The sequence below is a fragment of the Falco cherrug genome, chromosome 3 (genome assembly GCF_023634085.1).
Source record: "Falco cherrug isolate bFalChe1 chromosome 3, bFalChe1.pri, whole genome shotgun sequence".
NCBI lineage: Eukaryota > Metazoa > Chordata > Aves > Falconiformes > Falconidae > Falco > Falco cherrug.
The window spans coordinates 97696813-97840991 of record NC_073699.1 but is presented as its reverse complement, the minus strand read 5'-3'; the positions used below and the strand labels follow the sequence as shown (position 1 = coordinate 97840991).

Sequence of the window (144179 nt, the reverse complement as noted above, 5' to 3'; positions counted from 1 at the left end):
GTAAAGCTGGCTGTGTTGGATTCGCCATAACTATCAGAGCCTCATCACCTTCACTGAGCCCGGAGTATGTTTGTTAGGGTCGAGTTTTTAGGTAGTCTTGGCCTGCCAGTGTTACAAAACGGTGACTATGGATGCAGAACCACAGCAGTAACACTGTAGAATAGCAACGTTCCCTGTATTTCTGCTTCGCCTTATCACTTGTATCAATGATTAATGTTCCAGCATAGTCACCTCTCTGCCCAGTCACTTTTTCTGTGCTATCTAGTCTTTTGGGCACCGATATTTAGTTGCCCAGTACTGTTACTAGCCAGGGGCTTGCTTTTTAAATCCCTTGGACGGATTTGCAGAATGACTGCTCCCCCATCCAGCTGAAAGTGGGAGCACTGCAGGTCTTTGGCAGCTCCGCAAATCAAGACTGCAGCTCCTAGAAGTCTGTAAACACAGTTGATTCTTACACTCCGCTTCCTGCCACGGTGCAGTTTGTGACTGCTGGCAGCCACAACACAACATGAGCTCCATTTCTGCTTTCCGCTGTCCCACTGGGGCTTTTGCTAACATAAATACGTTACCCCGTGTAAGAAAGTGAGCAACACCACGGCTAATGCAGCGATCATCTTCTCCTATGACAGAGGCGGTATTTGCTGTGCTCTGTTGCCTTCCCAGTGCAAACATTTCTGCTGAGGAACTCACCGCTGCGGTGCTGGCATGTCACCGCCTTTGAACGGGGACGGTGCCAGCCTCCCAGCCAGCCGCAAGCGTGCGGAGCCAAGGAACCGTGTATCAGGGCCTGTGCATGTGTCAAGGACAGGTTTCCCAGCCTGAAATGTCAAAGCAACTGTTTCTCCCTCAGGAGGTGCATTTGTCTCTATGGTGAAGAACATGTATTATCACAAGTGTTGTCTTTGAGCTCAGAGCTGGATAAAGACCAAACAGACACTGAATCCAGCAAAATTTCAGCATCCCCCTCTTCAGAAACATTCACATCCTCTGACAATTTTTTTCTTCCAAGAACCAGCCTGCTTCCAAAAGGAGTGAGCTGAACATTGACCAACACAGTCCTTGCTCCCAGACTTTACATGACAACTGCTTGGAAAGCAACATTTAAAGTTTGTTCTGCTGAGAACTACTCTCAAACCTAGGGCCCTTGTTAGCCATCTCCAAATGTTTTCTGATCATGACCCCACTGCAAATTGGGACTCCGCTTGTAGTGAGCCCTTGACTCCAAATATTGGCACAGATAAATGGTCTCTAACTGGGCTTTCTACTTTGCTCCTAATGTTACAGACCCCACACGGAGACACAACCCCTCGTTTCAGACATACGGCTGCAGAGTACTTCAGCTTGCTTCAGCCAGCTGCTGGGGCTTTGCAGAGGACTTCGCAGTGCTGCTGCTGCTGCCTGCTCCCAAAGGCATGAAGGGGGGCAACTGATTTCGGCATGTCAGCAAGCCAGTTCGCAGCCCTGCTCTTGACCACACACCAGCTTCCTTCTGGGTCTCAGCTGTTGACTCTGAGTTAGTTAGTGCTGCCAGCCAAAGGAGCCAGGACCTGCAGGGTACTGAACACTTAAAACACCTTGTGATGCTGCAGACACGCATGCTCGTAGAATAAAACAGGCAGCTAAACGTAAGGAGATGGATGGATACTTTATCACTTGACTGAAATGGGCAGGAGGAAAATCCCCAGTTGTCTTTCACAAGTAATTTCATGTTCTTTCTCCTGTGTTGCTGTGATCATGTTTTTCTCTTTCAAAGTAACAGGAGGAAGGGTGGTATGGGGGTTTTATTTCTTTCTTCTTCTTTTTTTTTTTTTTTTTAAATTAAGACATCTGGGCAGTGACCCAATCAAAGCTTCATCTCCCTAATAGAAGTCTGTCTGACCGTAACTTGCATATTCCATTTTTCATTCACAGGCAAAGACTATCTATTGTCCAAGTATTTTTACTCTGCCATAATCAAAATACAAATTCTAGCTTAACTTAAAATAGACATGTCAGAAACACTTGACATGACCTGCATGCCTGTCAACAAGTGATAATCAAATTTCCTTGCCATACTAAAGTTGGGCAGGAAACATTTCTTTTTTTAAAAAAAAAAAAAACCAACAGCCTATCTGCTTTCCATATCATATTGAATTTCTGAGACACAATGGGAGTTTTTTCTTTTATGCAAAGGAGTTACAAAGGAGTATGAGCAGTTAAAGGGATGTCTGCTGAAGCTGGGATGAGGGCAGGAGGCACACTTCTCTTTGAAACAGCCTACATGCAGCGTTAGTGAAACTTAAAAGAGCAGAGGGGAGGATTATTTCTCTGCTTTTTCTGTTTATTTATTATGTAAATGCAGTTTCCCTTGTATAAATATTTAGCTTCTCCCTTTCTCTCTGAAAATCAAACAGCAGCAGGGGTAAAAAAGCAGGGAATGCAATTGCAAAATTGGCATTACAGTGGATTTGTGCAAGTTTGGGAGCAGAAACAAACTGTAGTGCATTTGTTATGAAGGTAAACCCAAACTGACACTGTCCCTTACAAAATTGTTGGAAAAGAAATAAGATGGTGCCAAAAGGAAAGTTCAGACAGAGAAGTTTCTTTTAAAAGGATACATTAGCAATGTTCTGCAGAAGAAGGAGAGAAGATAAAGGTGTAAGGAAAAAGAAGTTATTCCAGCAACTTTCTGCATAGGCTTCCTCTGGAAGTGTTTGCCAAAAACAAAGAGCACATCCCAGCAATATAAACAAATAGGCCTGTGCAGTACACAGTTAAAATTATCAATGTCTCACTAACTTGTGATCCAGACTAAGCAGGGCATTAAAAAATCCAAAAGAGCACAGCATCTTCTATTCCTGAAGAGACCGAAAGGGTACATTGACATAACAGTTTCCAACAGCTGTCATAACAGCCTGCACAGGGTCGTGCCGGAGCTGATGGACAACAGCCTCTTGCACACTGAGCGCTGGAGCCATGCTTCGTGGGGCTGTGTGTTGCCAGGTTCAGCTCTGCTTACCGTGTACAGTATATCACAGCTTAATCCCTCTGGGATTGTCTACATCCTCCTCTGAGGGGTTCTCCCACATGCCCTTTTCTGGTTTTGCCAAGGCAGAGGAACGCCTGTCCCTGCCTCCTTCATTTGATTTTGCCTGTTTCAGCTTCTGACCCAGAATGGCCCTGCTCACCCAGCGGTGTGATGAGATGCGTAGAAGACGACTTTTCCTTTCCGTGCTAATTGCATTGGTTTGGGGTGTAAAAGTTCCAAGCCTCTGATACATACAGCACTGAGAACAAAAGCATCTGGTTGTCGTGACATTGTTGCTCTAAGACATGAATTTACTGGGTTAAAAACCGAGACACTTATTTATTTGAACAAACTCCCACTAAATTCAATGCAACTCTACTGAGAGGAAACTACAGTGAGGTCTGCAGAACAGAAAAGCTCACAATTATCAAATAATTATCCCAGAAACCCCCCTGCTGTGGGAGAGACTGTGGCCCCTGTTCCCATCAGACAGGAGAAGGACCACAGACCACTTTGGCACCCCTCTTTGCCTAGCCTTCACCCCAGCTCTGGGTGGACTGCCGTTCCTCTCTGAAAAGACCCTCTATGGAAGAGGACCATTCCAATCCACCCTGGAATACTTCAGCGGGGTAAAATGGAGGGCAAGCTGCCCACAAACACACATGGGAAAGTATGGAAAGTAGATACCAGCCCTCCTCAGCTGATGGATGTTCCAAAATAAATACTGCAGGAAGAGACCTTGCTCCTATCCAGCAGCACAGCTTCAAGGGGGACATTCTGCACCACGAGCTTCCCTGACCAGGTGTCGCCATGGGACGTTTGCAGATACAGCATCAGGATGTCTTGACTCTTTCCTGTGGATTCATGGTGCAGGTGAAAGAGTGAATTCTGAAGATCAGTTCACTTGTCCTCTTGATGTATGCAGTTTGAGGGACCTGGAGTCTGGGTCTCTGTAAGTCCAAGAAAATGGCAAACACCATGTAATTTCTGGGTGGAGAAAGTGAGTATGGCACCTCAGGGAAGCTGAGTAGCATCAAAAAATCCCAACTTTTTTTGTAGAGATGCCACCTAGATTCTGACTCTTAGACAAAAACAGATTTGCAATGCAAAAGCCAGAATTTAGAAAAGCCTGAGTGCAGAAGGCTAGGAAAGGTGTCAAATGTCTGGTCCAAACTATGGTCTGAAAATACATGAAAGGAACATGGATAAAGATGATGCCAGATGTGTTAACCAGTTTTCCGATTATTTGTCTTCGCAGATGGCAATTTGTGTCACTGTAATGGTTAAATTGCTTCTGGACTTTTTCCTTTCTGTTTCTCCAGTTACAGCTGTCCCTTGCTGTCCTGATGCTGGACAACGTACTAACGCCCCCTGACATGCCAGATGTGGACATATGCCATACTTTACTGGAGGGGATAAAACCTCCAAAAAGCAGCAGGAATGGAAAATCTCTTTTCCTCTTGCCTCTCTTTCCCAAACTGACTCTGTGATTGCATTTACAAGGCAGAATTAACACTTGGGACAAGAGAGTCAAAGGATGCGGAACTCATATTCTAAGCAAATAGTGCAAAGTAGCTGCAAGACTTTTGGCACCTGACTGTGATGAAGCTTTTAAGAGAATTTCCTGCTGAAGGGACCTGAATTACTGGAGATTACACACACATCATGGTCCATTTGCACACTTCCAGATAAAGTCCCTTTCAGGCAATTGTAAAACGCATGTGTTTCAACCATTTCCCTAGCACTAGTATAGACAAAAATAAGAAGAAAAAGGCTGCAGAGGACGACTCACAGAGGCTGGGGATTACTGGAAGGAACATGAAACCATGAAAGGTGTGTATGCCCATATTTCCTCTAATGCTCACAGCAACTGCGGAGTAAGCAACTGGCCACTCCTAGTATGACTAATGGTGTAACCACTTAAGGACTTATTTCCACAGGAGTTCATGAAAGTTAGATCAAAATTAACCACAAAGTTTAAAATAGAAATGCACACTATCTGCTTCCACTTGCAGCGACTATTTCAGCATATGTATGAGTTTAAGCACGCACACAATTCTGTTGAATGAGAGGTGATGCTTAAAACTGTGTGCTCACATTAATTGCTTTGCTGAAGTGGGGTCTCCATCTGTCCATACAGAGCTGCACCTCCAAAGTCTTTGCAACTTTACTTTGCAACCATTAGTTTTGGCTCCATGGGAAGCTACTTAAAATATCTGAATTAATTAAGTCAGATCTGTACAGCAGAAAAAGGGATCAACAAAATATGGTCACTATGGCAACAAATATTTCCTGGATGTAGTTTTGCTTCTAATCAGCAATGGCCTCCCCATGTTCCTAACCACAGCAAAAGGTGTCAGGCTTTTCTTCTCTCTTTCTTTGTTTGTATTGAAACTTCCTACAGAGTAAGACAGTAAATGTAATGTCCAAGTATTTTACACAAGTGTCACTTTTCAGTAGTATTTTACACTAGTATAAAAATTATTAAGAATGTGAAACAAGGATCCATCATTTCCCCTTCTTCTTACCTCCCTCCTGCCACCCCAGCACAGCAAAAGCCTCTGCCACACTGGGAGATTCCATGGGCTCTGACTCCGAATTCAGATATTAGTGACCCCTTCACCACTAACATCAGCTGAAAGCAAGACTAGAAAAATGAGGGCACAAACCAACCTGTTGTTCTCAACAGACAGTGTTGGCTGACCCCCGTGTCCACACTAAGCAAAAATAGAAAATAAAAGGTGCTGACACTTTGCCAGACCCTCTGCAAAATACACTCCTGGCCATGTCAATCACAAAAATGTGACCCTACGTGCAGTACATGGTGGAAATATCCAAGTCATGTCTGTGCGTAGTCTCTGAACTTGCCAAACGTGGCCACAACCTCCTCGGAGTTTTGCAAATGCCATGGTTTCTGGACTGAGTCTTTGGTGGGTAGTAGATAATCTCAGAGGCTTTTGTGAGCCTGTCTGCACTTCAGCAGAGCTCAAAGATACCAAGGGGTTTTCTGAGCTGTCTTCCTTTTTTCTGGTGTTTTTGGTTTTTTTTTTTTCCTTTTTTTTCTTGAGTAAGTAAACCAACATTTTTAAAATGGTTTCAGACACCAGTCTTGCCCATTGCCAAATGAGAGGGCATATCTAGGACAGGTGTGTTTCCTCTCTGGTTTTACTTCCCTGTATTTTTTTAAACAGTGGCCTCAAAGGTATGCGGTCACAGTGTCTGTGTCCAGGTATTGCCTTCCCCTCCCTTAATGACTGGCAAATCCGTTGGCATTGTCAACCAAATGCAGCAAAGGAGGTCAGTTCTCAGAGACAGTGAAGTTTGTACAAATTCCAGGAAAATAATTCTCTCGCAGAGAAAAGAGATCCTTTCCATGCTCTGACTGTCAGAAAAGTTAGATCAGTCTTGTTTGCTGTCCGAGAATCCATGTCAGTGCTGGGGCAAGAGGGAAAAGAAGCACACATGCTTATGTTATGATTGCCCCAGTCATGGGAGTAGCTTCGGTGGGATCTGACACCTTTTATAGACACTGATATCGATCAGGGCTATGTATGAAATCAGCCTTCACAACTCCCAGTGTGCCTGACCCTTGCCAGTCTTACATGAACAATTAAACAGTAAATATTCATCTTTAAGTATCTCTTCACAGTTACCTGTGCCTGTTCAGATATGTGCTTTTAGACTGAGATCACACTCCAATGCACATTTATTTATTTATTTGCGATCATTATCATGGTATATTTTGGAGACTTGAAGATATATCTGTTTATGCAAAAGAGGCATTACGTGTGTAAAGCTCCAGCCACACCACCCACGCAACCAAAATTGCAGCAGAGCGGCACAGAGATGCCAGAAACACATGGTTAACCTCTGGTTTGCAAACTTTGGGCTTTGTGGTTTTTTTTGTTCTTGCATCGACCCAAAAAATTCATGCTGGCAAAGGAGCTGTAGTTGAAATAAGGCATTTAGAAAATCAGTAACAAAATGCTGGAGCTGACATGACTACTTTCCCTCTAATCTTTAGCTTTCAAGCCCCTCCTGACACAAGTCACTTTCTGGGGACAGTAGAGAGAGGAAAGGAAACTAATGCCCTCTCACCCACATCGGCACCCACTGCAGCAGTACCAGCGTGCTAGCCCAGGCTGCTCTGGGAGCTTACAGCTGGATTTTTGGCATCATATTCTCTTACTTAATACAGTTTTAAAAAAGCAAGTATTTCTAGTAGAACACAATACTGCCAGACCTGTCCTATATTAAAGAATAACCTCACTTCTCCCCACGAGCAAGTAGGTCGTGAAAATCTGAAGTCCTTTACGGCTGCATTGAGAGTGCACCCCCGCCCCCAACATGGCTGTTTGTTAATGGGGTGACAACTGCAATGTAGGGTTATCTGACATTTGTTTTCTAATGCACATGCTGTTTAAAAAAGAGTAACTAAAATGTAAATAAATGCAAAGGAATCCTGGGAACAGAGGTTCTATGAAGAAACCACTTAATGAAAAACACCCATATTGCTCCGTATTGTGTCACTGACCAAATATATATGTTAATTCTTCTAAGCCTCATTTGCCTAACAGCATGGAAACTGCCAGCATTTTAAGAACTGCTATCAGATAACTTGAAATGACATTAGACAGACCATACAAACAGCAGGCAGGCTCTAGCGACTGTGCTCATGAATCTGATCCTAAAAGGCGCAGCGTGTTTTCACTACATGTAGACTTTGAGATGGCTGGACACCACCTGAGTCCCTACAGGTCTGTGGTAAGAGACATTACGGAGTGTATTGCAAAAATGGGGCTCTGAGAAATTTCACATGTATAAGGACTGATCTGACATTTTAATTTATACCCTTGCCAGTACAGGGGGTTGTTTTTCCCTATTTCTATTTTCTCATACTTTGTTGTCGATTCTTAATCAGCCAGATGAGAAAATTGTTGCATAATACCTGGATTTCCCTTTTAGGACTGTTTTCCTGACACTTCCAGGGTCACAACAGTACAGAGAAACCCCAGGCCAGGACTCTCTGTGCTACACGCTAACACAAAACAATCACAGAGACAGGCAGTATGGGTCTGAACCACAGAGATACTCTGAAATCTTGAAAATACTTATGCGTGTACTGAACTTAGAATAAGGAATTTCATTATTTTCAAGGGGCTTTCGCACATGTTTAAGAAGATGCCCACGAGACAGGATGGCAGCACAGACAAAACTACTAAAACTACACATGGGGGACTTTTGTGGAACCGGGAAGAGAACAGAACAACCCCCCAGAACAAACTCTGTACTCCTGCTGCACAACCCTGTATACTTTCACAAAGAGTTCCTCCCCTTAAATAAGATTATGAAAATATTTTCCCATCCCCCTGCACAGAACAGCAACTTTAAACAACTCCTCCTACTCGCTAGTATTTCACATGAACTTCTAATCTGGTTGCATTTAGCTTCTCTAGTTTTTTCAAGCTAACTGTCCTGCACCCTCGTTTTAATAAAACCCGATTAACACACTTGAGAGTCAAACATGAACAAAAAATCTCCCATTCCCTCCGAAGTATGGCATTCATGAAGATATCATGAATAAGTAAACATTCTCTGGGGTTCTGTTTCTTTTGTCTAGCTTATTGGTGTTGAGAAACCTTCTCCTTCATTTATTTATGTTGGTATTTTATTTCCTTATTGAGTTTCAAAGATGAACAGAGAAAAATAAATACCAAGGAAAGAGCTCATAGGCTGAAATGACCAAGGTTTTTCCCAGGGAGGTTAAAAAAACCTGTGCTTTAATATGAAGGTTCTGGTGCCTCTTTATTTCTTTTAATACACCTGCTTTCTATATGGAGTGCATGTCAGTCTGTGTATGACAGTAGCTAGCAAGCCACTGTAGCAAAATCCTATTAATCAATGTGCAGGAATCCAATTTCTTCTTATAATTCTGATTTAAGGATATTGCATTCCAGGCCCTTAAATTACTATTGTGCCTTGAAGTGACGCAATCCTACCTAGTGCAGGCTTATTCAAATGGCAGAATACGTACAGAGCAGACAGCAAGTTGGGTTTGCACAGACCTCACCGAGGTCACTGACACACTCCTGCAGCACATCCAACATTCCTTACCTTTTTCCAGATCCGCTAGGGAGACATCGCACTGCAACACACTTGCAGTCCCAGTGGGAAGGCAACGTGGCAGATCAGGGCAGCAAGCAGACTCATTCTTGCTTACCTGACCTTGCAGAACCCCTTAACAGATCTTGGTAAAATGATCAGATCTCAGCAAAATTATTGCTCAGACTCTCAAATTTAAAAAGTGATTAGTTGGTAAACCTCACTGAAAATTAACAGACCTTGACAAATGCTAATTGGGTAGGCAGGATGCTTATCTTAGGACTGAAGAGATAGTCTGTATTTTGTGTCTGAGAAAATCTAAGCACTATATACCTGAGCCTCATACGCAATTAATACAAAATTTTAATTGTTTCATGCTGACAGGGTCCATTTTTCAAAGCCATGGGAATTCTTCAGTAGAATTAAATCCGATTTGACCCTTGTACATGGCTAACCAATATCTTTACTGCAGCACTAACTGTTAACACACTCACAGCTGTAGTTTCTTAGCAAAGGTCCTTTCCAGAAATGAAAACGGAGGTATTAGAGCGCGACATACTTTTTGTGTCCTACTTCATAACCTCACCCCTTAGATGAACTGTGAAACTTAAGACTAAGGGACAAACATCACTAAACCAGCCAAACAGTACTATTTTTATTCTCATGACAAAGTCAAAGGGGTTTTTTTTACTGCTTTTCAGAGGCAAAAGTCATGTCTCTTCCAACTGAAGACAATAAAGCCTGTAAGGATGCTTAAAAACCTCACATTACCTTACCGGCTTGCAGCAATGAGTATATAGATGCTACATTGACGAAACATCAAGCAGTAACATGCTCAAATTTCCACTTGTACTGCAAAACAAAACAAAGGAAACCCCAACCTGGTGCATAATTTTGAAGCTGTAGCCCTTGGGGCTAGGGTCTTACAGGTTAAAAAGAATTTTTGGCAGAATTTGACTTTTAAATTTGTAGGACAAATATAGAAAGCAACGGTGATCCAGTGCAGGCAGAGCTCCTCCTTTCTGAGTCACTCGGTGCAGATGTTGCAGGAAGATGGGAGAAGTGCTGTATACCTGCAGGTGTCACCAAGCGAAGGTACTACAGAGATGCTGACCTTTCAAAGGGGTGCGAAGAAAGCCTCCATAATCTTTCTCAGCTGAAGATTTATTCCACTTCAGTGTTAGGGCCAAATTTTAACCTGGCTCGTTCTACCTACCAAAAAAAAGCAAAAAATCCCAGCCAGAAAAAAAATCTCTGAAACAGAAAAGATAATCTGCTCTGACAGTCCTTGAAGAGGAATGCTGTGTCACAGTGGAGAGCTAGCTGTACCACAGCAGCAGGTGGTGAGACTCAGTGCAGGCTAGAAGATCTCACCAAGATCCTTCTGGAACGAAGGCACTGAACTACCCTCACACTACACTACTTTTTTTAACAAACCACGTTTAATCCAAAAAGTGGAACCACCTAAAAACTATTGTTGTTTTGGAGCTATTTTTAGTTGAAGAAACCAAACTGCAAAGTAAACTGGATATTAAGAAGCTCAGACTAAAAATACTTGACAGCAACATACGATATCTTTGGATCAGAAGACATGGTTGAACTAGTAAACAAGCTACATACTCCTACAACGCACTCACCAGCACGTTATGGGTGAGACTGGCAATACACGGTCCATCCACCTCCAGAGAGAGGACAGCATGTAAATGGGATGACCTCTGGCTAAAGTCCATCTACCCTCGTAAATGCTCTCCTCCAGCACTTGCAAAGGGAGTCTCAAGGTGTAGGTCTAGTCTGAGTCCCCAAGTCATGACACAAAGGACTCCTCCATGGCCCTAGCAAAAGACACAGGATGAGGGAGACAGAGCACAGATTTCATCCATCCTCTCTTCCTCTGCATGCCTTCATGCCCCAGAGACCTTCAAGGGAATGGACAGCTCTGCGGAGCAGTTCTCCCTTCTCTTTCTCTGCTCACGCTGGGATTAGCAGACATGTCCCTGGGTGGGGACTGAGGAACAATGAAAAGTTGGCAAGGGAACAATTTTGGATGCTGTTTTAGTTGCCTCAGCGGTTAGATGAAGGCCAAATTGCTTGCAAACTCAGTTTCCCCAGTACAAGCAATGCAAGGAGAACTAAATCCTTTTTAAAAAGTGTTGGGTTGAACTTGGCAAATGAGGATGTGGTATCTCCTGGCCATAAATCAGAGCCTTTCAGATCTCTGACAGAAAAGTGCAAGTCACTCCTCTGGAGGGCTGAGAGTGCATGAGGCCACAGAGAAGACAGTTCCTGAGTCCAGAGCTAGGATATTCATGTGGCAGGTAATTAGTTGCTGACTAAGGACTTTCCCCAGTAGCATTCCTCCACTGTGGCTTAAGAACTGGAGAGGCTGAAGTGTGTTGGAATTAATTCTTCTCTGCATTTCTATCAACCTATCCAAATTTTTTTTCTTTTCTACTCACCTACTTCTACTAACAGATGTGCACTGTTCTATGAGCCTAACATCTAGCATACAGCTTGTCAACTATCAGTTTAATCCCTCGTAATAATAACTGACTAGGGTTTAGGGGCTCTGTCTTTCACCAGTATCCCTGTATTTCTGGTTTTTTTTCCTGTTTATATTGACTGATGGCCTGATGTAATTTGGTTTAGTTTCTTTGCTTTTAGCAGTGAAGAAGAGAATCTTTTCTCAACAATATTCTTTGTAGGAGCACTTCTTGTTTTGCATACAAAACACAAGCAAGCAATGAGTTGTGTGGTTGTATCAGTCCTGGCTACGCGTACATGGCTCAGCAGGCAGCTCTGAGCACTGGTTTTCCCATCACATATCACGATGGGCACGGGTGCACAACATTTTAAAGAGGCACAAGAGTGTGCCTAGAATAGAGTCACACAGCTATTATGCCGCACAAATCAACATCAATGGGATTTTGCAGATTTGTTAGGTATCTGTCTCTTAGTTGCCTGTGACCAGGACAGGTAAATATGAGAGTCTGGTGTTTCACACTCCAATTTCCTAAGCTTCAGCTAGTGCAAATCCATGTTTATTCCTTCCTCTGCACAACTGCTTTGCTTGTTGTCGACATTAAGAATCATTGTTCTCCCGACTCTCGGTGTGTCACATGGTGGGTGTGGGAGCTTTGTGATTTTGCAGGTTCAGCCTCTGGTGTCAGCACTCCCTCCATTACAGCATCATAGGACAACTTCAGTTCATGCTAGACACTAGCCTCATTCTACCTTCTGACCTGTTCCAGCACTATTCAGTATAGCACTCATGATCTGGTATTCATAAACCTTTTCCCTTGGTTGTTTTTATTTTCTACCATTCCTTTCCATGTGTTGCCCTACTGACATCATGTGCTCAAAATAACCTTTATGAATGCATTTAACCTTCTGGGTACGCTTATCCTTCACCCCTGCTTCACCTGACATGCCTATTACTTTCCTATATATAGGCAATATGTCTTGCATCCACAGTTTCACAAGCTTTGAATTTTGTTTGCTGAATCGCTGGAATTTTGTGTCACTTCCTTCACTGCCCTTTAAAGGGAAGAATATTCCCATCAGAAACTACCCTCGATGGTCTACATTTGGTGATTCAATTGGGAATAAGTAGGTTGCAATAGGTGAAGATCATGTGGATTAGTGCTCAGATACCATAGTAAAAGGGACTTTGGAAAACAATGAGATTAATAGGTTTCAGGGGGAAAAAATCACATTATGAATTCTTATAATGGGGACGCTATCAGAAGAGAGGTGGTAGAAGCTTCATCAGTTAGCAACTTTTTGGCAGAAATCGACAACTCGAGAGCTAATCATAGATAAAGACTGTACATCAGCAAGAAGTGTGAGAAGACAACGAGGTTTCTAAGTTTCTTACACTGTGATCTGTTTAAGCACGAGTGTGCTACCTACTACTGTACTTTATGCTTCCCCAAAGTCAAACTATAGCCCCTGTAACATACCCTAGCAGAGCAGAGGTTTGACGTCCTGCTCCTCTCTGTAACGGGATGTGGTTGGTGGAAGTGCACAGATTAGCAAACAAAGCCGTGCCTAGCCAAATGTTATTAGCTGGATGTTTTCACGGAGCTATGGCATTATGGAACTTCAGCAGAAACGTAAGTCTCACTGACCAAACTGATGGTCTTAGTAGGTTAACAGCAAAATCATTACTTTTATTTTCATCCCTATCTAAAAATCATGGAGTTTTAGGCCCTAGGCATTCTAATAAAAGTGTTAGCAAATAAAATGTGTGTGTGTATGTATATGTAAATATATAGAGAAATTCCAACCGCGTTTAGTTGATGGTGTACTGAATGTTCTGAAGACCACTATTATTTACTGAAATAGAGCCCTAGCAAGACTGACTAGTGTGCAACATAATCAGGGGTCTTATGTTGTTTTCAGAAACCTAATGAATGAACACATAGCATTCACTGGTTTCCGACATGACAGGCATATGGTGCTCATAAATAAATAAAGAGCATGATATTACAGTTATGCTGATACCAGTGAGTGGTAACATTTGGTAAGCTGGCAAGTTGTCTCTTCTATCTTACCTTGACAGCAAAAATATAAAATCTCTGAGTAACAATTTATCGTAACTGATAGCTTTTGGAGCTTCCTCTCACTAAGTCGTGTTACTAGGTTCCAAAGGAAACATTAGACCACTTTTTAATGTATAGCTTCAGATACATTTTTTAAAACCATTAAAATTACATAGAAGGTAACTGTGAGCCACAACAGCATTCAGCAACAGTATCTACATACCTGGGAGAGACTCACAGTGATACAAAAGAGCACAACTGAAATCCTGAAAATGCCCAAATAGCTGCCTACAGGACCGATACTTCTCTCAGGTTTTACAGTGGTTCATGGTACTTATCAAAATATGGGTGACCCAGGTTCAATTTCCAAATCTCTTTAGGGATTTAGGAACCTCAGTTTCACATCTTTCCCAGGAGAACACCCTACCTACACACCCCTCTTTCCACATGTCCTCACCGCTTGCCCGAACTGTCACACTTCCACCAGTGGCATCTGCAAAATTTGCAGGATATAGGAGTAAATTTCTTTCTTCCACAGTTGCATTCCAAAGCCACAACCAAATCCCTAGCAGTAAGTCATCCTGCTGTCCCATTCCCAAACACAAAATACATATTACCTCAAGCAATTGGGATAACAACATCGGGATAAGTTGCCTACTGAGTTCTCTGCAGCACAATAAATGCTGTACATCAAGTCCATGCCTTTAAATCTTTAAACTCATTAGTCTGACTGCAAACTTAGGCAGGTAAACACCATCCAACCAACAACTAACTCTAGTCTCATTCTCATCTCAGAGTTCATCCAGCTTCCTCAGTTTCCTGTGGTACCTACAGGCCCCACAGATGAACCACGCTTTTCAAGCCTCACTGCACTGAACCCTAGCCCTAGCACAACACCACAAGCTCTAATCAGGCCAGAAAATGTCCAAAATGGGTGGCAACTGAAAGAACTACCTTCCTGGGGTGTTTGTGGTCACCTCCTTTGGGGTAAGACTAGCCTAAAATTTGGAGTTAACGTAAAGTTTAGGAGAGAAATATATTCCTGAACACTAAAGTGTTTAAGTGGTCTTTAATTTGTCTCCATATGACAGAGGTAACCTCTCTTTGGATAAACCTAGAGTTAAAGTGAAGATTAAGACTGAGAAACAGCTGGAAGATATTTTTCTTTCTGTGGGTTGCTGAAGTAATATATAGGCTGGTGCTGGTTAACACCAAATCAGCCTCAGTTTGGTCATAAGATAGTGAAGATCATCCATCCAAGAATTGGAAGCCTGTGTTTGGTTTTGTTTGTGTGTGTTTTTCATAGGATATGCCACACAAAAATAAAGGCTTGTGTTGACAGTGGACTGAATAGAATAGAGGTAGTTCTTCTATGGCAAGGTATCACCCCTTTGGGATTTAAGTTACAATTCTCGAGGAATCCCAAGACTGGAAAATCATACCCTAGATTCTGTCAGGACCACCAAAGTAGGAAGAGGTCTGATGTTGGCAGGGATGAAAGGTAAAACCGAGTTTTGAGGGGTTACTCCTCGATAGTAGAGGTTATCTTCTTGTGATAGTGTTAGTGCTAGTGATACAGCTGGTTTAGAGGAAAGAATGGGCTGGGGAACTGTATTTATTCCTGAATTTTATTGGGATTGCCATCTTAACTTGAGGATGTGAATACAGTAGCAGAATGGCTGTAGCATAGCTTATAGGATGTATTTTGATCTGTTAATGGCCAGGGTCACTTCTGGTTTTAGAAACGAGGATGTGTTATCCTGCCCCAGTAGGATGAAAACTGTACTGTACATGCTTTGGATCACAGCAGTAACAATTCTTGTGCTGAGGCTGCCGTTAGTGTTTGATTTAAGGACAGAGCTAAGGTCTGAGAGAGAACTGGGTGGAGAATTGTGTGACCATCTTAATCCTTGAGGGAATATCAAACAAGGAGGACCGTAGTCGTGAGATTGTGCAGGATACTTACAGGACAGCAGAGTCACCTCTTTCAACTTTAAACTACTGTTAGGTTGAAGATTGGGATAAGAGTGTGAGAGAAATGAGATTACAGAATTGTGGTTCCAGGACCGCTGGGGTTTGCAATGGCTGTGGCACCAATGACAGTTGTGGACCAGTTTAGGAAAAAAAAGCAAGGACTGTTGATATTCTACATGAATCCCATAGGCACCACAGAAATAGGCCGAGGTTTGGCACACAGAAAAATCTAATGGGCAACAATTTGGGCTGAAGATACACTTTCAGTTTTCATAGGGTCTGTGGGCCTTGTAGCATGAAGGCAGCACTGTACCACAATTTAGGTCTATTGCTGTAGGGGCTTCCTTGCTTAGTTTAAGGCTACAGTCGGTTGGAATCAGGTTTGTGCCTTAAGAGAAAAGGACCAGAAAAGGCTTGTTCATTACAGGAATCTGTAAAGGCTGCAAAAATAAGCAATTAGGGACATACGAGGTAAATAAGTGTGAGGGTTTTTTATTAAGAAATGCATCCTAGAACTCAAGTTAACGACGGTATTGTGGTTGCGTTTGGATTTATGAGAATGACTCAGACTAGAGCAAGGGCTGCCTGGTGAGCCCTATCTAAATGCAAGAAGTTTGTCCTTTGTTGAGACATAGATGTGGAAAGTTACAGTTTGGTTTTGGATCCTGGAAGACCTGTTGTTTCTGTTGAACCAAAAGGCTAGGGTTTGGGTTTGGGTCTGTCAAAGTCATCCATCGTCCACTTGGGTTGAAAGAGGCAAACTCCTAAATACACCTACAATTAGTTCTGGGATAGCCAAGGGGTTTTTTTCTGGCCTTAATACAGGAGTTTGGGTAATGACTGCAAAACTAGCAAAATTCACCATTCTTGTAGATGCCACAGACACGCAGAAGTGGCTGGGAACAGCCAGGGAAAGGAAATGGGATGGGATGGGCTATGTCTGGTTTTAGGTGAAGTTCATCTTTCAGGTCCACAAAGGGCTGAGAAGTTAAAGGTACACCTAAGCGGTTTGTGTGTTGCAGTACTCTACTGAACGCTGAACATCTTTAGCTGGGCTAGCACTGAAGTTCAGGTCACTGGGCCAGAGTTTAAGGTTACGATTTGCCCTGGATCAGAAGCAGCTGGTGTGTCAGGTTTAACACAATGTTCCAGACCAACACGAGCAATACTGGGAGAAATTTTGGGGCAGAGTTAGCTGACCTAACTGGATTAAGGTTAAGGGCTTGTCATAGCTTCAGCCAAAAAGCAACGTTTACGTCTGGGTCCTGCTAGGGTTGCTAGGCTTCAACCTGAGTTTGTCCTGACATATTAAACCAAATGATTTAATCTGGAGAGCCTGAAGGATCAAGTAGGGTCGATCAAGTCTGAAAGATCAAGGTGACAGCATGGCCTAGTATCATAGAGGGCATGAGAACTGGGACAATGACTGCTGAAAAAATCAAATGGGGCCAAGGTTAGACACGGGGCAAGGAGGGCCTAGGTTTAGGGCTAAGTGTTGTCATTATGGTTAAGGTTTGGTACTGGAGGGACTGAAGAGCTTCATGAAAGTCCCTCCTGTAACTGATGCGTTGCTCTTTTTTCTAAGGGAGAAAGGGACTTTGCAGGAAAAAGTCTCGCAGATGGGGGAAGTAGGAGAAAGAGGAACAAGAGACACCAGTACTTACCAAGACTTTAGGACCACAAGGGAATGGTTTAGAAGTCTATACACATGTGCACATCTGTTTTCCCCAATCTTTTAACCTTCCTCCCATCCTTCCTGTCTCCCTGTGAGTCTCCCTTCCCCCCAACTCCCACAGCCCTCTGCCTCTCCGTGTCAGACAGACGTTCCTTTCTTTTTGTTCCTCTGCCTCCTTCCCAGTCCTAGCACAGGGCAGAGGCAGCAAGAGAAAAACAAGGGAAGCAGCTTTACCACGTTTTTTCATCCTGTGTCCAAACCAGTAAAAAAAAAAAATCACGACCACTACCACCACCACAATACTAATGGCAGCGTAGCCAGGGGGAGAGAGGTCGGTGAGGGTGGCAGGGGTTTCACCACGAGCCTTCAGGGAGGGGTGGCAACATGTGAGGACCACCAGCCCCCAGCGAGCCGGCTGTGCCCTGCGGCCGGCTGGGCAGCCGTGCCCCCCGCAGCCCCTGCACCCGGGGGCACACCTGACTCGGAGGGCAGCGAGACCCCCGCGGGGCACTTGTGAAGCAGCGGCCCCTTTGCCGGCCGGCTCCCCGCCGCACGGGGGGGGCATCCAGCTGTTGGCAACAGCTGTGTGTCAGCCCCGGCTGGGCCGCGGCCGGGCGCGGGGTCCGCCCCGCCGCCGTCCCCGCCCCTGCCAGGAGGAGGAGGAGGAGGAGGAGGAGGAGGAGGAACCGAGAGTGCCCGACCCGGTGGCTTTTAGGGGGGGGGGAGGCCACTCAGTTGTTAGCGCCCAGGCCCTGCGCTCCTCTCGCAGCTGCTGCTGTTGCCAGCGCCACGGCCACCAGGCTGGCCGCTGCCCGGCCGCCCCTCCCGCCGGTACCGACCTCCGCGCCGCCGGGGGCTGCGGGGCGCCGCGCTTGACGAGGAGGAAGCCGGGTTTGCCGAGGCAAAAGGGAATTGCATTGTAACTGGGTGGCGGGGGGGAAACGGGGGTGGGGGGCAGAGAGAAGGAAAAAATAATAATAGTACTACTAAGGAAGGAGGAAGGAGCGGGGCTGACCCTGGGAGCGGGTCTCGCCGCCCAGGACCCGCACGCCCCGGCGGCCACGCGTGGGTGCAGAGCGCGGCGCGGCGCGCAGGGCCGGGCGGAAGATGCACACGACGCAGAAGGACACCACGTATACCAAGATCTTCGTCGGGGGGCTGCCCTACCACACCACCGACTCCAGCCTGCGCAAGTACTTCGAGGTCTTCGGGGACATCGAGGAGGCGGTGGTCATCACCGACCGGCAGACGGGCAAGTCCCGGGGATACGGCTTTGTAAGTGGCGGGGGCGGCCGGGCCGGGGCAGGTGGGCGACGGCGTCGCGGGGAAACTTCTGCGGGGGCCGCTGGAAGGAGCCAGGCAGCCCGAGCTGGGGGGCGGCTGTGGGGGCGGTTTTTTTTTTTATTAATAATCCTCCTTTTTTAATTATTCCTCCTTTTTTTATTATTTCTCCTTTTTTCATTACTCCTCCTTTTTTTTTATTCCTCCTTTTTTTTTATTCCTCCTTTTTTTTTATTCCTCCTTTTTTTTTATTCCTCCTTTTTTTCATTCCTCCTTTTTTATTCATTCCTCCTTTTTTATTCATTCCTCCTTTTTTATTCATTCCTCCTTTTTTATTCATTCCTCCTTTTTTCTCCTCCTTCCCCTCCCTCCTTTTTTTTTTTTTTCCTTTCCCTTTCGCTCTCCCCGCTGGGCAGTTGGCAGAGGCGAGGGGGTACTGAAAAAGGAGAGGGGGGGGATGGCCTCAGTCCGCGCAGCGCTGCCAGCGCGCCTGTTGCGCCCCGATAGGGCCGCGCCGGCGGTTATCAGCGGCGGCGGAGCCCGGCCCGCGCCCCCCGCCCTGCCCCGGCCCCCGGTGCCGGCTCCTCGGCGGGGCGGGCCGGGCCACACGCCGCTGGGTGGCTGCCGGGGGCGAGAGGCTTCGCTCCCTGCCCACGGGAAGGGATCTAACGCGCAGCATCGCCCCGTTAAGGTCACCATGGCTGACAGAGCTGCCGCGGAAAGGGCTTGTAAAGACCCCAACCCCATCATCGATGGCAGGAAAGCCAACGTGAACCTGGCCTACCTGGGCGCCAAGCCGCGGATAATGCAGCCAGGTGAGGATGCGGCCCTGGATGGCTTTTTCTCTCTGTACCTCAGGTTTCTGCAAAGAGTACAACTTTTCGAAATGGCAGCGCTGCCCTGTGCATTCCTGAAGTATGCTCACTGCCCGCCTGTGCTTGGGTGTGATTTTTAAATGCAGCGTGTAGCAACTGCCCGGCTATTCTGTACATGTGCCTCACTTAAAACCCAAAAGCGATCAGAGATAAGATTTCTGCAGCTCCCCAGGAAGACTTGCACAGCTCCAACACTTCACTGGTTATTCCCACTGCCGGGAATGTGGTGGCGCTGACCATTTACAGTAGCGTTGCAGGGAAAGATTGGCCTAGGAATGAATCGCTTCCAATGTGTGCAGTCTTATTAATACAAACGATATCCCAATGCAAACTCCTCAAGCAGATGGGAGCTATTACGCAGACTTTAAAATGAAATGGCTCTTCCTAAGACCACATCTGAGCCAAACTGATCTCCCAGCCGCATCCCCAACTGCCGCTTTGCAGCAAGAGCGACAGAAGCGCAGTGTGTACACGGTTGTGCTCTGAAGGAGGCTGCTCTGAATTCCCGTGGGCTTCGCCTCAGGAACACCTGTCTGAGTAATTAAATGCCCATCAAGAAAAGGAGGGGTTTATGCTTGGGCGCTTGACGAACAGAAACAAAGTGAGGATTTGGCCCCCACGCTAAGTCCTCATGAGTAGAGGTGGCTCATATTAAACTCTGTAGAAAGTATGCAAATGCACTGATGAGTAGAAAGTACCATGTAATCCTTCAGATGCTAAAGTTAGGGACGAGAGTGGAACATGACATGAAGTGTGAGAACTTTGTGCTCATTGTTTAGAAAATGTTCTTCTAAACATCTCTAGGAAAGTATGCACGTTACTGGTTTAAGTTCTGTATGCACTTGTGTGTGTGGATTGATACATTTTGCTTTCTGATTTTTGGTTCTACAGCCTTTCAGGCATCATCACTGGAGGTTGTTAGTGAAGGCTGTTACTCTTTGTGTGCGTGTGTATATATAGCATAAATAAGTGGCCAAAAGAACACCCATACAGAGAATGTGATGTGTTTTTGTTGGTAGGTTTTGCCTTTGGTGTCCAGCAGCTTCATCCAGCTCTCATACAGAGGCCTTTTGGGTAAGTCTGTTCAGTGGGACCTCAAACAGGGGAGGAAAGATCTTTTTTTTTTTAAAAAAAAAAAAAAGGAAAGAAAAAGTATGATCCTTGAAGGCCTCTTGCAGTAGCATCCTTAAAACTGACCAGCAATGCTGAACTCCTCAGACTTATAAATGCATACCCGTAAACGTGCTCACCTTGACGGTCATGTTCTAAATGCTGCAGCTGAGTCAAGTTGTGTGGGACGTGTCCCTTCCACCTAAGCAGTCCAGTCCCATATGACCCTATGATAAAACAAGGAGGTATGACTTGATGCAAGATTGCTGTGCCCCATTTCTCTTTTTTTTTTTCAGCTTGACTCAATGTTATTTATCTCTTTCTAATCTGACAGGGATCGTTTACAGTTAAGATAACTGATCAGAAGGATATGATGATAAGAGGTGGAATAGTTCTGTTTGGAATTAAACTCTGTAACCAGTAGACTCAAACACAAACAAGCTAAAATGGTGATTAACGATGCATGTATGTTTTTTTTTCATATAGTCAATAGACCTCCGTGTGCTTTTTTCATTTATTTATTTATTACAGTAATGAAGTGGTGTTGATAGCTAAACTGTGTGCTTTTATTTAATTGAAAGAGCTGTAGTGAAAGTTTTTTGGGGGGGGTCTTTTTAATTTTGTTTTTGTTGTTGAGGAGTGACTTTGCCATGGGGAGCAAAGGGCCTTTTTTTTTTTTCCTTGCTTTCAAGCTGTAGCCTGTGACTTTTTTAACCATATTTTGTAGTGAGTGCTAAATTGTGTGATTTCTTGATTTTTAAGTAAATCAACGTATTGCTTGCATGTTCATAATTTGGGAGGGGGTGCGGATTTTGTTCTTGGGAGGGGTGTGGAGCTCCTTATTAACAATGTGCGTCCATTTGGGCTTTCTAATTTGAGATTTTTTTTCTTTAATCTATAGCACATTTCTCCTTTACTTGAGTATACCTAACTCTTGCTTCTTATTGGCGTATAATTAGGAGGTGAAGTCTGCTTTAAACTTTCCATACAGTGTCACTTCACTAATGCACACTGACTGAGACACTCATTGCAAAATAATGCATTTTGCTAATTAATGAGTAAGCTAACAATGAAGTAGGAAAAATGCGTCACAAATTTATTTTGTTTATTTGGCTAGAATAGCTTTAGAATATTGTACACATCTGTTGTTCAGCAACGATAGCTTCTCAGTAGTTTGATATGTCCAAACGGTAGGAAACAGTTCCTGTCCTCAAAACTGTAGGAAGGTTTTCCTAGAAACTTCACGTGCTTTTAAAAGAGAGTGTTGATTCTTCTGAGACACATGGGGAGGTTGTGGAAAACTTTGTGTCGTCTTCTTTTTTTCTTTTTTTACCTTCTTATGATTTTCCTCTACTGTATTTTGTTCAACTACCCTGAAGTGTGAGGAGATGACAGTGTCTATGCAGTGAAAAGTTGAGGATGCCTGTGCTAAGGTGGGCAGGAAGCGGAGCCTGTTGTCTCCAGACCTGTTAAAGCACTTACTGCAAAGAGGAACCAGTGGATTGCACAAGGATCAGCCGTGGAAAGACTGAGTTATTTGCTGAGCCCAACAGAAAAGGAGAACCTGTGGCAATCACTTGCTTAAAGGACTGTACAAATGTAGGGCTCTTTCTTGCTTTCCTTACCCAGAGCCAACAATAGATCATGTATATACTGTTTAGGTCAGGGAAATTCTTCAGCAGGCTGAATAGGGTTTTATTTCTAATGCAATGTACATAAATCTGAAGAAAAGGAATGGTGGTTGCAGGGTCATGTATATATGAAATTGGTCATTTTAAATCCTTGGCTTTTGTCTTTCTTTTACTATGTGCAAACCAAGGAGATAACTAATCCTACATCCTCCTCAAAATTTCCGGTGACCTGGACCTTTTCTAAAGAATGTAGTTCAGATTAAGAAGAACAGCATTCACTAGGATGAACGAGCATCTTCACTCACTATATTCCTTGACAGTAATAGGGGTTGTTTCAGTGCTTACATGAATCTACTTTTATGGAAGAGTTCACTCTTGGAGAGCGTTACATGGATTGTACTGAAATACATGATCACCTTGAAGCCTTTCTTCCTCCTGTGCAGTTGGGCTTTTGAAAAGTACACTTTACTAATATGCTGTGTAAAGTGGGTCATAGCGGTGATTCACTACCAATACTCAGCTAATCCATACACAAAAGCTCCAAATATTTAATGTTGGGGTTGATGGTGGGGTTTTTTTTTCCTACTGGAGTGCTAATTAGTGAGGTGCTGCCATATTCTGTTATGGGCAGTAGTGTTTTGATAGGGTTCCCCATGTATCAAACAAGAAACTGAAAATAATTGGATTATGTTACATTACTTTTACTGAGAAGATGCAGAAGTACAATATTCTGAATTAAGTACAACATTATTGTGGTGGAGGGAGCCAGAAACTAGATTAGCTTCAATGCATGAAGCATTTAAAATGCTGGGCATTTTTCTTTATTCAGTGCTGCAGAGATCAATTCATCCACCAAATAACATTTCTCCCTGCTCTTTACATTCAGCATCTATCTTACTGTTGGTGTGTTTGTAGAAAGCTTTTGATCACAGGACTGGTTATCTATACAGCTCTATTGTCAGGATTGTTTATTAAAAAAATATCTTTGAATTCAGTAGGAATTTTTGGAGAGGGAAGATGACTTTGCCTCCTAAAATAGCTTTTCTCATTTTGCTTATATAAGTTTTACTTTAATATAGGTGGGAAAATATGGGGTTATACAGAGGTATTGGTGTAGGACATGACTTGTTCTGTTGGAAAGATTTTTTTTGCCTATTTATTTTCTGTCTAGAACTTGCACCTTGATCAAGGTGGGAACAGTCCCATTCTTCTTTTTAGTAAGACCAGAGTTAAATCCAAAGCTAGTAAGTTCATTATCAAATGGTTAGCTGATAATAACCAAGCAGGTAGTATCTTCCAAGGGTTAGGGAATTCTGATGTTTTTCAGAGAGAAGGAAAAGCCCTCTCTTGAGTTTATGATCAAAAGACCTGTATAATACTAGACTATGGATAATCTGGAAAGAGGAAAAGAAGCCAGAACAGTCAGAAATTAACCTGCAGAATGCTAAATGTCCTTTTAACAGCATCAGATACCAATTTAAAAGGAAGCATGTTAAGGGTCTTGTACATCTTGATGTTTACATAACCTGTTTCTGCTATAAGGAAATCTACTCTTTAATTATGCTTACAAACCCAGATTATGCCATGCAAGGGCCAAAGCAAAACATTTAGTTCAAAGTTGGCTATCTACTTTCTCAATAATTTAATGTTGAGGGTCAATGATGTGCTACTAGTGCTGTATTTCTATATGCCACAGCTCTCTGCATTAGTCTAGAAAGTCCTTTCTTTCCTTTGAAACAATTAGCTTTCACTTTATTATTGCTTATAGGATTATTTTTGAGGTCTTACTTAAACAATTCTGTTCGTAGAATTCTTCTGTAACAACGATGAAGGTCTTAAGGCACATGGCAGGGGTGTTATGTCATTCGGTTTTGAATATCCCCAAGCTGCAGTTGCTGCTAAAGTTAAACGTCGCTTCCCTTTTATTGCAAAAGCATAAAACAGTAAACATGCATTCCAAAATACAAACTACTGCCAGGAAAGAAAGCTTAAACTATGTATAATTCTCACACTCTTACTCTCGGAAGTAAAGCAGCAGCTTTTATTTAAAGTTAAGGATACTCAGGATATCCAGCGTAACTGGGAATTGCTTTCTCAGCTTTTGACCTGGCAGAACATTAAAAGCAGTTGGGTTCTGAATGGCTGAGATCTACATGTGCTGGCCTCTGCAGTAGGTAGACGTTTACTTTGGCCATATAAAGCCATTTTACTCGACTCAAAACAGTTGTAGCATGACAGATGATCAAAAATAGCCCTACTGCAGCTTATGCTGTCAATCATCATGTGTGAAATGGCATGGTGGTGAGGAGCCTGCACAGGGTTTATGTTTATTGTAGGATAAGATGTGGCAAACAGATAATGTTTCGTAACTTCACCACCTGTTAGTTTCTTGGCTTAAATAAAACAAGTCACACGTTTTAAGTGGGAGCACATGTATCTTTCTGTCTTGTTCAAGGATATGGCCGAGTGTCCTAATGTCTTCTAAAAAATCTTAGTAACGTCAGTTCAAGTCAACACAAGCAGCTAGACAAGCTTGCTTAGCGTCTCTTCTGTTAGAATTACTTTCTTTCATAAACGCTGTATGTAAAGATTCCTCTGATGTGGTGTTAAATAGACTCTTAATGATGCAGAAGAGGCTGTCGGTGACTTCAAATTTGGATTTATACCTCTTTCCTTAATACTTTAAAAACGTGGTGTTATATTTATTAGGATTGTATTTGATTGGTGACCAATACAAAATGCTTGTTTATGCTCATCCACTCTGTATGGAGAGCTCAGGTAATGATGTATATTTAAATGCACAGAGCCAGCTTAAGTATGCTTCAAATGCAGTTCTGGCTAATCACTTCATAAATTAGGTGAGTGTTAAAAACCCAACTTATGGTTTTGTTTTATGTTTTCTTTCCCTTCCCAATCCCTATTTGTCACTCTTCTTTTTTTTTTCCTCCCCCTCTCCATTTCTCCCTTCACATAATAGGAAATTAATTTCATTGACATGTTGGGTTTTTATGATTGTGGTGTTCATGTCTTAAACACGGCAACTGAACATTTCTCTCTGCTAATATTCCTATTCAATCAACTGAGCTCTTTTTTTCTTAAAAAGAAAACTAGGCTGTTCTAAAGCCTGACAATCGCTTATTTTAAACTGTTTTGCTATTAATCTAGTTGACTATGTCCCTTCTGATTGAAATGTTTCTTTGTTGACCACTTAAGTAAATCTTGAAGTTAAATGAAAAATGAAACAAACAAAAAAAAGCCCCTTTCCATTAAACCTTGAATTTGGAGAAAAGAGGACAGTTTTTACCGTTGCAATTTGCATCTGTGGCTTACAGTGTGCTAAAAGGTTGGTGCAGTCTTCAGAGTTGTCTGTAAAGGTAAAGTTCAGTGTGAAATAGTAGTAAATCTGCACAAGCAGTTTTTCATGGATTTATAAAGATTCACTGACTGGAAAGGAGTTGCATATATGAAGGAATTTTCTGTGGAAATCCAGATGCCAGACAGGGTTATGAATGTAAAATGAGAATTATATTGAGTAGATTAATTTTAAAAAATCATAGTATATGATAAAATACAGCTATGAGATTAACTTGTATGTATACTTGTGTTCTAAGACAACGATATGACCAATTTTCAAAACTGAAGGGCTGAGTAAGGAAGCAAGTTTTGTGACTTGGAGAAGATGGGAAAGTGTGTACTGATCTGTTCAGAATGGTTATTTCTTAAGCTGTAAATTTGATTTTTTGCTTTTGTTAAGCACCAGATCTATTTAGACTTAATCCTATGCCCACCTCCCAAAAAACTCTATGCTGTATGTCTTGCATAGAAATAAACAAGCTGGCACAAAGCAGGACATCAGTGGCCTGATAATCAAACAGGTTTGACCCTTGTGTCCTTACAAACTTTTATAAAAGTGTGATGCACATGTACTTAGGAGTCACTGTTATGGATTTTAATAGCATCTATGTAGCTTCCCCTCAATGGCCTCTTGTGACGGAGTGAGCTGCACTATCGTTCGTTTGGAAAGTGTGATTCTTGCTGTGTTTACCACACTTGTGAACTTTATTTAAACTCCTTTGTCGCCTGTGTTGGTTTTTTTTTTTCTTATTTTTAATAAGGGTGACTGAGGTTGCAGAGAAATTAATGTGTGCTGAGTCTGCATAGCAACTTAAGTAGGGTTGCCACAATACACTCTTCCCCGCAGCCCCGCTCCCTGAGAAGACTTTACATAAAGTCAGGGTTCAAGCATTTTGTTGCCTTACTGGCTATTGTCAAACTCATTATAGTGATGCTGTCAAACTGCTCAGTTACTAATAATAAAAGCATTACAGGAAATAATTTTACTAAGAGTCGAGTAGTTAAGTGAGAAGCAAGGTAATAAAAATGACTTACAGGTGATTTGAAAACCAAATACCACGGTTTTCCAGATGGAATAATTAAGCTTACTCCTTTAGAGTTGTCTTAAAACTGACACCAGTAATCCTGGTCCTGCTAAAGATTTTAATAGCATTAAACATAATATCCTCAAGCAACATTAAACACTTCTATTTAACTCAGCTGTAATGCTGTGTGCTTTGGAGCGATGCATCTCCTCGGGCCAGTGAACTGATAATTGGTCCATTGAGTCTAGTTATTGTGGCAACCCTATGCACATAACAACAACTAAATTGAGTTTGTTTTAGTTCGGAGTATGGATATGACGCTTAGGCGCTGACTCGCGTACCAACTCTAACTCCCTCTCCCATCTTTCAACAGGATACCTGCTCACTATGTCTATCCACAGGCTTTTGTGCAGCCCGGAGTGGTAATTCCCCACGTTCAGCCTGCAGCCGCCGCTGCTTCCACTACGCCCTACATCGATTACACCGGAGCCGCGTACGCGCAGTACTCCGCCGCTGCGGCCGCCTATGAGCAGTACCCGTACGCGGCCTCGCCGGCTGCCGCTGCCGGGTACGTGGCGGCGGGGGGCTACGGCTACGCGGTGCAGCAGCCCATCACCGCCGCAGCGCCTGGGACGGCTGCTGCGGCCGCTGCGGCTTTTGGCCAGTACCAGCCCCAACAGCTGCAGACAGACCGTATGCAATAGCAGATGGACTCCTGAAGGAAGCTCGCTCTTTCTCTTCCTCTTTTCAGCCTTCCAGTATAAGTAGTTAATCAGAGACAAGTGATATTAACTAAGGAGCTTTAAGGAAAGCGATGCTATTGCGAAACTAAAGATTTTTATTCCATTGTCTTCATACAGTATGCATCCAAATCATGTTGTTAGAGGGGAGGGGTAGTGCGGCATGTCTACTTTCAAGTATTGAGCCAGAAGAAAATGGGGGAAAAAAATACTGTGCTGTCATGAAAGAGTGGCAGGAGTAGCAATGGGACTTCATGTTCTCAAAGAAACAAACAAGAACCAAAAAAAGCAAAGGTGTACTTTTTACAGCATCAGGGAAGCAAAACTGCCTTTTATAAGTAAGAAAATGATATTTGAAAAGTTTGAACCAGGGAAAAAAAACTGAGTCAGCAATATGTAATCTTTATCCATTTTAAGAGGATACAAGCTTAAAGCACTGATTGTCCTTTCTAGCTTTCAGAAGTTGTCTTCATGAGATAGTACCTTCTCACTGTCTCACTAATGGGCATCGAACAACCCAAGGAAGATGGCCGGCTAGTAAGATGGCGGACAGGCACCAAAGTTATTTTCTTCTCTGTCCTCTGGATGAGTGGAACTATGGAGCAAGTGATGTGGAAGTAAGGGGTGCAACAGCTGTAGAGACAATCAATAACACAGACAGTTCTGGACAGAACACATCACTTGTGCTCATGTGATGAGCTTGTCACATCCTAATCCCTCGCCCCATCCCGTTTCACTTTTGGGAAACTTTAACTGCTGGTGTCAGCTATTCTGATTCTAAAATAGGATCAGCCCTTTACTACGACAGCCTTCTCTTTCTATTTATTGCATCTATTCGTAACTTGTGAATAAAGGCAGGAAGAAGCTTAATGAATTAAAACCTTTAAGAACTGTTTTAAGGGAATTTTCTTTTCTGAAACCATTTGTACAATTTTAATATCTATTTCAGGATTATATTTAAAATATTTATTAGCAAACATACAGTACACAAGGCGACTTTTGTTACCAAGACTGCAGTTCTTGAAGGGTTAATGGTATGTGATTTATACTGTGCCTTAATTGTTATGCTATTTAAAAAGAAATATTTATTTTGAAAGTTTTACTATGCTGCGCTCTAAAGAAAGCGACTTTAGATGTGACACTGTAAAATTATGTATTCATCTCATGGCATAAATTATTTAGTAGGCTTAGATGTAGCATATTAAATATTAACCTAATTAACTAAGGATGTTGACTTGGATTTATTTAAATTCAGTATGTGCACTGTATGAGGGTACTCTTAAATTAACATTTTTTTAGGTTTTTACATAAAACATTGCTAGTTCATTCTTTTCCCTCTACTACTTTTTCATGTAGACCTCTCAAATACATTAGTGCCGTTTTCTCACTCATCTGTATGTAGACTGACTATTTTTCCCTTTGCTAGAAAATGCTGCTTTACATTGTCCTGTGAAACTACAATACTTGCAATTTTTACTCTTGACAGAAATGGAATTTAATATTTTACACTGTATTGGATTTTTTTATACTTGAACAATTTCATACAAGGGAAGACAGGATAGCATTTTTATGGACTTTATCCAATGTCACTGGATCTATTTTAAGTATTCTGAATACTAGCCAGTGTTATAATGTAGACATGACTCTCCTGTGCATATTATTTATTCGGTATGTATATTGCTTTACAACGTTTCAGATCTCTTAATCTATTCACTTGTATTAAAACAATTAAAAAAATGTTGTAGCATCCCGTCTAGTGATGTTCTTGCTCAAATAGCCTCAAATCTTGTTTAGTTAAAACTAGGGGGGCAGCCTTTTATATAATTTTCCTTGGTCTGTGGGGTGAATAGCAGCATATGCACTGGCTTTACATACATACGTACATGAACTATATTACACAGAAGAAATTCTACAGAGAAGATGGAAAAGATCCCTCCTGAGAGTTATCATAAAATCATTCAGCGGAAGGGACTTTGGGAGGTCCCAGGTTACTTATGGTTTTGTCCAGTCAGTTCTTAAAATCCTTCATGTGAAGACTGTACAACCCCCCTGGGTAATCTATTCCACGGCCTAATTATCCCCATAGTGGTGGCGGTTTTTTCCCCTTCTATTTAGCCAAAGCCTCCCCTGTTCAATTATAGCCTTCATCTTTCATTCTTTGGCAGAGACCCCAGCCCTGTCTTCTCAGTATCCTCCTCTCAGGCGCTGGGAAGTTGCTGTTCCCTTCCATAGGCTGAGCAAACCCTGACGCCTCAGCCTCTCCTCACAAGGCTCATGCTTCAGCCTCCAGCCATCCTGCTGGATGACTCCAGTGGAGCCACTCAAGTTCATCAACAGCTTTCATGTACTGGAAGACTCAAGACTGGACCCGCTGTGCCAGCTATGGTCTAATGAGCGCTAAGTAAAAGGGAATCAACAATTCCCTTGAGCTGCCATCTGTGCTCCCGTTGATGTACTTCTGCTGCCAGAGTTCACCACTGACATCTGCTCAGCCTGCCCCAAGCCTCCCGTGTCCTTTTCAGTAGAGCTGCTACCAAGCCACTCATGCCCTGGGGTATGCAGGGGGTTAGTGCATCAAAGAGAAAGGACTCTCTGTTTGTCCTCACTGAGTTTCATGAGGTACCTGTCGGCCTAGTCCTCCAGCAAGTGTAAATCCCTCCAAGGGGCAGGCCTGATCTCAAGTATATCAACCGCACCCTCCATCGGTCCACAGACCTGATAGTACTGCGGCCTGTTCTTTCCTCCAGGTCACTGATAAAGGCATCAGACAGGACAGACCTCTGAGGAGCTCCACTGTAACCCACCTCCAGACAGAGCATGAACCCTTTTGACCAATGACCTGGTCAGTTTTTTACCTATCTAGATTGGACCATCTGAAATTGGATACAAGGATTTCATGGGAGACTACATAGAAAGCTGTGCTAAACTCATGGTAGATACTCTTTGCTTTCCCCTTAGTGACAGATGAACTCAACACAGGAGGCACTTAGGTTGGTCTGGCGTGATTTACCCTTGTAAATCCATGCTACTCCAAATCATCTTCTCCTTCACGTGCACAGAAATTACTTCCAAAATTGCTCGCTCCATGATTGTTCTGTACTTCCCTAGATCGTCCTTCTCCTTTCTGAAGATGGGTGCATCATCTGCCTTTCTGCGGTCACGGAAGACCTCTCCAGTCTCCATGATCTTTCAGAGATAATAGTGAGCAGCCTCACTCTTAGCACCCCTGAGTGCAGCCCACCTGGCCACATGGACTTAGGTGGATTGAGATTCCTCAGGATGTCCGTGAATCAATACCCTTCCACACCTGGCAGTTTCTTTTGTCCTTGAACCCTTCCTGGAAGTACAAAGCATTGTTATTAAAAACCTAAAGGCCAGGGCACCTTTTTGCATATAGTACTTTAACTGGGAAGCATTGAAGTAGCTGCTCAGATCCAGCTGACGATGGATTTGTAATCTTCAGGAATATTCAGCATTTCAGTATCAGTCCAAGCCACTAATGACCAAAAGCCGTTGCTACCTGATGCCTAGAAGAAGCCTGTGTGAAATGCATGACAGTCTTGGCCAGTTCTTTGAGGAATGGGGTGGGGTGGTGGGGGTGGGGGTGTTCATATACTCTTCATATTAAAAATCTTTACTGCAGCTGTCACTCTTACAGTGACTTCAGTAGAAGCACAGGCTTGACTGCAGAATTTGAGCTATCCTTTCATTCACAAAAGTGGTGGTTTTCATCTGCAGAAGACAGCAGAAGCAAAACTGAAGTGATAGAAAAGACTTTTTCTGGTCTTGGGGTCAGACTTTTTCACCACGGAGGATTATGAGACAGTTGTCCAGAACTGGTACACCCATGAACATCCTGGGCTGATGCTGTCATGTTCTGTTTTTAACAAGCGCTTATAGTCTGGCTGCTGAGAAGAGTTGCTGAGCTGCCTTTTGCAAGCTGGCCTTAAGATCTGTGACTTTGCAGAGTGCAACATAGTGTTCTTTCTTCTAAGCAGCATGTAAACACGCAGCAGGGAGCTGAGTAGGAAACACTGAATAAATGCCATTTTCTACTCTCTTCTCCCATTTCCCCACCCTGGTTTTCCGCAGAGAGTGTCTGCCTACAAGACATAGTATCAAGTAGGAATTCAAATCAAAAATCCCTCTGAGTGGAAGACAGAGGACACTGATGGCTCTTAAGTATTATTTGATACAGGGTGAAGAAAGCATCTTTGCTCTACTTACATACACCCCTGTACTTACGTACACCCCTACACACAGACCTTTTCCTGCCTCCATCTGAAGGTGACAGGCACCCCAGGGTCAGGCGTGAAGGGGAATGCTTGCTGCCCTGGAGGGGGAGTGTGTTGTAGTAACATACAGGAACACAATAAAAGTTTATGATTCAGTTTACAAAAGGTCAATTGCATGCTAGCTCTATAACTTGACAGATTGAATAACCTCAGCAAAAAATGTAAATGTGCAAGTTCCACTAGCAAACCTAGCTGTGGGCATACAACACGAACACTAACTCTTGGTTCTGCTAAATGAGCAGCTGAACGGACATTTGTACATAAAATACACCTCAGCAACATCTCACATACTTGAAACGCCAATAGTTCATATTATCAGGACCAAATTAAAATAACTAAGAAATAGCAGTACTTAATTCTGAAATATGTGAATACTCAGCAAAAGTGTTAGCATTTTACTTGAGAGACAGCATATATGTAAGCAGCAAGAAATTGCACACAATACGATTTCTTTTACACTGAAAAGTGACCAGTGCTGAGTTCCTTGCAGAGGGAAGGGGAGGAGGGAGGCGCTGAAACTAGGAACCATTGCTGAGGAATGTGTAGATTAAAAAAGGTGTAACACATTCAAAGGTTACATTGATGACCTGGCTGCTAGAGTTGTCATTTTTCCGTAATAGTTGTATTTTCCTATTAACTAGTGAACATACCTTGGCATTACTGGAGTGCATTTTATCTAATTTTTATTGGATTTTTCAAACATATTAACTCTATCCCAGCCAAAATCTGCACAAGATGAAAGGACTGTATTAGGATTAAAATAATGAAGCAACCATCAAAAGCACCTCTTCGTCTTGTTCATCAGATGCTGAGCCATTTCAACTAGATGTGCTCAAAACTTTGTGAGGAAAAGCATTCTATTCTGAACCTATGTTTCAGTTCTAACGAACCTGCACACAAGATCTTAGTTGTCTTCAGTTCAATTTCAATTTATTTTCCAGGGTTTTGGTAGAAATAAACATGTAAGCAAGTATTCAGATTGCAAAGTATGTAACTTTTGTGTTTTTCTGTGTGCTTGCACTTCAAACTATTAGGTTATACTTCCTCAAACTAGCAATAAAACAGGCTCTGGGCAAAGTCTAACTGTAAAAATTTCAGGCCCTTGGGAAATTTTTTATGAAAAATTTATGAGCAAGTAAAAACTGAGGATTATGATGGAATTTGGCCTTGTACTTACCACCAAAATACACACTACTGTGGTTGGGATACAGTAAGAAGAATGGGAGGAATGGGATAATGCAAGAAAAGGAAAACCAGTTAGCCTTACACTGATTTTACTATTACCACATAATATAGCCTATTGGCTAGCAAGACTGTCTTACAAGACACTTGCTAGAAGTTTATATCCAGCTGTTCTTTGTCTATCCCTGAAAACAACAGGGAAATGCTCTTTTAAGCTAGTTTACTACTTTCATGCCACCATATTATTGGGCATAAGGATCCCAAGGAACATAATCATCAGATTGTTATACACTCCATTTAGCAAAACCAAAAAAATAACCTGACAGTAGCAGCAACTAAAGATTTTTAAGGACTTTGAAAATAGCATGGTTATGTGTGAGTTTACAAAATGCTTACTATGACCAATGAATGGGTTTGGGGTTTGTTTGCGGATTCTTTTTTTACCTCCAAAGCCCAGTCTAAAATGATGGGAAAAAATAAGTTCGACATAGTGTCAAAGAATAAGGATAAAACTACAACTATGATTGTGTTCAAATATGCGGATGTGCACATAGAACACAGAACAATTACCAGCTTTTCTCAACATAAAGAAAATTAGGTCTCAAATGTTTCCCAGTTCCATGTGTTGAGATGAGCCATGAATTTGGGCTAGCTTACACTATGATTATTTTTGACCTAAACAGTCTGGCAGTAGGGAGGAACCCACCAAAGTCTGTTTCACCACCAAGCATCTGAAAGTCAAAAAATGCTATTCAAATTAATTGGTGAGAGGTCTCTGAGATAGATATAATCTTTAGCTCAGTACCTTTGTGTTAACCTTTGGACCACACTTCACTGTGCCTGCTGCTGCTTCTCCCCTCTCCAGATGTGGCTATTGTGGGTGATGTGCTCCCCATCTCTACACAGAGCAAGGACTTTTGCAGGTGCCCACTCACTTCCTACTTAAGACTTAAACTGAGCAAAATGTTTCAGTTGTTTGGTTTTTTTTAAGAAGAATTAAGAATTAAGAAAAACCCCACAGTCTTTCATCTCAAACTTTACGAAATCTGGAAAAATCTTTACAAAAAAGTTCTTCCTATCCATAGCTCACCTTCTTCTGAATTTGCCAGTTCCATTTAAACCAGAGCAAAAGATGTCAAAATACCAAAAGTGACAGAGGCAGATCATAAGCAAAGCTCAGTGAATCATAGAATCATAGACTGGTTTGGGTTGGAAAGGACCTTAAAGATCATCCAGTTCCAATGGCCTGCCATGGGCAGGGACACCTTCCACGAGACCCGGTTGCTCAAATCCATCATCTGTCATTCAGCTGTTAAAGGAGTTTTGTCACTGCACTTCCAAAGGACATGAACCAATCTTTACCATACACTTGAAAAACAGAATGTTTTTAGCCAGAACTGGAGATAAGGGATTTTGCCATCCTGTGAAAATTTTCTACTTTTTTTTGTGTGTGTGTGTCTGGATTTGTAGTGATGAAAAAAATAAGCTAAAAAAATAAGCTGAAGTTTAAAACAAAATTCCATCCCAGAAAAAATTCAGGTAATTTTTTTAACATTTTGTGGTTTGATCATTTTCAAAAAACTATTTTAAAAAATATCATAAATTGTTTAAAAACAAAATAACCCTGCACTTAGAAAGTACCAGAGTAGAACGGATTTTTTTCCTGATGAGAACCATGACAATTGAATGGTTTTCAACAGAAACACATCAGTATGTTCTCCAGCTGCTTCAAAGGGAGAACTGATTACTTGCTCAAGGCTGTGGATTTCACACTGTTGCCAAAAACTGGGATTCCCTGGCTATTTGTTCAAACCACTGGAATTCGTCTCCTAATTTGTTCACTAGTAATATTTGTGAATGAAGATAGAAATAATGAAAGACAAATCTTGTTTTCACTGAGGATAGACAATTTGAGAATTTTTAATGCAGACAAGCAGACATAGGGAAGAGGAACAACCCAAGCACAACCAAATTGAAGCAGAAGCTCTTTTTCAAGGTATATCCAAACCTTTTTTAAGTGATGGTCAGTCTCAATTATAGTGTTATTTCTTCATCACACTAGCAATGAAGGACCTTAAAAGTGGACTGGTCTTTTTGTCCAGTATGCTCTCTTCCTAGCTTTGGAAGCTGGTAAGTAGCGCGTCAGTGCAATAAGGAACACCCACAATTTCTTTTTCAATATATGGTTATGGAGTAGTATGTACTCTTTGGCATGAATGTATTTTATGAGCACTATTTAAGGAAAATCTGGTCTTCATAAACCAAGTCTTAAGTATCACAGTATGCACGTTTATGCATTATTCTTTCCTGATTTTCATTAATGTTGGCTTTTTTCCGTTATAGAACTACTCTATCCAGTAAATTCCTTTATCATTTTCTGTAAAGTGCATCCTTCCACTAACCTGAGTGCCATCATAATTTATACTGTTTTTCATGTAAGAGAGAGTACAAAGATCTCCAGGCTTTATCCTTCTGTAAATGTCACCAGTTCCACATGCACTACTGTATTTTGAAACTGCTTTTCCTCTGACCTTATCAAGAACAGTGATTTTCCTGTCTAACAACACCTGGGACCTTGCCAAAAGAAATCAGAATCTAACCTAAAGCTCCAAAAGCAGCGGCTGAGTGTGAAAAGAGAAATGTGCCCACCAGCCTACAGAGGACTGGCATCAGGAGGGAGCTGCGGAAGCTCAGCTGAGTGAGCACCTGAGCAGGGCACAGCGTGGCTGGAAGGCTTGCTTGGCTGGAAGCATGGGTTTAGCTTAGTAAGGTCTAGGCACAGGCAAACAACGCAGCGCTCTAGTGTCTTTCTGGGGAAGAAAGTCCTGGTGCCTACTGGAACTTCAAAGAAAGAAGCTGGCTTCAAAGGTCTCGTATCTTGTCTTCAATGTAATGCAAACTGTCTGGAGTGCCTTGGTCTGGTCCCGACAATGGCAGTGGTACTTGCCAGCAGTTGTCTAATAACACAGGTTGGCAGAGAGATACAAACAGCGTATGAAGGAGCCTCAAGGAATCTGGCTTTCCTAAACTCAGAGAATGGCGGTATGAAGGAGAAGCAGGTAATGCCTCTAGTCTGTCTCCTATTGCATTTAAGATATAGCTTGTTTGAAACGCGGCTGCACTGTATTAATGGTATTTTGTTTCAGCAGGGCAGCTCGGTTGCTAACTGCCACAGCCGTCACTGCTGCGGGAACAGAACAGCAAAGCCCTGGGCACAAACAACAGGAGCTTGATACCCAGGGACTGGAGCCAGGGCCAAGGTTGAACATTGAAGATCTACATGAATCTACCCTGAGAGAACTGCTGGCGGCCGGAGAGGGTTGCTTTACAGGGGTCAGAAGTACAGTCAGCTCAGGGGTGGTGAAAGTGCTGTTACTTGCAAACATAGAAAGATTTTCATGGATTCTTGACATTTACTGTGGTGTTTAATGTGCTTACGAGAATGGCACGATTGTCTGGAATTCAAAAACGAAGAGTAGGTCTTCCAGGTCTTAACTGGCTGAGAACGAGGGGAGTTCTTGCCCATTTGGTAACTCCTGGGGACAAAGTCATAAATACGCCAACATGGAAACAAATTGTTTTTCAGTAGGATGTTATTAAATCTAGGCGAGGTTACCTGCAAAGTCTCAGGTTCCATCAGTCATACAGCTAAAAGATTTAATATACTAAGTGACTTTGAATTCCTAATTCAGCAATGCTCTCAAGAAAAGAACTATTTTACGGCACTGTTCACAGATCCTGGTATTTAGAGGATTATCTGTGTTTGCAAGACCATTTGGTTACCTCAGACAATAATTCACGAAGGCCTTGTTGAGCAGAGCAAGGTGCAAGTTAATCCTCCAAACAGCACTTCACACTGCTGGGCACTGATTTGCTCTGAAATCTGTAGTACGGGAACGCACACCAACGCCTGTGCATGTTTAGTGAAAAGGTAACTCTGCTGTTCAGTGTGATGCGCTAGAAAGAAGAAAAGGGTGGCTACATGTAGTGGCTTTGCATGGCAAGGCTTTGGTCACAGTGGGGCTACAGGGGTGGCTTCTGTGAGGAGCTGCCAGAAGCTTCCCCCGTGTGCAATGGAGCCAGTGCCAGCCGGCTCCAAGACGGACCCACCGCTGGCCAAGGCTGAGCCCATCAGTGATGGTGGTAGCACCTCTGGGACAGCATGTTAAGAAGGAAAAAAAAATCCAAAAATCTGTGCCAGTGGGAGAGAGGAGTGAGACTGTGAGAGCAACAGCCCTGCAGCCCCCCAGGCCAGGGCAGGAGGAGGCAGGGGGGCTCCAGGCGCTGGAGCAGAGGTTCCCCGGCAGCCCGCGGTGAAGCCCCTGGCTGGGCAGGCTGTGCCCCCAGCCCATGGAGGTCCACAGTGGAGCAGATCCCCACGTGCAGCCCATGGGAACCCCATGCTGGAGCAGAGGGATGCCCAAGGGAGACTGCAACCCTGTGAGAAGCCTGCACTGAAGCAGGTTTGCTGGCAGGACTTGTGACCCCATGGGGACCCATGCTGGAGCAGGCTATTCCTGAAGGACTACACTCGTGGGAGGGACCCACACTGGAGCAGTGCGTACAGAATTGTAGCCCGTGGGAAGGACTCATATTGGAGAAGTTCATGGAAGACTGTCTCCCGTGGGAGGGACACCACACTGGAGCAGGGGAAGAGTGTGAGGAGGAAGAAGCAGCAGGAACAACGTGTGATGAACGGACCATAACCCCCATTGCCCATACCCCTGTGCTGCTCAGGGGAAGAAGGTGGAGAAATTGTGAATCAAGTTAAGCCTGGGAAGAAGGGAGGGATAGGGGGAAGGTGTTTTTCTGATTTGAGTGGTAATAAAATAAACTGATTTCCCCAAGTTGAGTCTGTTTCGCCCATGACAATAATTGCTGAGTGCTCTCCCTGTCCTTATCTCAACCCATGACTCTTCTGTTGTATTTCCTCTCCCCTGTCTGGTTGAAAAGGGGAGTGATAGAGCAGTTTTGGTGGGCACCTGGCATTCAGTTGTGGATGTCCCATCCCTGGAAGTGTTCAAGCCCAGGTTGGATGGAGCTTTGAGCAGCCTGGTCTAGCAGAAGGTGTCCCTACCCATGGCAGGGTGTTGGAACTAGATGATCTTTAAGGTCCCTTCCAACACAAACCATTCTGTGATTCTGTGTTCTTGTTTGAGATGAACTTTGGGTCCTCCTCTGATAATGACTTGGTATGGAGGAGAAGAGGGGAAAAAGAAATATTAAAGTGATGCTTAGCTTATTTCCAGGCGTCTGAAAAAAATTATCAGTCGTGAAATCTCTCATACCATTCTCACTCTTGAGAAGTGGTAGAAAGCACCGCACCTTGGGATTTTTTGAGAAACGATATGGAGTAAGATCACTCAAAGAACAGCATGCGGGGGAATGATTCCAACCACGAAACTGAAGTATTGCACTCCATTTAAATGGAGCCACCTAGGCACATCTCTAGTTTGTAGATTTCATAGCAGCTTTTCTGGATTTACAGGTTCATGCTCCTGCTGTAGGAGGTCCTGCAAACTCAGTCTCTCCATCACTGCCTCATTTTAATTAAAAAAACACAACTGACCAAACCGTTCTTCCTTCTGCAGCTGAAATCCTTCTTCTTTCTCAAGGTCTATGGCTACATGAACCTAGACAGCTTTCTTACGGGGAAATTCTCCTAAATCACAAGGTGATGCAAAGCCACTGGCAAAGATCTTCTTAACCTACAGGCTGGGAAAGCAGGACATTCAACTATCAAGGGCAAGGCACTGAAAAACAGTTGGACAGTGCCTTTCCCATTATTTCTCAAATCCACTATCTTACTTCTTTTTAGGTAAGTGCACCTGCACTCATTTCTTATAAACTTATAAAAAACCCAGAAGCCATCTATATTTACACCAGAATGTAGAATAATAAATTGCCTAGTCTGCTGCTAATCATGGAGAAAATGAGGAAGGGAAGCTGAAATTTCTTATTCCAAGAGAGAAATTTACTTGAGCATAAAAATTGCAACACTAGATCTTACAGGTAAAATTTCTTGTAAGTTTATGCTTTAGCTTAATTGTTCCTGTTAGGGGAGTATAATGTCAAGGGCTTCCAAAGAAAAAGATCTTCTTTTAAAATCCACAAAGGCTTTCAGGTGTCTAAAAAGTTAATTTAAATGCTTTCTTTAAAAACAATTAATTTGCACCATGAACATTTCTTCCCAGTTAGTCCAAGTATTTTTCCCTATGCCAGACATGCGGAACTTTCTGTGGCAAATGTTCTAGTTCTGTCTGTCTCATTGGGTGTTTTACCAGATTGGATTGTAAATCTGTTGACCTGACCCTATTATTTTCTTTATTTAAAATATTTAGTATATGCTACATAACGAGTTACGTTTCACCAATAATAAGTGGCAATCATTCAGATGCCTTTCATAAAATGCTCAATCCAATATATTTTAATCTGCATTTTTATACACTCTCACTCTTTCAATTTGCTCTATTATTTTAATATTCTGTGAGTCTAATTTCATGCCCTCCAAAACGGCTGTTGCTGCTGCTGCTTCTCCTGTACATAACAGTTTAAGACAGGCAGTATGAAAGCTATCAAAAATTAGCTGCCTGATTAGCTTTTTGTTGTTGTTGGAAAATAATTGTTGACTATCTCCACCCTCTTTCACTGTCTTTGCACCCTTCTCTCTGCTGTTTTTTCTTCTCTCAGGCTTCAGGCTGAGACTATGCTCTCTAACATTTTCTAGTTCATTGGAGGTCATTAGTGAACAGCTTCAGAGAAGCTAGACAGCGTGTTTGCTCTTTTCATGTTGCTGTATTTCAGTTTTTGATGGGACAGAATCTATTAAGATCTTCTCCTGTACTGTTCTTTTCACATAAGCTCTTTGTTCCTTATGATCTATGGAAAAAAAGAAAAGTACACACATACTGTCTCTTGCTTTCACAGCCGAAAAAGAGCAGAGCCACCATTTCAAAGGTAAAGGACATGCTACTGTATACAGATATTGGCATATGTCTGTACACCACTGATGCATGCACTCAGACTAGACTCAAATATGTGATCAGATGCAAGTAAATTGTAAGCTGTATGTATAATACATGCAAAAATACAGGTGTAATTGTAAGGCATAAACTGTGAAAATCTGCCCCACCGTGCATTTTTATAGTTTACTTCCCAAAGTCACCGCATTCTTATTACAAACTTGTTTTACACCCTGTCAAATTCTAGAGGCTGTTCATCAGACCCTTCAAGCTGCCAGCTCCTCCAGCTAGCCCTCTGGAATAAAAAGCCATGTAAATCTTGTAGGTCCTACCCAGAATGAGGTTTGGAACTATTAAAATCAAAATGCTGCCTCTGCGTTTTCTTCAAAGAGAACGGTGTTCCACCCAGGTGTTTTCACATTCAGAATGATAAGCAGGGAGTCTTGATAAGGTCAGGAAATATAAAAATAAACACTTAAAATACTGGCTTAAGAGACTATTAACAAGTGAACAGTATCGTTCAGAGACACCTATTTTCTGTGGAGGAAACAACCAAAAACTGAAAAATCAAGAGGAGGAGGACGCAGCAGCAGAAGAGGACTCTTGCAGATTCTGCAGAAACAGTTCATTTGTGAAAACAAGAGGAATTTATGAAAGCAGAGAGGGGAAAAAAAAAAGTAATTCATTTACTCATTCAATAGTGTTAGCAGGATTTGCATATCCATCCCTGTTTCAGAAGCTTTGAAATTTTGTTTTTCTCCAGCTGTTTTTCGTAACATTTTGGCATGTTTCCTCATCACACACAGCCATTTAGCTCTCAGATGCCCTCGCTAACAAACAGCAGGCATCTTTCAGCTGCTCTCAGGCCTTCAATTTTGAATCTCCCAGCTGCCTCTCCTACCCCTCACAACATGACTGCCCTACCCATCTTGTGTGTTTTTTTAAATAGCTGCCAGCTGCCACATTTGGTGCTCTAGATACTTTCCATTACCTCCCCCAGAATATGGTATTTTGGAGTGCTTCTGTGGGCTGATGGGATGACAGCAGATTTCCAAAGCCTCTTTCTGCCCTAATAGGAATCTCATCCAAGTCCTTTCAAGGTTTGCATGCACCAAACTGAAAATTTCTTTTGCCTATTGGTGAATGCTGAGAAGCCGAGAGGAGGAGGAGAGCATGGTGCTAAATCACCAAGGTGGTAAAAATACAATGATCCATGATCAGATAATCATATCTCACCTCTTGCTGTTTCACAGATCTCATGTATCTTGTTCTCTCTTCCCTTAAGCACTGCTCAATCTCCCACACTGTGTGCAAAACCTCAGAAATTTAGAAGAAATTTCAGCTTATGGTTTGGAATCACTAGCCCAACAGCATCCCCAAGCCTTACATGACTCTTGCAGACTGCCGCCCCTGGAACTGACATGGAGGAGGCTCGAGCTATGTTTAAGAAACATAGATACATGTGAATCCTTTGACTTTTGTGGTCAAGAAAAAAACTTTATACACAGATCCCTCTTAACTGTGTAAGTGACAGTTCAGACACACACCTGGTGGTTATATTCCTGCATTCTTTTGCACTTTAAGAAATGTGTAATCCTTCATGTTACATTGGCTTTCTAAAATTTTGCCCTGAACCTGTATGGTTATAGGAGAATCTAATTGCCATCTAATTAAATGGACTCAAAATTAAATTTCAGAGCTATTGGCCTTCCTTTTTCCCATATGTGGCAAAAGTAAAATGAAATCTGGCCATATGAGACACTTTAAAGTTATGGAATCCTAACTAGGTTTTCCTACAAGCTCCCTTTTAACAGTGTCACTTGAATAAACATGCATGAAGGTTCAAGAAAGAAATAAGAATAATTTAAAAGAACCCAAAGATCGTGTCAGTATATCATATAAGTTTCTATCTGATTCACCCTTGGCTGTCCCTTCTTATTCATGAGCTTTTCTTATCCAGATAGAAGCTTAGATTTACCCACTGGAGAGGCCTGGGTGAAGAATCTTCTCTGCAACAGGGGCCCACTGTCCACAGAGGAGCCAGGACAAAATGTGTCGGCATCCAGCACTTACTTTGAAATAAGTCGCAAATTCAGAAAATCCATTTATAAACGTCATGCCAGGCTGCAGAATGGGGCACGTGTTTAGATATGCCTGAGAAAGGAACCCTCCTCTACCACGGTGGAGGAAGGCTCCTCTGCTCATCCTCTTTCCTTCTCTCTGAAACTCTTGGCACAGGGAGAGGAAAAAGAACTTCTGGATCTGCTTGCTCAGTCTAAAATTGTTAGGAGAAAGGAACTATATCCCAAAGCTTTGGAAAACACCAAAGGAAGCTTGCAGTTTGAGTTTAAGAACCAGTTTGGTCACTGCAGTGGTCAGGAGAGAAGTGAACATAAAAAGGATAAAGTAGAGGACAGGCTGGAACAGAGGTTTCAAACAGAAATCACGACATTTTCATACCGGCTAAAAACTGTTTCCCTCTCAAAGCACCTAGTGGCCTTCTCCACAGCACTGTGAAATCACTGAAGGCTCTCCACATAGCTTCAGAGACCTTTGGGTCAGGTCTTGTCTTCAGATTAGATGATTTTAATAAAGTGCATTAACAGATGATCGTAAAGGTCTTTTCCTTTAAGAACCTAAATGATTCTATGTTTTCAAATACTCCTCAAGTCAGGACAGCTGTGGGATCTTTTCAAGTCATGAGATTGTTACCAAACCTGAGAAGAAAAATCCCAGGTTCCTCCCCACTTTGGATTCTGGTGCTTTCAAAAAGCTTCCCTGATAAAAAGAGAAAGAATTTGCAAGTCAGCTCATGAAATAAAGGAGAATCAAATTCCACAATTAACTAGGCCATTATCTAGCACATGCAGTTCTCCATACCTGCCAAGTACTATCAATACTCTAAAAAGAACCCTATTAATAAGAAATGTTGTTATTTGGAATAGACTAAGCTGGGGTTGCCTAGTTCCAAAGAAACCAAATATGCCGACCGTGACACAGCACTCTGAACTTTCCACATGAGATCACTAGATATCTTTGACAGTGAGAAATGAGAATGGGATGATATATTCAGTACACAAAATGCAGAATCACTTTCTATATCTAGGGTTGCACCAAGTTAAACGGCACGAATTGTACTTCCAAGTACTTTCCCTCTTCAAAAAAAAAAAAAGACAATAGGATCTAAGTCGTCCCTTTCCTGCAGAGAATTAGATAAGCACTATCTGGTGATGCCAAACACTGTAATTCTCTATCTTGTGCTTTACCAGTGCTGAAAACGGTAGTCTGGTGCAAAACAGAACTTGCTCCTAATAGAGGATATTGGAAGTAATTTCCACAGGCCTAATTTTACTCTAGAAAAACAAATTTCTCTTGTCTTGCTCTTTGTTCAACAGACACACAGAACGTCTAAATTACTGTCAGAAGGAGCCTATTTCTGCTGCTGGTAAAAGGATGCAAGAGGACTAGCTCACCTAAAGTAAAGCTTGTTTCTGTAGATTCTTCACCTGGTTTTATTTTCTTCCATGTAAAAGGGTTTTTGCTAGTTTTTTTGGTTTTCAAATAGAAATATAAGTCAGGGATTACCTGGCTTTTCCTCTGATTGAACTAAATCCTGAAAATAGTTCATACAGACAACTCTAAAAGCAATATGGCAACACAGTAAATCATGAATGTATTGTATCGACAGCAATGATACTCTGCTACTAAGTCACCAAACAATCACTATCAGCTTGAATGATATAACCCTAACTATGATATTAAATATTGGCAGTAAAGAGTAATAGTGAGCACAGCCTGTGTTTAGATAGACCACTTGAAACCACTGGAAGAAAAAGTTCACAAAATATTTAAACTAGTTTCCATATCAGAAAAGTCAAAATGATTTTTTGAAAACTTATATTTGAAATTATCAAAATGTCTGTTGTAAAAAGTGGCATCTCCACTAAATAGTTCATTAAAGAGGAAAAAATTTTCTAAGAAGGAATAAAAAATGGAAGGAACATATTGCACCACGTTTTTCACTGTTCGAAACAAAGTTTTCTCTGGAAAAAAATCATTATACCAAAATTTCATAAGTACATAGCCCCTTTAAATGTTCTTTTATGAGGACACAAGGACCTCTAAGTGCTTGGAGAGAAGGCCTATGTTTTTGTCTTCGTTAATTTTCAAGTCTTATCTTCCAATAAATCTAGTGTCAGGATCTAGTTAACAGAGCTGACACAGCGTGGATGCTGTACAACGTTTATATTACATGTGATACATATTTCCATGTAGCTTTTGCAAATGAACATTTGTAACTCTCTAAAAGCCACAGACTGTAAGTCAAGAACAGATGTCACAGACTTGAATCCCTGTAATCAAACACTAAGGTATGAAAGAATGGGAAGAATTAACCAAATATAGTAAACAATTTCACATAAATGCATATTGAATTTTATCTCACATATGCTACGGAATACCAAACACGTATGTAACACATTCATTTTATGCATACAACACGTGGCTTTTGCATATTGGTTATCTTCTTTTAAATCAACAAAATCTTTTAGTGTTGAGACAAAGTTTGCCTGTTACCACTTACACAAAGATGAACACAGTTGTCTAAAAGTCTTTTCCACATAGCCTTTTCCTCAACATTTCTACTGTGTTTTATTGCACAGTATATCAGTTCGATAAATTTTGCTCACTGCAATGTGAATATACATGCACGCATCTGTGCATGGGTTGAAAGCCAGACAATGTGTGGAATGTAAAAGATGCGTAACTAACACAGGTGGGGTCCACAAAGCTGCAAACACCTCAGGTAACTGCATGCAGGAGGGGAGTTTCAAATAAACTCAGGATCAGTGGGCCAGGTTTTATCCCTAGCTTTCCTGAGTTTGCCTTGGGACATTCTGTGGTGGCTGTTCTTGGGGGAAAAAAAAAAAAAAAACCAACCTGCTAGAAAAATACAGACATTTTTTCACATTAGAAAGAGCAGAGTGCATTATACAAGTTCTTTCAAAATACTTGAGCTGGAATTACTGTGATTTTAATGGCCATTTTTACCTGGCCAAGTCAGTGCATCAATAGAAAATGTCTGTTTGTTAAACAGCTTCTCTTCAGACAAAAGAAGGTAGCAGGCATTTGGTGAATGAGTAGTCATAGAAAATCCATAATTTTTGAAAGATGGTTATTTAAGAAGTTGTGGAAAAGTGTTAAGAAGTTGTGGTGTATAAGCAAAATGATTGCTAGAAAGTTTCAGTTCTTCATAAAGCTGCATCAGAGTTTCACTGCTCATCAGGGGTCATGCTATAAAAGCCAACATTCCCTCAATTACTGAAACACAGCAGTTGTACAAATTTGAACATTACATTATGCATTACCACTAGTATCCCTCCTCTTTTTTGATCAGCAGCACAAGTGTACTGTCAGTAGATACAACCCATAGAGACAACCAAACATTTGCTGCTACAACTCATGGATGGAGCTGGAAACAGCCATCCCCATCTCATCCTGCACAACATCAGCCAAAATAGCCAGCGGTGCTGCCAGACTCAAAATATCTCACTATGTCCTTCGGATAATATCAAAGGACAGGAGTTCCACAAATTCAGATCTGTCACCCTTCTGAAACAGATGGAACTTGGCGGGAAAAGTATCATAAGCCAACTGAAGAGCCAGTTGTATTGTAAAACTTGATTTGAGTCAATTGAGCCAAACGAATCATAAAGCAACTGAACAGCCAACTGACGTATGTTCCCCTGCTTTTTTGCCATGGATGAGGACAATCTATCTTTATTCATTACACAGACAGCTACTGATATGCAGGTTTGATGACAAGTTATTCCTTAGAGCACATAACAAATTCTAGGTGAATGCATTTGTCTAAGCTGCAACACTGCAGAGCTATCTGGACACAGAACCTGCAGCAGTGACAGGTATCACGGGGACTCTCAAGTGCAAGTTATTCTTAAAAAGCTCGCTGCAAAGTTTAGCCACAGAGCTTTTGATCAGCATTTGGTCTGCGATTCACACAGGAATTTGGCATATTCATATTTTACTCTGCTGTAAGTACCTTGGTCAAGGCTTCTGAGGTTAATGAAAAATGAAGAGGGTAACATCTTTGACTTGGAACAGTCCGTGACTCACCGATCCCTGTCAGTGCAACCACTTTCCAACACTGCATCTGTGTCCAGTGTCTGAATTCTAGGTCTGTTAGGGAATCTGTGGTGGGCATGACTAGACAATGACCTGACGATATTCAATATAGAGGCCACTGTCGATTGGCATATATTTGTGCTACAGTAGTCACATAAATGAAGTTTTAGATCATTAGCAGCATACACATTCCTAGTTTCAGATTATGTTTCAGTGAAATAACTGCATGAACGCCGGGTCAGATGTGCGGTGGCTATAAATCAGCAGATCTCTGCAGGTTTCTGTACAGGCCTGGAGACCTGAGAAGAACTGAGAATCTGACCTGAAACATGTAATAGGTAAAAATAACTGTTACAGGTAAGAGTCTACTTCTAAAATATTAACAGAAAAATTCACATAATTGTCTCCAAAGATATATTAACTAAAACTACTCAAAGCTTTTGCCCTAAACAGGTACCCTAATCCAAGATGCAAATGAACAGATATAAAGGAAAATAGGGGAAAAGATGATAACTGGAGAGATTTAATACAATAAAATCTTCAGCTTTTACAGTCTTTTCAGTATTAATGCCCATTTCTCATAAAAAGGAGTTTGAAGGAAGGGTATGTGAAGAGCACATATTTGTTCTGGCCCAGATTTAATCTTCTGTTAAAGGCAAAAAACTCCAAGCCACTGTCAAAGCTAAACTGCCATGCCAAGCTACCTCCAACTGTCAAAACACTTCTATGACTGTGTTTAAAATAGCTGGTAAAGGAATGTCCAGATTTTGTACCCCCAAAATACTCCCTAAAATAAAGAAAACAAACCCCTGTACTTAAAAGCTCTTTGGCATAGGAAATAATGAGGTAGCAATAATGAGGTAAAAAGGTTACTTTTTGATCCCAAGCTACTTCAAACCATTGGAAGATCATTCCTTAATATACCAAATAGGTCCCACCCCCCTCAACTTTGAGAGAGCAAAAGAAGAAGAAGCATGAACATGGCAGAGGGAGATTTGTACAGAAATGAAACCTATGAATGCATCTAGGAAATCTGCATTAAAACCGTAAAAAATTGGAGACAATGTAGAGGGAGCCACAGGATGAATTTTAAGCACTTTCAATGCTAAGTTTACTTCCATTGTACTGAAATCACTTTCACGTAGTATGAAACTCCATTCAACACAGAAGTTGTGCCTGAAACAACAAAAAACAGTAGCTTGGCCAAGTTTCCTAACAGATCTGCGGATAAGACCACAAAGCTTTAGTCTACAGGGAAAAGCAGTTGACTTGGCAAATCTGTCTGTGGCATGCTGACCTTTTTTTCAGAAAAGGTCACCGTGGAGTCAGGTTCCTGAACTTCCCAGGGATTCTGCAGCTCAAAAGCTAGGGATCTTTTATACTGTAGCGTCACGATAGCCTAAAGCAACATGAATTATTAAGCCATTTTTTTTAATTCCCACAAAACTTTTTCAGAATCCTAGGAGCAATCAGGAATTATATCAGTCTGGTTCTTGGTTATCAGCAACTGTGACCATTGTTGAAAACCTCAGCAAAAGCACACAAAACCAGCTGCATGTAGGTGAAAGGCTAAAGGTTTCTGGGTTTATGTGAGGAGGTCTGATTGTCTGTTGTCTGCTCTGAGCACAATTACCAGAGTTTAGCTTACGGTGCTATCAAGCTGGGCCTTTTTGTTACATTCAATGCACTTGAAAAGTGCAACTTGAAAAGAAAAAAAAGTCAGTGAATTTTTTTTCTCAATTATTTTTAGTGGAAGAAAAGCACATTATATACCTTGAACTGCAGGAATCAAGTTCTAAGCCATGGCAGATTATAATAAATAGATTTGCTAAACCAGCAAACAAACTCGAGTCCTACAGCATTTTAAGCAAGAGAATGCCAGACTGAAACAGGTTTAACACTGATACCAGGTTAAATCTTAAATTAGGTGTGCAAAGCCTTTCGTTTTTTCAGGGTGTGGCTCATACATGGAATGATCAAACCAGTTTTTGAAGACGTAAAACCCTCATAATTAGAAAGTTTATTCTAAAGAATAATAGAATAACGCAGATATAGAGTTGTAGAAGCTATAAATCATCATATTATTATTAATTCAAAGGAGCAATAGCTGCTTACATTGTTGAACTTTGTGATCAGTCTTTTGGATGAAATAATTTAACATTTTCTAAAAAGTGCATTTATTTTATATACGTTATGTAATTTACATATTCATCTTTGGTTTCTTTTTTTGTTAGGATACATCATATAAATGGTTTAAGTAAGTCAGAAGAAACTGCATGAAAGGACCCCCTTATTGAAATGAAAAATCATTTGGGGAAAAAAAATTAGGGGTGGATGAACTAGACAATCTCAAGAGGTCCCTTCCAACATGAACAATTCTGTGATTCTCTGGTAGATATTTATATATATATATAAAATATGTAATATATTATATACTGTATGATAGATACCATATATATTTCACATTACATAATTGTTATACATTATATACTGATTATATTGTATTTTATATATCGTGCAAATATAATCAAAGACAAGTTAATGTGACTTTGTTTAAAGTTACAAACTAAAAAAGTACTAGCAAAGAAAAACAGTAAGAGAGAAAAAGGGATACTTCTATGTTGAGCGCGTATTCCAACAGCACACTCTCCAATTCAATGTGTATGATGACAACAGGGAAGCAACTACTGTGAGTACTAGTACTGCAGTTCCTTACACAAAACAGACCACTCCTATGTGCATATACATGTGTATATACATACATGACAAACCAGACCTACTAGTATACTGATTCATTTGTACTTATCATTCTGCATGCAATTGCACCTTTCCAGCTACTCTGAAGTTCACAAATACTGCATAAATGGGACTGGAATTGCATTCCTAGCACCCAAAGATTTTGAAAACGAGAGACTGCAACTGCCTTTTAATCAAATATGAACAGCAGGCTGCATCCAGCACTGCTGTGTAGAAGCTGAGTAATCGTGCCCCGTGCAGGTGGAGTGTAGGAGGTGAAATCCACAGTCAGTGAGTAAGGTTGCCGGGCAAGACACACACACCCCACACACACACAGCAGCTGCTACTGCTGCTCCTGTCAACAGCCCCAACATCTGAAGGAGACAAGCTTTCTTCAAAGGTGAGCCAATTCAGCTGCACAAAGGTAAAGGACATTTGCAGACATTTTTGCTAATTATTTGCTCAAGTACAGCTATCTCCTATTAAATAAAGGTAGTGACTCAGTTGACTTCAGCTGGAACCAGAGTGGACCCCTAAGGACTGCCACCTGCTCTTTCAAATCAATGGCTAAACTTGTGCTGACTTCAACCAACCTGAAACAAACAGACCTTTAAACCTGAGGCTCACCCTCAAACAAAACTGGACTAAAATCAGCAGGTGTTTTGATCCAAAAGGTACCTGTGTGAACTTCCAGATGCTAAAAACAGCCCCAGGACACGTAAGTGCATATGGCACTGCCCATCCTCTATTTAATGCCTGCACTGAAATGTATTTTTGTGAGAGATCTAAACACCACCGAGGATCTGAGCTTTTGCTCATCATCCTCTTCCTGGTCAGTATTAGGAAACATGAATAAATATGTGTATTTTTACTGACAGGTGAAACTAATTGTTCTAATGCTTGTTATTTGTTGGCACCCAGCCAACAGCCAGAAATGTGATGTGGTAACTTCAAATCTAGGTTTTGATTGTGCTCCTGAATATGAATATTTACATTTCAGAAAATGAAGACGTTAAAAAGGTTGTGATTAAGGTCCTGAAACTGACATCCAAAATGACAGCAGGAGAGTGGAATAAGGTAGCAACAAATATAACTAGTAAAAGCAAACAAATTCTGTTCTGCTTTTATGAATTGAACAGTAAATCATTATACAAGACACACAACCCTTTGCCTGTGGACCACACAAAAATCAGGACAACCAATGAACAGATCAACCTCAAACAACTTCCATAAGGAGTACATAAGCTTCTCTACCAAATTTGTTCCAAAAGGGGTTTAAGGAAAATCTGCTGTGAATACCACAAGGATTCCTGGGAAAGCTACACTTCAGAAATACTTCAACTTCTTTGACATTATCACATTAACACTAGTGAACCATTATAAATACAGATGGATGACTGGGGAAGAGGAGATTATGTGTTTCTCACCACAACTGATGATGTAGATCAGCCCATGGTACCAAGAATGTTAATGTGGGGACCATCTTCCCTTTCACTTCCCCAAAAGATGTCACTCCATTGTTCCTCTAACACATTTTATTTTCCTTTTATTAAGTGCTAGACAAAAGAATTCATTCCCTGCTGCTGCTGAAATGCAACCCCTGAGGTATCCTGATGTAGCTCCTAACTTCGCTTATCACTCAGGTGTGTACCCAGGAGGTCACAGAAGCTGCAGATAAACCACTTAACCATGCTGAGGCAGCCAAGCAGAGATAAGCAAAACAGGTTTGGCTGATCATTACAGGCGGAATGAAGCTGGTGGCTGGAAGAGGCTGACATTTCAGGACTGGTCAGCTTAGACACACACAACCACCTTTTTATATGCTGTGGCATAGATGTGCACCTTTAATAGTGGTTTGACTTTGTAAATGCATTCTTCAGGGCGATACACAATGATTTTTGTTGTTACCATTTAACGTTTCTTAAACACCACAAGATACACGGCTTTGAAACAACACTTTATACAAGCTGCAATGCCTGAGTCTATCTTATATTGGGAAAAGGAGTTGGAGCTGCTTACAACAAAGATTTGTAGATAGCCCAGCAGCTGGGCAGTAGAGACAGATGACCTCCTACAGATCAGAGGGACGAGATAGAGCTGAACCTCACTGGGATGCCGAAAAGTCTCTCCCTAATCCGAGCATACATCAAATGTAATCCAATGAAAGACCTTACAAGTGCCTGTGGGCCAAAGATTCTCTGTGAAGGTGCTTCTGGGTTCTTTCCTTTGCATCTAAAATATTTATATTTTAACCTAATAGGATAGATAGGAACTTGGATTAAAAGCTCTTTTACCAACTATTTCTTTGTTTCACAAATATTATAAATTGCATTGTACATACTGTTGAATTTATATTGTACTCTAAGCATTTCTGGTTTCCTTCAAATGCTACATATATTGTCAGACATTTGCCCAAGGCTAAACATCAAATCTTCATCATATTTCTCTCTCATGCTCCTTTTCTCATATTCGGTGATAAGCCAGTTACATTAGTGGAAGTCTGTATACAACCAATAGTATTGTTTCAGAGGTACTGATATTACTGAACCAGAATCTAAATTGAAGTTCTTATTTATACCAAGGCTTCATATATTTTTAATGTTCATGGTCTAATTCATAAATCAGCCTTAGAGCATTGTTTTCCTTTCTTTTCCTTTATGAATTTACAAGAACGGCACATTTGATGGGGGATTAAAGGAGAACTCCAAGATGAATTATTCAGAAGAGCAAACAACGTTCTTTTCTAAAGAAAATGATAGCTTTTAGAAATACAGTGCAGTATGTACAGAGTCTGTGTAAATATAGGAAAGCATGAAAATAAGAATGAAATAAATGACTGGTTTGGATACAAAAATATTATTTCTGATACCGAAATCATTGGCCTACATTTATTCAAGTGAAACATTAATCCAGAAATGTAGGGTGAAGGGCTGACCCTGTTAGTGACAAAACACTCAGTGACTTGAGGATAACCAGGCTTTCACCCCATCGGTAGGAAATATTTATGGTTCCTTCTAATCCATTTTAGGCATTACATTTAAATACAGTTTGCCTTTTCTTTCTTCCTTCCCTTTTCGGAAAAAAAAATACGAAGACAGGAAGATAATCTGGCTACCTGGACTAGATGATTGTTGTAGGTCCCTTCCAACTGAAATAGTCTAGTCTAGTCTAGTCTACTCCAGCACTTGGCTTGATTTAAACTAAAGCTTTTTTTTTGGCTTTAAAATTATAAAGTTTTTATAAAAGAACAAACCCTTTTGTACTCAACAGAGGAAATCCTTCTGGCGCAGCTGTATGGGAAAAAGATGTATTAAAAAGGACAGATTTCAGAAAAGGAGGCTGGTTTTAAAATGCTCTCGAAATATTGCAAAATAAAAAGATGGCCACTCCATTTGCCATGGAGAATATGAAACGTAAGGGACTGCGCTAGGCACTGTGCTGCTGTGCCTGATCAGTTCCTTGTACCTAATCTAGGTAGTCATAATTTGTAAAATAATAATTTAGGCTGACAAAACTGCACATTACTATAAGTAATGTACTGTACCTAGGGATCCTTGCCAGCACTCTCATTTTGCAGGAGGCTATAAAACTGAGATAGCCTCACTCTTCAAGTCCTTGGTTGAGGGAGAGGTTGGAGGAGCAGAAGAAAATTCATGCTGCTGTTGCCCCTGGCATTCCAGTTCTGTATTAGAAAAGCATAAATAACCTCAGTACCTTTCAAGAACTAAGTAAAACATTTCAGAGACCACATTCAAAACTTGTGGTCTTTCCCCCTTTATTCTATATTAGGGTAGTAAGTGTATGGACAGAAGGTACCCGTCAATAGCTAAATGGGTTCTTACAGGACAAGTGCAAGCACGTGAACATAGCAAGGTAAAGGTCTTTATTTTCTGCCTGCCTGAGTGAACTGATCTAACAGAGACTGAACGCTATCTTGCTTTCTCCTCATCCATCCAGCACAAAGGAACTCAGGGATGGACAAAACCAGCTAGGTACAGCACTGGCAGAAGTGGGTAGCAAATGTCACCCAAAAGCTAATTAACTGTTGTGGAAGAACAGAGGTATTCTGTCTCTAAAGGGGTTTCTTTAACTTACTTGGCTTGTAATGACTGCAATTGGGGTTATGCTTCTTACAAACCACTGTCCGAATAAGGGCACAGTCTAGTTAAGTGTTTGGAACAGCACTAAATATATGTCAGAATACACATTGGTTATCTGCCCACATTGCTATTTGTTTATATCCTACAAAGTGTTCTCTCTGTAAAAAATGGTGTCACCAAGTTATCAGTGTGATCTTACCACAAATTTGCACAATTTGTTGTTTTCCTTAAAGCACCATTTCCTAGATTTGGGTGACTGTGTAATTATTTTAAACAAAAATTAAGTTTCTAGCCCAGTGGGTTGTATAGTTACCCTTGAATTCATTATTTGATTATTCCTCCACATCTCAGAAACAGCAACAAAAAAAATCTCAAACATCTCCAGCTTTTTAGAAAAAAAAACAAAAAACACAACCTATTTTCTTCGTGTCGGGATTTTTCAGCACTTCTGCTGCACCAGCTGTCTGGGCTTTCCTATGCAGCAAATCATTGATCTCAGGGAATCATTGGTAAGTCATTCCAGGAAAAAGGTTAGAGCTGACTCTATACTTTCTACCTATAGGGGCTGAAAAAAATATTTGCAATCTGGATTTACTGGGGAAAAAAGTACGACATGGCAGAACCTCCTCGATAATAAGCAGAAATTATTCTTACCGAACACTAGATGAGGGATATTAACTGCTAGGAGAAGAGTACATGAAGAGGACTGATGCATTTTACCGATGATGTAGACACAGCAAATCTTGACAAGCTCTGATCATGATGTTAATGCCATCATACACATGGCGATGAAAGAAACAGAGCAGCAGACAACAAGCAAAAGAATGTCGTCTAGTAAGAGAAAACTACAGCCACAAGAAAACACAGAATAAAACACCAGACTTTTCACATCTGACCCATTCATGCATTCTGAAAGTGACTGGAGCTCTTAAGGATGCTGGGACATTTTGAATGAGTCAAAGAAGCTGTGGCGTGAAGAATACCACAGAACATTTTCAGTCATTTCTGACTTTTGGCAGTATTTGGGTACACTTGTATTTTCCATAGACACCTGGATAACAAAGCACTGACAATGACAAGGTCAAGAGCACGGACATTTAACCAGCTGCAATTATCCCATAAGATGCCTCATGGCTCGCATTTGGGGCTGGAACAGTGGCAGCACGGAGTCCTGAAACTCTGTCACAGCAGAGTATATCCAGCTCCAAAGCCGCAGGCCGTACCTCACTTCGTTTGGTTGTACCGATGCATAACGAGGGGACACTGCCAGTCTCTTAAAGGATCCCCTACAGCCTAGATTGAAAGAAAGATGAAAACAGAACTAAGAAGCTCAGACAGAAATGTTAACAGTTCTAAACCAAGAAAACTAACACTGACCAATGAGTAAGACTTCATTCTGTTTGACTGCTGCTTCCATAGGTTTCATACAGAGCAAAGGAGTAGCTCAAGGTGACATGACAACACTACACTCGCACACTTGAACATTTTGCTTTCCTTCCTCTCTCAGTAACTTCCTCTCTGCCCATAACTAAACAAAACCCAAGAAACTTCACTTGAAATCCATGCCAAAATCCAGTACTGTATAAAACAGGATTTTTAGCAAAAATACAACACAAGCCTGAATCTCATGATAATAAATAGATAGGGCAATGTAAATACTTAGCAGAACTGAGGCCCAAGCCTACAATATTCACCGAATAGCTTTCCCAAAAGAACAGCTCCACAGAACTGCATTAAACTGCAAAACTATCATTAGTACAAGTAGTCACAAAGATTAGTATTTGTGAAATCAGGACATTTTCCCCTTGGATTCAGCAAAGCCGTTAAACATATACTGAATTATAAACAAGTGAGTAATTCCCTCCCTATGTGACAAGCTGCTTAAATACAACTGGAATGCCTAAGTGCTTTGCTACTCAGGGATGCCATTACTCACATACACAACGATAAGCACGTGCTTATTATTTAACTTTTTATGTTGCCATGCCTAAAGAGAAGCATACAACTAATTAATGTAGAATAGTGAAATGAGAGTCCACACCCCCAGAGCTTACTGCATGAAAGAGAATACAGAGAAAAGATTAAAAAGCAGTAGAGTGACATCTGTGAAACTAAATGTAATTTGAATCTGCCTTAATCTTATTTTACAGGTGATCAGATTGAATGATGGCAGATTCAGCCTTATTTCACACTAGTTTGAAAGAGGAGAAATATTCCACCTCTTTGGCAGAATCTTTCCTGCTTTTTCCTCTGTGTTTTGACGCTTGATCTGTACAGGATAACCACAAAGTGCTCTTCACAGATCCATTCAGTTAAGTAGCTATATGCTGGTTTTCAAATTCTGATGACTGAATAGTAGATTTGGTAATAAAAAGGCATCTTGACATGTCCTGAATGCACTCCAATATTATTTAAGCAGATTCAGCACGCCACACTACCAAGATTTTCACGTATCTGAATTTATTTTCACATCAGTAAGTGCTTGTGAAATTTTAATTCCTATTAATATATTCCACATTGCCCCAGCAAAGACAGACTTCATGAAATCAAGGAAATGAGCGTCAATATTTGTGGTTTTCTCCAAACTCATCTATGATTCATTGAGATGCAATTTGTATCAATAGGGAAATTTTGCAGTCATATACATGGAAAGTCCATTTTCAACAAATTCTGGGAAGGTAAGCATTAACATTTTCAACAGTTTTCTACTGTGAAAAAGCATATATGCAAATAAAAGATGCACCAGAGTATTTTCTTCTAAGTAGGTTACAATGCTGTCATTCTATAGAGATTTTGATAGCCTATCTCTACAGCCTCTGACATGTACTTTGGGATCCCTGCACAACTTTAGAAATACATTTTTCTTTTTCCTTGAAGGGATGAAACAACAGCATGTCATCTACTCAATATTTTTGCACATACAATATTTTGCGAAGTCCAAAATTTGTACCTCTCATTCCTTTCTTCTCTTTAGGGGGCTGTTGCTTGACCTGAGTTAATAACTACAGTTCTTTACAGAACTGCCTTTTATGATTACCTTCATTTACAGAGAAACCACAAGGCGCTCCTCTCTAATGTTTTCAGGCATTACATCTTACATCTTTGCTTGCCACTAGGTTGCCTCTGTATTATGAGGTCGCTTTACAATTACTGAATCCCCCTTTTTTCCCTTCTTACCGAATTTATTACTTCTTGTTCCCTTCACCTTAGCCTTAGCCTTTTAAGTTTGCCAACATTCTCCTGGGGAAGAGAAAAATAACTTGCTTGTTTTGTGAAGAAAACACTAGAAGAGGGGAGCGAAGATGTGTTATAGGGAGCTTGTTTTAGATATGTAGGGCATCTGCCAGTTTGGTAACCTCTTAAAACTTTCCATGGAAAGAAAATGCCCAGTGTTTTTTTCCCTCTTTTCTGCATGCCTATGATGTAAAAATATGATGTGGAGTGCTTGACTGTGCTCTTACAGTAAGCTTGTAAAAATTTTTGTCAGCCAAGTACATAACTTTTTTCTCAAATTAAATTGACATTGTAAAGAAATTCAATGGCATTTAACATACCAAACCTTCAACTTATCACTCTGACACTGCTGGGTGCTGGGATTTTTTCCTTCTCTCTGAGTTGTATGGAATATGGACCTTGAGCTTTAATCTAAATTTAGTAGTTTCACAGTTTCTTAATCCTTTTGGGTTTTCTTTCCAGAAAGAGATCTTCTGGGCTTGTTTCTCACCTCTCTTAAGTAGTTTCTGTGTTCTGTGTGTTTTTGCAATCAGGTCTTCAATCCCATATTACTTTTTTCCCTTTTGGAAGGTTTGTGAAGACCCTCTGGTTTAAAACCAGTGCTGTTCTGTTGATTTCATCTGGCTGTTTATACATGCCAAGGCAAAGTAGTTCTTTTCACTGCGTACAGGAAGCTGCAGCAGTGATTTTTTGCAATTTCCAATGACAATTACATGGTCTGCACTAGTGAGTTTGGATCCCAGACAGATCCTTGCAGTCAGCTTGCTTTTGCTTAATGCTGTCTTTAGGCATGTGAGGTCTATGAGCCGCTGTTAACTATGGCATCCTTGTTAAAATACAACTTTCCTCAGCCCTCATGTAACTGCTGCACAATTAAAACAAATCCTTACATTCATTTTTTATGGTGGTGCTGTCAAACCACCAGAAAGGAAACATAAAGTCTTCTAAAATAAGCTATGTATTTTATAGGGAAAAGCGCTACCAATTCTTGCACAACCACATGGTTGACTGGAAAACTGTATGTGGTCTTTTTCATTATCACTAACTAATGAATTGTTTTTCCATTCAAGAGTAAATTGTTCCTTTAAAGGCTGTGAATTCATGGTCTTCTCCCAAGACTTCTGTGCAGAAAGCCAGCTCATTTGGTACATGGAAATGAAGCAGATTTCAGGCGGATGATCAGATGCCTTTTGGGACCACGTTGTGCCGAAGACCGCTTGGCTGGAAACCATGTGTGTTCCCATTTGGCCAGGGGTACAGACTAGCGTGAAGCACACAGAGCCTGACAAACAGGGCCTGGGCATGAGCGTCTGCCTACTGGGAGAAGTCCTGATTTTATGGCCGTACTCCTGAGGGCAGTGACCCACTGCGGGCCCAGCCATGGCAGTGGTCTGGTTGGTAGGGTTTAGTCTGCCTTGGAGGACACGATGAACTATCTTGGTGCATGTGGGGCTGCCCTCTGCCTCCCCTGCCACGTGAGGGGTCTGACGGCTTCCACGCTGACCCCACTCTCCCTTCACAGTGTGGGCCAGGCCTGTGTGGTGCGGGGTGCTCGTTTCCCGCTCACCCAAGCTGTGTCCAGTGGGCAAGTGGGGCCACCACGCCAGTGGCCATGGGTGCCCCTACCCTGGTTGCCTGTGCTCCTCCGTGATGCTCCACCACTGCCATTTCGTCTCCAGCACTGAGCCACCACTGAGACACCTCTCCCTCTCCCTCTCCCTCTCCCTCTCCCTCTCCCTCTCCCTCTCCCTCTCCCTCTCCCTCTCCCTCTCCCTCTCCCTCTCCCTCCATTTTCACACTCCACCCACTTTTTGCTTTCTTTCTCCATCTCTGCCACCGTCTCTCTCCCTTTCTGGACTTGTCTTTATTTGGCACTCCCGGAAGCTGCCGGGCATTTCTCTCCCTGCCTGCCCGGGCAGCTGATGTGACTGACTGACACCGGCTCCCGCTGAGGAGGAGGAGAAGGAGGAGGAGGAGGAGGAAGGAGAGCAGCGGCAAGGCGAGGCGAGGCGAGGGAGGGGGGGAGCGAGTGACCGGCCACGGATTTTCGTTGCAGAGAGGAGGGGAGAAAAAAAACAGGCTACACGGGTCATCAAAGCAGGTAACCCAAGAGCAGGCAGCGGCGGGAGGGGCGGGATGCGGGGAGCGGCCCGACCCCGCCGGCCCCGAGCAGGCTGGGGCGGGCCCGGCGCGGCCGCGGCCGTGGGTGCGCTCCCGGCGGTGGCGCGGAGGGGCCCGGCCGGGCGGCAGCGGACATCTTGTGGGGGGAGGCAGCGGGGAGGGGGCGCCGCGGGCCGGGGCCGGGGGCTGCGGGGCGGCCGGCTGTGCCCCGGGCGCTCGATGTGGGTCAGGCCCGGCCCCTCAGCCTCCCTCCTGTCACCTGCGGCGGGCAGGCGCGGCCGGCCGGCCGCTGCCCGCGGGGGCGAGTGCGGAGGAGCCGCGGGGAGGAAGCAACCGGAGGGGGGGAACGACCCGGGCCCAACGCCACGGCGGGTGAGGGGGCCTCTTCGGGCCGATCCCGCGGCCAGCGCCGGCCGCAGCCGTCAGGGAGCCCCGGGGGCACCTCTCGGCTGCGCCCCAGCCCCGGGTTACTCAGAATACCCTCCGGTTGTTCCTGCAGGGCTGGCCCTGCCCAGCCATGCCGGTCTTGAACTCTCGTAACCTGCGTGAGGTGATCCAGTAGTGAGGTAGGAGCTGCAGCGCCGGCTCCGCGGGGAGCTGGGCGCTACCCGCGGAGCCGGAGGCGTGTGTGTGGAGGTGACTGCACAGCCTACGGGTTTAGCCCAGAGATAAGGGTTAAACAGCATCTTAGGGTGACAGATCTGCAGACAGAATGTATACCTTAATATAAAAATCTGTAAGGGATGCCGCAAATGCAAGGCGATGCGCAGAGGGGGCAGGAGGAAGGCAGAAGTGCAGCAGCGTGGAGCCCAGATGCTGCGTTTTGCAGGAACTTCACATCTGGAGGGAGCGCTGCCCCGGCCAGGCACCACAGCCCAGGAGAGCTTGTCGTGACCCCACCTGAAAATGTGCAATCTGCCCTGTGCTCCAGGCATTGCTATAGATCTGTATCTTGGCGTTACAGGATCAACAGTGAGGATTTTTATCAAGTAAAATTCAGATTTCATAATGCATAGGGGCAGTCTTAAAAACAAAGACCCTCTGGGGAAGAAAGCTATCTTCACATGCATTGCCTAAATGTGGTTGTTTTCTAATGATGGAAAATGCTTTCAGAAAAAAAACCTACACAGAGGCGAGGCCTTTAGGAAGTAGTTGGAAGGAGCCCGTTTAACAGGGGGGCTGGGTGGGATCAATACTGAAAATTTTTATTAATTTATTTCGAAGCCAGGCAAAAGTGGCAACGGTTCATGGACTAGCATGTTTCATTGTTCTGTGCAACTAATCAGGAAACCAGTCCTACTTCAGAAATGTAACTTCAAAAATTATTTAGTGGTCGATTGAATGTGTAGAAATGCAATATGCCACTCTCAAAGCTGGCCTTTTAAGACATGACTGAGTCAAATATCCTAATTTTATGTGAACTTTATGCTAGCATTTCTTTTTAATTACTTATTTTGCAAATTATAATAAACTTTTTTTCTGATCCTGTACATCTTCAGCAGAAGGATTTCATAGCAGTGATTCTATTTTGAGCAAGTTTGCACAAGAACAAAGGCAATCCACCTTCTGCAGAAAAGCCAGGCACATACAGCAATATGGTCCTTTTTGGTCTTCAGCATAACAAAAATGCTAGTCTTCAGAATATTCTTATGATTCATTTGCATCTTTCCCCCTCAAATGAATGCTGCTCAGCTGTGGAAGGTGGACAGGCACAATCCGAATGTAATGAATAAAATATGTTTTCTCTATTAAAGAAAAATGAAGAGGCTGTGCATTATTTACTATTACAGCAGAACCAACCTATGACATGTTTTCATTATTCTTTGCCAGCTATGGCACTCACTCACACGCTTCAGTGGAGAAAAGGGCTTCTTGATACACCATAAGGAGCAAGGGTACTGATTACATGTATTAACACACACACCCCCCATTAGATTTTCTAATCCCACTGTAATTGTTATTAACCATGTAAAATACATTGGGGACCCTAAGTTACAAAAAAAAAAAAGCCCCCAGGACTAAAGTTCCTGGGAATCTGAATTAGCAGGTATTAGAAGAGAAGTATAGTGCAGTGAGGAGGGCTGGGAAGCAGATTATTTGTATTCAGCTCCCAGCCTTGACACTGACTTGCAACGTTACCTGGAGCAAGTCAGATCATCTTTCCATGTTTCAATCTGTGATCTATCAGTGACAAGAATGTTGCAAGTGGTTTGAACACTGGAGAGAAAAATCTTGAACTGCCAGATATGTTGAAGAAATATTCTTTGTGGTTCTGCACAAGTTTTAACATATGTGCAACAGCAGCAAACTCTTAATTGTTGTAGTTGCTGCCTACATTCTTTAGAGAACATTCTTTAATTATCATGCTTATTGGGGCAAAACCAAAACACCTGCAATAAATCAGGTACAAATTATTGGCAGTTATTCAGACAGCTGTTTTATTATGAAATGGTTAAAAGATTTTGCTTGATGAGGCACCCCTCATATATAGAAATAATTTTAATTTCTTTCTTTAAAATTTTGAGTGCATCTTCTGCAACAGGATGAGCAACTGGGAACTAGGCATTTTCCTGAGGTACCGGGTAACGGCTCCAGTTACTCTAATATTTTTTGAAAATCAGTAATTTTGGCAGATATGGTTTACTGACTTTTCAAATAAATTCTTTGAACTCTAAAGGCTCCGCTATACTTCAGAATATCACCACTAGAACTATACCAGAATATCAACACCTCTACTAAGCATTGTATATTGAAATGAGAAAAGCACACGTAAGTACAGTTGCATCTATGGCAGAGATTATGCTAGTTCAGCAAGGGTATGGGTTTTGGGGGTTCTTAAACCTCTGTGATCTTTGACACCATGTTAGCAAGAGTTTAGGGCATAGACATGGCCTTAGTCTATACACATACTGGCTACTGTTGTCATTTTACCCGTGTATATAAGGTATTCTGACTATGTCAAATTTCAGGGACTTTTTGTTACTAAAAAAGGTCCCATTGAGACTGCTTTCCTGAGTATATGCTAATGGAAATTGCTCTATCTGACCCACAATTTTTCAGAGAATAGCAGGCTAAAGAAATTGCTTGTAAAATCCAAAATAGCGGTAGTAGTGTGCTGGGAATCAAAGGTGTAATGCTTTTGTAGCATATATACACAGCAGGTAAATCCTCGAGTACATAATTGAATAGTGTCATATTTTTCCAAGAAGACATGTTCAAATCCTATGCATTGACTTTATGTTTTGTATTAGTTTAAATACTACATTAATTGCTTTTTGGAAGCAATGCAAAGGTTTATTTACATTTCCATGTGTAATCTGCCATTGTTTAGAGAGAAGAAACAGCAGAATAATTCACCTAACAGCTCTGGGTCCTCTAAAGCAACCATTATAGGAAAGGCAAACTTTACAATCACCTAGGGTAGGTCCAGTTTGATCTTTCTGGGTTTCACAACACCTCAGACTGAAACAGGAGGCATAAATAGCTGAATGTCTAAGATCTTGTAAGTAAGCAAGGTTGCATAGATTGCCAGGACCTCTAAGTAGTAAGCAGGTTAGAGCAGGAAATGGAAAGGTCTTTTTTAGTAGCAGGTGGCCCACTTCATCTTCAATCAGAAACAAAGGCACAACACATTGCAATGCTAGCAGAATTGCAGAACCGGTGGGCTGAATTTTATAATGGGAGATGGGCAAAGATGGAGGAGATGGGATCAGTGAAGATCACAAATGAGTTGCAGAGCAAAGGGAGTACTCAAATGGCAAAAAGCTTGCTTCAGCCCTCCTGGCTGCTGCCATGCTGGAAGAAGAGCCATGGGCTGCAGCCTGGGCTGGGCAGCCTGGGACCATCAGAGAGAGAGTGCCAAGATCATAATTGTAGCAGGATGTTCTGGTAAGAGCAAGAACACTACCGAACTTGGCTGAAGTCAAGCCCAGCTATTCAGGCTTTTGTGTGATAGGGATGTGCATGAGAGAGAGGGTGTGGAAGTGTTGTGAGAGGCCTCCCTCACAGCAAAGAAAACCCCTACTAACCGCGGTACTGAATAACTCTTGTCTCATGTTTCTGCAGAAGACATTTCACAGCTTGTGTTTCTAGAGCTTGCAACGCTATCTGCTTAGTTTTAACTTCCCCCTTTGCTTTTCTCCTTTCACATCCCACAAGTACTGAAACACTCCATAAGGGTTTGTACTTTGTGGAGTTTACCCTTTCGGAGAGTGCAAATTCAATTTGGTTGGAACCGTAGCATAAAGAATCTTACTGTTCAGTTATTATAAACTGAAGCACTTTAATAATATCGATGCCTGCATGCAGTATTTTCTCGGTTCAGCAGGGCAGCCTGCTTGCGTACAGTAATTGGACTTGTGACAGGTAATTAAATGGCTTGTAAGGCCTTTAGGATGCTTGGTTACATGAAGAGCACCACACTAATACATAGTAAATGAGGTGGCTAAGAACATTGTGTTTCTGTTGATTGGAGAGATACTAAAACTCTTACACTTCATTGGAGGGAGAGAAGAAAATAAAACCAAGACAAAAGACTATGAGCAGTGGTGACAAAAAGGGAGCATAAAAAGAATAGGAGAATGCACTTAGAAACTGGGTTGCCTTGGTTATTTTAAGTCAATCATGCTTACACAGACTGTCAAGACTTGACTGCTTCAGTATATCATTAAATAATGAACTTGTTCTTTGTGATATTAAAATTAGTAAGACAGTCAAAGTTATTCAGCGAGGGATAGGAGCTCTTCACAGAACTTACATATAATTAGAAAGTGAACTGATATTCCAGGAGATACTAAGCACATACATGAACATGACACATTTTAAAGAACGAATATTAAATTATTAGAGACCTAACCATAGTCCATGCTGTTATTACATTGATTTGTAGACACGCAGCTTGACGTGTGCAGTTGCTCACCCATAATTATGGGACTAAGCTGGGATGTGATAAGAAATCTAAAATGCGTCAGCAGTCTTAGGGGTACTTGTCAAAATAGAGATTGTTTTACAAAGCAGTTTTGTAATATTTTTTAAACAGTGGGATTCAAAAATGCCTCCATTCCTTTCCTGCATGTTTTTGTAGACAGCAGCCTGATCACTGGGAGAGAGAGAGAAGCAGAGGAAGAGCCAGAATACAAACAAAGTATGCTTTGTGGTACCAACAGCATAAAGCCAGACAAAGGAAAAACTTAGGTTAAATGGAAGAGGTTACACATGAACCCCCTTTTTCCTCTTCTGCACAAAAATCTTTTCTGCTTATAAAAAATAACCCTTGGAAACCAGAGAGGGTATGCCAAAGAGAGAATTCCATAGACAAGATAATTTAGGTAGCACACACATGCACAGCAATAGAGGACTCATTCGAAGCGTACCAGTTGTTTTATCACACACATTGAGCTATAGGCAGAAGTATTGTATGATGAGTATACTAGAGCCAGCCAAGACTTCAAACCAACTTATCAATCAAAATGGTGCACACATCCACAAAAAGCAGAAGTCACATAGACATTTTTGTCTTTTTGCTATTCCATTTATAACATTTGTCCATTCTAACAACAAAAAAAAGTTGTCAAAATTCTAATACTGTTAGATATACATGACTATATCTTTTATTAGGATAAAAAAAAAAGATATTTCTTTCTTTATATTTAAAAGATCATTGCTTCCAAAGGAGCTAGTAGCAGCTGTAGAGGCAAACCAAGGAAAATAGATCACCAAAAGCTCTGATTTGAAACTGCGCAGGGCTTTACTGAGAGGTCTTCCGGTTTAATCCCATTTGACATCAGTTTGACAAGCCTCTGTTTACATTCCTCCCATACAGCTAATGGGAAACAAACCACAAACCATACAAGGTAATGTTTCTGTCTGCCTACCAACACACACTTTCTTCCACCTAGTACTCTCTTGCTTTGCATTCTCCACCCAAAATGTTTCATGGTAGTGACCCAAATAGCTTCAGGGGCTCCTCATCACCACTCAGCCAGAACCAGGCAGCTTCTGAGCCCTGCCTGGGAATGAGCAACCCCTGAGGCCCGGAGCCAGGGGGTTTTCATTGTCCGGACCAGAATGGGGTGCAGCAGGAATTTGGGTGTGCTGCCAAAGGTGGCAAAGAGACTGCCCACTCAGCACAGCTCGGGGTCGGGCATACATCTGAACGGCAGTGTAGGAAAGGCAGCCATTTCAGGCTCAAGCTCACTGTGGGGGCTTTTTCTCAGAAATGAAGTGCCATAAGATGCTTTTATAATTTGAAGGGATGTTCAAGAATGTGCACACATTTTCCCCTCCCTTCATGTAGATTGATGTATATTGTACAGAAGAACTCCCAGAGGACACAGTACTTTGGATCTATAAAACGTTCATGACTGGCTCTGTGATAGTGCCAGCTGGCAATCTAGGTTTTTTTCTATATTTTATTTCGTATCTCAGTAGCAATTTATTAAGACTATGAGAGAAAGCACATGTGCAGGCTGCTGTACTTCTAGATTATGATTTTCCAAGCAGGGTAAGAATGTTAGATACAATTAAAATGCCACACTGTTGCCTGCATTCTGTTTTAGGCATCCGTCCTTTTCTGGCATAGAGTGGAAAAGCAAAATCTGACCTGTAGCATCTCACATGATGAGCATGAGTGAAACCTGGCATAATTTTGCAGATGCTAGGTGGATTTGGAAGGACTGGTACTTAGGAAAGAAAAGAAACCAAAGAAATTAACAAGTCACTTCTTTTCCTTCTAAATTAAGAGTCCTAGGAAGTAAAACAGACCATGGAACTTTATACAACCTCTTGCTGAAGTTTGTCAGAATAATACGGTACTTTACAAGGTGGCACCATTCCTGTATTCAGAACTGCCATTTTACATGCCTGATAAGTCATTGTATGTTTATTATTTTTTCCCTTATGCTACTATACTGCTTTTCCCTATGGGCTCATTACAGATTGTTTCTTCTTGAGATAGAGCAATATGTTCCTCTGTCGTAAGTCACATATGATGGTAACAGGAATAGTACCTGTGTGCTTTGGCTTCCAGTTGGACTGCTGTTTGGGATGAGTATGTCAGGGAATTTTAGTCTACAGACAACTTTTTTCCCCTTGATAATAGATAAATGGTGCTTTGAGACAGCTGGGAGAAAAGCAGTGATCTCAAAAGGCCTGTCTATAAAGAGAGGTTTGCTTGTTGGTCTTCAGCACGCCTCGTTCTACCTGGTTTTGGATTAACTTCTTTTGGGGAAGAAACGACAGATGGTAGTATTACCACATGCCTTTAGCACTCCCCAAAAAGATACCACTAACAGGACAGATCTGTGGATCCTCCCACTTATTTTTTGTGCACAAGAGACAGTTAACAATGCCAACATTTAAATGATTGTCAGTAGATGTGGGTTAACACCTTTCCTGGCTCTTAGTTGACCTTATTTTCAATGAAGGTCAGTGTACTTCTCTACCAAGAGAGCAACTGGATACAGGATTATGTGGGAGTTGAAGCACTGTTGTTTTTAACTCCTTATAGGTGGTCAGCATCAACTCCAGGAACGGATATATGATTAACCCCGATAACCCACTTTGAGATCAAAACTTTAATTAAAATTCTGGTAAAGATGAGGTAAATAATCTGTATTGATGTGAAAACGTGCTTTATGGGAGTGGAAGCATCCCATAGATGTATTTACATCCTCTTTACTTTTCATTAACGTGCAAAGATTTTATTTGGCACTGTAAGTAGAGCAGTCTTATATTATATTTATTTATAGTATAAGCTCTGGTGCTATATCACATGAACCGTATCTTCACAGAGTCAAGCTGTACCATTTGTGTTTTGGCTCCTTTTGAGCTGTGGCTTTGTGGTGTCAGTTTGACCATGCAGCGAGGTGTGGAATTATAAGTAATCAGGTGAACAGCTGAATATAGGCCAAGAAAATGCTGAAGGTTGTCATAACATGAACCAAATACCTGAATCCCTAAATACAGGCAAAGTTGTCAATGTTTAGACTGAGAACGGATGAAGAGAGTTTTCATGCTATTGTTCAGTGGAGTCTTCACTTCAGAACAATTACATTAATTCCAATCTTGTTGGTAAGATAGATGCCTAGCCAATTGACGGTAAAATGAAGTGTAACCATAAGTTTATTGTATGTACAACTGATTTGCTCTTGCATTGTTATATACAGTAATGGCAAAAGAATACTTGCACTTTATCCATACATGATAGCGATACCTGTGTGTGTACTTATGTGCATGCATATACATAAGTATAGACACAAATACCATGTAGTCATGAATATATCAGTACACAGATAAAAAGATAGGTTCAGTGTAAACATAATAATTTGAGGAGTTCTTAAGTGTAACATTCCTTATAAAACCAAGAAAAAACTGGCATCCCTAATTTGATGGTTAAAATGGTTCCCACTTCTGTCTAAAAATACTTTAACAATGTATTATTCTGTGACTGCCTTGCTGGTGATACCTGCTTTTGAAAGAACAACATCGTAGTTCTCCAGCTAATGGGAACTGAATAAAGTGGTGAACAATATAGTGAGCAAAAGACTGTGTTGCATCTGGAAAGTTTTGCATAAAAAAGGTCCATTGGGTTATTGAGTTGGTTTATTCCCTTGAGCTTCTGATACCATAGTCCATATTCTTAGTAACTTACAGAGGGAAGTTTGTTGTGTAGAACATTGCAAGTCTGTTGATTTCTGAGATTCCTTAGACCTCCAAGTGTGTGCCATCAAACACGTTGGGTTTGTAGTCAAACACTTGTGTCCTTCCATGGGCAAGATCAGGCTAAAGAGGCCAAAAAGTAACAGGTCTTCCAAAGAAATTTGTACATGTCATCAAGGAAAATTTTAAGACAGATGAAAAAAACCCAACCTACCAGACTGTATCTTCAAATAAAGAAAAACAGGAACTGTACTGGAAATATACTTTAAAATACTGGTAAAATAAGTTGACTGTCAGTATGCCACATTAGATCAGCCTGACTTTAGACTGGTTTAATACATAATTTTTGAAACAGACACCATTTTAGGCTCTTCTGTAGCAGGGTAAACTGTGAAAATAATGTGTACATAGTATTTTTGAGGATTAACAATGCTTTGTTTTAAGAAGAGGTTTAGTATTCTCACAAAAGTTTGAACATTTCAAAAGCTGTCCTGATACTTTTATCTCACACCTGCCAAGATATTTGTAACCGTACAAAAAGTTAAGGTGTTTTTTTTAAAAAAATTCATTGATTTTTCAAACAGAATAGTGTGCATTTTCAGTATAAGCCAAAAGAGCCCCTCTGTATTTTGACAGTACTTATATGTACACTGTCTAATGTCATCCTCTTTTGGGGGTTTGCTTTTTTATTTAATGTAAATAGGAAAAACCCATAAATTCCAGACAAAACTTTCTCATGAGAATGGTTCTTCCAAGGGTTTCTCACTGTAAAATCTTCTGCCTCACTTTTAGGTCAAACACAAACCTCGTTATATTTATAGGGTAAAGTCTGAAGGTCCCACCTTATTTGATAGACAGCCTGACTCAGCACCAGAGCTCCGCATGTGTTTCCACAGTCCTAGTAGCTAATCTTCTCTCTCACTTAAAGTTTAAAAATTAAAATACTATTATTATTTTATTAATAAGATTTGTTAATACTGATTTGTAAATCTGAACCTTACTTTTCATGTTACTTTACTTTTTAATTATAAAGTTTAGGGATTCTCCCCTGAGTATGGGGACACTGAAGCAGCATGGTTTGGTTTAGTTGCTCGTATTGCATAGTATTGCACAGTTGATTGGAATCTACTATTAAGCTTTGGTATCTCTGAAACGCTAGCTCATTTAGCAGGCTGTTCATTGGGAACTAATACAGTTACACCTATATTCCAGGTATGCCTAACCTTTCTACTCTACAAGCCATACAGCAATCAATGTCTTGTGGCGGAGTGCCACAGGGGAGGGATGCTGGGAGAGCTGCTGATGACCTGCTTGCCCCAGCTGGGGATGCGAGTCCCCCCATTGCCCCTACATCTGCCCCTACACCCCAGTGCTGGCGGGGGACGTAGCCTAGCGTGGATCACATTAATCTAGAGCCATAGATCACACACACCCCCAGCTGTATGTCACTTAGCAGAATAAAACACAACCTTGAGTAGAGAGGAACGTGTGCCTTAAACGTGTTATATTAAATGACAGGAGATTTAAACAGAACTTTGTCTTTGCTTATATAACTGTTTCTCAGTCTGAGATGTATATAGCACTGTGTTCTCTGAGCCATTGGCCAGTATTCAAAAATGTCAATGCCTACACTTCCTCACATGTAAGAAAGCAGATAATCATATTGTGGGGAAAGAAATGTGTGAGTTCTTAAAAATTTAGCCTAATTTCTATTTCTTTTGCAATCAAAAGCACTGGCGCAGTACTGCACAAGCCAGCCCCTGGATTTTTTTTTTTTTTCTTTCCAAAGGTTAATTAGCACCTGATTTAAAAAGCTGGGGAAACACTGATTCACATCAGGTACTTTTGTAAGAAAAAAATAGGTGATGGGAAATCATACTAGAAGAATAAACAGAAGACCTTGTTGGCTTCTTTTATAGCCTTCAATAAAGTGGCTGAGTCTTACTACAAAGCCTAAAACACTGAAGCAAATTTCAGAATGTATCTTTTAAAAAACTAGAAGGTATGCATTTAAAGTCTGGCTTTAGTCAAGTATTAATTGTGTCTCTGTTTCTGCATCTGTAAATGGCTGATGCAAATCGTTGTAGGCGTAGTTTTTACCATTTACGTTTATAAATATTTCAGTCATCTCAATATCTGATTGGGACCGTATGCATATATTTGTCATAAACTGTCCACATATGGGCTGTGCAAAGCTACGCTAGCAGTGCTTTGAGTCTGCTGTTTATATTGAAAACACGGGGCTGAGTACAGATCATATTCCTTGTTGACAAAGAAGCAAGTTACCGTATGTCAGCTGCTTCGCTGCAACTGCTTATATGCCAGAAAGACAATACTTAAAACCCAGGAGTTTTACCATAAAGGCTGATGAAAGGTAAAGCCACAAGATGAACAGAACTGTAACATGAAGTAAAGCATGGGCTGTTTCTATCCTTAATTTCAGAATGGCAGAGACTCATGGTTTGATGGAGAGACTGGAGAAAGCAGTGACTCGACTTGAATCATTATTTTCAGATTCACACGGATCTGGTGGAATGGAGTGTGATGCCATCAATGGAGTCAATGGAAGTAAGTCTGTTTTTTTGAAATGCCAATTCTCTTGTTAAGAAATTGCAGGTAGTACATGTGTTTGTCTTTTAAGAGGGAGTGCAATCCCACCCCTTATGAAGTCTGTATCAAAGGTATTTTAAAAATTCAATTTAGACATGTCATGTGGCAAGCTTAGTCATATGCATAATTCTAAATTAATAGAGCCTAGAAAATTCAAAATTTGACTAGCCTCTTAAAAATACTATCCATATTTCAAGCTTTATCACTTTTCCATTTTAGGACTTATATTGTTTGTAGGTAACTCACCAGATGAAGATGTCTGCTTGAGCCCAGTTAGCAGAAGAAATGAGACATCCCCAAATTTTACAGCATAAATACTTCTGAAGAAGTCACCAATCTAAACACGGAGTTAATTTGCTATGTCTCTGAATTTTGCAGTGCAGACCTACTTTATTTAATTGTTTAATATCCTTAAACAAATACGAGTTTGTTCATAAGCATTTGCTTACTAAGGGCTGCCACACGTCCATGGCCTTACACTGCTACCGCTTGAGCTCCCCCTTCTCAAGTGGATCTCCAAAGCACCAAAAAAATCTGTCTTCATTTATTCACATCATATTGACAAATCATATTTTTTCACTCCTTAATTTTTTTGTTGTTCCTGGAATTTAGAGGGTAAATAACCTCATAAATATGGCAGTTCTAATGTTGATGGAATAGAGGTGCCCTTTCCTTTCTCCAGAACTTTCTTTTTCACCCAGAAGCCTGACATGCATCTCTTTCTTTTTAGCTTTGTGTCTTTTGCTTTCTGTATTCCTTGGCTCTTTCCTGCATTGTCCAGAGAAGAGCACATCTGAGCGTGGACTCAGCTGCTGTAGAGAAGCTGCAGAAGAAGCAGAAAGTTGCAGGCAGCTTCCTTACTGACACAGAAGCAAGTCAGTGTATGTCAGCTGCTTTATTGTCCCTGTATGCCAGCCCTTACCACACAACACATGCGAGGGATCTTCCCCACAGTCGTGTGTGCCATGGGCCTACACACTGGCAGCTGCTGTGGAGCAGCTGACTGAGAGCAGCGTGTTTCTGTGGCAGGAAGGGAGCATCTTCCAGCAGCCTTCAGTAAGCTTCAGTAATAAAATGCTTACAGTCCAAAGAAAACCTAGACAGCTAGTAAACCATGGCAAAGTCATGGAGAAACACGGTCTGTTTACAAACTGACACATAAATCAATCACTACTAGGAAATCTGTCTTTTTAAAAAACACAGGCTTCAATCCTATAATAAATCCATTTAGGTGAATCTCTATATTAATCCACAGGTCAGTATTGCAGAATCAGGGCTGCTTTCAGAACAGATGGACTCACACGTGAGGTGCTTCCATGAAAACTGCTATATCCATGGCCTGAGCTAAGAGCTCAGTTAAGTGGAAAGGTTCCCCCCACAGGGAAGCAGAGCCTTAAAACCCCAACAGATCCCTAGAAGTAGTCAAGTGGCAAACCTTGTTGGAGCGAGGTTGTAAAACACAGCCACTGGGAGACAGCAGTAAGAAGCTAAGGTGAGCTGGCACTTGCCACTGTCTCACATGGGGGGAGGCTCGGGAATTAGCTTTTGCTGATGCAGTTAGGAAAGACTCTACCAGTTCTTCAGTTTGGGCAACTGATACACACGTGGTGCCACAAACACTGTTCTGTATGGCTGTGTTACTGCGCCTCTGCAGAGGCTCATACAACCTCCACAGCAACTGCAGAGTTGACAGTCTTACAGAACGGGTCTCTCTTTCTTGCTCTCCTTTAAAACCGACACTCAGCCAGAGTGTGACCTTTTAAGTCTCTAGTGGAAATGGAGATATATTGCTTTCTTCTACCATGACCCTCCCCCTAAAAGGCCATTCCATAAATAGAATTATTACAAAAAATAACCTTGGCTTTTCAATTAATACTTTTTCAGAAACAACAAAATAACGAGGAGGATGGGAGAACTGTACCTTCACTGTTTTCCTAAATGGCATTACAACAGCGGGATTGCAAACTAATCATTCAATTGCTCTGCATGGCCCACAGCAAATTCTAATAAATGCTCCTGGCAGTTAGCTGTATTGAATAGCAAAAAATAGCATAGTTGCTTTCTAGTTTTGCATAGGACAATTGCCATTTGGCGAACTGCTATTTAAAACTCTGCTCTAAAGTAAAAGGTTACAATGATTCTCTTGGAGACACACACAGATTGTGACAAAGAACATAAATGGGCTTTGGAAAGCATCTCCACAACTAAAACCTTTTGTACACTTGGTCATTTGAGGGGTTTACACACAAACACTTAATATGGAAGAAAGCCCAGAAATTCCTCAGAATTAGAGGTGAGTGACATCAAAAGAACAAAAGGAGCCTTGAAATCCTGCCTAGCTGACTAACTACATGTTTTTTTCACACAGGCCATTGCAAACTCCAATTGCCAGAGCCTTTCTTTTTTCTGTCAAGGAGCCAGATGACTCTTGTGGAATAAAGAGGGCTTTCAAGATTATGAATTTGGACACAATTGTCATATAGTGCCAAAAAGTTAAAAGCAAACTCGCTGGGGAAAGCCTTGTACCTCTTCAGAGCAATCTTCAGGCTTCATTAATGAGGGAGAGAGGCTGGGAAGAATTTTAACCTTGGTCTCTCAGATACTACAGATGCCATAAATTCACACATGCATCACTCATGCTGGACCTGGCAAAGGTTCTGAGGCATAGACAAGACCAGAGGATATGTCAGGGAGTAAAGGGAGGGCTGGAAAGCGTCCAAGGAAAGATTACTTTTGCTGTCTTGAAAGGTACCACATAAAGCCATTTAGAAGCCAGGTGCATAAGAAACTGAGTCTCATCTGCATTTTCTGATTGTCCACTTGATTGGGAAACTGCTGTGTATACCATATAGAAAATAGAATTTTTATTCCTCTGTTGGAATGTATAGAATATATATATAGTAAATGGGATGTGTCATCTAGAAGACTCGTTTGAGCTTTCTTTATCCAGCGACAGTTTTGCAAGGTCAGACAACAAAAGAAGGAGATTACAAAGCCACGTTTCACTGCATAAATCCACTGTCAAGCCAGTCTAAAGTCTCTTATCTTACTGGAAGTTGAATTGCTTGCTATTAAAAGCCACCAAACAATACAAAGATCTTCAGGAATGCGTGGGTGGTATAAAAATCAATGAATATGGCAGAAATTAAGTTAGAGCAATTTCCCCTGTTTCTATGGTATTTCTCCTCCATCTGCTGCAAAGGAATGTCCTATGCATTATGTACTTTATGAACTCATTATAATGGAATGCTCTTCTTTTATAGGCATAGCACCATATGTTGAAGCCTTTGATAGGCTGCTGAATGGAAGTGTTGCTGAGTTTCTCAGGTACAGCAAGATTCTTGAAGGTGACGTGAAGACACATGTGAGTATTTACTCAAACTTTGTCACAGTGATATTAGTGTACAAGTCTTGGAATCTGTGTGATCATCTCCGATTGCTGAGTAGAGGAGAATCTTAATAGCAGTATTCTGAATTATTAGTTCTTGTAGTAGTAACAACCTGGAATGACACACTGAGGATAGTTGGTTCAGGAAGGGCAAAAAGCTGTATGGATTCATAAGAAGAGACTGCTCCCCTTCTACAGCACCAGAGGTTGAAGACCATGGTACACAAAATATTTAAGTATTCTCAGTCACAAGCAATCTGAATTGTCCTGTTGGCCGCTAAGCCCTTTGCAGGACAGGGACACAATTAAGAACGTGAGTCAACAAACGAGTAGCAAACAATAGGTGGGTCCGAGCAGTGAAAACTTCTTGTGGTTGTCTTCTAGGCATATGTATCATCATTCCAATTAATGTAGAGATTTTGTTCTTTGATTGCTTGTTTTTATTACTCACACCTTTTTCCTTTGGAACAACATAGCAAACTAAAAAATGAGTATGTCATTTAAATGACCCTTTTTTTCCACTTATGGCACAGAAAGGAAGTGCTACGCTATCATTTTCATGATGAAATTACTTTGGAACCTTATAATATCTTTTGATAAGAGCTTGTTTGTTTCATTTTATTTTTTAAGCCTGTCTTCTCTAAAACTGGTGGTAATAGAACGACAAAGGATGGACTCATCTTACCAACAGCTTACCAATATAGATTTTGCAAAAAAACCCCACAAAACCCCACACACAAAAGAGCCAGGGTCAGTTTGAGCTGTGTGTCCGTTTGAGGAGTGTGAACCTTTTGACTTTTTCTAGGAGAGCCATGCCGTGAGGCCCTTCTCCATGTGTACATTTCCCAGTTCATTGCAGTTGCTGCTCTACATAACAAACACTGTAGCCAGAAAAACATGCAGTCCTACAAGCTGCTGGGACTTATGTTGCAAGGCCAGCATAAATATTTTGCAAGACAGCCAAAGTAACCAGTCTACTCCCAGAGCCAGAGCTCCGGGATTATTCTGTGAACTGTTTTCTCTGTGGTGTTATATGCTGTTGTTGGTAGGGTAGAGTTTCTGACCTAGTTAGGCCTAGAAAACTGGAGGGAGTAGGGCGATCAGGAAATTCTAGAGGATCTTTGTGTTTCTAAGGAAATACTGTGCTTCCTTTTTATTTGAAAAAGCTTTTTCATCTTAACAGCTATACTGTAAGCTACAATACATGTACATTGTTCTTAAAAGAAATTAGGAGAAAATTAACAAACTGGGGTGGGGGGAATTGTCACCCTAGCTGAACAGGCAGTTGCTCCCCAGAAAGGATCAGTTCTAGCTTTGGTTATTATATTAATTAGACACCATTATTTTGCAGGTGATTTCTCAACAGTCTAGATCTGAACGATACAGAAATAGCCTTAGTACCAACACTAAGCAGGGAAGAAAATTGCATGTAACATTCTAAATGACTAAAACCTTTTTAATATACACTGTCAATGTTTAAATCAGTAAGTGTATTAATTTATGCATTTGTCACTATTTGATACTCATAGTTGAGTCTATGTAAAAGGTTATTAATAATTTATCTGCCAAGTCTGTGGATAGTCCCTAGCATATTGTTGATGATAGTGTAATCCAAACTGGATAAGGAGTATTTGTTAGGTCTATGAGCTTAGCCATAAACAACTTTTCCTTACATAAAGAAACCAGTGATTCTGATCGCAGCCTACTAAATATTCTGAAATGTTAGATTCTGAATTTACAACATGAAGCAGACTGTGGTTGCCTTATGCTCATGCTTATCACTGAAGCAACATCTGTGCTTTACCTTAACAAGTGGAACAAGGAGTATTTTTCTTCTGGGTGTCTTATAGACCATGTGTCCTCAGCATTATACTTGCAGCTGCTGTCTCTTTCACATAATGAGCTGAAGGGAAGGTTGTATTTTATTTCAAAAAACACCTGTTGCCTAGAAAAACCTCACATACCTGACTGACCAGAATGGTAATATGAGAGAAAGAGAGACTTCATATTATGCTAAAGAAATGAGGGATTTAACATGATGTGTTTCATGCTGATTGCCGTAAGGATTGTGTGGGGGTTTTTTCTAGCAAAAGGAAGAATACAGCCATAACTAATATCTGTTGGGGAGCCCCGTTCCTATTTTTTCAGCATACTGAACTCTAAATCATCTATTGAAAGAGAAGAAAATAAAAAGAACAAATAGCTAGCTCCTGGCTCATCAAACACAGCAGCACAGTGGATTTTACAAAGATTAGTTTATCAAAGAAGAGTTCTGCTTAGACTCAGTCTTGAGAGTTGCATATTTCTCATTCCAATTACAGTACCTGCAGTGGTGAATCTCCGAGGTCAACTGCATTAAAGAAACTAACCACTTTTAAAAAGACAGAATGACTAGGGTTTTTACTTCACCTATTTAAAACAAATTATCCTGAATGGCTAAGATGAGATCCTTTTCCTGTCCTGTCACAGTGGAATAAAAATCTGGTCATTATATGGCAATTTCTATGAAATACAAAGTTCCCTACAGGCAGAGATGAAACCATTTTCTGCTGTCCGTGTCATAACTGTAGAGCATGTGAAGTCAGTGAAGGAGTGAGTATGGCCAGGACTGCTGCCAACCAGCTGTCCCTGGCCTGACATACCAGTGTCTTGGAGGCTGTCACCAACTATTACAGGTTATAACAGCCCTCAAGCTGACTCATCATGTGTGCCAACACTGAACCATTCTTCTGTCAGAATGAGGGAAATTCAAAAGCGGTGTAAAATGGACTGTGAGTCTAGATTGTAGGCACTTCTCTTACATCCAGCTGATAGGATAGCACTGGCTGATCACTGGATCACAGAGACCTGAGTCCCGTCAATGCCCAGATGCATCCGCCGCTACAGAAAATGTGCTGAGGATGACAAAAGGCTGCCTGTGGAAGAACAGTCTACCTTCAGATTGTGTCCCAGTGATGAAGCTGGTCAAGCAGGTTTGATGGGCTGTTTGCCCTGTCAAAGCAAAGCAAGCAAGATTTTAGAAGACCAAGAAGCAGGTTTTTGTGATGTGTTTATTATGAGCTTCTTCACGTTGTTTTTGTTTATGTGATATCTCAAGCAGTGGAATACTTTGGCTTGAGTTTGAATAACGTACCAGATGAGACGTAATGATAAGAAGAAAAAGTACTCGTTCTACAAGAGAGGACAGATAACATAAAATTTCCATATTTTAGTATTTTATGTGGAACAGAGCAGAGCAGAATTACAGCCTTCCTGTCACATAAACTAATACTTGCCATTTTTTTTTAATCGTTATTTGTAAAAGTCTTTCAACCTTTCAACCCCACCGGTTGAAAGAACAGATTGTCTGAGTGATTCGGTTATGTTCCCTCTTCTCTCATCCAAGCTCTTTAGCTTGGAAAGGAAAACTGTAGAAATACAGTGCCTTTTCCCTTCCCTCTTCCATCAACTTCCAGCTGCTGCAATGCAGAGCTCAGACAGACAACCAGCTTGGAGCATACAGAAATAAAATGGCTGTCAGTTAGCTTGCTCCTTACTGGAAGAGAATTTAGATAGAATTCATTACATGTATGACTACACGAACAAGATAGCACAGAGCAGTAATTCACAGCGTGTTATCCAGTAGGCAGGGTTCTTTGTGTGCATGCACTGATTTGTTATCATCCTGAGCAGGGGAAGCAGGGTTCACCCCACAAACGTTGGTCATATGCACGTACCCACAGAGTTTCTGTTCCTTATCTAGTATATGAAAGCAAGGGCATTCTTCTCTCCTCCTTCCAGGCATAGCCCATGTAAATACAGACAGACAACTGAAAGCAGGAGTTACATGCACTTTGCAAAGTGCAGCTCCGGTTTGGCCTGTCAGTAAAGTTAAAAAATCCTAGTGTCCTCATTTTTTCCAAAAAGTAGTTATTACACGTGAAATAGCTGTGTCTTTTCTTTTCTTGTGAGAGACACTGAAGAATTAGCCAATGACTTTCATAGCCCTGAACTCTGAACAGGATGCGCTGCTGTCTGCGATACACCAAAAAACACTTTTGCACTTTATCTCAGCTAATCTAAACAGACTATCAAACCCATTATTTGACTGATTCCTCATTAACAAGGCAATTTGCTTACAGGGCAACAGAATGCACAAGTGTACTCTCGTGTTCATCTTTTGTGCCCAGAGGCTGTGCAGTTTTAGGCATTGTGTTGAAAGTTGAATTGGAGCTCAGAGGGGAGGATGATGTCAACATGCCCGAAGAGAAGCTTGCTGTCAGACTGCCTTTGCATTTCTGTGATAGGTATTTTCTGCTACGTGCAATAAACACCAAACCAAGTAGCTACTGCAGGACTGGGAAAAACAAAATACATTAAAAAAAAGAATAAAAAGACAAACATTTTTTATAGCATACAAAGTGCACTCAGCTGAAAGAAAGAGACTAATTGTAGAAAACAGTACAGCTATCCACCAAAACTGAAGAAAACCACAAATAATCATCAACTAAAAAAGCAACTTTGGAAATCTATCAATATTAATGTTGATTTTGTAATGCTAATTCAACTACATTTCTCACCTGTATGTGTACTACAAGATACTTCCTAACAAAAGCAATAAAGAATGTTAGCTTTTTTTAATATGTCATTATTTTATTTTAATATGACAAGAGAGATGGAAATGTAATATACACAATGTAGCCAAGTGGTAGCATTTTTAGGAGCTTTACAGCTTTTGATTGCTCTGTTCCAAAGGATGACTTCACTTGTGGCCTAGGGATTGGATCTGGCTTCCAAACCAAGCAGGATTTATTGGGTCAGGTTCAGTGGTGTGCAGACGTGGTTGCACCTGTCTGACTGTAAGACACCTTGTTGGGAACGAACGTGGCTCCTGAGTATGAAGAACCTGTCTGTTGCAAGTCTAGACCAGCACCCCCTGAAAGAGTGGGAGATTTTCCATTAATTTGGATGGGGGCTGGATGAGGCTGTTAGTTTCTTGACACCGACATTGCAGGAAATACCCCTTGCTTTTCTTTTTATTTAAAAAGGAAGGAAGAGACAAAAGTCGAACAGACTCTATTGAAAAATACATGCCGTGGTGGCCGATACTGGGCATTTAGTTGCGTATTGCTGGCATGAGAAACATGCACCTGTAAATTTAGGGGGGTGGGGGCGGGAATATATGAGAACGTTCCATATGGCATTCCCTCAGTCAGAAACATAAGAAATCAGAAACGCAAACAGTCAAAGCTGTCAACAGTTCTTCATAACCTGTTTTCATGGGGCTTTTTTGCATATGGAGTAGTTCCAGACTAAACCCCGTAGTACCTGTGTTGATTTCAGAGTGGTGCAGTTGATCAGGAACCATTATATGGGTAAGGGTCTAAAACTCAGCCCCTGAAAGCAGGGGTGATACCTGAAGGTGGTCACTCAGTACGGTGGGATTTTCTGATCTCCAAAGAACGCCAGGGAAAAGGTATCGGAATGATTTGAGTGGGTAACCTTATGTGGAATGGGAAACCAAAGAAAACTCCATCATGTTTGCCCAAGAAAATGTTAAAGGATAACTTGCTCATATGAAAAAATTCCAATCTTGAAGGGCTTTTTTAATTGACCAGATGAATTCAGAATAATACTCAATCACTGTTCAGACTAGATTTAAGGTCCATGTTTTACCAATTAATTTAATTAATGATTGGAGCAATTAATCAAGGCATACAATATATTTTCAGCCATTTGAAGTCTAAATCAGAACTGATCACATGCTGTAGCTCATGCTAATTTTGCTATCCTCTAAAAATTCTTCATTGAAGCCCTTTAAGAGCAAAATTGAGTCTACTGACAGGAAGCCTGTTTTTCTTGGTGGTTTTCCAGGAGAAGTAGTGTATAGAACTAGAGGCATGTGTCCCACAGGTTGAAAACCACCGTGTCATCTTAACCAAAAATCATAAGGTGATAAAATCACATGGCTAAATTAGCCAGCTAAATGACAGGTAGCTTTAGTGTGTGGACCAGCTGCACTCACCACCACAAATACAGTGTGAGTGTCTCAAAGAGCCTGTTGCAAAGTCATGGCCTAGGACACTTGTCAGTGCAAAATTGGGAGCAACTTATTAGGAAGGATTGGAGACGGAGAGTTGGCAGAGATCCAAGGCCCATGAGGAAGCCTTGGTAAGATAATCAGACTTTTAACTTTTCTCACTGATGCAAAGCAGTCCAGGATTGGGAGGGCACAGGCGGCAGTCATCTCAGGCGTTCAGCCTCAGAACAGTAAGGTCTGTGGTTCTCACAACACTAATTTCCAGTGAACCACTGGCAAATTAAACCATCTTGATCCATCAGGAAGACCAAGACAGGGGAGCAGATAGACAGTATCCCTGCTTTTGTCACCAGCATGAACCTCTTGTGACTGAAAACTCTCTTTGCTGGCATCAGTGCTCATGGTTCCTGTATCTCTTGTGAAGAATTATGAGTTTTCAAGTTGGAATAGTAACATTGTTTAAGCACATCTATTTCAAGCTGAGAAATGCACATCCATGAATATTCTTTTTTTTTTTTTTTTTTCATTCTTTTCTGTTTTGGGACACATATCTCCCATGCTTAATTGATGTCATTTGTTGCTACAGGCTATGAGCAAATCTTTTATTAATTTTCAGTCTCATTCTTTCTAAAAAGCACGTGCACACTCTTTTCACTCATCCTGCCTCCCCATCCCTGACCTGCTTTTATTTTGCTAGTTGGTGGTTGCAACTGTTTTGAGTGTATAGAAATGCTGGGCTTGGAAACTGAGAAGGCTGTTCACTGCAGTCAGCAAAAAACCAAACAATGAGCTCAGAATCTGGCTCTTCAGTCAGTTTCTAGCAAAAAGAAGTTCAGTGAATAATGAGAATTAAGCCACAAGGGAAACCAATGTGCGGTTTGAATGTTGTTTTAAATAAGCTGGGAGTGCTGTCAGGAATGATGAGGGTAGAATGTGGCCACAAATGTGTATTGCCTCTTTCTATTCAGTATGAATTGCATGATCAATATGGCCAGATTTCTGAATATTGAAGAGTCCATTAGGATAGATTAAACCATGTCATGTCACTGCTAACTTCTGTTAGTCTATTGACATCCATAAATTGAACTATATATTTCCATAATTAATATGAACTGCAAAGCAGTTTAGTTTTTGCTATTTTGTTTCTTAAGTTTAATTGTATGTTTTATTCTAAATCCCAGAGCTATAATAAAAAGATTGACTTAGGATCTTGAAGTAGATCTTTGAGGATGAAAAATTTCTTTCTTGTTGCCCCAATCCATGTTCTGTTTAAAAAACCACCTTAGGTCAGATCTGCTTTTCAGTCATTACTGTGCATGTAGATAACTTTGCCTTACAGAGAGGCTGAGGCCCCCTCTCCAAGTAAATGTAGCATTTTGGTATTTAGCACCTCTGAAAAGTAAAGCATGGTTCAGGTGGGAAGAAACCTTAAATATCATTATAGATGTGTCAGATTTAAGCTTTGAACTTCCTTCCACGTTAGCACATTTTAGTCAGGTTCTGTGATTCTTCCAAGGTGATAAAAGTGAAGTTACGAGGAAACTAATTCTAGCTCTTTTAGCCTTTGAGTTGCTTTCAGGGCGTTCAGTGGGACTACTTGCAGGATGAGTTGGGCATTGTCACCAGTTGTCCTGAAATGCGTGACAGGCAGAACATACACAAAGCCATCTCAATGTAAAAACCTATTTATCCAAGCTCTCTTTCTAAAGATAGTGCGATTTCTTAGAAACCGATGGTTCTCCAGTCTTTTTATCAGGGCATCTGGTACTTGTCGGACACGGAAAGTCAAATCAGCTGCTCAGCAGGGTGCCCAGTGAGCACTGTTAGGAGAATATTGATGAAGTTATAACCTCAACAAGTGCTGTCACCTTTTTAATTTACAGAAATAAGCATCTGAACTTCCTAGAACTTGTATTTGTTAAATCAGGGACACATGAACGAGATCCTAAAGCCTGTGAAATTGTAAAGCCTGTTCTGAAATTCCCTTAGCACGGATTTGGACCTTCACTGAGAAGGGCTTCTGAGGGAATGGCTGAGGATAGTGAGTGGGGCTGCTTAGCAGCAGACCTCGAGGGCAAAACAGCCCATCAGAGAAATGACTGGAGTGCCTGCAGCCAGTGCAGGCAAAACCGTGATTGTACAGATGACAAGGAGACCTGCAGGTCCCTGAGGTCTCTGTGGTTGTCTGATGATGCTGGTTTACAGTGTTTGTTCCATGTAGGAAATGTAGGTTTGCCTTTTCACGGGGAAATGAGGTCTCCCCACAAATAATTCCTTGATACAGGCAACCAGGCCCTCCAAAGAACTCTGAACTCAGATGTCCATGGGGGGGGGGGGGGGGGGGGGGGGAAAGGAACCTGAATTTAAAATACGGTTGATCTTGATAACAGCCAAAGTTTGGACTTTCAGATGCTTTCAGAGGTACAGAATGTAGCTCTTAGTAGAGGAGGAATAGTAGAAACTAGAAGCTTTGAAAGTCTGTGAAACTTTACTGTTTCTGTTTACACATTATCTGTTCTCTAATGAAATCCTGAAGTGAGTTGGTTTTCTTTTCCCATCTCTCTTTGAGAAACCTGCTTGCTTTTGCAGGCTGCTCAGGATGCAGAGCTAGCTGTAAGAGCTCTCTTGGGAAGATTGTAGCTAACTTCCAGAAACACCTGTGCAGGTTGGGGCGCTTTTGATCTACTCTCCTTAATACTTACTCAGAAACAGTTACAACTTTGCCATGGCATAACCTTTGGCATGTGCTATAAAGGATATTCCCCTAACGTTCTTAGGTAAAGTAATTCCCCCCTGGAAAACTGTATACTTTTCTGAGTTGTCATTATTTTACAGTGTTAGCCTTTCACCTCGGGAGTCCTGGGGACGAATTGAAGGCAGGTCAAAACCAACTGATCACTATTTGCTGTTACTCATAAGAGGTTACTAAAAGCTGTTTACTGTTACTAAAGCTCATAAAATATACTGTGACACAGTCTTTGGTTATTAGAAACTCCAACCAACAATGGTGGCGTAGTATAGATTCTAGTGATGTATCCTCTGCGCTGTAGAGAAGCCATTCATTTTTAAAATGTTTTTATGCTTGTCCTTAAAATATTTGGCTGTTTTTATCAGCTGTTTGTTTCTATGATTATTGCTAATTCCATATTGTAAAGGCAGCACATGACAGCACAAATTCCACACAGCTGACAATCAATTTTGGGGGTGTCCAGTCCATAGATAAGCACCAGGGACTAGGAGATCAGGTGTTGCAATGTGCCAATAGCATCTTCTACTGATGTGGAGGCCTTTAAATGCAGATCCATGACTGTGTGCTGTGCATTGAGGCAGCTTTGAAATCTCCAGCAGGTGACTGACTCTTTGCAGAAGGCAGCAGTCTGCAATGTAAATGGCAAACTTGAATTCTTGAACATTTTCCGAACTGTTCAGGAAAGAATGGTATTGAAAACAAAAAACCCTTTAGTCTGTAAATTGGCCACATCTTCAGTAATGTGTAGACTTTTAGCACACAATTCTCAGTATTTTTCTATGCTGAATCTTCTGGAATCTTTAACTATCAATACATTACATCTGTTTATGGAACTTCCATGTAAAAGCTGTAATGAACAGGGGTTAACAGAGATGCAGATTTTTGGCTGTTGTAAAAGAGATTCATGAAGGATTTGTGAATCTGAAAGAGACAAAAGCAGCCTGAGCTTTAGGAGAGCATCAGCTGGTTAAGAGGTCTGGTCTGGACTTGCTCTTCTTCTCTGGTGGGTGGAGGTTATTAGAGAAGTTTTGGGAGAACATGATCACCTGCTGCTTCACTTGGCAATAATCAGTAGCTGCAATGGCCCTGCAGCCAAATATTTATATCTACTTGAAACAGTGACAGACTTCTTCTACTACCAAGATTAATAATTAATTATTTAACAAAGCTGAAATTTGAATAGTATTCATTAGGTTTAAAAGTTAACAGTCCTTGAGATCTATCAGAACAATTCATGTCATCCAAAACTGGGCCAGCTTAGAGGAAATTCTGGAACACTGGGGTAAATTTTATTGGTTCAAAAGATGCAGAACCTGTGTATTTTTTATCTAAGGCAATAATTTTGTAATTAATGTAAAAACAGCTGTTGTGGCTTTAAATACCCCTTTATTCCAGTACATCTGTACAGTTTGTTTCATATGGAGGATAAAACGGCAGCAATGATTTACCCCAAACAATTCTGTCTGTCTTATGTCATTAGCACTGAAAGATCTTTAAGACCAATGTGATTTGAGCTCCAGCAGAGGTAAGAGCTCTGAGTAGTTTAGGTCACAGTCAAGCTTACCAAAAGGTAAAGTTAATGAATCTGGTGTCCTGGTTAAACAACCACACCTCGATACAGATGCTACTCTGAAACAACAAAGAAGTAATATTGGCTAGCACTGTGCACAGTTACATGACACAGTGTTTAATACACTGGCAGATATAAACAGCTGGAGAGACCAGCACTGATATAGCCTCAGATTGGTACTGAACAGACAGTAACAATGCTGAGAAATTTGAGCAAAAATTCCCTAATATAGACATAGCCATGGAGGCTGAAAAACACTAAAAGAAAACACTAACAGAGGACAGCTGATTGGTGGTAGTTAAATGTATCTGTCTGAAAACAGAAAGGAAAATATCTGGGGTGCTTTCTGGCTCCTTCAAAATCAATGGCAAATCTCCCATTTACTTCAATTTTGACTAGAATTTCAACCCTGTTTTCTGCGTGGACCAGTAAGAGAAAGGTGACAGGTTTTTGCTTTCTTTCCTTTTCCTTTTCCAGTATAAAAAGTGCTCTGTTTGGAGAACTGCCACAGACTTTTCAGCATTTGGCCCAGTTTTAAAAAAACCTCTATCAGCCAATTAGCTGTACAAAATAAATAGTCTCTTCAGCTGGCCTGGATAGTTTCTATGGCAGCCCCATACTTAATCTAAACTCTATTCTTTTTCCATTTCTTGCTTCTCCTTTCCAGCCACCAGCCACTTTGCCACTTCACTTTGAAGAGGCTCTTCAAAGCAAAATTTAAAAGACAAACTGTTCCTCTTCCTCTGGCAGTACTGTCCGTTCTAGAGAAAGATGGGTGTCTTTGCTCATAACAGTGAAGCTCCATCTGTAGTTGTCATTTGCTGTCAGTCATTGGTGTCTTTTGCTAAACCCAAAGGACCCAAGATTACTTCTGCAGAAACTGCGATGAGAACTCTGGACCATTAAATGCCAATTTTTTTCCTTCATGTCCTCTTCACTATTTTTTTTTCCGAAGTAAGTCATAAAGTGTATTTTAGAAATCCAAAATGTATATAGATCTGTATTTTGATTTGCAAATTATCACTGTTAATGTTAGCATGTATTTATATGCAGATTTGTATTACTCTCCAACTACAGAAGTCCAGTGGATTCTGATATTTACATTTTGCTTTTGAGTGCTATGACTCTGAGGAAGAATGTTATTAAATATAATAACATTCGACAAATTTAATATTATCAGGTCAATAGGGTAATTTTCTTGACTAAATTTCATTAGGGAATCCTTTTTTTCTTTTACTTCTATTTAGGTTTTTTATTGTTTTTTAAGACTGAATTTACTTGTAACTCAAGATCTGAATGCACGTCCCTATTTCTTCTCGTAGTTCACTCAACCGTTGTCACATAAATAATATTTATATTTATTACCGCTTGGATACCAGAGTGATGGACAACTTACACTGAATAAAACATTTTAAATGAGAAAGAGACAGATCCTAAGATCACATCTGCTGTAGAGAACTGAACTTTGCCAAAGCAAACTGGTAGTTTAAGCTTCGGGTTCAGTGGATCTGTGTCTGCTCTATCTGAAACAGGGCAAGTTTGGGTGGAATCCACACTCACACTGCTTCAGACAGGTCAGAGGCATTGTCACTGTTAAGACGTCTCTCACAGAGCCTCTGGCAATTTTTCAGGCAGTGGCTTCTGAGAAGTATCAAAAATCAGCATTGTGTTGTGACACAGCGAGTTAAACAAGTTGCTGTTAAAAAGATGATTGCTAAATACGTATGATTCCCCCATCAGCTTTTGCAGGCTTAACTGCAGAGGGGTCTTCTGTGCCGTTACTGCGATGGCGACAGAGGGGACCCTCACGGCAGTCAGCCACGGGTTTCAATGGAATTGGGCTGACACTGCACAGATGTCGGAGTTGAGCTCTTTCAACCATGTCAGTCACCTAAGTCAGCTATCAAACACACCTGAGAAAAAGATTAAGACACTTCATTCCACACTTTACTGATGGGGAAACAGAGGTGGTGAACGGAATGCCACACAGTGCCGGCGTGCAGGTCCACAGTCACAGGCAATCTCCTCCAGCCTCTAGAACGAACTGCTAAAAGCAAAGTAGGAAATGCTTTGAGGAACTTGCTGCCTTCAAAAAATTCCCCTCAACTGAGGAATCTGTCTGATGATTGCTGTGTCCGTGCATAATCCCAGAAATGCCAAAAGGATTACCCAAAGTTTTTAGATGCCAATTACCTGTTGCTCCAAAATATGCCCATTTCTACCTGCAGGTAGACCAAGTTTATGGTCTAGGTTACTCAGATAAATTGACTCATGATTCCCCTCCATTTTTGACACTCAGGTTTCATTATTATCATTCATAGTAACTGAAAAGTTTCGGCTGATACATTCTATGGCAGTCTTTTTGTTGGGAAAAATCCACCCACCCACCCCTCCCTGGTCCATTTTCACCCATTAATCTTCACTGCATGTGGGGGTCTAATGAAAGAGTCATCTCCCTATAAAAAAGACAGTGCTGTCTGCTTAGTTAGACAGCCTGCCTGCTGAATACAAGGAGGTAGCAATGAAGTGTCACATTTCAAAGACTAAAAGAAAGAACTGGAATGGTGTTAGACTGAACTAATGCATTCTTAATGAGAAAGAAGCTCTTCTATTACTTTGATGGGATGCATGGAGAGAAGTACCACATGCTCAGAAATAGTAAAACTCAGACAGACATTTTTAATGCTGTTGGGGAAGGAAGAAAGTTAATGTGGCAGAAGTCTTCTAAAATTCTGCTAGTAAAATGCAAAAGCTGTGTTCGTGTGATCCGTTGATTAAGATTTAAATTCAAAGGTGAGGGATGTGAGTGCTCGGATCCCTACACAACTAAAAACTTTTGGGGCTGGATAAATTTTGGGCGTATAGCACAAGACTTGCAATCAGTATCTAGTCCACTGACTACTGAACATTTCCAACATCCTATAGTAAATTTAGAGTAATAATGAAATGCAAAAAGCCACACCTTTAATGCACCAGAAGTAACTCAAAGAGTGTCACCAATGGTTTGGATGCCCTCAATAGCAGTTGTCTTAACGAAGCTCCCAGACATCTTGAGAAAGTGGCCTTGGCCACACTGCAGTAAAGAAGGAGGAGTAATAAACATACAAGAGTAATACAAGAGAAGTACATCCTGATTCCACATCCAACAGTAGTTTTAACATCAGCCAGATGAGCAAGACACATGTATGAGGCATACTCAAGGAATGTCAGTCTTTTAGGGTACATCATCCAACAGTCTGTCTCCAGCTCTGACCAAATTCCAGTGCTTCAGCAGAAAGAGGTGAAATATCAGACAAGAAACCAGTTGTTATTTTGTACTCTTGAGTGGAGAAAAAATTCCTCCTCAGCCTACAGGATGACCAGTGGGAACGCAAAGGCATGGATTTAATGCAGTGTAAACAAAGTGCCAAATAGACACAGTTTTCAAACCTCATAGATGCTACCAGCTCAGTATATGTACAAGAACTCACAAAACAATCTTAATTTTCTATGTCTAAGAGCATTTTGCTCATGCTTATGATCTGTTGGATCAGCATTTAAAGCACTATCTTAAAATAATGCTGGTCCTTTGTAGGAATTTGGAAGATCCCTTCTGAATGTCACTTTTTGGATAGCTGGAAGTCTTTTAAATTCGAGACTATGATTACTCATGACCCAGTTTACAGATCTGTGTGATCATTGCTGACACTACCATTCTCTTCCTTCTGTTACTTACATTACATATGAGAAAAAAATCATCATGTTCCTTAGCCAATGTGTTGCTAAGCAAAACAGGCGAAACTTAAAATTTATCTTTCTGTGACAGATACTCATTGCTCTAAACATCCAAATAGGTTTACTCTGCATGAGTTCTGATTTAAGCTCATCTTTATTTAACACAGATGACTAGTGCTTTACACAGAATTCTGGAGGATGTCCTCTCCAATGGTACTAACTTCCGTAGCTCTACTAAAAATGTTTTGCCACATCCACTGCAGAACTGCATAAGCTCTTTTCATAAAGCTACCTTCCTGGCTTGTATACTTACATTTTCTAGTCTTCAGCTTCTCTAATTAACTAAATCTGTGTTTACATCCCAAATTACGCGTTGTTTTAAAGGGGCGGGAGGGGGAGATGACTGCTAAATTTTATCCTATGCATATGACCTGTGCCAACAAAGTTGTCTTACTCTTCTCAAGTGATGAGTGAGTCCTTCTTGACAACATTAAAACCTCCTAACTTTGTGTTGCCCATGAATTTTATGAGTGCACACCTAATTCTTGCTATTAGTACACTAATAAACATATTGGTGGTTCCTAAAACTAATCCCTGACAAATACAACTGGCAACTTTCCTCCTCTCAAATAACACCGTCTGTAATATACCCTGTTGTTGTCTCCATTTATCCAGCTTCTTATCCAACTTAAGAGTTTTTATACTAATTTGCATAGTTTCCTATGAGTACCCTCAATAAGTGTTTCATATAATATATAAATATATTAGATCTGACACATTATTCTTGTCTAACAAACAGAAAACTCTAAATAATCCCCAGAAATAATGATTTTAACCACAGATAATCTCATTGTAACTTCTCCCATTTTTAATTTTCATGTGTTTTTAATCACTCATTTCAAATCTGTTCTAAATGTGCACAGTGCTGAAGTCAAATTAACAGCCATGAAATCACTTGATACACTTTTTCTCCCTCTTCTTGGACATATTTGACCAATCCATCATTGCATACTTCTTTCACCTGGTACTATCTCCAATTGATATATATTTAAAATCTTTTCTACTTATGCTTCCATCTGCCAGTGTCTTCAGTACTCTAGAACGAAAATAATATGGACTAATGATTTTGTCACACTAGGCTACATATATTTGACTTCCCTTTCAAATGATGTAATTCCCATTGATTTATCATCATTCTCCTTAGCTGTCCTTTCAATATCTTCATGTACATCAGCTTCCTTGAAACTAGGGAAAAGCATGTATTCAATAACAGGTAACCTATACATCAAGAACAATGAAGGCATGCCCAGCTTACCCTTCAGGTCATTACCATGGCCTCATTTAATCACTTTATTTCTTTATTGTTCTGGTAGTTGAAAAGATACAGCTTTGTTTTACTTTTCTGTGCAAGGTACAGTTCAACAAGGCCTTTATCCATCATTCCTTTGCTTCTGTATTTTATAATGCCTGAAAGAAAGTTCTCCTTGATAATCGAGGTCTATTCTCATTCTTTGGGCATTTTGTACCTCTTCCTAGTACCTTTCTTTTGTTATTTATTCATTCAGAGACTCTAGCTCCTCCCTACAATTTCTCCCTCCTGCCCAGCATGCATAGATTATTTCCATTCTTAATGTAAATCCATCCTTTCCTGCACTCAAATCATTAAATTCCTCAGTCCAGTCATCTTCATTCACTGATTTTTCTATTTTCTAGAAGTTTGCCATTCTAAGACACCAAGCCTTAGCTATAGATTTATTTTTGTCAGTCTTGCAATTTAAGAAGAACCAAATCCATCCATAATCACTTCCTCCTAGAACATGAGGTTTTGGTCAGCTGTTCTGCAAGATCCTCCTTACACAAAAAAAAAAATAGCACTCATTTTGTTGTTGTATGAATTTCTGAACCAAAAAGTCAGTCTTCTGAAATGTCTAAAAATATGTAAACCTTGTTATTATTGATGGTATTTATGTCTATGTCTGGAAAATTTAAGTCTCCTACACTCATACAATTTCCCTTATTACTTATTTCTTCATCTATTTATAGAGATGATTACCCTCTTCCAAATCTCAGCCTGTCAGACCATAATATCCCCTTCCCCGCAAATACTGTCCAAGTTGGGCTCTTTTACTGTCTTCCTTGCAGTAATTTTCATCCTAACAGATTATGTTTTATTCATGCCATTACATTTTAAGATCAGTAAACACAATTTGGCTGTTTTACTTTGCTACAATTTCAACTTTCCTGACTTTTCTGTATTTTAAGTTGCATCCATATAGGCCTGCGTATAAAATTTCACTGTTTTCTTTATAGATTGAAGAAACCCCAAGGAAAAGCAGCATGAGCTTCCCCACTCTTTCACAAAGTGATTATAAATGTACCTATTCATATTAGATTAACTTAGCAGCATTTGATTTGCTTTGGTTTTTATTTAGCAATATAAATCACTTATGAATAGTTGTTTCCTATACCAGTAATGCTTTCTCCTACTCACTGCTCATCCACTTGAATGAGGTATAGGTGGTACAGAAATAGCAATTAGATTCTAATCAAGGTACATAGTTCATAATGTACAGAAGATGTGTAGTGTTCAAAAACACCAAACAGACCAGAAATTTGAGCAGTGGGGAACACCTGGGAGTGCAGAGATTTAGCTCGCATCCACACTGTTAGCATGTAAACCTGCTGTCAGACGCCGCTTTAACCCAAATTCTAGAGTTCTGGAGGGGGAAAATTGCCCAGAAGTCTTCAGCCACCATCTCTCATAGCCATCAATCTTAGGATCTGCTCACAGAGGACAGGCAAGGAATGAATTACAGCGTAGCCCCTCAGCAAATACGCCAAGCTCAACTCTTCTTAAACATCACTACAGTCTAAGTTACTGTTCAACAGAAAGTTTACAGGTTGCTGTTCTCAGCAGTGATAAGTTGTTATCATGCGCTCAAGTATAAACATTGCCATTAAAATCCCTAGACATTCTCTGAAGTGTTAAAATTAAGTCCTCCTGTGACTAATCTTATAAACGATAACCAAAAGACTGCATATCAACTCATTTCTCCCCTATCTGAAGATAGGGAACTTTAACCTTAGACTTCAAAAAAATTTATAGCTAAGCCAAAACTGTAATACATTTCTTCTAGTCAGCATTGCTGTGATTTAGATGAGAAGCAGCAAGAAAGATCTGAGCTGTCACACTTGACTTTGAGCTACCAAGAAGAGGTATGGGGGGTTGCAGGCTAAAGTTTAATTTATATTCCTCCTTTTGTTACAGGCAGAGATGGTACGTGCTGCTTTCCAGGCGCAGAGATCTTTCCTGGTGTTAGCATCTCAATGTCAAGAGCCTCAAGAGGTAAGAAAAGTGACCTAGCATTTCAAGAAGCAGTGTATTAAAAAGGCTGTGTTCCTGTGAGTTATCATCCCTGCATCTGCTTTTATTTGTTAGTTTATTTATAGAGTGCACTTAGAGGCTTGCTTTCAGTTTTATCAACAAGGTGCTGCAATAATCAGAAAGCCATGGTTCAGAGTTAAGAACTTTTTCTGTACCAATATGTATAAGATCATTGAAGAAATGAAAGGAGGTTTCCACTTTATGGCTGTAAGTGGTATCAGTGTTTCTGTGGAAGGTGGAAACGCCATGGAATAGAATGGCTTTTTGCTAGGACCCCAGGGATGCTATATGACAGACTTTGAGTTCAGCACATAAGCTAGTGAGAGAAAAATCAGTACTAGCCTGTAGACTCAATATTCTCCAAGCTAAGGTCCAGCTTAGGCCAATTCTGGAAGAAAGGCAAAGCATTTTGCCAAGAAAATGCAAAACCAATTTATATCAAGTTGATTTACGTACTTATTTTATTGGCAAGTATTTAAATTCTCCCCTCAGTTAGAAAGCTCAGGGAAGCTGTGGAGTTGCTATGAGATCTCATTTGTAGGTTCTAGTGGTCCCAAGGTTTTGGCCAGTAGCACTGTATGATTCCTGGGTACAGTAGTCATGTAGTTTTTCAGTGGGACCACCCGCAAACCTTCCTTTCTGGAGCATGCAGAGAATGAAGACTTCACTTGCACAGTCTGTCCATGGTCTTCAGTTCTTTTTCCCCTAGCTCACTGCTCCATAGTTCATTAAACTCTGTATTTTCAAATCAGAACTCTCTGCCGCTGCTGTAAATTATTGATTTTATTTCCATCACTATTGTTCTTAGAGACACCATTTAGAAGTTTTTCTGATCAGTATGTTTTAATAGCAAGGGTACTCAAGGTAAAGAAAAAAAAAAGCAAAAAAAAAGCGCAGATATTCCAGGCGAGACTTTAGATTTATAGAGTTCCAAGCAAGAGATCAGTTGTTTTTCCAGCTGTCCCTGATCTCAGAGAGTAAAAGTGGGTCATGACTCACAGAGAACAGGCAAAATTCCCATTGGTACAGGCCTCAAGCAGTCATTTATATTGGCTGTGAATACAATCGCACCCAGTGGCCCACAAAACCATCATGCTCATAGATAAAGTATTCCCCAGTGAACAGTTTCCAATGGCCGATCGTGTAATGCAATGTTCTGAAGTGGTGGTGGTGTCCCAGCTCCGGTAAGGATAAAAGCTGTGGCTCACTGTTTGGCCTTCTGTGCTGATGTGCTATAGGTATGATTTTCTCTGCCCTTCACATGAGAATGGCAATAGCTTCTCCCCGCTTTTACCTTTACAACATTCTGACCTCAAGTCAAGCTTCTGAGATTTTTTCAGCTGTAAAGTTTAGAAATTTTCATCTTAAAAATGGCAACAAAACAAGGAAAAAAAAAGTTAAAAGAGATTTTCCAGCAGTCCGGAATGACAGTCACAAAGGCATTAAGAAAAGTAACAAATAATAAAAATCTTGTCATAAACATCACCAGAGCTGGCCACGTGTATCCATATGTCTTAGTTGCACGTTATCAGGCTTGCATAGATTTCTGCAACTTGTTGAAGGCAAGAAAGTATGCTTTTATCATTTAACTATCTTTTAGCACCAATCAAATGCCACATGATATGTATGTACATGTCATTCTGAAGTTAAAATACCAGGAATATTACAGACTTAAGTTTCTTTCTCAGTGAGAACAAACCCAGTCCAGTTACTTAAGTTTTGTTAACATAAAGCCTGTTAGGTACACATTTTTTATAGGCATCCAAACACATGTTGTAGTTCATTCTTTTTTTTGCACATATTTTTTGCACAGATTTCATCTATACTACAGACAGACCTGAAAATAACTGAAGGCTGCCTATTCTGTGGAACTTAACAGTATTTTCCACCGCAGAGAGTGATGCTTCCAGGCACTAGGCTTTTTCTATCTCCATCTCGATGGGGGAAAAAAAAATTATTGTAAAGCCACATTGGTTAACCATTTTGAAAAATCTGGTTTTCACCAGCTAACCCAGGAGCAGGAGAGAAGCAGGGGTCCTCCCCCCGGCCCCCCAGGACCTTGTTGATGTGATGTCATCTGGGCTCTGGTTGTATTTATAGCCTAGAGCCACAGAGTCAGTGTGGAATCCAAACAGGAAAGCTAATCATTAGTGTATCAGAATGCACAGAGTAGAGAAAAGCAAATGAAGATGACAGCATATCTATAAATGCAAGAGAAAAGAGAGTAATTCTGTCATTCAGCTGTCTAGACTGTTTGCTTTATAATGTAAAGCTGTGAATGAGCCAGTGAGTTGCGATTATGGCATAGTAGCTTTGTAGACATTCAGAGACAGCGGTGTGGAGACTGAGGGGATTTACTGAGTTCCTGTCATGTTGGGATGTCATACATGGTGCCCTTAAAAAAAAAAAAAAAGAGGGAGGGGAAAATGCCCTGGAAAAATAAATTAGCTCAGCTCTTGCAGCTTACAAACTAATGAATAAGGAATTCAAACAAAAAGAAAGCTCCTATATGTATAATAATCCTTAGATCTTTTGTGCTCAGCAAAGAAAGAAATTTATATTGTACAAAAAGCAGTATTTTTGCCCCTCTATGAAAATGGTGAAGCCCTAGTATTCATTTAGCTCTTTAATTCCTGCTGTGAGTCACTAGCAAACATTTTCAAACAGTTAAGCTTGCGGAAGTTGCTTTTGCAGGGTTTTGCTTCTTGTTATTAATGTTGATATTTTTTCATTTGGAACCTGTTGCAGTGCACAGTCTTTATTATCTGTATATGTGAAAATAGTAGGAGCTGGGAAGGTAATTCCAGCTGGCATACCAAGCTAGCATCAACTGCAATAAATTACTTCACAGAGAGCATGTTCTGTTACTTTTTATGGTCATGTTCTATATTTATATGTGCAGTGGAAGAGATCACATGACAAAACCACCGGTTGATATTCCTGTTTGTGTATGTCCTAGCTAATGGCTGCTGGATGCAGGCTTATTCAGCAAGATGGGGCTCTTCAGTTCATCCACTTACTAGAAATTATTTTCTGATGCCAAATTTTAAACATTAAAGCAAAAAAATATCTATTATAAATTGTTTACTATATATGAGATAGTACAGAGAAGATGGAGAAGGGAAAATAAATAAGCATATTGCTACATTCTGTGAGAAATTGTTTAAAAAGGTGTTTTGAGACCATACGTTTGCATGTTGCTTGGGCAATTCAGAAGATATTTTTTAAGATAAACCTCCACAAAGCATTATGAAATAGTTTAGATCTGAATTTTCTATTCCCCATAGTCTAAGCCAAATACAATTCTGATTGAAACATTATTATTTTATTGTATAATAATCTTAAAATTTATTAGTGTTCCTGAGCAAGTTTATCTTTTTAACAATTTTTTAAAAATTTATAATCATGAATACTAACGTACGAGATCACTGCTCAAAGTCACTGCACTGAATTGTTTGTAAATGGCAACTTACATACTGTCTTGTATCTATTAGTTGTTTTATTTCACTTTAAGAGTTCAAACAATTTTAAGAGTTGCTTTGAGGTCATGAGTAATCCATGAGTTCTCATACTGGGAACTAGTTAATAAATTATTCTGTGAATCAATGTAAACATATCCAGGATGAGCATACTCGTGATAAGAAGTACGACAAACAGATTTAAATGACAGATGCAGTTCAGACTATAAACGATTACGTAGTTTCTCATTAAAAAAAAATGAGTTTGTACGACTGCCAGAGCTCATGGATTTCATTGCTAACATTGTGCAGACAAACATTCCAATTAAACACCTAGTTTAAACATCCAGATTCTGCACACAGGTGGGAGGAGAGGGGTGGAAGAAAGGGAGAACTAAAGGAGAGCTTTCCCTTTTCTTGCAAGAAAAGGGAGAAAAACCACTGAAACCCAAGAAACTGTATTTGAAGTTAGACTTAGACACATGAGACTGAATCCTGAGGTTTTTAGTTTTTTATACTCAAGCAAAAAATGTAGAATAGTTGTGGCAATTTCTTTGAATAAAGGACTTATTCTCAGAATTTTTATATAGAAATCAAAGATGAAGATTTACAGTTCTCTACTCTCTGTCAGTGTAGGATTGCTCATTTTTTTCTCCCTTCTATTTTTAAAGTACTTCAATAACAGGACTCCAGGGACTTCTTATTCTGCATCCTAGCAGGATTTGTTTTATAATTACTTTGACTTGCTTATATCATTCCATTTCTCACTACTTTTCCTCATACCTACTGGGATCATTCCTACTGTTTTCTAAAAATATGAAGAGCAGGATACTCCTCTCCTCGTTAACTTATTACTTACTTAAGCAAAAGAGTCTGAGCCAAGTTTTGCTGCTGTTCTACTTGGTTGTCTGTTGCAAACCTGCACCTCTGTATCTAGAAATAGCTTAAGGAAGAATTTGGTTCAGTCCTTTTAAGGTCCTCAGGTCCCAGACTTAGAGAAGGTGCCAAGAGAGACTCGGACAGAGCCTAAGCTCCAAGGGCACCCCCTTCCCCCCTCCTGTTCTCTGAAACCTTGCCAAACCGTTGATATATTTCTGTTATCAGCAAGCCTACAACTGCATGCGACATGTGGTCACAGCCGCAGTGATGGACCAACTGACAGTTTTCAGTCGCTAGCCTGCTGCCTTACAGTGTTTACAGGCTCATTTTTGGATATTGCTGCAAACTCCTACTCAGTTTCAGGTCCAGATAGCCCCCTGACACCTGTTATCTCATAATTTTTTCCCAAAGGCACTCGACTGCATTAAAGCAGCCTCAAGCTCATTATATTTTCTGATCATAGAATCATAGAATCATTCAGGTTGGAAAAGATCCAACCATAAATCTAACACTGCCAAGTCCACCACGAAACCATGCCCCTAAGTGCCACATCTACAAGTCTTTTAAATCACTCCAGGGATGGTGACTCAGCCACTTCCCTGGGCTGCCTGTTCCAGGTTTGACAACCCTTTTGGTGACGAAATTTTTCCTAATATCCAATCTAAACGTCCCCTGGAGCAACTTGAGGGCATTTCCTCTTGTCCTATTGCTTGTTACTTGCGAGAATAGATCGACAGCCACCTCGCTGCAGCCTCCTGTCAGGTAGTTGTAGAGAGCCATAAGGTCCCCCCTGAGCCCCCTCCTCTCCAGGCTCAACACCCCCCGGTAGCCGCTCCCCATCAGCCTGGTGCTCCAGCCCCTCATCAGCTTTGTTGCTCTTTTTCAGACACACTCCAGCACCTCAATGTCTTTCTCATAGTTAACTTCTGTAGGTATCCTGGCACTATTTCACCTTCCTCACTTTTGTTTACCAAACCTCCCAGGTCAATAGCCCCCGCAATAAAAAGATGGATACATTTGAGATTCAGCTCTGCCCCAGGGGCAGTGCACTCTGCCATAAGAATGCCCAGAGACACCTAGGGATGCAGGGAATACAGAAGGAATCAGTGCTACATCTCCCAGCCTGTAGAGAAGAGAAATAGAGCCAGAGATGCACATTACTGCATACCTCTAGACTGGCTCACATCAACAGCACCAGGCACTGACTCTCCAGCGGTTCATGTTCTGTGCAAGAACCAGGCTCCAGTAAGCAAAGGCTCCCTGCACTTGTTTACACCAGTACGTCTATACTTGGACTAAGAACAGCATCACCCCGTAAGGAAGACATTATCAAAGATGATACTCTAGCTCCTCATCTGACATACTTGCCAAGCAGCTCTGGGGATCCTACAGACTCTTATTGGAATTCTGCTGTGTCCCGAAACAATGTCCTGAAATCACCCTGCTGTTTTCAATCCCTGTAGCAATATTCATATTCAGACTGTACCATGTGAGATCCCACTGAGCTATGCTGATGTGACACTCCCTTTCCCATTAAGTATCACGTTCTTTATTTCTACTAAACACAAATTCAAACCAGTACACTTCTTTCTTTGTGCTGCACAATTGTTTCCCGGGATTTCGGGACTGTGCCTGATCTTCTAAAAGGGAAAGTACTGGGGATACAGCTGACTGAAAAGCAGGGCTTTTCAGTTCACGGGTTATTTCAATTTTTTCTAAGTTTACTGTGGTTTAAATCATACCACAACCAATGATTCTTGAGTTCTGAAAGTTATACAGACTTCAGGACTGCTTATTGAACCTCGTAGTCTTACAATTTGTCTCTGGGGACATCTCGGGTGAACTACTTGAATGTCCAAGGCTGGAAGCCTGCACCATCTAACATGCCTGTTCTGGGACACATCCCACATGAAACCTAATTGATTGGCCTTAGCAAAGACTTGTCAGATTGCAGATGTTGTGAACAAAACAATTGTGGCTCCAGAACATCTTCTGGCAGAACTTTGCTACCTGGAATGCCCTGGGCCCCACCGACATGGACTATGATCAACAGCAGCGAAGACTGAGTAGTAAATCAAAAGGCTGAAAACAGTTCATTAGTGTAATTGTTCTTGTTGATTAGGGGTGGGATGGTGGTGCCTGTGTGCCTACAGCAGGAGGACCCTTCCTTGTTGAATATACTGCCCACAGAGAGCTGTAGTGGACAGGAAAACAATATATAGAGGATTCAAGTCCATTTCAAAACCAGCCAGGGTCCTGGCCGAAAAGCACTGGGTGTGATTCCACACCGCTGTAACTGAAGCGTGCAGTTTGTATCAGGCCCTCGATTTCTCCCCTGGTTAGAAGGTATTGGTCTTTCATGTTCCCATCCATTTGCTCTCCCTCAGAGTTTACATTTCAAAATAAACCCACAAATGACTAAACTTGGAATTTGTCATGTGGGGTTATGGTTTAGTCTTCCCTGGTTTTTTCCCACAAAGCACAAAACTGCTACAGCTATTATTGGCTGTTAGATTGAAAATCTACGCGCTGTCTAAGAAGAATAAAAGCCAAATACCAATTAAGTCACTTTGGAAGCACACAAATGTGTCTAAGCTTCTGTGCTGATGAAGCTGACCAGACATTTCTGCAGATCTGTCTCTGTGTCATAGTCCTGCTGTTGCACAGCAGTGAGTTGAAGTGGCAAAACCTGTGCTATTGACTATTGACAAATGAAACACTTGTAGCACCACTATGTTGAAGATTTACAGTCTCAGAAAATGAGACCAGAAAAAAAAAATGTCTCTGTAGTTAGGTAGGGGGAGACCTTTGAACCCTGAAAATACACAATACTACAGGGATATGAATGTAGTGATCATAAAGATTTCACTGATGGTCTCTACTGCGAATGAGAAAATGCTTGCAGAGAAAGCATTGGATTAAGGTGCAATAGGTTATAGTGCAATTTGAAGAGCAAAACTGTGGTACCAAATGTGAAACACTTTCTACAAGGAGAAGTGGAGGCAGGCAATGCTAAAAGAACAGTTTGACAGCCACCAACAAAAGCTGGTAGTATTTCACTGCAGAAGTAATAATGAAAAGAAAAAAAAAAAGTAAGCATTTGAGGAATCTGGATGCAGCACTGGGAGCCTCAAAGTTACCAACTAGCTTAGACTCACCTCTGGAAAAAAAAATATATTTTCCATATACTTTAAGAAAGAGGTTATATCTCAGCCTAATATGAACACTGATTCCACTGAAACTGTTGATACACAGCTGCGACAAAAAATACAACCCTTTCCTAAGCCACATATATGCAAAAAAAGGACTAACTTAAATTTTAAAGTCTTCTTTACAGATTTTCTTTTACAAAATACAAAATACGGGAAATTAAAGTTTATCTAAAACTATTTTAGTTCTAGAATCATAGCCACTCATAGCAGAAATGCATCTCACTGGTGATCACTTAAGCTACCAGTATCTTATTCCTATAGGCAGAGGATGGGATTCTGCTCGCCAGCTTATCTGTCAGGGTAGGCATGTTGCATAAGCTGGCTTTCTAGGCTCTCTTTACAGTAAATGTCAGGACCTCTAGAGTGCATTCTTCACATTTATTAATGTCGTCTAATATATAGTCTTCTAACATCTAGTAATAGGTGGAACGAATTCTTCGGGGACATCTGTTTATTCATTTACAATAAAGGGAATCAAGTCTCAGCTGAAAGCAGATGCTCACTTTTTAAATTATTAGAACTGAGTGTGGCGGATGCTGTCCATGACATCTTTCATCCCTTGAAAGGATGAAATGTGGGATAGGGCTGTACTAGGCTGTTTGCAGAGATAATGCCTGTGTCTATGTTAATGTTTTAGTTCACAGTGGGACTATATTTTTCCTTCAAATCAGCCCCATCTACTATGCTGTAATTCACATTGTAGAGCAGTCTTAGGGTGTACAAAATGGGTATTTTTCCGATGAAGTTAAATGGAAGATACACTCCCAGACAGCATCTAAAGCACAATTTACAGCTAGTCCAAAACATCTTCCCCCCTCAAACGGCTATAGTACGAATGTCAGGTCCTCAGCACCAACTGTTTTGCTCTACAGAACCATTCCTATTAAGCTGCCCTACTTGCCAACACACACAAAGACAGCTGATACAAATCAACCCCGTGTTTCAAACTTGCCTGTGAAAAATACAATGTAAGTATGATGGAGATTTTGAACTGACAGAAGAAAATAACACAACTGTAGACCGTGGAATAAAGGTTGTAGTCACGCAGTTCTGGTTGCAGCTGAGTAAAATGAAGGGGCTGCTGATCCCAAATGCTCTCAGTCCTTTTTTACTGCTTCTACGCCAAAGGTTGCCACCCCCTAGTTAGCATAACTTGAAAGGTTATTTGTACCCTCACCATGGTTTTTTCATAATAGGTCAGGTTGATTTAAACATTGTAATAGTGAGGTCTGGATTGTGTTGCCACCCATCAACATAAAAATTCTTCACTAAACAATCTCACCCCTCAAAACCATTTAAGATTAGCTTAAAAATACATAATATCTTTTAAAACTGTATTTTTATTTACCTTCTGGGTTTTGCGCCTTTGTGATTCATGCTGGCAGGTTTCTAGACAGCAACAGTCCTGAGAAAATACATGTTTTCTCAAATTAAAGCTGAGATTTTCAAGTAATCACTGGCTCAAGCAGCCAAAGTTTAAGCAAGCCACTCAGTTTAGTGTTGACTTCACAGGCTAATCACAAAAATCACAAAAGCCAAAAGTTCGGCCATTTTCCTGAATTAAATCCATGTGTCTGGTTCTGTTAAACCTGTCAACTGGGGATCTTCTTGTGGGAGTATTACAAAAGCGTTAAGGAGAAGAAAGTCTGTTTGGTGTGGTCTGTTGGAATACTGGGATGCCAGGCCATTTTATGAGACTGGGCTGAGACTATTAAGTCTCTGAAGCCAAAGCCTAAGGCAGTTCTTGTTACATGCTGTAACTTTTTTTGGAGTGTTTTGGCTAATCACTGCAGTAGTCTTACTAGTCTTGATTTTCTAGTAAGAATTATAAGACATAGATCAAAGCTGGCTGTTTGTTTAGGTATTAATGCTTAAAAAGACCATCTGTCTTTAATAATTACTAAAAAAGGACAAAGGCAGACTGGGAATTACTTTTGATATTTCCAAGTTGTGCCACTGTTGCGTTTTTAAACGTTTTAGCAAAACTGATATTATAATAGGAATGGTGTTTATACAAAGACTCTTAAATTTTTGTTAAACAACTGTGCTGTCTTAAATGACAAGAAGTTTTATCTAGCACATGCCAAAGGCATGCTGAGGATTTTTCCAACAGCTCTGATTCATCTCCTTGAATTCATTTTTTCTTAGAGATATAGTATAGACAATAATTTTATTAACTATCAGCTGTTTAAATATTAATTGCAATAAAGAGATTATTCTTCTAGAACCCTCAGCACAACTGGTTCTAGATTGTAGAGCCAAACAAGACTGATTACTGCCAGAATTAATGAGCCTTTCTCTACCCACATACCATATACATGATACTTCATCTGCAATTTAATCACTAACTAAAATTTTAGAACTGACTGCAGGGAGCCAGAACTCAAATTGATTCCTTGCAAGCCGGTGTTCCTTTGTGTCCAACCCTTACACAGAAACTTGGATCACAAGAAGCTTGCACACACACACACATTTTGTTCAGCCAGCCAGCAGCCGTTGCAGAACAGGATGAGTGCACAGCAAAGGGAAGGGAGGCTGTACTGCTCTCCCAGTACATTTCACGTGGGACAGAGCTGAGCAAAGCCTCAAGCCCTTTGTGGCTCTGTCTGGTGTCACTACAGTGCCAAGTGAATGATTACTTTGAGCTACTTTCCTTAGCAGTACATATTTCACCTTTAAAACTCCCACAGGGCACTTTTTCTGTGAAATTACATAAATCCACTATGTTTTTATAAACAGTTGATTCAGTGTACAGGTTAAGTTCTGTGTTCTGAGGGATAGAAATTCTGTTTGTACCACTGACAAAAAACCCACAAAACTGGTTGGGAGTTTTTCTAGGAGGAGGGGGAGGAGGCGTGGTTCTTACGGTACCATCCAGGAAACTGTTTGGCCCTAATTTTGCCATCTTATCTGAAGCTATCAAAGCGTTGTACAAAATCAAACAGCTTCATTAGCATCATCTCATATATAGAAAGTTGAAGCACAGGAAGGTAACACAGCTCTCCTGAAACCTGACGATGATTTGGTGGGAGAGCTGTTTCAAAGAGAGCCCTTGTTTGTGGACTCCCACTTCTGTGCCCTATCCACAGAAACATGCTGCCTCCCAGTGCTGTCTAGATACACCAGGCATCTGTGGAGCTGTATTTTTAGCCCTGATATTCTCTTTGGCTGGAACTGGGCCATGAAGATTCACAGTAAGCTAAGAACTGTAAATATCCCTTAGACTTCATGGGAGGAAAACTGGCATAATATCAAAGCAGAACAAGCACTTTCTTAAATTTCAGTTTTGTTAACTACTGTCATACTTGAAAGATTTCCCTGCAAAATAAGAAAGAACCAACCAGCTGCAGCATGTTGTAAACAAGCAAAAATTAGAAAGAAGGATTCCTGCAGACTTTATCATGTTATGGCAACAAAATCAGTTTTTAAGAACTACAAATCATGGAGGTTTCAGGGCTTTTTCAGACTTAATGACTTATGTTGGTCATTAAGTCATCAGCAAAAAATCTTTTGATCTCCCACTAATACTGTAAATATTTGTTTTCTCCCGACCCACTTTGTTTTAGGGGAAGAAAAATATCCCCATGGATTTGAGATGCATAGGCCTTTTTCAACATTACACTACCACTAAAATATTAAGGCTCCATAGCTGGATCAAAATTCTTTTAAAAATGCAGAACCTCTTTTTATTATGTTTTTTTGGCATATCTTTTGATCTATGTTGATCCGCAGCAGACATGCTTATTTTAAGGTGACATAAAATTCAGTAAAGCTGAGGTCTTGTGAAAGGGTGAAAAGAAATATCTTACAGACGACAGAGACAAAGCAGGACATATGCGCACATCATCCTGTGTGTGTCATGACAGCATCAGTCCTCAAGAATACGAGGATTAGTTGTCTCCAGCAAGCACTTAGTTCCATTAAACAAGTACTCCTGAGAAAAGGTGAGAACAAGTGGAGTTCTGCTACATCCTGAGTGATTTCCAAGTGAAGTGCCTGGGAAAATCAGAATGGTGCACTCTCTTCAGTGGGACATCGTTATTGGATTCTGCAAGGCATACTTCTGCCATAAAGTATTGGACTCTTTTTGTAGAAGCATTTTACAGGATTTCAAGGTGCAGCAGTTGTTTTCTTGTAAACTAATGACTCCTTGTCCCTGATTGTGCTGTTTCTGAGTGGAAGAACTCTTCCCAGTAAGTCAGTGCTCTAAATTAGTTTTTCTGAGACACTCGGCCAGTGTGATTAGCATTCACTTTGCACAGGAAAGAGCTTGGACAGCTTCTACATTCATTCTGCTTTTCTCTTCACTCCAGACACTATTCCTTCCGCTCAGCAGTCATTCCCCTGGATACCATTCGTTTCTGATAAACACAGGAGAATTTCCCCAAACCATGGCTTGCAGGCAGTATGTGTTTCCCATGAAATCCTCCCACACTACTTGCAGCCAAAGGAAATTAAAACATTAAAACTTACCAATAGGGGAAACTAAAATTGATACTGCCTTCAGTGTATTACTTTCTCAGTCTTGTTGCCAGATGATAAGAGGCCATTAACCTAACAAGTAGTTTGTGTTTCTTATAGAAAGAACAACTTGGTTAATAACTTGAACTCTCAAAAGATTCCAGGGGTATCAAATGAAAAGTACAAGCATTCTGCTTACTCTGAGCTGTGGGATCTCTATGGGTCTTAACCTGGGCAGCATGTAAAAATGCTGCCAGTGCTGAGAACTATTTTTGCTGCAACACATTATTAATACTTAATGTCTGTGCATTTTGCTGCTGCAACCAGCGGAGGGTAATTAAATTGTTACTTTAATGTAGAGAATATGCTGACCTTTCTTTCTAACTATCAAATCGATGGGCAGGGAGGACAGTGTTAAACCACAGGGTGTTTTTGGACCACCCATTGTAACAGCAGTGTCATCTATCTTTCCTTTTTTTTTTCTTCCCCCCCCTTCCCCCAGAATGAGGTGGCAATGCTTCTCAAGCCAATATCAGAGAAAATTCAGGAAATCCAGAACTTCAGAGAAAGGAACAGAGGAAGTAAAATGTTCAACCACCTCTCAGCCGTCAGTGAAAGCATACCTGCTCTTGGGTGGATAGCAGTGGTGAGTGACACACAGGATGGCTGGGAGGGCTGTAAATGCGCTTCTGGATCGTGTGGCCCAGAATAGTTCCAAATCTTGCAGAACTCTGCAGTCTCATCTGCATAGTTCTTCAGTCTACTACACCCAAGAAGGTGTTTTGTGATATACCTAATACATCAGGGATGGTTTCTGACTAATATTTTACTTCCTTTCTCCTCCTGTTGTTTCCTGCTACCCTGGGTTGATGGTCCTAGTCTCCTAAACCAGGCCCTTATGTCAAGGAGATGAATGATGCTGCTACCTTTTATACTAACAGGGTATTAAAGGACTACAAGCACAGGTATGTTGCCAAGCCCCAGTGTCTACTAGCCAGAGAACAGAGCATTAACCATACCGAGAGGGTTCACAATGCCATCACAGAAAGCATTTTGTAAACTACAAAGCATTTGATAAAATCTGCTTGCAGTAGTATCCTCCTCGTCTTTGACCTGCAGCATGTTGCAGTGAGAATGGCAACAGCACTAACAGTGCTGGTTTTCAATCTCTGCAGATTACAGGATTATTTTTAATTTTCTGGCATTCCAGCATCATAAGCTTATATGCAAATGCATATTTACATATCAGTGTGTGGCTAGCTAGCTGCTACGCATCCTTGTCTCATTTGTGCACTCATACTGTCGCTGTTCTTGCTCTTCACTTGAAAATGTGCATTTAGGTGGTAGATGTATACAACTGAGCATCTAATTCTGTAGCTCCTAATTTGATTTTTTTCTGTACCACTACATTATTCTTAGAGAGCACAAGGAATTCACAAGAAAGGTCCGTGAATGAGATCTGTGACCTGCCAGAGGAAGAGAAAAAAATACAGGTCCATTCTATGCTCTCTTAAAAAAAAGTCATGTATAAATCCTGTTGATTTGGTACTTTTGGAGGCCAGATTGTGGTTCTTGATTTTTATATCCCAGGGAAGAACAGTATTTGCTATGAGTTTTTCCTCTTTAGTAAGGAAAACTTTATATATATAAAAGCTTTTTGTATATATTTCTATTTATTGTATATGTATATATACATAAATATACATTATATACTATATACAATATTTTGTATTATATATACTATGTATTATTCCTGAAGCCTTAGTTTACCTACTGAAAGTAGTACCTACTGGGGTAACTGAAGATTTTACAATATAGCTTTAGTACTTATTCTGGAGATGAAAATGTCTCATATACATAAAGGTATGAACAGGTTACATTCTTTTTCCTTTTTACACTGAATCAGATCACAATGTCTGCCAAAGTAGTGGAAGGCTCTCCCTTGACTTCAGTAGGTTTTGGATAAAACCTGTCGGCCCAGATCTTCAGCAGTATTAAGCATCCCAGATCCTTGTAGGCAGCCAGTCCATAGCCATCACTATTTGGAAATAAATCTCCATGACTAAGGACTCCATCTTACAAACAGTTTTTCTTTCTCTCTCTATGTATTTCTTGTTTTCACTTACTGTCCTGTTGGAAGACTAAGCCTTCCAAATAATGATTCCAGAGCCAACTTGTGACTTGTAATGTAAAAATTCTTGTTGTATAAATATTTTAGTCTGGTGACTATGATATGATCCAGTATTACCCTGGCTACATTTGAATTTGTAAGCTAGAATATCTTGCAGAACCCATAGTTATTTTGTCCTTGCCCATGGCAGGGGGTTGGAACTACATGATCTTCAAGGTCCTTTCCAACCCAAACCATTCTATGATTCTCTGATATTTAATTTTCTAAAATTTAGCACCCTGAACTTGAGTCTGGGGAGCTGCTGCACAGCTCCATATACCTTTAGTGCTTCTTCAGTTGACTTTGAGCCTGAACAGAATGATGACACACCCTTCCAGCAGGAAGGACTCTCTGCTGGAGGCATCCTTTGCCCTTGTTTGTTCTCTAGAAGGGTCTAAAGACACTGCAGTGTGTTAGGCCTCAGTATTTTCAGCACTGGGCTGGCTGGCTGCCTGCTAACTGATTTGTCTGTGGCTTTAAGGCAGACATTGGGTTTTACCTGCTTTAAGCAAGAGCAGCAATGCTTTCTGATTTTAAGTACCCTCACACATATAAATATTGTCTCTGTTTTTACAGCGATACACGCCATGTTGATTGGGTGAAGTCATATTTGAACATCTGGTCTGAACTTCAAGCTTATATCAAAGAGCATCATACCACAGGTCTCACCTGGAGTAAAACTGTAAGTACTGTTTCCTTCTTTGTGAAGAACCATAAAATATCAGTAACCCATCTGACTTTTAATGCAGGTCATTAGCTCAGGAAAAGTAAACATCTAGGCCAGGAACAGAAGTTATGGTCCATGGGCTTCCCAATCAAACCAATTAGAGATATGTCAGGCTATTGTGGTACAGGTTTGGGGAAAGAGGGAAGAATTATTTGGGATGATTACAGCCATAACACCCAGCCACAGATGGTGAGGGGAGGCAGACACAGTTCTCCAGGCCTGCTACAGTAGTAAGGCAGGAACAAAAACAAACCCCAGAAATGTGAGGGACATGTAAGACTAAAGAAAAACTGGGGGAACATGACATGGAAAGGAGAAGAATGGTGGAAAGAATCTGAACAAAGAGAGATTTAATAACAGGGAAAAGAAACACAAGGGATACATACCAATTTATTAATTCTTAGATAGCTATCTTTATAAAGCTGTTCTTTTATACACACAGAAGTAATTTCTGAAACACATACATACAGAGAGAATAAATATAACTATGCCTATTTATGCTCCCTCTATTTATTTATATAAACATCTTCTGTATGTTACATCTGAGATGCGTAGAAAGATGACGGCCATGAGCATTGTTTTCTAAGAGAGGTATAAACATGAAGAATTAATTTTCTGTTGGGTACAAATGTAAGAGTTTATGTCCACTGTCCACATTGATTATTCTAGATTATTCTAATAATGTGGTCATGCTTATTATCAGGTTAGGAAAATTGCTGAAGTATATTAAAAATATAATCAGCTGGCTCTTTGCTATTATAATCTCCTAAACTTACCAGTGCACTTACAGACTTGCACATGGAGTCTTTCACACCAAGTTTAGAATTTCTTTTGTATAATCAAATAATTTTTAAAAAATGACTATTCAGAGGAGTGATGTAGGCCACCAGATAATTTAATTCCCAGACCAAACCACTGTAAGAACGCAGGAACATAGGGAAGTGAAGTAAAGCTTTTTGATGGAATGTATTTTAACATGGAATAAGGGCTGGAACATCTCTGCTATGAAGAAAGGCTGAGAGAGTTGAGGTTGTTCAGCTGGGACAAGAGAAGGCTCCAGGGAGACCTTAATGCAGCCTGATACAAAGGGGGTTTATATGAAAAACAGAGAAAGACTTTACCAGGGCCTGTAGTGACAGGACAAGGGACAACAGTTTTAAACTGAAAGATTTAGACTGAATATAACAAAGACATTTTTTATGGTGGGGGTGGTGAGACACCGGAACAGTTTGCCCAGGGCACTGGAAGTGTTCCAGGCCAGGCTGGAGGGGCTTCGAGCAACCTGATTTAGTGGAGGGTGTTCCTGCCCATGGCAGGGGGGTTGGACTAAGCGATCCTTAAAGGTTCCTTGCAACCAAAACCATTCTGTGATTCTATGGTACCTAGAAAAGTTACTTTATCTCCCCCTATATGGAGGTGATAACCATGTAAGAGAACATACGTTACTTGTGCTCAGCAACAGACTATGCAACTGTCTCTTCACACCCTCATTAGACACTGTACAAGGCCTTACAGTACTCAAGTATTCAAGTGCAAGTTCAAACCCAGGAGACACCATGATCTGTTTGTATTTCTTAGTTTGAAGCAAGGCAAAAGTGTGTAAGTATGATAAATTAGGAGACTGGAATTATCTGCTGCTTTGTAGGTTTCTGCAGTAAAAACTTAAAATGGCAAATATGATTCTCTTCCTTAATTTAGTACAAAATTTCACACTTGATACATCCTGCTCTATTATAATCAGTGAATGTGAGTAAAGCTGATGATTTTTAAATGATTATTAGATAAGGAAAAGAAATTGTAGTACCCTGTTAGGCGAATTAGCCTGAGAATCTGGGACAAATTTAGTTTTGTTAATACAGAGAAAGAATCATCTTCACCTGTAATGGAACTTTACAAGGATTGAAATAGTGTTGTAAGATAAAGATTTGTTACAGCCATTTGATCAAACAGAAGGAACTCCCAGTACCATGTTGAATACCGGTAATCTTATTCAGAAGTGTAGCTGTGGCAGATGATATTTGACTGGTCTTAAAACCAGCATCTCAGCTATCATGTCTATTTCCCTCTCTTCAGTTGTGCAAGACATTGCTGAATACAAATCTAGGTGTGACTTTTTTATTCATATTAAGCATAGTTTCCTGCCAACAGTGCTCATGCCATCATGAGTGATAGCCCATTACTGCATCTGAAGTATTGACTTCACTTGCTTTGGATATCACTCAGATCGGGAAGTTGTCTTAGAACTATGGCTCATTTAAATTGTCATTCATTTAATGTTTGTCAGAAAGATTAAATTACAAACCCATTTTTATGGATGTATAATTTTTTAAAGTTTTACTTCGTGTGACTAAAAGGAAATTAGAACCCAGTAAGTTAGCAGGTTGTTTAAATAGGTTGTTTAAACACTGTTAAATATTTCTATGAAGCTTGGTAACAAATACATTCAAGAAAGCAATGAGGTACTCAAGTGCTAATTTCATTTTTGTTATACATTTTAAAGTGAAAATGAAAATCACAGATTCATGCTGTGTGAAGTTAAGCAGCAAGGTCTGCAGAATCAGGGTCTAAACAGAAATATGATATATATAAAAGCTGTAGATATATTCCAGGCACAGTTGTTAATTGTTGGACACAGCAGCTTCCACTTACATGCATGAAAGGAAAAAAGGAAAAAGCAGTAGTTTGGCAAGGCGTTAAGAAAGTGGCACATTTATGAAAAGGAAACATTGATGCAGAAATGTTATTTTATTATAGAGGGAGAGTGAAAGAGAGAAAGTTTTTGGCCTGTGTAAGTACAAATTTAAAAGTACATTATACCCGTAATTTACCTTTCATATCTGCAGAAGTCAACAATGCAATGCTTAAAGCTTTGTATAAAAAGCTATTAAGTAACATATTTGAATATTTCTAAAGAGACTAAAGAGTCAGGGAGAACATTAAAAACAGCTTCTTTCAGAGCTGTATTCTCATAGCTTGAACTGCAACAAAACACCAGGAGCATCAGCCTAGATCAGACTATTCTTGGGTTTCCAAAAAGGAGGGGACAGGATTTTTAGGGGGCAGTCGGCCCCTTTACCTATGTGTGCTGTATACCGTGGTGTGCGCATTTCTGGCGGCAGTATCACAAGGGTGTGCCATTTCCAGCCCCCCCGTACCCTTCCATCAGGCTGCAGCCAGCCCTGGAGTGGATCACTAGTTCATACACTGAAGTGTTCCTGGCTCTGGCAATAAGCACACAGGCAGACACTTTAGAGGAAAGAGTAAGAAAGGTCTTAATAAATTACAAGACAGACACTAAAACAGGTGCAAAAGGTTGAAATAATGACTAAGCAGCAGGCTCTGACAATAAATAAGTTATCTCTGTCAGCCTTATAATAAACTTGTGATTAAAACAGCTGCTTACAGATGTTTTGCATCTAACAGTCCTTTCTCCTTATTCACTTTGGCCCTGGTTCTGCCAAGATGTGTGACAATATTTTACTCCTTGAGGGTATCCTCTTGAAATGCATGGGACTGTGAGGAGAAAGCCAAGAAATCAGCGGAGTGAAGGACCTTGAGACATTGTGTGTCTGAGCCTGTTTTGCTACCCATGTGGAGTGGTGGTACAGAACTAGACCATGCGTAAATCGCAGGCATTTCAAGACATGATGGATACAGTTAGAATATTTGTTGGTACCATGCTCACAGAAGAGGAATACATATTTCAAGTACATATGTTTGTGAGCAGGATTGTCCCAGAGAGTATAATGTTCCACTCTGAATTTTCACCGTGATCTGAAGTATTCATTTGCATTAATAGATTGTGCATATGTCAAAGAAAATATGCTTGTCAGTGGAAGTCAGATGGATCTACAGTATTTCCTTAAGTGTAATTTTGTAGTTCATTATTTTGATTGTAAAATGTGAGGCACCTTCTGCCACACATACGCTGTGGTGGGTAGCAGATCACTATACTCACTACATCTCAATTTAGCTATCTTGACAATGGGAACAAAAGCAATTACCAACCTAATGGAGATTTGGAAGTTTTAATTTGCCACCAGATATGACATTCTCAGATGTCAGTGAGTCTTATGCAAAAGCTGTTATTATAATGAAATGTTTTAAATGCCCAGTGTAGAATTTTACCCATGCAGCAACTGTCATTTTGGCTTGCTGCAACTTTCTGACTTTAACATGAAATCTACAGCTGTAACAGTAACCTGTGTTGTTTTTCAGTTCTTACTGATAAACACCAAGTGCCTTTTTTTCTATTTTTCCCCTAAAGAAGGGATTCTATTGAAGCATGGCTCTTTCTTCCCTCTACTTTTTTTTGGTGGTGCAAAGAAATGAACAGCTGTAATATAAGCTCACAAGAATGCCTAAGAAAGTTTGTTTGCTACAAGGGCTGCATGAGTAAGCTGGGGGAAGTGAAACTTCTGCTCCTGTTTCTGCAGGTGAACTTTGCAGCAAGAAAACAACCAGTAATCACAAGAGGTTGCTGTAGTTTCCTGTACATCAAATAAGTTTTAAGAAAGAAATCCTGCTCAAGGATAATTGTCGTGAATGTTTCTTTCAGTTGCAGGTGGAGCTGCAGTTAAGTTTTTGCAATTTGTATACAACAGTCATTTAGGGCACATTTTGCCAGCAGGATTGTTTACAAACTAGCAGTGAATTTCATTATAGTATTTAGTTTCTAATACGGAATTTTACTCAAGCAACAAATGTTCCCCCCCTCCTCTTTAGAACTCCAACCAAATTATTAGGAGGAAGTCTGCAGCTTTACAGGCAGTTGAGATTTATTTATATCATGTTCCCACTGAAGCCAATACAGTATCTTTGTCTTTTTTCCGAAAATATCACTTAAAAAATCATGTATAATTCATTAGATAGTACTCTACAAACACTCTTTAGAAGTTGAAATTCTCCACAGGCCCCACACCAAGAACTATTGCAATCCCTACATTAGCCTGATTGAGCGCAATTATCCTAGTCTCAGTACAGACTTTGGACACTTTGTTCTTGTCTAACGTAACACCTCCAGACATTTTCTTATAAAAGGGTCCTGCCTCTCTCCTGTACTAACAAAACATTTTCCTGTCATATATCATCTCTTTACATATTGAGGTGAACTAGCTGCAAAAGACCCAACTTTTGCAGGCAAAGCCTCCTATTATCCTTCCAGTATCTCTTCTATGCTGGGTTCAGTTCGATCTGCTTATCAAGCAGCCATCATCTGAGCTGCTGCAGGAAAGCTAAATGTCAAAACTGTAGTGCCAAATTCCAGCCACAGCCACAACTGCAGTCCCAGAGACCTCATTCAGACAAAAGTAAGGGGACATGGATATACTGGTATAAATGCCTCTGTCTTGGATAAGATGCAGACATTTTCAGAGTGCTCAATTTTTCTGTCATAGCATTTCCTCTCCTTTTCTGTCCCTTTCCATTCCTTTCTATTCCCTTCCCTTTCTCTATTTCCTTACACTTTTTTTTTGGTGAGAAATTTGCATCCTTCGGTCTCAAGTGTTTCTTTCTCACAAGAATAGGTAATGTTCAGGTTTTGGTACACTGGTGATTAAGAAACTGGCCATTCCGGCAACTCTACAATAGTTGCCTGTTTGGTGGAGTCTGCCTCAATTACTTCTACATCCCTTTGAAAGAAAGTAGTTTTACTCCTTTGTTCCAACAGAGGCTGACAATATTTACCTTTACTGGATATCAACCATGTCCTTTTAACATCAGTGACCAAACACTGTTTAGACATGTTAAGGGAGAACCTGGGAGAGGCTTGTTTGACAACAGCTGTCATGCAACCTGACCTGTAACATAATGCAACCTTGTTCCAGTGAAAAACGGAAAGGAAAAAGAAAATCGAAAGTATGTGAAATGGAGAGAAAAGGAAAAGGTACATCTATTGAAACTTTACTGCATTGCTAAAGGGGTTGGTCGTCTTTTTAACTGAATGTAAAAAATAAATAAAGTGAAAGATGGTTTAATGTTCCTGTTGGAACGCGTTACTTGTTGACAATTACATTAGCATACAGTTCTCAAATGATTTCGAAGACCTTGGCCGTGTAAAACATTTCTGGTGGGGTAACTGTGAAGATGTAAGCATCATTTTAAATCCTGAACAGGTGATAAATGGCAGAAGGGTATTAAAAGGGGCTTCAAACTTTGAAAACTCAATAGATAAATGATTCTGCTGAGACCTTGTAACAAGAAAAGAGCCTGGCCTGCTTTTTGTTGTTTTGTGTTTTAACTCACAAAGATTACAAGCCCTGTAAGTCAGCTGTTTCATCTAGTAAATTGTGGATCTCAGGGCAGCATAACCCCTTGCAGACAGGTGGCTTAAATATGGTAGGTAATAGAACTGTTGTGCTAAGCTACTTTTACACAAAAAACACCTTAACAAGAGCTCTGTGCCCCTGAGTCACAGCCCACCTGTTCCCAGAGGTTGATATGTGATATTTTGAGCTTCATGATTCTTATCTTTGTCTGTGCATATGTATGTAAAGAACAATACAGAATGCTGTAATCATTTTAGGTGTGAAACTAGGATTACTATAAAGGGGGAGGGGGAGAAAACAGGGATTGGTTTTTTTTTTGAGAAGAATGTAGTCCCCATTAGGATTCTTGTTTATCTGCTGCCATGAAGAGAAGGCTTTTCAATAAATTAAGAAAAGGATTTTATGCCTCTATCTAAGCCACCTGTTGCCTCAGCTGCAAATAGATACTTAGCTCTTAATAGGAATGACTGATAAAATAGGTACTATATATTATACACATGCATATGCAATTTATTTATATGCATTATATAGGTGTTTATAGTCTGTTTGTCCTGAGTAAAAATGACATCTACAAGAAATGTGTGTTCATTCAAATGCTCCACAGCAGGATCCCGTCACAAGAACTTTGTTCCCCCCAGCTTCTGTGCTGCACTGTGTCAGCCTGAAGCTGGATAAACACAGAGGAACGTTGCGCGTGTTTGTACAGGGCCTGGCACGTAAGCCCCTCGTATCCCCAGAGATACAAGCCTCGGAGTAGGGCTCCTTGCTGCTACAATAATACAAATATAGTAACAGTGATATGGAAGGCTAACCCAGGCAATTGTTCAGCAAGAATGGCTCAGGAAATAGTAACATCTGTGATAAGATATAAAAAGAAATTCTTGCTGCCTCTTCGTAGCTGGGTTTAAACCTAAAGACATGTCAAGCTGCATATGGCCACCAAAAATTACTGACAGTATGGCATCCAGACCACTTGCATTATGTATGAACAGCATTTTATTTCTCTAACAAGACTGGCTGTTGCCCTGTGCTCCAGGGGAAGCCTTTAGGAGCAATGTGTTGTAACAAGACCCAGCTTCGCAGAAGCAAAGGGCTCCACTCATCTCTACTTTCAAGGGAATTAAATGAGATTCAACATAGATGAATTTTAACCAGCCAGCTGCCTCAATATAAACAGTCATTTCTTTCTTCCAGTGAGCCAGCTAGGCAGCCAGCAAGGAGAAAGAGTACCTCCCTCTTCTGCCAGTCGCACAAGATAAAGGTAGAAATACAACACACTCTGAGGCTGTGCTGCAGTCCTGCAGCTCCTTGCACAGCAGTAATATGCATTCATCAGACTCAGCTCCGTGAGCAGCTTCAGACACTGTCACTGGAGGAAGCTACTGAGCCACAGTCAACGGGAGGCCCATGGACCTCTCTGCAGATGGCTCTGGGCTCTCCAGCAAGGAGCAAATCCTGACCTGTTCCTGTCAACCCATTCAGAAAATGGTTTAGTTGGAGGCTGAAGACAACTTTTTTCCCTGGGATGAAGTTTCTGGAATGTCCCATCCCCTACAGAGCTGTTACTCCAGGGCCCACATCTCCTGTTCTTGATAGAACCTTACTCAGAGAATTATATTTTTCCCCAATTCAGAAAGCTTCAGAAAGCACGTCAAGTTCACTATGACACAAAGCTAGCAGGTTAAAGTCCATGGCTTATTTTTGTGTTACATTTTCACAAAGTAAGGTTGAAGTTCTCTCTTCCCCTGGTAATTCTTAAAAGGGATGTATTTGCAAATGATGGAAAAATGACCACACCAACACGTTAACGGGAACAGCCAGCTATCAGCATAACTTGACATGATGTCTATAGACACCACAGCACTGAGAACAGCAGCTGTTACCAAGGCAAACAGCTGAAATAAAAGAGGAAGAAAGGCGGCTTGCAAGTAACTGCCTTTGCTAGTCCAAAATGGCTCTTAATACTTTGTGTAAAGATACACTGTTTCTAACATCTGCTTGAAGTTAATCTGAAGAGTTGTTTGCAAATAGCAAAGCTGGTAAGCACCTGCTGCTTTAGGATAGATGAACTTTTGTGGTCATATAACATGCTATTTTATTCCCAGCAGATCTCACAGACACCACCCTATACAGAACAGAAATGAATGGACTTTGTGAAGGGCAGTTTAGTTGAAATGGGATAGGACTGTACACAAGTACTGCCAGATACCAGAACAGTTTGAGTCTGGTTCAGAAATATTCTAGAGCCTGAGGGTCTAAGCGGTCTTAGAAGGGTGACTAAGGAAAGCAAATCAATTGCCAGTGTCTTAGGTGGTAACCTGGAGGTCCATATATTAATGGAGGTCAAAACTAATCAAAAAAGAAAGTTCCTGGAACCACTTCACCAGGCTGATTTTAAAACTGCCCTTTGCATCAGTGTGTTTGGTGCAGCACAGGTCCCACCTTCCTGGCAGGCAGGGAATGCAAGAAATGTGAAGTGTTTTCTGCATTTCCAGTTCACTTTTGTGCTTTCTGTCCCCTTGTTAAGAGTTTCCCTGAGCCACTCTTCCCACAAAGAATTTCACCTCACTTGAATGTTTGTTTGATTTCAGTCAGGTAAATCAGAATGGCAAAGAAAAGAAGACAAAAGCCAGAGTGAGACTGAACCCCTCTTTACAGCAGGTCTCTGTATGCCTCCTCATTAGTGAGGCTTGTCTGTCTTTTCCATGCTATTCTGTTTCAATGGGGAATTGCCCTACTGGGTGTTTCCATGCTGTAAGATGGTAGATCTGCAGTGGAGCAGTTAGTCCCTCCCTGTACTTCAGCAACCATTTTGTCCTTTGATTTGTCCTTCAGTTTTGCCTGGCCTAATTTAGGATTGAAATTGTTTGCAGTTTCCAGAATAGCGATAGATGTTCAGACATAATTGAAAATGTCATGATACAGTATCTGTTAGCTTGTGTAGCAGTAACTCAGGTCATAAACTAGACAAGAATTTGTCATGCTGGAGAAAAGTTAACAACAAAGGTTCAATCCATCTCTTACTTCTGTGACAGCACAAAATAAAGAGGAAAAGTAGGAAGGGTGACCGAGCCCCAGGTGTCTTCTAAGACCTTGTGACAGTTCCTGTGTTCTTAATTAGATCTAACTCATCATCTTTAGAGCTCAGTGGAGATAGCCACCAACTTTGGTGGAGGGACTGGCTTGTAAAGAAAAGAGGAGGCAGATGGACAGCATGAGTGCAAGGGATAAATTTTTTTTCCTATTCTTGAAACCCACACAAATGATAATCATGTCTTCACTCCTCAGGTCAAGGATTGATATTTTTGACTAGACTTGTCTTTCCATCACTACTGCTCTAGAAGGGAAAGATGCAGCTATTTTCCCAGATGCTTTTCTACATCTGCTCTTTCTTGAAAAGTAAATTAGACATTCTACAGTTATAAAAAGACATGTCCAAGCTTGATTGATGTATTTAAAATCCTCCCTTTTTGTCTGTACTTTCACAAGAGAGTTCTTCAGAGTCCCGGGGGAGAGATCATCCACTTCCACAGATAAAAATCCCTTTGAGTTTTGCTTCTACCGTGGTTACACAGACATTCTCACACTTTTGCTGACATTTGGGAAACTGCCTTCGATCAGCAGCATCACTTGAGCCTGGAGTTTACTGCATGATCTGCCTTCAGTTTGACACTTCAGGCAAACAGACTGGCAGAGTCACTCACCATTCTGCGTTGTATGCAGAATACCCAGATAGCTTCTACGTCTTTTTTTCTCAAATGCATCTTTGCAGCCTTTGCAGAATTTAATTGGTGTTAATTCCAAATGAACATGAGTCTCACACACACAAGTTTCTGTACAATCACAGCACTGTATGCAGGTAGAAGCAATAAGGTATGTTTGGGAAATCAGATGTCAATCTGGAATTTGGGAAATCCAATTTTTATCTCAGCCTACAAGTTATTAACCACTATCACTACTACTATTAATCTCCTCTCATAAAGCATACATAATTCATGACTGCATGTTCACACTGCACTGTGAACGGTGAGTGTCATTTCTGGGTATCTTGAGTATTTTTAAAAGCCCTGCAAATGCAATGTTCAGAATTCTGGATAACCAGGACATAGTGGATTCAGTTGCTATGGTTGCAGGCAACAGATAGGGAAGATCTGTGTTACACCTCAGGCAGAAACAACTGATTGTGCCACTAAATCCACTTACATTCTCTTTTTTTATTATTATAATAATTCACAGTTGTGCTGACTCTGCTGCAGGTAACGTTACTGGCATTAGCAGATGCAGGAAGACAGGCACTATAAATTGAGGACCCAGTGAAGAAGTTGTCCCCAGCCAAAACCAATAGCCTATAACTACTAAGTATGTAAGAGAAACTCTTTGAGTTATATGTATCCATGCAACAATGAAATGTCTCTAAAAGCAGTCCACATCAGTTCCGGTATATCGGAATAAACGATAATCAATTCCAAAAGGGTATTCTTCTCGTTTGTTTACATCTGATCAAAATATTTAATAGCACAGAAGAGGGCTCATTCCCTTAAGAGATCTTGGATCCTTTCAGAAGCAATCAAACCGTACCACTACATCAGTTTCATTACTCACCCAAGTACCGGGGATTCAGCAGTCTTTTTTGTGCAATGCAGTTTTAACGTCACTAATGTGACAAAGAATCTCACTGTGTATTCACCACTAACATATTCCGTAACAGCTCCTTCAAATCCAATAATACTTACATGCTGAAGACGCATGTGCCAATAGGGAGTGTACATTAATAGGTCGACTAATATTATTCCCTTTCCATGCTACTCTAATTAGGGTCATGATGTCTAAGAGGTTTGAATGCAGTTACTTACTCAAATGTGCCAAGCTTCTTTTTTTTTAAAAAAAAAAAAAAAAAAAAGTATGTCTGAAGAGTTGGGGGAAAAAAAAAAAAGAGCATGTGCACCTCAGCCCCTTTCCCATTATCAGATGGGGATTACAGGCCAGAACAAGTTTTCTTTTTAAAAAGTAGCTACAGTTTTCACTCATGTGAAATGCATGAACCAGATGGATACTTCACTGTTTCAGTTTAGTGAAAAGCAGAAAGGACTGGCCTCACAAATGATTAAAAATATCCTCCGAGTCCAGCTAAGCAATATCTATTTCCAGTATTGATTACCAGGGATGCACTTTTAACAACCTAGAGTATCTCTTAACAAAGGTAGCCAATTAGAGGAGCTGCGACTCTCTAAGTTGCTTTCATTTCCCCATTGTATCTGCCCACCTAATAAGTATGCACAGTGTCTGTACAGCTAGCTAATTCATCAGAACCAATCTAACTTTCACAACTGTTCTTTTAAAACAGTCTCTGTTCTGCTGCAGAGAGGTGGGATCAGAGTGACACTCAGTGGCAAGACAGAAAAAATGATTCTCAGTTTCTCCAATTCTAATCTGTTATTAGGATGCATAAAATTTTAATCAGATTATTAGTAGTATTTTCTGTCTGTTTGATAATATTCAATGTAAAGATTATAATTCAGACCAAAATGTGTACTTTTGGTTATGCTAACTGAAAGAAAGATTGGATTACTTTACCAGGGCCCCTCTCACTCATAACTTGTGCGCTGTGATCTCCTGCAATTGAAAAAAAGAAAGAAGAATTTAAGAAATAGAAGTAAAACCTCAAATAATTAACTTCATACATGAGTCTTGAATCACCGTAGTTTTACCTCCTGCTGTATTTGTATCTTTGCAGATGACTTGAACAGTCTGAAGAGTAGTATTTTACATCTTGCATACAATTTAACATGTTGCATATGTATAACTGACAGTTCAAGACCCTCCCAGTTATTTGTGTTAGATCAAAACATTTTCTCTGTTTCTGAATGCACACCAAGCTATGGCTAACTGAATTTGGTATCTGAAAAAAAAAGGAGACATTTTCCCTTAAACATCATTTGGAACAAATGATGGAATCTTTTCTAGTGAAGATTTTTAACATCAGTCTTGACAAGTATTTGAGATAAATATTTTAGGTGGAGTAGTTCTGCAGTAAGGCAGTGGTGTGGACTGTCAGTCTTTCCAGCCTTGCCAGCTTTGGTGCAGGGAAAGATTCATAGTATTACATTCAATTACAGTGCCATGAATTCTTCTGAGCCTGTGGCTGCCTAGAGTCACTCAAACTCACAGCGTTCAAGGATGTTCCTAAGTAGGAATTACCATAATACAATGTTCCTTCAGTCGCTGTATGTAGAATAATTTCCGTCTATCTCAAACAGGGTCCTGTTGCATCACCCATGTCTATGCGATCTGTTCTAACAAGCGGATCATGCCTCTCCCCACCACCACCGCCACCACCGCCACCACCTGGACCTCCCCCCATCTTCGATACAGAAACCGTAAAGGATGAAGGAACTGCAGCTCGCTCAGCTCTGTTTGCGCAGCTTAACCAGGGAGAGGCAATTACCAAAGGTCAGGAGAAATGAAATTGAATTTTGGTCCACGAGTCAAACTACATCAAGAGCTCCTATATGTATTAACTGAACTTCCACTGCGCTTTTAAGTTACATTTAAGCAACTCAGATCTTTCTGAGGCTTGCAGTGAATCTGATGGATTAGACTGCATACCAAAACCTCCTTTAGAAGCAACAGCACCCAAATATGTTCAGCATACCAGAAATTCACACCATTTATGTAGAGATATCCTTTTAACTTTAAGGCAGCCAAGCTGGACACCTCAATTCCCAACAGCAAGTGAACCTCTAAGTTGCAATTCCAATAAAAATGTATCCCCCTTTCTAATTCACATTCAGCACACCAACCTGCGTCAAAACGTGTTACACGTTAGGTGAAAAGGTATGGCTCACAGATCAGCATGGAGTACAATAATAAAGCTTTTTGTGTCAATACTGGATAGGTGTAATTAAAGTGGATGGCTGCAAGCCTGAATACGTACAATTGAAACATCTACCTTTAATGCTGCAGGGATAGGTCAAATACTGTCATAAATGACAAAAAGAATCTCATTTTTATGGATGGAAAAATACGATATAACAAGCTGTCAGAGCTCACTACAGACAGAGAGGGATCAGAAGACATTGTGGCATTTCCTGTTAAAGGCACTAAGACAGCCCATCCACAGTAAAAGAGGTTTTGTATGAACTGCCAAAAATATGTAGGCAGTTACACCTTAGGTTGTTACCAAGGCAAACCTTGACAAAATAAAAAATGTAAATTCAAAGAATAATTTAACACAATTAGGTATGAACCTTTTCTGCTTAAATATGAACATCCTTAGGACTGGAAAACAGACTCTCTTTCATAAATACCCTTTTTTTTTTAGGGCTTCGGCATGTCTCTGATGACCAGAAGACTCACAAGAATCCCAGTCTACGTGCCCAATGTCCATCTGTTCGTTCTCCGACAAAAAGCCATACTCCCAGTCCTACCTCTCCCAAGAATTCCCCGCAGCAGAGCCATGCCCCTGTCTTGGAGCTAGAGGGAAAGAAGTGGAGAGTGGTGAGTTCCGGTCACACCTCTGACTTGCACCCTGCACGCTGCAAACCAGGTTGAGCACTGAAATGTTTTGCACCATCATCAAGGTGCAACAACTCAAAGCTGCAGCTAAAATGCGCTGAGTCTTGCTTGCTCTACCTCACTACAGTTTAGCTTTTACTATTCTGTGGCATCTAAGGTTAATTCATTTGTATCTGAGAATCATATACTAATTCATCTGAACTGGAGAATGCCAGAACCAGCATATAAATTCCTTGCAAGATCAGACAATCCCCCAGAAACAAGTCCAGTGGAGAACTTCAATTAAAATCCCTTCTTGCAAGCCATTTATGCAAGTGAGAGGTAACAGTATTATCACAGAGAACTTTCTCCAGCTTTGTTAACCAAGAGAATTATACATTTATTTTTCATCACCCATTCCATGCAAGTATGTCTCCCATGCTCAAAAGTAGAGAAGAGTTTTCCTTTTGCTCAATCTACAGATGGAAAAGATAGATTTGTTTTAAGTTTGGGAGTTAATTTATTTAGGCATATACCAAAGAATCTGTGAGTGAAAATTCACGTGACTGTGTTGGTTAAAAGAGGAAGGAAACAATATGCAGTTTAGTCATGCAGAAAGTCACATACACGGTTACTCCGGTGGAGTTGAGTTTACATAAGGTGCAGTCACCATTTGTCTGTGTTATGCTGCCTTACAGTTATAGTACCTGGAACTTTCCTTGTGGATCCCTAGTCTGTCCTGGACATCCATGAGGTGTAAATGTCCCTTCATGCTTCATAATGACATTTCTTCACCTATTACTCCCTATTGTATATGGTAATACCTGCACCTGCTCATAACATACTGCGTAGAACATTATTTCACATCTGGGGGAACAAAAGCGTGCTCTGTTCTTCAAGGTGCCGGTCTAGATTGGATGGGAGCCAGGCAACCGTTTTGTAAGCGCATTTTTAAACTGTTGTGAGCATAGTGCCTTTGTTACAAAATTAATGAGTTTTGTCATGGTCTGTGCTAAGTTCTTCAGTTCTGCAGCTCTAAAATACACATGTCATCTAAGGGTGAATTAGGTGACATAACCGATCACTAAGCAGATTAGATTTTTAAGCCACAGGAAGGATATTGCTCTGTTGTAACTGAAGATGCAATGACTCGAGGATAAGTTGTACTAAACTCTGTCTGACTGTTAGCTAGTTAAACACAATTAAATAAACTTTCTTTTGAAATAGGAATATCAAGAGGATAAGAATGACCTGGTCATTAACAACACTGAACTCAAGCAAGTGGCCTACATTTTTAAGTGTAACAAATCTACACTTCAGATAAAAGGAAAAATCAATTCAATTACTATTGGTGAGTGGATAGCTCAGCTGGGCTTTAAATGCCAATCTTGAAAAAAACTGACTTACGTGATTAATAATGCATTTGAATCATTCCATTCACTTTAATGGATTGATCATGTGAGTAAAGTTGCTCAGCTATGTGGTGCAAGACCGGGAATTATCGTAGTTAGGCATGCACCTATTTGTTTTTATCTTGCCTTTTTTATTTATGATTGCTTTTATTTTAGACAACTGTAAAAAGTTTGGCCTTGTGTTTGACAACGTTGTGGGAATCGTGGAAGTGATCAATTCGAGGGATATTCAGATTCAGGTAAATATCTATTTAAGAAACAAAGACAGAGAACAAGCAGGAAAGAAAAGCCCAACGTGTAGCTACAAGAGATTTTAAAAACTCACAGGAGCACCACAAAATTAAGAGATTGATCCATCCAGATGTATCTTTATATACACTGAATTCTGCTGATATATTTAGAAAATGCCTATGAAAACTATTGACTATCACTGAACAAAACTCCCTTAACCCAGTCCCTTCTGGTTCCAGTGAAGCTGAGACCTATACCCTGTAAGAACTGTTACTTCAGGCCCTGATTTTCTTGCTTTCAGGCTAAACAGCTCCTAGCACCTGAATGTTCGGCAATGCTTACGGAACAAATTCTGGCAGTTAGCTAATGGATTTTTAAGCCCAGAAGATGGCTATTTCTTTTTTTCTGGTTCTCTCAATGTAAATGTTCAAATAGACTTTCAAAGGAAAACTAAATGACATCAAGTGAAAGTAGGTACCAGGATTTTGAGAATCTCCCCTGCTAGCAACGTGACACATTACATGAACAAGTAACATAGTCACTTGCCTGGAAAGGGGCTACAAGCCTCTAGTGGTTTTGTCTTTGATAACCAGTAAGCAAAGCTCCATCAGAGATCGTCTTGCCTCTGGTTCTCATGAAAAGAAAATATACTTATTTTAAATCCATACACTGCCCTCTGTACTGGGGACACTTGCCCCGTTCAAAATACAGACAGTCTGCCTGACATTTACAGCACTTACTCACCCCACTGCAGAGGGGTCTAACTACACATGCTCTAATACTGGGTTGTGTCCAATATACATGACCTAGTCTCAAGAAGGGACTTCAGGATGTATTATTTTAAGGAAAAAAGAAATTAAATGTTGATTACATTATATCTAACTGCCAGTCTTCAAAGTGAGCTAAAAGGCTGTGCCTGCTGTATGACATTAAATGCAGACAGTCCTGCTCCATGCTTCAGAAATACTGGTCACAGCCACCACAGGGAATAATAGCAAATCTTTTTTATATATTTTGAACCTCATGCAAGTGACTGATACTGTTACCAGCTGTGTGTATCTTCTGAACTGTAACAAGCAATTTTATTCATGATCACTACGCGTCTTCTTACGGCAGAGACAGTTAAAGATCCCAGGCATTTATTTCAGTGTTTTTTTAAACAATTAGATTATTTTTATCATCACCTCTAGAACTACTCATGGAAGCTGAAAAATTCATATGTAATGAATAGTGAAACCACAGCTTGTTAATACTCAAATAAAGGGGAAATATCTTTTCTAAGAATCAAAATTATTTTGATTAAACAGGTTCTATGAATAGTGTATACGGCTTCTATGCCATGAGGCAGAGTGGAGTTCCACTCCAGGCAGAGCCTGGCTATATGCTATATGCCACTTGAATCAGGCAGCTTCCGCAGGGTTTGAGTATGCCAAGTGCTGAGCATCTCAATTTTCTCAGTATTTTGAAGACCTAAGCTTTTCATTTCTAAATACATAAGAGGTTAATGGAACAAATTTCAGTTAATTCATCCTACAGATTTTGCTGTAAGTAGCCATATTGCTTAGCTCTCTCTCAGTGGTATTTTTTTTTCCTTTCCAAATATTTGCAAAATGAGAACCCATTAAAGAAAATAAAATTTAAGATGCATTGATCCTCTATGTAGATCAGACATCAGGATCAGGGTGGGATGCAAGAGGACAGACCACTTGTTCTTGTTTTCTGTCGCATTAAGGAACTAATGTTGAAAATATATTCTCAACTTGAAAGATGGGAGCCAGTCTTTCATTAACAAGTACATACCTATCACATGCCGTTACTGTTCTATGGCTCAGAACAACCTCTGCCCTTTGGATGCCTTGTCCAGAGCATATTCCTGTCCAGGCTAGAGAGGGCAGGAGGAGATGGAGGAGTTGTTACTGACAACCAGCGAGTCAGCCAGATAGCCATGAAGAAATCTTCTAATCTGTAGAACTGTAAACAAGAGCGATTTCCCTTTCTCCCCTAAAGTAAATCCTGTGCTTGCTTGTAAACTAACATAAGAAATACCTTTAGAGATTTAATTAACTTGATCTCAGTAATTTTTTAGAACCGTAGCTTACCTGAAGGGGATAAAACCCCCTTCCTAATGTATGCTGTAAAACCTGGAAGAGCTTTGAAGTCTTCCAAATGTATTAGAAATCACTTGTGGAGTACTACTGTATGCTGGGATCTTTCATTTGCCCTTACTGGGTTGGAGTTGACCTGTTTGATTTCTTCACCAGTTCTCAAAGATGAACAAGGTCAACACTGCCTAAGTATCAGCACAAAAGCATCACCGAAATTAGAGAGAATCAGGGAGGGATTTTCATCAAACTGTATATTAAAAGCTTGCTGTATATTAGAAGTTTGCTGTTGTGTATATATTTGTTACCAAGAATTTTCACAGTGTCTACCAAATCAAATATAAGTGTCATGCAGGCAGCTGACACACAGATCAGATGTTGGTGGCTAAAATTAGACCTGGCAGGCAAAGAGGATTTTATTAACAGTATTTTTGTGCACATTTTAAGATTTGATATGAAGTAGATTTTATTTTACAGGTGATGGGGAAAGTGCCAACAATTTCTATTAACAAAACAGAAGGCTGCCACATCTACCTCAGTGAGGAATCATTAGATTGTGAGATTGTGAGTGCCAAGTCATCCGAGATGAACATCCTTATCCCTCAAGATGGTGATTATGTGAGTGAGATATTTTTAAAGCTTTCCTCCCTCTTCCTGGCTGGTCTTGGTAGCTCATAGCACTTAAACTGCTAGGAAAGAAACTTAGCATACCACAAATACATTACATCACCAAAAAATTATTCAGAACAATTGACTTTCTATGTGCCGACATCTCAGCTATCAGTGCGGGAAGAACTCCTTATCTTCTGCGGCACAAAGTAATTTCAGAGATCAGACATGACATTATTACTTTCCATTTTGATAGATAATGGTTTCATCTCCTGTTCATTTAATTTTCTTTTTTGATATCCAAACATGACCTCCCAAAGAAGCTCACTTCACACAAGAGCACTCAAGCATGAAGATGATGATGCTAAAACTAAAATAAATACAATACTACTACAGATGAAACAATATAGTATAATATACTTGTTTTTTTCTAAAGCTGTTGATACATGGGTAGCATCTGTAGTACTTTCTATTATTGTCAACATAAGTCCTTAAAAGCCACTTAAACAGGTGCATTTTCCTGGCTCCTTTTCTGTTCTAGTAAAATTTTCATACTATGCCCATCAGCATTTCTAGTAAAGTCATGGTCTGTCACTTCACACACTAGCAAGGGATCATGCAGGCAAAGGATACTTGTAATAGTTACCTAGTTTTCTCAACAGAGCAGTGTTGAAATTGCACTGAATGGCCATAGACAGAACTTAAATTTCTCGTTAATCTTTTGGGCTGGAATTTTGTTTGGTAGAGGGGTTTAGGCTTTATAAAAGAAAATATGTAACAAGAGAATTCTCACGCTCCACATTTCCAAAAGTGACTGCTGGATGCCCAGCTTTAGATAACTAAAAAGGGAATGATTTTTAGTGGGTGCATATTCACCTGTCCCTTAAAAGAAAAAGGTCCTTTTGATCAGTCTGACCTCAAATCACCGTATCATCTGAAATTACTGGCTATCAAAACATCTATTTGAGGTTTGAATGAAAAAACCCTTCTCGTCATATTGGTTTTTGTTTACTGCAAACAGAGAAAGACCCAACAACATCTCCCATCTTTTCACTGAATACATGGAATGGAAGGAGATTTTCTTTGATGTTCTGCTTTGTTTCATGTACCCCACAGGGGGTGCTGAGTCTTTTGAAGTGTATCACATGTCAAATGATACGTTGCTGTTTTTATTTTATTCTTCCATACTATAACATTGCTTTCGTCCTTCAAATTAGACTCCTTGCTAAATGTCCACACCTAAAGCCTTTCTGCTGTCTTCCAACACAGACACTGATGGAATCTAAAGTCATTTCTGACATGAGGCTTATTTACTTAGTTGTTCCAAATAATGGTGTGAGAGGGATTATTGCAAAGTAGTGCCATACCAAGGCTATTTGAAACTGGGTAGCAATAAGGCTTTTTCCTGTGTGGCATTGTAAAATAGCTTCCTAGGGTAATGAAGAAGGCTACTCTCTAATCCTGGCATGTCTGAGCTATCAATGCTTTCTCAGTCATGTAGCACTAATAGTATTCCACCAGTTTTCATGAGATATCCACTGTTTATTTAACCATCATTGTTGCTTTTGTTTCTTACCAGAAAGAATTTCCGGTTCCTGAACAGTTCAAGACAGCATGGGATGGATCTAAGTTGGTCACTGAACCTGCAGAGATTGTGGGTTAGCTTCCTAACGCCATACAGCACTTGCTGACCGTGACCAGACCACAGCCAGCAGAAACAAAGCAGTAATGTAAAGAACTAGAAGTAGCAGTAGTTCATACTGCTGTGATAGGCCTTCAAGCATTAGCTCTGCATGCTAGGAACAACAACACATCTGGCACCCTTTTGTTAGGCATCCCAGTACTTTTCACATTTCCACACAGTTTGCCTTCACATACGACTTTAATTCTAAATGATTTCATGTGAATGTAATAGCTTAAAACCCCCACCCTCCAGTCATATCCTTGGTTTGAAATACTGTATACATTAAGCCAAAATACTGCATGATACACTTTGTTATCATCTTGCTTCAGTGCATTCCTTTTTTTTCTGCTAATCAAAAACAGCATTAAGACTTTAAGATGTTTATTTTTACCTATTAAGCAATTCCTGTATGATGCAGTAAAAATGTACCCCTAGAAAGTATGCATTCCTTGTAGTTCTGTGGCAATCATAATGGGGTTTGTTTTAAACAAGCAAAAAAAGGACAACTTTCAGCAATACGTTTTGCTAAAGAAAGAAAAAAAAAGCTGGTATTTTAATCAAACACTTTTCTAACACGTATATTTAGAAGATCCCTGTGTTTTCTGCGAGGTAAGATTTTATTATGGTCTACAGGCTTGCTATTGCCCTCTCACTTCTTGAAAATGAGTAATTCTTTCTAAGGTAAAGCCTCATCTAATCACTTGAAGATTTTTTGCTCTTGGATTTATTTTTTTTTTCTGGTGAGACAATCTCTCATTATTTAAAATTTCACATTGTATCTTGCATCCTATTCAGAAAACTGAGGGAGGCATATATGTCAGATACCAGCTAGTTTCCTTACTGATAATGTTCCTTTAAAATATTGCTATTGTAGCTCATAGTCATTAAAAATAGGTTCCTGTTTCTTCCTCACATTTGTAGGACTTACTCAATTTCAAATACGTCCACAAAGCAAAGCCATAGATTTATGTCATACTAATTCTAAGCCCATATAAAGGGGTAATCTCCTGTTTAGCCCTTTGATTCTACTTTATAGTCCCTATTGTACATGCTTTTTTAACAAAGGTGGAGTGTTGTATACATTTGTACTATTTCAGCACATAGAACGAGTAAAATTTTAAAAATTTAAGAAGTCATCATATGTTTTTGATCACTTGTAAGACTTTGTAACAGTGAAATCACAGTGAGATGCTTGAAGAGCTAGTTACAAGCTAAATTTTGTGCCTAATTTATCTTGAAAGTACATTAATTCTTGAGGGTTTTAAAGTTTATCTTTGATTGCAAACCCTATACAATACAACCAGTAGTGCTTATTCCGTAAGGTTTTGCTATCTGATGTTTAATCTATGTGTATAATGTGTTTGCTTTAATACATACCATTTTTTCAACAGTAAACTTCTTATGAAATAAAAAGGAAAATGTACTTGTTTAAATACAAAGTTGTTGAGAGCTTGCTCCATTGTGGTGTTTGTCATACCTGCTTTCTCCTTAAATGCTGTTTCAAGAGCTCGATTGAGAACAAGTAGCTCCTCCTCCCATTTCATAAAACATTATCACTTTTGCTGCCATCGTCCACCTGACAGTCAATAGCAGCTGTTCTGCATGCTAGCAGGTAAAACTGAAGTTTCATGTGTATAACTGTAGTGACAGCCAGAGAATTGAGCTTTTCATGATTCTCACTTCTAGGTGCACCTGTATCTTCCAGAGATTATGTCTAGGGAGATGATCATGACCTGGTGCAAGTTTATAAGGTTTGCCTTCTATTTTTAGCTTTTCCGATTGTTGCCCTGTATGGCTTTGGATGTGTTAACATCCTGCGTTAACAAACCACAAGCGGTCCACTCCATATTTCGCTTAGATGTGCTTCATATCTGAAAAATGGGTATTGCATACTTGTCGTGATAAAATGACTATTGAAGGATTGTTTAATCCTTAAATCATAATCATAATTTGTTCCATAAAATAATCTCATTATGGAGCATTCTGACCTGAAATACTGACTCTTGTTTTCATCTAGCATCCAATACAGATCAAATCATTACGCAGCAACAGGAAGCCACTTAATCCTTTGGAGGTATGACACAAAACAAGTACTGAATGCTTGATGATGAACAGAAAGCAGCGAGACAGCTCTGAATCACTACACAGGCAAATTCTTTTAGTTCTACCTAGGGATTTCACTCTCCCCTCAAAAGCAGTGTGAAGGTTGGTCTGATTCTGCTTTTAAATGTGGTCATATAAGAAAGGGGACAGACTTTTTTGTAGCGCCTGTAGTGATAGGACCAGGGGTAATAGCTTTAAACTAAACCCTAAAGAGGGTAGATTTGGATTAGGTATTAGGAAGAAATTCTTCGCTGTGAGGGTGGTGAGACACTGGAACAGGTTGCCCAAAGAAGTTGTGGGTGTTTCATCCCTGGAAGTGTTCAAGGCCAGGTTGGATGGAGTTGGAACTGGATGCTCTTTAAGGTCCCTTCCAACACAAACCATTCTATGATTCTATGGAAGCAAACTCCCTTTTGGCTAGTCCTTCTCCCTAACACTCACGTTCCTGCAACATGCAAGACCCACGCACATTTTTTTGACTGGTTTCTTAACAGGAAGAAGTCTTACGCAATAATAGCATATGCCTGACAGTCTGAGCACACCTGAGAACTTTGCCAGAGGGAAGACATTTGAAAGATAAGGAGGAAGGCCTTGCATGGACAGACTCAAGGTAATTGCTTCAACTGAAGAAAAAACTAACAAGTCCATGTATTATTGGACACCAGAAAAATAGAAGAGAAACTTTTTAAATATGCAGATAGCCTTCATCCACTACTCTTACTAAGCCACATGACAAAAAAAATCTATAACCAGCTTTTGTCAACTCTGGTCCTCATAAAATATACTTGTCATACATTTACAGTAGGTTGCACTGGTTTTTCCCTGCAACCTGTCCTTAAATTTAGAAATATAAAGGAGTGCTAAATGAACAAAATAAATCCAATATTCTGATTCTATCCTACATGAATCTGTGTACAATTAAAGGTTAAAAACTCATTTTTCTGAAAAATCAAGTATATCTTGAGATAGAAATAGTCAACAAGCTGCAGAATGATGGTTTGATGAATCATCTTGACCATGATGAGTTGTGTCCACCAAGTCTTCAGCAGCAAGTTTGATCTGTGTTTAATGGTTGACTCCATCAAGGAATGAACCGCTACACGCCGAGCATCCCTGAGGTCCTATTGTTCACTTCTTTTTACTGCACACTATCACACAAGGTATGCCCCTTGATTTCAGCTCTACATTGCACCAAAATTGTGGTTATGCTTTAAATCAGTGCAACTGTCAAAAGAGAAAACAGTGCATCTGGTGCCTATATTGATACGGAACAAATGTGTATGGTGTAATTAGCCAGTTCATTTTTATAAACCTGCATGGGTCAAATATTCACCAGTACAGGTGCTGTCAATCAGCCAGTAACATACAGGTAAAAGAGGAGATTTTTACTAAGTGTCCAAAAGTAAAAAGCTTTTTTCCTACAAAACGCTTCAACGGATCTCATACTTTCTTAAATAGAACCTCTGTAGAAGTACTCATGAAGTACTCTGTACAAGTACCTCATAAAATTCAACAAGGGGAACTGCAAAGTCCTGCACCTGGGTAACAACCACCCCATGCACCAGTATATGCTGGGGGCTGCCCAGCTGGAGAGCAGCTTGGCAGGAAAGGACCTGGGAGTCCTGGTGGACACCAAGTCAAACATGAGCCAGTGCAGCAAAGGGGACGGGCGGTATCCTGGCATGCATAAGGAGGGGGCATTGCCAGCAGGTCGAGGGAGGTGATCCTTCCCTTCTACTTAGCACTGGTGAGGCCACATCCAGAGTGCTGGGTCCAGTTCCAAGCTCCCCAGTACAAGAGAGACATGGACATACTGGAGAGAGTCCAGTGAAGGGCCAGGAGGGTGATGACAGGACTGGAGCATCTCTCCCAGGAGGAAAGGCTGACAGAGCTGGGACTTTTTCAGCCTGAAGAAGAGAAGGCTCAGGGGGGTTTTGTTAATGTGTGTAATAAGTACCTGAAGGGAGAGTGCAAAGAGGACAGAGCCAGGCTCTCCTCAGTGGTGCCCAGTGACACGACCAGAGGCAGTGGGCACGCACAGAAACACAGGAGGTTGCTGGTAAACATCAGGAAACACTTCACTGTGTGGTTGACAGAGCACTGGCCCGGGTTGCCCAGAGAGGCAGTGAAGTCTCCCGCCTTGGAGACATTCTAAAGCCACATGGACACAGTCCAGGGCAACTGGACCTAGGGAGCCCTGCTTGAGCAGGGGGTGGGACCAGGTGACCTCCAGAGGTCCCGGCCAACCACAACCCTTCTGTGATTCTGTGATACTCGTTTAGTTTAGAACGTTGGCTACCCCGTTAGTGGAAACGGGACGCGTTGCGGTAGTGACTCCGTGTGTCCACCAGATGGCAGAAACCGGCTGAGGCCCAGGCCCTCGGGAGCTCCGAATGACAACACGCGGCGCTACGGCACTCCCAAGGATGCGTCTCGTTTGCCAAAGAACGGGGAAATTCTACCCTCTAAAAGTCACTGTAAAAACATTTCACGATTACTTTGACTTTGAAATTATAATCTTGGTAAAAGAAAGTTTGATGGGCAAGGAAGAAGAAAAACCAGCTACTTGTGACCAATAATTAATCTGATCTTTTGGTTTTTTGAACACTGCTAAGCCTGTTTCCATTAACACCACACTTAAAAACTGATTGAACTTAAAAGTAATATTTGACAGAGCTATTGAAGATAAAGGAGTAAGTAATTTCAAGTCTGCATTTGAAAACCAGAAATCTTTTCAATGTCCTAGGAAATCAGGCACCTGCTGAGGCTTTCCAGTGCCATAGTTATTATCCGGACAAACCATTTTTCGTTCTTACTCTTTTCGGAGTCTTCAGTGTATCTGGATCTGCATGAGTTCCTTCAATGTCACTGTACTATACACAAGTTCATATACACTATACACAAGTTCATAAACCTGTGCATCACATTCCCAGAGATCAAGCATGTTTCCATTTGAAATCTTTCCGGGAGTCATCTCAGTATGCACACAAGTTGAAAGTGCACTCTCCTGATGTGATGTTCAGCTGAGCTCCTTCTAAGATGTGGAAGCAGCTGCCTCCAGACAAATGGAAGTAATATTCACTTGATTATACAATATGCTAGCTCACAGCGCAGTTACCAAGAACATAAAAGACAGATTCAGTTCCCCTGCTGGAGGTGATCTGAGTCCACTGCTGTGAAAATACTTGCCAGTAGCTCCTGCCCTCAGAAGGTGCCTATAAACAGGCCCCTGACATACGAACGAGTCATTAGATTAAAATCATAAATAACACTCCCCAGGGAACGTTCTGACTACCAGGGAACAAGAACCTGCTCTCTCTTTATAGTTGAAATAACCCTGAAAAATCTTTTTGGGTGCCAAATTTTTGTAGAGCAGAGAACGCTCCCTACTCCACCACCCAACACTCGGTGGTGAGCTTCTAGGCTTAACCCTGCTTCCCTAAGTCTTGCTGCCTGCCAAGGACCTGATCACCACTGACCACCACAAACTCTTCTCCAAACCCCTAGTTCCAGTGCTGCTTCAGTGGAGGCATGTTCCTGTACACTCCTCTGGGGGAACACTAAAGAATGTGATAGAGAATTGGGTAACTGGCAGGGTTTCTGAGTGCCGTGCTCCTCAGTAAAGCTGTTTTCTGCTTACTCTTCATTCACACCAGGTCAAGGTAAAAGGCAAATAAAGATATTTACACGCAACTCCCAAAACAGTACTAGTAACAGGCAACCACACTAAAAATCTATGTACCATATGTTCATTTTTTTCTCAGCTGATTTGATATGTCCTTCTTATCAACTGTGACCACTAGGATTCTGTTTTCTGTCTGTATTACACTTAAAGTTGCATCTCTTAGAAAGAAAATGCTACTCAGTGGACCATGAAAGCTTTTAGAGCCAAAGTCTCCTTCAAAATCCTCAGATGGATCAGGCAGAGCGGTTTCAGAGTTGAAGGCTAAATTGATTTAATTTGGGAGACAGTTGAGCCATCTTTCTACACTGTAATATATAATGCTTTACTTTATACTTACGTAAATGCCTACTTTTTTTTTTTTTTTGAGGGGGGGGGGTGTCAAGTATCATGTTCTGTACCTGGCTGCTTGCCCCAACAAGGGGTAAAGTTCTCATGCTTTGGTGACTCAGTCTGTATGTTTCAGTAACAAAGAATCTCTTTAACCAACATTTGCATTTAATTTCACTCTGTACATGAACATACATACTTGATACAAACATGTAAATAGCATGAATATATGTAGGCTGCTGGCCACAACAATAATTAACCACTTTGGAATGACAAGAGGTTGCTGTTGATTAATGTCCAACAACTCCCATCCAAGGACTCTTTTAAAGAGCTCCTATTATTAGAACACTTCAGCATGATGCAGGAGATGTGATCTGCATCCCCCAAGCAAAGGAAGGGATTGAATTTCAGTTTCATACACCCAGGTGAATGCTTCAGCAAATCCTTGGTTTTAAAAATTGTTTAAAACACTGCCTTGAAAACAAAACGCTAGAATGAGTACCAAAAATGAGCAAGGATACATCTCTGTAGCTCTGAACAACAGATGTACAGCAGACCGGTGCTCTGTTACTTCCTATTGACTATAAAGGACTCCCCACTCAGGAGTGACAAACCAGGCTTTTCAGCATTACCTACACTAAAAGAGCTTCAGATGGGATTCCAGATTCCCCTTAAACCTTAACTACTGCAATATTGGCTTTTAGGTGCTTGCCTTCCTCTTTTGATCTAGGTCAAAACATTTCCTCTTGCCTAAATCTCATTTCTAAAGAAGTGTATTTAACTGCCAAGGCATTCAGCCATTTGTTTTCATCAACTGGTACAGTGAACTACACAAGATTATCTCGCTCTGACTCTGCTCACAAGAGAAATCAAACTAAAGTAGGGAGAAATTGGTGCTGCAGAAGACGGTAAGTACTCCCGTAACATGTGTGGCAATCTGACACAGCAATGTGTCACACAAGACCCTTTGTCATCAAAAGCCTAAGCTGTGCTTCCCCACCGCTGGCAATCCCTGTTGTTACAGCATCTCTATCATACACATCCCAGACTAGAATAATCTGGATGCTTGCAGAATTTGTGGGTCTTTCGTGGGTTATTTTTTTAAGGTAGAAGAATGAAAAACTAGTAACTGAAAAATATGGGAATGAGGAAATACTGTGTTGTCTGTGATACCTGTTACTCCCTTGCTCTCCGCTGTCAGCAATCCCATTTCACCTTGAGTACCCAGCATAATTACATAAAGAGTTCTAACTGGTTATGTCTGTGTAATGCTGCTGGTGACTCAAATTTACATGTGACTGACAGTATTCTATGGAGCCTGTGAGATCTTGTAATCATACCTTAAGAGCTGATCTGGCTTGCAAAACCTGGCCACATGTGCAAAGCACCTGACACTGGTTGTAAAGGGTTTGTGGTGAAAACCTAAAAAAAAAAAAAAATTAAACAGACTGTAGCTGATGAAGACAGGCAATAAAGGAGGAAGCTCTATTATGTTACTTTTACTAGAATAGCTAGTTATATTAGGAGTTAATAGCTGGTTTAAGACCGTATTTTCTTCTATACACTTGTCTACCTTCCTTCCTCTCTTTCATTCTTCACTGTCCTTCCTAATCATGCTAAAACTTGCCACATTTCCCAAATAATTTATCCATACTGATTTCACCCAAGTCTATGTCACAAAGCACCTAACGTAACTGCATTTAATTAAGATGGTATAGGTTATTTGCTAAGTACTCTATCAATTCACCTCAGCTTGTCTATATGAGAGACTCGTTCCGCAGAAACTACTTCAGTTTTTAAATTAATTAGGGCTACATGGGAAAAATAATGTATTTGTTCCTATCTAACAGGGAAAAACGACTGGTTTTTTCAGCTGTGCTATCTGTGGTGTTGAAAATAGGCAACACCCCAGGCTTACAGTATGTATTACCAGTGCATTCAGTATGGAGCTATGTTAACATCTGCGGTATAAGGAACTTGTGGTCTGGTTGAGATGCTTAATGGTACATAGGAACCTTAAATATTAAAAATTAATTTGCAGAATTTTGTTTAAACTTGCTGTAGCGCTCCTCGTTCTGTGTTTTTACGCCAGGACATGAATCTGACAGGGGAACAGATGAGAAAGGGGAAGAGAGAGAAAAAGGCAACACTTGCACGAGAAAATCAAATTGCAGGAGGACACAAGAGAGAGCAGTTTAACACCTTTTCGCTCTCCGAACAAGTTCAAACCCCTTCCTACCGGCAAGGGGAGCGCGCTGAGGCAGAGGCCGGGCACAGCAGCTGTGGCGCCGGGCGGCACCGAGCGCCCAGCCCCAGCCAGCCGCACGGGCCCAGCGGCAGGGCGCCTCGTTCCTCACTCGGCTTCCCCAGCTCACCCCCCAGAGCCTGTTCAGAGGGACGTAGCTGTGACCTGGGCCGCACTCAGCCGGCGGGAGGGACAGAATCCCAGGATGGGGAGGTCCCGCTCCAGCCCGCCGGCGCCGATCGGAGGGGGAGCGCTGTGGAAGCGAAGGTGGAGGCTCCCTTTCCACACTACAGTACAACATGCTGGTGCAGGCAACCCCACCGCCCGCTCCCGGCTTTCACAGCTGCTGCCCGGCTACGGAGCCAGGGCTGGGGCCGGGGCGGACGGCTCGGCCCTGAGGGGGCCGGGCCGGGACGGCCGAGGGGACGGCAGCTCCCCGCGCTACCTCCGGGCGGCGCGACACGGCCGCGCTGCTGCGGGAGGAGCCGGGAACCTGCTTTGTGCTAAGGAGACATGGCGCAGCCCCTACGCGTACACCGCAGCCCGGCGGGCGGCCGAGGCGCCGGCCCTTCCCCCGCCCGGGGCCTTTCCTTTTACCTCAGGAGCGCTCGGGACCGCCCCGGGCAGCCCGCCTCCCTGCCTCCACGTTAGGCGATACCACCTCACTGCGGGGACGGGGGGGAAGCCTGGTTCTTCCCGGCGCAACGGCAGGGAGGGGTTTGCTGCCGAGTGGTGCGTTCCGGGCCCGGCTGCGTGCGCGGAGGACTCCGCCTGGCGTTTGCACTCTTCCTGCGCTCCCCCCCCGCGGTAAATGGGACAGGCGGGCCGCCTCCCCCGCGCAGGCGCGCCGAGCGCAGGCGCTCAGTGTCAGCGGAGATGGAGGAGATGGCGGAGCCGGGCGCGGAGCCGGGCGCGGGCCGGACCGGCGCTGGGGCGGCGGCGATGGCGAAGGGCGATAACGAGAGGAGCGACGGCGTCTCCGGAGGGGCGGCCGCCGCTGCGTCGTCCCCGCCGTGCTCCCCTCCGGCGGCCTTCGGGGGCGAGGGCGGCGGGGCGAAGCCGCTGAGCGCGGCGGAGTACGCGCGGCGCGTTCACCAGTGGCTGTGGGACTCGTACTGCGGGTACCTCAGCTGGCAGGGCTGCCTGCCCGCGTTCCTCGCCGCCTCCGCCGCGCCCGCCGCCGCCGGCCCCCCTCGCGCCGCCGCGACGCCGCCCGCTCCCTCCCCACCGCCGGGGGCGGCCGCCGCCGCCTACTACAGCCCCTTCTACCTCTTCGCTCCGCCGCCGGCCCACACGGCCGCCGCCGGGCCGAGCCCCCGCGCCGCCGCCGCGCCCGCCCCCGCTTGGCCGGGAGCGGCGGGCAGGTTGGCCCCCGTGCCCAGGGCGGCCTCCGGCAGCGCCACCGGCACCAGCGGCAGCGGCGCCCCCCGGGACACGGGGCGGCCGGCAGGTGAGCGGGGGCCGCTTCGGCGGGGGGGAAGGGGCGGGCGGCCCGGCCCCGGTCAGCGGCCGTGAGGGGTGGGCAGGGGCTGGGGGCGCCCCCCGGCAGTGCGGCGGCCCCTCGGGAGCGGCGGGCGGGCAGGGGCTGGGGGCTGGGCGGCGTCCGTGGGCTGCCGAGCCGTGCCCCGGGAGGGGTGACAGGCCGCATCCCGCGCTGGTAAAGCCAGGGCTTAATCCCCGGGCGGTTTGAGAGGGTTGGCTCCTGGTGTGCAGCTTGTAACTAAAGTGATCGTAAGATGTTTTCGTGGGTAGGAAGGAGTTTTATTTTTTTCGAGTGCAACTTGTGGTCGCAGGCTTGTAATGCATCGAGCTTTGCAAGTAGCCTGCTTGGCTGACGACATCTAAACCGTCGGGTTTAGAGGGCTTTTGGTGCTCAAATAAAATAATGAAATTGAAGCATAGACGTCAAAACCTGCTTACATTCAACAAGCTAGCGACAGAACCAGAGATAAACAAAAGTCTGTTATGTGCATAGCAGTGCTTATGTTTGTGTTTGTTCAGGAGTAAGACAAACTTGCTCTGATCACGTCAGAGATAAAACCTGGAGCACAAAATGTTGCTTTCCAAATCGGGGAGCAGCTAGGTGACATGCCCTGCGTGCTGCGCAGCACCTTGAGTAATGGTAGAGAACTGTGGAGCAGAACGCTGCTGAAGGACTTTGGAGAAAACCCAGAGCTCTTTTCTTTCTGCAGGGCAAAGTACAGCATTACTGATCAGCAGCATTATTTATAAGCTCAGTGGCTGGGTGTGAGCAGAGAGTGTTTTTCTCGTGAAGGGAAGGGAATCTAGCTACTGAGCTTGCTGTTTTCTTGTGGTTTTAAATAGATGTTCTTTAAGCAAGGTTATAACGCAAAGTAGTATTTTCTTTAATTGTGCCCTGATTCTGAGTTATAGATTGCTTATAAACAGCTATTACCAGCCACCAAAAAAGGGGGTATGGACAAAGGCTAGGCTGAAATGGTTTTTGGATTTTTACCTAGTTCTTCGGAAACTGATTCCAAATCTTAAAGGTAATTTAGGGCATGGATCTTATTTCATGCTGCTGGATGTCACAATTCTGAATGCTAAATGTTGTTGCAACACCTAGCCTTCTTAAGGGAACTCTGTATGTGATACAGTGATACGATACAATTATAAACAAAGACTTGTGCCAGTGCTTTGCCTCCAGATTGCAAATGGAGGTATCTGGAACAGCTGAAGCGATTACGGCTCCTTCTTTCCTGTTGCAGATTATTGCCTACACAGCAGGCTTGGCAGGGCAGGCCGTGTATCTGTCCAGCCCTACGCCACTGCAGTTTACAGATCAGTGTGCTTACGTAAGCTGAAATAACTGAGAGCTTATGTTAATGTTGCAGATTTTAAACTGGGATGTCAAAAAGTGGAATTGGTAACTGCCTTTTCCAGTTCAATCTACCTGCAAGTGTGTCAGAGCACCAGTATTAACAGCACTCCAAGCACTAGCAGGCTTTTTGTGGATGGTCGTCATGATTTCAGACGCTTCGTCTGCTTGCCCCACCCTGTCTTACTGCAGATTACTGCTCTTCTGCTGGCAACAGAAGAGCAAAAAGTGCATCCAAGCCTTGTCTGCCCTGTGGCTGACTGGTGCAAACCCATCTTTATTACTAGCTTAATGTAAGATCCTAAACTTTGAGCTGAGATGGATGTGTGTTGCATTTGGCTATCCCTGCCGCACAAATAGTAACCCCTGGCAAAATAGTGGATTTCTGATAGGAGGAACATCTCCAGTCACTGCAAGGGAAATATGCCAGAGTCTACGGCTCACAAAGGCTTCTTAATATAATGGAGTTTAACATAATTTGAGTACTTATTTTCTTAGTCCCACTTGGCATCTTCCTTATTCAGTCATTGAATCTGATGTATTTAAATGAAACTGTGGCACAAGCTTCAACAAACGTGCTCCTTTTGACTGAGCAAATGAACATTTTTATCTGGTGCTGTGTGCTCAAGCCAGGATTGGGGGACTGGCTATACTCCCTTCTGCCTCAGTTGAAGAATCTTTAATTAGAATGTAATTGACAGCTTGGACATGCTTTGACAATGAGAATTGAATCCATTTTAGTATTAGATAGGTAACAATCATGCTGCTTGGTAGTATCAATGCAGAGTTATCCATGAAACGGGTAGGAAACAAAGATACATGAACTAAGGTATGGTAAATAAGAGCTGGCTCTTACCTAGTCATGGCTTGATTATACTTAACCCCATTTAAAAAGCACTCAAGTGCCTTGGGCTCTCGGCTTCCCTTGCATAGCTTGTGAGGCTGGCAGTATCAGTGTCAAGCAGGTGAGCTGTGGAGGTTTATTCTAAGTGAAATTTGATGATTTTTTTTTGAGATTGGAGAGAGGAATGTTTTTTCTTTGCCTTTCCCCTTTCCCTGTGTGTGTGGGTAGGCATTCTCAGAAAGACTAACTAACCCAGTCTCTATTTTCCACAAGCTTACATCTAGTAGTACTTGAGTGTTTCTAAATGAAGTTTACATGCGAGTTGTTGCTGGTTTAACGTGGGCGTCATTGTTTGTCCTTTGGGAAACAGAGGGGTAGATGGGGTCAGATGTGATTATTTTGCAGTGCTATTCCTTGGAAGCTTTCTAAGGTACTCTTCAATGTTTTCTTTGCTTTAGTCATCTGATGTAGCATTAGCAACAAAAGCTTTTAACTGTGACTACTTACTTCATGTCCATTTGCACTTGGCCAATTAAATAGGGGAAATGTGTTCTGGCTCCTGGTAGGGCAGCACGCTGTGTTTTATAAGTAGTCTGTAGGAATGTTGATGTCAAGTACAACTAATGTTTTCATCTGCTCTTATTTCTGTGTGTCTGACTGGAGACAAAATAGGCAATGTTTGACTTTCAGAGAGCTAGTTCTTGGCACACAAGGAAGCCTTGCTGCTGAGCAACAGAAAAGTTGTGGTAGATCTAATTTTCTTTTTACCTGAACTCTCAGATTTACTGAAAGCTGTTCTAAATGAAAGAATACAAAAATTGGTGCACTTGAATGTACTTTGGTTCTTCAATGGGGCGGGATTTTGCCTGTAATCCTAATTCAGAGGGGACTTGGAGTTTGAAAAGAGTTTGATTTAATTTAAGAAGGTTCTTAGAACTCAATTTAAACAATTCAGATCTTTTTTTATTCACACACTTCTAGAAGTTTTCTGGAAGATGTGAGCTGAGATAAAGAGCCTTGATGATGCTTTTGTAGTGAGGTTAATGTGCAGTGTTTGTTGGATGATAGTGTTAGCTTTGTGTTAGTGCAATAAAATCTGGGTAACATTAACTACTTCTGTTACAGGTCGGGAGTTCATCATCCCTTCGTTGGCACACAGATTCATAGCAGAGATGGTGGATTTTTTTATTCTGTTCTTTATAAAGGCAACCATTGTTTTAAGTGTTATGCACCTCAGTGGAATAAAGTAAGTGGAACAATTTAAAGCTTTGTTATATACAGCTTTAAGCTCTTCATGATCTTTGAAGTGTCTTCATCTCTGTATGGCGTGCTTATGCACGTGATGGCACTTGGTAACTGTCCAGAGTTGAGGAAAAAGCACTGCTAGGTTCACATACTTTTTAAATGCTTCCTGATTTTGGGTCAGCTGATGGAAAGAAAGAATTTTTACAGGTGTCTTCAAAGGCTTACAAACTCCTTACTAAGAATAGATCAGACTTGCATTCATGTTTTGGGGGGGGCAATAGCAAGATTTTTAAGAAGTCCTTTAAAATTTCAGAGAAAAAACATTGACAAATAAACTTGAGGGTTTTTTAAACAGCCTTTAAAAGTGTACTGGATCTGGCTGGAATGGAGTTAATTTTCTTCATAGAAAGAAAATTCCTGTGGTGCTGTGTCTTAGATTTGTGACCAAAACAGGACTAACCCACAACAAAAAAATATAAATAATTCAGATCCTGTGTGTAATTTTGAAATACGCCCTGATTGCTAGGAATGCTGCTGTGCTGCAGTCCTTACTGGTCATAAGTTGGGTTTCTTAGAAAGTAGATTAAGCATCGTGTCTATCAGTTATGCACTACACTGAAAGATTCTTCATTTCACATTTTTATACTCACATGTAACCATTTACCTCAAAGACTGTTTCTTTTTTATCTGTTTCTATAGATATCTTATTCCACAGCTCATTTAGTTCCTCTGCTTTGGCTTGATGTAATCGAATATTTTGGTCTGATTAAGAGATGAGAACTTGGTGTAGTCATTAATTCCATTACTGTAGAAACGTTTCAGAATCCAAGTTTTCTGCTAAAGAACTTTCCAAATGTTGACTGACTGTGAAGTGATACCGTACTGATAACATCTTTCAGACACCTTAAACTGCTGCTCTAAAGGTGTGTGGAAGTGGGTCAAATCCAAAACAATAAATATGTTAATGTAAAAGGATGCAATTAAAATGCCAAATTCTTAGTTCTGTTTAGTTGCCAAAACCTCCAGTTCTAGCCCGACAGCTTGTATTTCCATTTTGGTTTTAGTAGGCTGAATATGATACAAAACGAAGTACTGGAAAGATGGGTGACAATTACATGTCTGTAAAATAGTAAAGGTGATGGAAAGAGGAGGGATTTTTCTTAATAAATTTACAGTATCTTCAATGTTACTGCTTTTGCAAGAGCCAGTAAGTTGCTTACAAGTAACTTCAGAGAAGCATCCTGGGGTGGGTTTTTCTGTTTGTGAGATGTGGTTGTCATGAAAAAAAATACATCCTCACAGGCTCAAGGCAGAGACTTCAGGCCAAGGTTATATTGAAGGGAAGTGCAGGTTGCGTCACATTATTTTCTTAGTTCCTTAGCTTTTCCAATCTTTTAAGTCCAAATAAAAGAGGGCGAGTAGTACAAATTTGGGTGGATTGTGTTGAAGTGGGGCTGCACGCTTCTGCGTGGGTAGGAATTCTCACTTGTATGCGTGAGTCCTTGCCCAAATGCATGTCACAGGTATATTCATCCCGGGTATCAGGTAAGAATGTTAAATCTGTAGAGTTTATCTTGTGAAAATACAGAGTGGACTCAAAATCGATGCCTTGCGTATCTTTGTTAGGGTAAAAAACCTGAAGGTTTAAATTGGTTGAAGTTAAAAAGTTCCTCTTGCATGCCAAGGTGCCTGCCTCTAGAGGAGCATGGCGAGCTGTAAAGACCACCGAGAATGAGGAGCCCTGATCACGCGAGGGAGGACGGGTCTCCCTTGCTTGCTTAGGGAGACTTGCAACTTCTCCCTTGCATTTATAGAGTGCTGCCTTTTCTTTTTCCTTGCAAGTTCTTGCAAAGACAGAGATGTGGAGGCCTTCAATTTACATGGAGTTGGATGGTCACATGCAGAATCTCTGGGGTTTATCCTCCCAAGAAGTAAGAATTTTCAGCAGAATTCTGCAGCTCACTACCCAGGGATGCTATTGTGCCAAAGTAGCAATAAAGAATGATTTTATTTATTTTTTTTTTTCATGAAAAAGGCAAAACAAACTAGGCAGCAACTCAGAAGGAAACCTAGTGTTCTGAATTTTAATGGCTTGTTTAGTATCAGAGAAGCCAAGGAGCTTTTGTTCTTTTACTAATGCTGGAACTGAAGGAGTGAATTCTAGTATTAAAGGGCTAACGTTGGTATTGGGAGAAGGATGGTTTTAAAGTTCAGTCTTATTTTGTGCAGGGACATCTCTAAATTTGCCATGCATTACATCATAGAAGAAATAGATGAGGATACATCCATGGAAGATTTGCAGAAGATGATGGTAGTAGCTCTCATCTACAGGTTATTAGTCTGCTTCTATGAGGTAACTACTATAACTTCTATAATTAAATAGTTCTCAAATAAATGTTTTAAACAAGTCTGTCACCATTGGTCTGTAAAATAAATCCTCTTTACAGTATTTTGCATCACGCTGCAGCTTTCGACATTCACGTAGTTTTGAGGAAAACCCAAGTTTGTTGGACCAGCCAACAACAGGGTGTTGTGTGGAATTGAAAGAATTTTTCTTTTACAGATAATCTGTATTTGGGGAGCAGGTGGAGCAACCCCAGGGAAGTTCTTGCTTGGACTGCGCGTCGTGACATGCGATACGTCGGTGCTTATTGCGCCCAGCCGTGTGTTAGTCATTCCGTCTTCTAATGTCAGTATGACAACGTAAGTGCGCTTAGCTCAGCCGCGTTGCTGTCCGGTGAAGTGTGGAAAGCGTGTGATTAGAAAGGAAATGCACCATTTCTTCATTATTGGCCTTTGCAATAATTAGATTGCAAGAGCTACTGTTAGGTTCTGTGTCCCAAGAATAAAATAGCAATTATTCAGTCGTGAATTTAGGTGGTAAAAGAATCTCTGAACTCCGGAGGTTGATTTTTGTGCTGTGTGCAACTGAGCAACTAAACTTGAAAGTAACTGCTAATATAAGCAGCCAAGTGAAAATAAGGTACTGAATGGGTTTTTTTCCTCATTTCAGGTCCACAATACGAGCTTTGATCAAGAATTTTTCTATCGCTTCATTTTTCCCTGCGTTCATTACCCTGCTGTTTTTCCAGCATAACAGAACAGCCTACGATATTGTAGCAGGAACTATTGTGGTAAGAAGACATGGAGTCAGATGATACAGAACGATGAGATTTCCAGACTGGTTTTGAACATCCCCTCCCACCCCCAGTGAACAAAGAGCTACCCTAAAACTGAAATTGAGGTGTCTGTCAGAATCTTTTGCCCAGATTAAATGGGAACTGATTCAGAAGCTAAAGAAAATGTTTTGCTCCGTTACGATGCCAGCAGCTACCTTCAAAGTCTTGAATTTTTCACAAATGCCAAAGAAGTTTGGGAGAAACGATCCATGCTGAATCTGGGAGTATTAACCTCCGATTGATGAGGAAGAGGCTGTATTAACTGCAGAAAGGAGCTGTTCTGTTCATCAGCCTGGGGAGAGCAGATACCTAGACATCTTAAAACTCACTCCAGCTTAAAAAGAAATGTTGTTCCTACAGTTTGGGATGTTGGCAGGTAACTGCAAAATCAAGTCGTTTGCCTACGTTGTACGATAAACTGAGAGGGAAGAGAACTGCAGTATGAGACAATAAGGCAAATCACGTTAATTAAATTGCTGTGTGTAGGAAGAGGTGAGCAGTGGTTATCGTGTCCCTTATTATTGCCTCACAGATCATACTCCCTCATCTCTTTAAGTATTTTATCAGAACATTGATGTGAAGTTTTATGCATGATTGTCTCAAGCATTGTCACTTATTTCACATGTCGAAGCTAACGAAGAGGTGAAATAACGGCTGCTTTTTCTCTGGGAAGGTTATGTTACGCTGCAGTGTTAGTGAATCGATGTGTATAAATAATTTTTGAGCTATGAGCAGTACAGATCACGCCGATGAAAGGTAACTTTTCTGCTTCTGTTTGGAGAGAAAGCACCTGTCTACTTCTTGCATATAATACCGAGCAAAACAACTGCACGTGTTTCAGGAGCATGCAGGAAACATTAACTGAAATGTGTCATGGGTGTAAATCCACGGAAGTACAAGTACTGGTTATTTTCACTTTACAATTCTAATTGTTTGTATATTCAGAATAACTTAAATACTGAAAAAAGCCTAATATTTTGCATGGTTACATAGCTTTGATAATTTGTTTATTCTCATGTTATTAGTATCTTGGGAAAGGAATATAAGCAACAGTGTTAATGTTTTATTAAAATTTGAGTAAAGAGTCTGGAATTCTTCTAGAGCCCAGTTATTGCGTGTTCCTCCCTTTGGCGTAACCTGCTGCTCTGTGGCTGAAAGTCTCACCCTACCTTCAGGTTTGGACAGCGGGTCCATTGACAGTAGAAATGTTTGAGATCTTGGTTCTCTCTTTCTTTTCTTCAGGTGAAATAATTTGATCAGTAATATGTTCATGTTCTGCGCTATTTTAGTTTGACAAGTGGTGTTATTCTGTGTATAAATACAACATTCTGTGTGTGTATGTGTTCTGATCCTTATTTACAATGTTGTTTCAGGACCAGATCCACTGCTTACTAGTGGAAGAATGACATTTTCCCCATCTTTCCCTCTCCAGCATGAAGCCACTACCTTTTAAAGATATTTCTGCAATAAAAAAAAAAAAAAAAAAAGTCTTGGCTAGAAAACTGATTTAAAGTCTTTGCGTAATCAGATGGTGCATCTGTGTCAAAGTACCGCATCGTTTTGAGGGTTACTCTACTGTTTTACACCAATGATTTATGACCAAACAAAAAAAGCCTTTGCCATCTTAAATATACCATTAGCATTAGAGCAGCGTTACTGAGGCATGTCACTGAAATAAAAATGTCTGGGTAATACATGTTAATGGACAGGCCTGCATCGAGCTCCCGTTTGAGGTGGTTACGCCACTTGCAGGTGTTGAGCAGCAACAGAACGTCAGCGGTGCCACCTCCCCCATCCCTTCAAAGAACAGCGCTGTTGGTTTAAGCACTGAGGTTGAAAGTTCAGCTGTGACAATCCGCCTGCCAGCAGCCAGAGCTGTCGGAACTAAGGGAAGTCCCTTCTAGGGTGAGTTTTGCCTATTTAGTTTCTGTAGGACTAAAAAAACCCAGAGTTTTGTTCTGTTTACTGCAGCAGGGACCTACAAACCAAGACTCACGATGGGGGAAGGGTAAAGCAGCACCAGTGGCTACAACTTTATTGCTACCAGTTCAGCTACAACCACCACCCCGCTCCACAGCCACTGAAGAAAGATACCACAGTTCAAGAACAGAGAGCCTGTCGGTGGAAATGTGTGTACAGCATGCTGCTGGGAAAGCTGGTTTTTTGTCTCTTACACAAGCTGCGTGGAAGGTGATGGAGCTAAGGGGAAAAAGTGAAATCAGTGGCAATTTTTAGATTTAAGACATCTGGAAATACATAACTGAACATCCTTCCACAGCTACAGTGGCAGGATATGGCTGAGTAGCAGCTTCTATGTGTGATTGTAAAGCCTAGTTGCTATTTTCTTTTTATATTAATAGTGATTGGAGCTCTACACGTGCAGACACCCCTGTAAACAGATGTTAGCCTTTGTCCTGGCACATCTGCTTGGTGGTTGGAAAAGTATCTCCTTGCACAGGACAGTGCAAGTGCTGAGCAGCACTGGGGCAGATGCAGAAGTGCTCGCAAAGCACCCAGCACTGCCTCTGAAGGCATTTAAAGCTGACGCGATTATCAGGGCTTTCCAGTTGTAGCTGTAGCAAGCACTGGGATCTCAATCACAAACGCAGCACTGTGAAAGTTCAGCTGCCGTCCCCAGCCAACCAAGAGCACTTCCTCTCCTTTTACTAGAATAAAGCCTGTTCTCTAAGAAGCTCCTCCAACTGCTACAGAAGTGGAAAACCCACAAATTACTCATTTACAATCCGGTGTACTTTTTCCTCTTCAGTGACAATGGTGGTAAATGTTTGTAACGCTAGCTTTTTCTTTAAGAGCGCTGTAAAAATTA

The 144179-nt window shown here is 41.1% G+C and overlaps 3 protein-coding genes across 4 annotated transcripts; all 3 read left to right on the top strand.

Annotated features, from left to right (window-relative positions):
* The first annotated feature begins 17989 nt into the window (after nt 1–17989).
* On the top strand, nt 17990–29062 carry RBM24 (RNA binding motif protein 24). 2 transcript variants are annotated; one of them, XM_055705568.1, is made up of 5 exons: nt 17990–18574; nt 19272–19395; nt 20475–20529; nt 26949–27143; nt 27769–29062. In XM_055705568.1, exons 1-5 carry the CDS (start codon nt 18407–18409, stop codon nt 27788–27790), a joined length of 564 nt encoding a protein of 187 aa, XP_055561543.1. In that variant the 5' UTR covers nt 17990–18406; the 3' UTR covers nt 27791–29062. The 2 variants fall into 2 exon arrangements, with proteins under 2 accessions (XP_055561543.1, XP_055561542.1); XM_055705567.1 differs by having other exon boundaries at nt 26949–29062.
* Nucleotides 29063–57787: 28725 nt separating this feature from the next.
* CAP2 (cyclase associated actin cytoskeleton regulatory protein 2) lies at nt 57788–126324 on the top strand. Its single transcript, XM_005434906.3, has 13 exons — nt 57788–58067; nt 69189–69313; nt 72619–72719; nt 90064–90141; nt 102693–102836; nt 103070–103155; nt 104937–105042; nt 117611–117803; nt 118675–118850; nt 120075–120198; nt 120416–120498; nt 123070–123210; nt 124781–126324. Exons 2-13 carry the CDS (start codon nt 69190–69192, stop codon nt 124862–124864), a joined length of 1440 nt encoding a protein of 479 aa, XP_005434963.1. The 5' UTR covers nt 57788–58067; nt 69189; the 3' UTR covers nt 124865–126324.
* A 7770-nt stretch (nt 126325–134094) lies between these two features.
* Nucleotides 134095–142454, top strand: FAM8A1 (family with sequence similarity 8 member A1). The gene is made up of 5 exons (XM_055703634.1): nt 134095–134695; nt 138054–138174; nt 140403–140526; nt 140737–140876; nt 141187–142454. The coding sequence occupies exons 1-5, from the start codon at nt 134122–134124 to the stop codon at nt 141329–141331; spliced, it is 1104 nt and encodes a 367-aa protein (XP_055559609.1). The 5' UTR covers nt 134095–134121; the 3' UTR covers nt 141332–142454.
* The last annotated feature ends 1725 nt before the right edge of the window (nt 142455–144179 follow it).

Bases quoted from the DNA above. Each gene is read 5' to 3' on its own strand.
- RBM24 (XM_055705567.1), top strand. From the start codon at position 18,407: ATGCACACGACGCAGAAGGACACCACGTATACCAAGATCTTCGTCGGG. The intron at 18,575-19,271 runs GTAAGTGGCGGG...CGCCCCGTTAAG, and splicing joins AGTCCCGGGGATACGGCTTT to GTCACCATGGCTGACAGAGC. The intron at 19,396-20,474 runs GTGAGGATGCGG...TTTTGTTGGTAG, and splicing joins GCCGCGGATAATGCAGCCAG to GTTTTGCCTTTGGTGTCCAG.
- CAP2 (XM_005434906.3), top strand. From the start codon at position 69,190: ATGGCAGAGACTCATGGTTTGATGGAGAGACTGGAGAAAGCAGTGACT. The intron at 105,043-117,610 runs GTAAGTACTGTT...TATCTCAAACAG, and splicing joins GTCTCACCTGGAGTAAAACT to GGTCCTGTTGCATCACCCAT. The intron at 118,851-120,074 runs GTGAGTTCCGGT...CTTTTGAAATAG, and splicing joins AGGGAAAGAAGTGGAGAGTG to GAATATCAAGAGGATAAGAA.
- FAM8A1 (XM_055703634.1), top strand. From the start codon at position 134,122: ATGGAGGAGATGGCGGAGCCGGGCGCGGAGCCGGGCGCGGGCCGGACC. The intron at 134,696-138,053 runs GTGAGCGGGGGC...CTTCTGTTACAG, and splicing joins GGACACGGGGCGGCCGGCAG to GTCGGGAGTTCATCATCCCT. The intron at 140,527-140,736 runs GTAACTACTATA...TTTCTTTTACAG, and splicing joins TATTAGTCTGCTTCTATGAG to ATAATCTGTATTTGGGGAGC.